This window comes from Platichthys flesus, chromosome 12, assembly GCF_949316205.1.
Source record: "Platichthys flesus chromosome 12, fPlaFle2.1, whole genome shotgun sequence".
In the NCBI taxonomy this organism is placed as follows: domain Eukaryota; kingdom Metazoa; phylum Chordata; class Actinopteri; order Pleuronectiformes; family Pleuronectidae; genus Platichthys; species Platichthys flesus.
This window is the reverse complement of record NC_084956.1, coordinates 11,349,147-11,471,042: the sequence shown is the minus strand read 5'-3', so window position 1 is coordinate 11,471,042 and position 121,896 is coordinate 11,349,147. Positions and strand designations below refer to the sequence as shown.

The 121,896-nt window shown below is 43.4% G+C and overlaps 6 protein-coding genes and 1 non-coding gene across 12 annotated transcripts; 2 read left to right on the top strand and 5 right to left on the bottom strand.

Annotated features, from left to right (window-relative positions):
• Positions 1–312: 312 nt before the first annotated feature.
• npm3 (nucleophosmin/nucleoplasmin, 3) lies at positions 313–6,114 on the bottom strand. The gene is made up of 5 exons (XM_062401623.1): positions 5,932–6,114; positions 5,662–5,747; positions 5,087–5,206; positions 4,892–4,985; positions 313–1,028 (listed from the first exon to the last, which is right to left on the bottom strand). Exons 1-5 carry the CDS (start codon positions 6,002–6,004, stop codon positions 922–924), a joined length of 480 nt encoding a protein of 159 aa, XP_062257607.1. The 5' UTR covers positions 6,005–6,114; the 3' UTR covers positions 313–921.
• A 538-nt stretch (positions 6,115–6,652) lies between these two features.
• Positions 6,653–21,036, bottom strand: oga (O-GlcNAcase). 4 transcript variants are annotated; one of them, XM_062400595.1, is made up of 19 exons: positions 20,533–21,036; positions 19,560–19,611; positions 19,358–19,455; positions 19,090–19,220; positions 18,838–19,009; positions 18,639–18,737; positions 18,003–18,287; positions 17,730–17,888; positions 17,421–17,611; positions 16,872–17,147; positions 16,583–16,786; positions 15,945–16,119; positions 13,981–14,034; positions 12,386–12,471; positions 11,199–11,303; positions 10,764–10,855; positions 10,109–10,301; positions 9,843–10,002; positions 6,653–9,239 (listed from the first exon to the last, which is right to left on the bottom strand). In XM_062400595.1, the coding sequence occupies exons 1-19, from the start codon at positions 20,696–20,698 to the stop codon at positions 9,103–9,105; spliced, it is 2,835 nt and encodes a 944-aa protein (XP_062256579.1). In that variant the 5' UTR covers positions 20,699–21,036; the 3' UTR covers positions 6,653–9,102. The 4 variants fall into 4 exon arrangements, with proteins under 4 accessions (XP_062256579.1, XP_062256580.1, XP_062256581.1 ...); XM_062400596.1 differs by having other exon boundaries at positions 16,887–17,147; XM_062400597.1 differs by lacking the exon at positions 13,981–14,034.
• Positions 21,037–22,500: 1,464 nt separating this feature from the next.
• On the bottom strand, positions 22,501–33,342 carry pprc1 (PPARG related coactivator 1). The gene is made up of 14 exons (XM_062401550.1): positions 33,124–33,342; positions 30,519–30,614; positions 30,252–30,401; positions 29,941–30,021; positions 27,806–29,852; positions 27,225–27,278; positions 26,235–26,295; positions 25,852–25,919; positions 24,917–25,625; positions 24,633–24,836; positions 24,458–24,536; positions 24,244–24,365; positions 23,784–23,935; positions 22,501–22,978 (listed from the first exon to the last, which is right to left on the bottom strand). The coding sequence occupies exons 1-14, from the start codon at positions 33,202–33,204 to the stop codon at positions 22,878–22,880; spliced, it is 4,005 nt and encodes a 1,334-aa protein (XP_062257534.1). The 5' UTR covers positions 33,205–33,342; the 3' UTR covers positions 22,501–22,877.
• LOC133966757 (small nucleolar RNA SNORA50) lies at positions 24,004–24,139 on the bottom strand. Its single transcript, XR_009923984.1, has one exon. It is a non-coding gene; the product is annotated as a small nucleolar RNA SNORA50 (small nucleolar RNA).
• A 3,065-nt stretch (positions 33,343–36,407) lies between the features above and the next one.
• On the top strand, positions 36,408–56,445 carry ldb1a (LIM domain binding 1a). Of its 3 annotated transcripts, none has more exons than XM_062401130.1 (12): positions 36,408–36,519; positions 39,041–39,141; positions 49,806–49,908; positions 50,377–50,421; positions 50,677–50,752; positions 51,471–51,573; positions 51,818–51,990; positions 52,081–52,203; positions 52,297–52,374; positions 52,570–52,693; positions 52,862–53,001; positions 53,925–54,807. In XM_062401130.1, exons 2-12 carry the CDS (start codon positions 39,114–39,116, stop codon positions 54,147–54,149), a joined length of 1,218 nt encoding a protein of 405 aa, XP_062257114.1. In that variant the 5' UTR covers positions 36,408–36,519; positions 39,041–39,113; the 3' UTR covers positions 54,150–54,807. The 3 variants fall into 3 exon arrangements, with proteins under 3 accessions (XP_062257114.1, XP_062257116.1, XP_062257115.1); XM_062401132.1 differs by lacking the exon at positions 53,925–54,807 and adding an exon at positions 54,814–56,445 and having other exon boundaries at positions 36,498–36,519; XM_062401131.1 differs by lacking the exons at positions 36,408–36,519; positions 39,041–39,141 and adding an exon at positions 47,223–47,532.
• A 4,187-nt stretch (positions 56,446–60,632) lies between these two features.
• prom2 (prominin 2) lies at positions 60,633–73,425 on the top strand. The gene is made up of 23 exons (XM_062401404.1): positions 60,633–60,962; positions 63,381–63,445; positions 63,749–63,954; positions 64,416–64,536; positions 64,991–65,054; positions 65,160–65,249; positions 66,554–66,750; positions 67,250–67,324; positions 67,595–67,658; positions 67,786–67,942; positions 68,031–68,183; positions 68,270–68,393; positions 68,501–68,583; positions 68,752–68,836; positions 69,012–69,155; positions 69,949–70,014; positions 70,117–70,209; positions 70,340–70,393; positions 70,986–71,066; positions 71,838–71,906; positions 72,030–72,119; positions 72,253–72,365; positions 72,512–73,425. Exons 1-23 carry the CDS (start codon positions 60,701–60,703, stop codon positions 72,561–72,563), a joined length of 2,508 nt encoding a protein of 835 aa, XP_062257388.1. The 5' UTR covers positions 60,633–60,700; the 3' UTR covers positions 72,564–73,425.
• A 2,988-nt stretch (positions 73,426–76,413) lies between these two features.
• Positions 76,414–81,548, bottom strand: LOC133966448 (BLOC-2 complex member HPS6). Its single transcript, XM_062401384.1, has one exon. It carries the CDS (start codon positions 81,084–81,086, stop codon positions 78,264–78,266), a length of 2,823 nt encoding a protein of 940 aa, XP_062257368.1. The 5' UTR covers positions 81,087–81,548; the 3' UTR covers positions 76,414–78,263.
• Positions 81,549–121,896: the final 40,348 nt, after the last annotated feature.

Sequence of the window (121,896 nt, the reverse complement as noted above, 5' to 3'; positions counted from 1 at the left end):
TGTGGAGCTCCGCAATGTGGCTTGTTCTGGATTCTGTCCCTCAACTTTCACAAACCAGTTTGTTTTCTGGTTGTTGGTCCCTGCGTACGTCCCAAATCGTCAGGAACACACTTTGGTCATAAAGGAGTTAATCTTTGTTCTACATGCCTTTTAAATTACAACCTATTTCCTGCATTGTGTCCGATGAAAACTTGCACTTAACTTGAGTCACCATGTGGAGACATGTATTTTACTTTATTAGGCTAAATATATATTAGTTTTATTGGTGTGATTTTAAAAAGGGAGATAAAATGAAAACAAGCTGATGCGTCCACGTGTACAAAGTTTTCACATTTATGTCACATAGAAAAAAACGCTGATTTGAAAATACAAACAAGAGGAATTGGAGAGATTCTTGTGAAACATTTAATAAACTGTACGAATGTTAACTGCACCATTCAGCTGAAACTAAATAAATCAGGAAACTCTTCTTTTCAAGAGGAACCGCAAGTAAACTTTGGAAAAGAACAGTTTCTTCGAGGCAATCCCAGGATCCACTCGAGGTGAAGGACTTTTTTCTTTGTTAGCACGGGGGCAGTAAATCCATGTCAGAGTGACTGCATCATATACAGTATAAAACACCAGGTGTCATTTGATATATAAAAAAAAAACAGTTCTTCTATAAGTGAATGTCTTAAAGCGCAGTTAATTACACTGCACAGACTGAGAGGAGAGGAGATAACACCCTGAACCCGTCGTGATGCTCCTTCCTCCCACAGCGTGTGGAGCTGCCGCCCAGTGAGCGGTCACGTGACTGTGTGGAAGAAGTAGCAGCTCTGCAGAGTGAGTCCGTCTGGTACAAAAATCTGTGGCGTCTCTCAAAAGTGACCAGAGAGTGTGTGAGTGAGTGAGTGAGAATCAGCCACCTCTCTCTCTCGCTGCCTACTGCTTCTGCTGCTTCTTCTTCGCTGGCTTAATGGGGGTGATCTCTTCCTCCTCGTCATCTTCACTCTCCTCCTCGGACAGATCAGAGTCGTCAGCCGCCGAGGCTGCACAGGAACAGAAGATAAAGTTTAGCCCCCTTAAATTGAACCGCACCAAATTCATCATGTTCATTCGGACAAAGTTATTAAACTGTTGACTACTGAATTAATCCACATTGGATCAGCTACACTTTGATGGTAGTCACAGGTTTGTGGATCTATTTGTTAAGTCCAGGTCACATATTCACAATATATATCAGGGGTGAACCTCCCATTCACTTTCAACCTATGTGAGCGACGAGGCAAATAAAACATTTGCTTCCGGTGGAGTTTAACTTTGATGAACTTTGACCAATGATATTCTCTATTCGTGGTGTGACCGTGCCCTCGCCGGATAGCAGCTGGAAAAAACCTACAGCCCCATGAAACCACTTTTCAATCCTCTAGATCAGTGATTCTCAACCTTTTTTCAGTGATGTACCCCCTCGGAAAAAAATGTTTAGCCGAGTACCCCCTAACCAGCGCAGGGCATTAGCGCAGGGCATTTTGGTTGAAAAAAAGATGTACAACACAGTGGTGTGTCGTTAGTAACTGATTTATTAAACTTTGTAACTAGAAACTTTCAAATTACAACTTGGTTATCAAAATAACTAAATAATAAATAATTATCTCAATTATAAATCGAGATTTGTGCACATAAAAATAACTATCAACTTAAAGTGCCCTCTTTCGGGATCATAACAGATATGTTCTCAAACTGAACTCAGGAACTTATTTATAAAACACTTCACAAAATGAAATAATTATCTCAATTATAAATCGAGATTTGTGCACATACAAATAATTTACACCTTAAAGTGCCCTCTTTGCTTTTGCATTTACATTTCAGTGAGAAACTTGTGCTTGTGCTTCACTGAGGATCTTTGTCAGTCTTGGTGGCAGGGAAGCAACTGCTGTGATCAAGCTCTTCTCCAGGCACAGTCTGTTTCTTTGCTTTGTTTTGATAACAGTCATTGCAGAGAAGGAAGGGTAGTAGCTGCTCCAAAGCTTTCTGTCCAAGGTCTGGGTGCTCCTGCTTCACACACACCCAAAACTGTGTAAGTGTGGATGTGGCAAACTTCATCTGGAGGCCACGGTCAGATGACACTTCTAGGAGTTTTTCCTGAAAAGTGACCGGTAGCTTGCTTCCGCTTGCTTCTGACAAGGCAAATGGGTTTCTCACCCAATCCAGCTGTGCAGATTTCTCCTCCATGTCAGGAAAGTAGGAATGAAAACCTTGAATCAAGTTGGTCAAATGGCCCATTATGACCGACTTGACTGGAGCTCTGTCCACATCCTCACTAGAGAGAAAATTATCCACCTGTGGAAAGCAGGTGAAATCACCCTGTGCAGAGGCCCTTCTCCACAGCTCCGCTTTCTTCAGGAAGCCACCCACCTTGTCATACAGGCTTAAAATGCTGGAGTCCTTGCCCTGCAGAGACATATTCTGCTCGTTCAGTTTGCTGAATATATCCGCCAGATAGCACAGCTTTGCAAGCCAGTCTGTGTCCTGGAACAAGGTGGCATGGGGAGATCCGTGCTCAATCAGAAAGGTGTGTACTTCAGATCGTAATTCCAACAGCCGGTTGAGTATTCTCCCTCGAGAGAGCCAGCGCACTTCTGTGTGCAGCAGCAGCTGTGTGTGTTCAGCTCCCATGTTTTCACAGAGGCGGCGAAACAGGCGTGCATTACGTGGCCTTGACTTTATGAAGTTGATCACTTTGATGTTGTCGTTCAAAACGTCATGTAACACAGGGCTCATTTTCTTGGACGCCAATGCTTCCCTGTGTATGACACAGTGAGTCCACTTCACTTCGGGGTTTTCTTTTTTAATGCGCGCTATGAGTCCTCTCGCGCAGCCCGTCATTGATGCTGCGGCGTCCGTGCAGATGCTGCTGCAGGATTTCCATTCCATGTCGTTTTCACAGAAAAAGGAGTTGACTACATAAAAAATGTCCTCTCCTGTTGTTTTACCCTCCAAAGTTTTGCAGAATAATATGTGCTCATAAATGTCGTCAGTATCGATGTACCTCACAAAAGCAACAAGTTGTGCATTTCGACTGACATCTGTGGATTCATCCAGCTGGAGTGAAAAAGGGCCGCTAAGTTTTCCCACAACTTGCTCGACAATGTCTGTTCCCATTCTATCTACTCTGCGACAAACGGAGTCATTTGACAAAGGCACAGTCTTTAATTTCTCCTCTGCGTTTGTGTCCAGCATGGTCTCAGCCAGCACGACAGCGGCTGGAAGGAGCAGGTCTTCGGCTATAGTGAACGGTTTCTTTGCTTTAGCGATGAGCAAAGACACCGCATAAGAGGCTTCCGGGGCTTTGGCTGATGTCGTGGAGGCTTTCCGCATCGTCTCTTGAGATGACCTGAATTCACAAAGTCTCCTCTTGAAAAGCTCAGGTGGCTTACCAACGTGACTAGCATGTTTGGTCTTGAGATGCCGTTGAAGATGTGCTGGCTTCATGCCGCTGTTGGATAATCTCTCCCCACAGAAAAAACACAAAGCCGTGGGTGGGTGGCAACTTGTGGACGTAAATCCCATTAAAACATATTCTTCTGAATATTGACGAAACTTTGCCGGCTCTGGTTTCGCCTTCTTTCCCACTTGTCCCTCCGTGTTTTCAGCGGCATTGCTGCGACGCTTCATCCACGACTCCATTGTTTAGGTTTTCAAGGCGGCAGTGATGACAGGTGATGGCAGGTGGCGCAAGGTTGGGTCGAACCATCGGTATGGGGGAGACTCGGGGTATTTAGGATAATGAAATTGAATAGACTTGAAAATAAAATTCAGTTGATTAACTTACACTTATATTTGATTTAATATTCATTAAATAACAATTTTTGAATGGATGCTAATTTTAAATATAAAAAAAAAAAATCTCATGTACCCCCTGGAGTACTTTCGAGTACCCCCATTTGAGAACCACTGCTCTAGATATATATATTTTTTATCAAATTGCACACACATAACTATCTTCCACCTAAACATGCCTGTTTTCATCAAGACCCATGAATAATTGTGAGAAATCTGGAAAATTGTCAAATTCGCAGAATTTCATGGATCTTCCGTTTGGAAGTTTTGTGGAAATCTGTTCTTTAGTTTATGTGTACAACTGCTGAAAAACACACAAACCAATCAACCGAGGGAAAGGGGTGAAAACATAACCTCCTAGGCAGAGGTAACAACTGTCTTTGAGTGAATCTGAGTTATAGATCAGTGAGGCTGCTTCACTTAATCTGTCCAATCGAGTGACTGCATGTCAGTGACACTCGGCTGCACACGCTCATTAGAACCAGCAGTGGGTTTAACAGAACAGGTCTGGTCCTGATCACGGAGCTTTTCCCTGCAGTGAGGATAAATGCATATTTCACACGACTTTAAAAAACTCTTTCACCTCAAACGTGTCAAAGGTCCTAAGTTGCATTTCAAGGGTGAATCTGAATTTTTTATTTCCCTCAGATATGTTTAACTTTTTATGTCGTTGGGTCAAATCCAAGAGAAACTGAATAAAGATGAAAAGAATTTCAGATTCTCAATAACCACAGCAGTTGCCTAGTGACTGCTTTCTTTAGCCACATGCAAAGGTTTAATTTATCTGCTCATGATCGTCATGATTTATTGATCGACCAAATTACTTTTTATGTTGTTGGACCAGTGCTACATAGTGAACTTAATTTATTCAAATTTTTGTTGGTTTGTTTGTTTGTCAACAGGATTACACAAAAACTACAGCACGGATTTCTACGAATTCTGGTGCCGGGATGTGATATGGGTCAAAAAGGAAGGATTACATTTTGCATCATGGTGCAGCTTGACTTGAAGAAGCTAGATGCATTAGTGGTTTGAAAGTACTGGGAGAGTTGAAATGATTTTTCCTTACCAATAAGGTGCAGCCCGCTGACATTAACCGGCCCGGTCCCGGCCCTGAGTCGGATGGTCACCGGGGCTTTGAGCTCAAACTCCCCCAGACTCACCTGAGGAGAAGAGGAAAGACAAAACAAGGGGATGTAAAAACTCAGGCCTCCGCTGCTGCGTGATCTGATCTGAAGGAATCAGGCTCAACAGTGCACGGTACCATGGGTAGACAGCTGATGTGCAGGTTGGCGATGGGCACTGAGACGGTCTTTCCCAGGTGGTTCATGGCGGTTACCTCCACCATGTTGCTCTCCTCCTTGGCGCCTTCTCCCAGACAAATCTGTGGGAATCAGATGAATTTTTATTAAGGTGTTTTAAAAGCTAACAGACAACGACCCTGTTCAGACCTGGTGTCTTCATCCACCCTGAGAGAGCCAATCACAAGACAGTTAGTCTGTTCACAGCCTGTCCAGAATGAGTTGCATGTGTGACTTGTCCCCTGAACACCTGAACTCCTCACGAGACAGTACTTTGATTTAGTTGAGATGTGAAAAGACTTAAGATCAATCTTTGTGTTCCATGATGTGACTGGTGGTTGTGAGAAATGTAATCGATCCCCTCGCTGTGAATTGTAGCCCCCGATTGAAAAATAAATCCTAGATCCGCCACTGCTCCATGATGTTACATTAAAAAAATGTAGGAGACCCAACTGCACAGTGTGGATCTGAGGAGTGTGATCGCCCCAGTGACCTGTGATGGGGACTACTTGTCGCACGCCACACTTCAGGTACATACCGTTCTGAGCTCGAGGAAGTGCTCCAGGTCCTCCTCTTCGTCCGCCTGGAAAGTGAAGAAAGGGACTTTGGAGGACAGCTCGCAGGCTGCAACAAAAACAACACAACCAGGGTTACACACCTCACACTCTCTCATCCTTCACGTGAATCCGTGCAGAGTTTCAGAGCCGGGAACACAAGGGCTCGTTTCTCCGGTTACCACGGGGCTCCGGAAGGGAACCCACGTGTGCTCGCACGGAGCGGGGGAACGCTGAATGAAAACGGGTCTTACAGAACAGGAAGCTCTCCAGCTTGGATTGGCCTTGCATGCCGTGGTCGTCTGTGCAGTCCTCGTGACAAGACATGTTGTTGAGCAGATGGAATAAAAGTGTGCTGGACTGGAAACACGTTTCAAACGAATGAGCTCCTCACGAAGAACAAGCGCGTCGCAGGGTGTGAAACGGGCGGCCGCGTCATCACCGTGCGACCGAAGCTCCCTCATGTATGTTGTTCTCGAGCATGCATCAAAATTATTAGATTAGATTATACTAATTACTAAATACCTTGTGGAGGGAAATCGATTCATTGCTTTTTCTCTGTTTTATCATGATTTTTTGATTTGCTTAATATTAACAATTATATTCATTACAACTTATTAATTTTCTTTATTCTTTATTTAAGAATCTTATTTAAGTATCTTATGTCATTTTTCGTTATTATATCTTAAGTTTATATTTCTATTTATTTGCTTTTAAGCATTTCATTGCTGAATAAATTATTTAAAGGTATACAAAATACTATAAATATATTATTTTTATATAAATATATCATATTATATAATAATATCTTACTACAACTTAAGTATTGCCGAATACCTTAGGATCCTTTGGCCCAGCTGAAGAATATCTACACTGGCGTAAACTTTTATTTCTTTGTCAAAACTAAAAACGAGTAGTAGATTTAAAACACCTTGAGAAGCGACACAGAAAAAAAACAAACAGCAAAGTAACATATCATGGTTCATGACTTTTTAATCTTATGTATCTTACATACAAATTTTACATTGGTAAACTGACTTTTATGATACCCCAAACTCAGGAAATGAAAATGTACAATTGGAGCCTTTCTCTCAGTCACAGCCCATTTTCTATCAAACCCGGTTGCCAGAGGAGAAAGCTCGAGCGTCGGTGAAGACTGGAACATTTAAAACAAGAATTAAGGTTCTGCTGTCGTTTAAGGAGACTAACATCAGATCTGTAAGTGAGTTTCACATCTTCCAGAAAAAGAAAAAAAAGAGAAGCCAGTTAGGACGGATGTACAAAACATTGTGATGTAACAAGTTCCTTCAAGAAAAACAAAATGTCAGCCACAGTCCCTATAAGCATATACAAAATAATAACACTTTATGATTGACAGTGTCAACAGACTGTCTATATTCTACAGTATTATGCTCTTAGAGGTGAATGGCATGCTTCTTCCTCTTTGTAGCGTAAGATGAGGTCAATCTAATGCCACAGCAAATCCAATACACCTCATGCACTTGATGAATGTACACAGTATAAAACATCACATTGGCAGGCAGCTACTTAAGAGCAACTGATGATCCTCAGGTAACCAACAGAGCACTCCTATCTATAGTCAAAGTGCTTTTTTTATTTAATCAACTATATAAGATTTACAAAAAACAAATTGGGAAATGAGTCAGAATATAAAACATTCAACGGCACGTCTTAGAAGGCCCAGGAATTTCTGCTTCATACTCCCATAGCCACATTTTAACAGTGCCGGAGCCAGTGCCACTTTGGTGACAAGATTTAAGAAACTCGGTGAGGGCTGTGCCCGCCGAGGCCCGACTGAGGACATTCATTTGAGAATGTGCGATGTTGGAAACAAAGCAGGGAGGGAAGACTGATGACACACGACAGTGTAAACTGATCATAAATGATAAGTAATGGTGATCTAGAAACTGCAGATTTAGTGGTTATGAAGCATTGGGACAGTAGGTGCTTAAAGCTTCTGTGTTTTTTAAATTCCTATTATTATTTAACCTGATGTAATTTAACTGTGGAAAAATGTTTTTTTAATAGCAGATTAAAATATCAAGATTTTGGTCGCACTGGGTACTGCTTTCAGGAAATGTCGATTTTCTCAAGCAGAAGAGGAACGTAGATGAACTAAATTAAAGGTAAACAATTAAATTTGAACTACTTACACAAACTTATGAAAGACAAAAATTAAAAATTGTACATATAGTAAATGCATTATTTTACATTAGTTAACAAGTGTATGCTTGTCAGAGCTTCCTCTGCCAGTATAAACCTTGTCAGTCAGCTTAGGTTTGCTGGAGGATGTCTTTGACCGAGTGTGGGATCTGGTGAGACAGGCTGTGTGTCTTGAATTTGAGCAACAACAAGCCTGATGTCCAAACTAAACCTTGTGTTTGACAGCCCTCCACAGGAGACACTGGAGGTCTGCAATATAAACCTAGAATCCAATGGCCATGAACCAAAAGGCAATAATAGCTCAAAGGGGAAATAAGCAATAAACAGCTGAAAGATAAAATAGAAAAACAAATGGCCAAAAGCAAAGTGCTGAACAAAAACAGGCCGAGAAGCAGGTCTGTAAACTTGTAGAAGCTTTTATATTGTTTTCCAAATGTCTACTACTACAAAGCCGATTCAGAGGGTGTCCCAGCTGAGTATTTCACAGTCTCAACAAATACTTTACTGGTGTGTGATGAGTTTTAATCACAAACCCCCAAAACTACGAGTCTCCAACCTTCACGTGTGCAGACTCTGCATCACCACGTTTGGTTAGAAATAAGCCACTAATAGGCTTTGCTGGAGGAATTGGAAATATCATGATGTGTTGTTGAAAGAAGGCAAAGTCTCACATAGCACCTCACATTCTGGATAAAGGTGTCCTACTTATATCGACAGCTGTGCTATTCTCTGCGTCAAAGCTGGCAAAGCAGGACGTGGGGGTAGTGAGACACTACCTGAGATACAGGCTGCCCTCATTTCACAGCTCTGCCTCCATTTCAGATACAGACTCTTTGCGTCCGAGCACACGGGCAATATCCATGTACTGGCGTTTAGATGAAATCAGAAAAAAAGGCTTACAGTTATCGCCTTCTGCCTCCTGGAGGTAATTGAAGGGTGAGACTCTAGAAATCTATGCTAGAGCCCCACTCTTCTATGTCGGCTCAAATCAACTGACTACAGTTCACTCCTCAACCTTTTGGCTTCATATCTGCTGAATCCAGCATCTGAGGGCAGCACAGGGGAATTTGTGTGCGACTGCTGTGCTTCTGTACACAAATCCTAAAATGAGGTCACCCGGGGCTCGCCCAGATGGTAATGTAGTATAAAATCATCATGGAAGGTGTGTTCAGGAAGGTAGCAAACATGTTGCAGCCACGTTGACTAGCTCTCTCTGTGTTTTACTGGAGAAGGTTGACCCTTCATAAGCTGCGTCCCATGATGATGATGTCTTTGGGGAAGCCCTCCATTTTAGCCACTTCGAAGCATCCCAGCTTACTGTAGAAGTCCAGCATTCTCTTGTCAGTCTGACGGACCTGACAGAAAGCACCCTGGGACCCTGGGAGTCGAACAAAAGAAAACAAGTCAGTCGAAAACAAGTTTGGGCAAACATGGTGTTCAGCTGACAATAATCTCCTGTGTCCCTGACCAGTTATGAACCAGTACCATTGTCACAGGGGAGAGAAGGTTATTTTCGTCCGTGCTTTGTAAGTTACAGGTTCATTTTTGTACTTTGTTCTCAATGATTTGCTACATGAACATTATTTTTTATTTCTATGGGATAAATTGTTGCCCAAATATAATGCTATGCTATGTCTATGTTTTCACTGCATGTTAAATGTAGCCATTGAGACACATAATTAGCATTTTCAGTTCAGTGGGTTCATGATACAAACAGAATGTCTAAACATATGCTCTTAAATAGAAGCTTCCTACCATAACATGGATTAACTATGTGCTATGGAAACTTAGCTCAGTAAAAGCCCTCTTGTTTTGTTTCTAAAGATCTGTGAGCGTCAGCTGCTGTGACACTGAGTAAATGTTTTTGGGGTAAATTAAATATTTTTTAAACTGTTCCTAATAGAACCAATAAAAAATGTTATTTTTGTAGTTAATACAAGTAACACCACAGACCATTGTTGTCAAGACTTCAGACACCTACCATTGGCTTTAAGAGAAGACAGAAGACACCCCATCATGCTTTTGGCCACACTGGGGTCTGTCACCTTGGCGTGAATGTCAACCTTGATGAGAGAGGGGAAGTTGGAGAGGAAAGAGTCTGGAAGACCCTCCTCCTCTTCGTGGAAACTCAACATCATCTTCTGCAGGGACATCAGAGAGAATAAAGGTGGTTAGGTCACATTCAACAATTGGAGACACTGCACCTGGAGTGGATTACAATACTAGGAGAGATGGATGAGATCCTACCTCGGCCTCGGTGAGGTCCTTCTGGTCGTCAGGTTTGTGGTATTTATCTTGCATGAAGGGAATCCAGTTCAACTGGCATGTCTTGATAAAGGGCTGGACGTCCGCCGTACCGAGAGCGTAGCCACAGATCCCTTCTTCGTCCTCGAGCACAAAGCCGTAGTCTGAACTCAGGCTCAGGAGACCTCCCACTAACCTGTGAGGAAACAGTAAAGCTGCTTTCAGACATGCACTCTGTATTTGGGTGCTAGTGTGACTGAGGCAAATTTCAGAGTGAGGCGCTCCGCCTAGCCTCCTATCGTAATGTCAGTAGAAGTCGAGGAGGTGTCGATGTGAGAACAAAGCATCAAAGAGAACAAAGAATCCTAATAATATCTCCGGGTTGAAAAGCGGTGACACACACACACACCCCCCAAACACAGACAAAGATGTCAAGAGTTTGTGGTGATAAGAGCCGAAAAATGGTGTCTGTGTGTTGTCAAGAAAATCACGTGATCTCCGGAGCTAATACGCGCTTCCTGCCTCTGCCTGCTGCATCCTGCTACACCACCTCTCGCATGAATAATGTGGACGATTTGCTGCTGTTCTTTAACACACGCCTGTGCAGAAAATCTCCCACTGTGTTGTTCATGTGTGAAAATACATCTCAATGTGTTACCTGTCTGCTATGAGGTCTGGATCGTCCTCTGAGAAAGGAGCCTCCTCCGTCCCTTCAGAGTACATTTCTTTACAGATTTTATAAACAGCACCCTGTAAAAAAAAAAGAAAAAAGGTCCAATATAGCTGTTATTGTGGTGGACGAGTTGAACCAAAGAATGACAAAGAGAAACTCAATATGCATAAAGACACGTTAGAAGTAAACAGTCTGAGGCTGTCTTTACATTCGGCACATACATTCATTAACTGCAGTGGAGGATAACACAGCATTCCCAGCTTTAACTAGGCCAGGCCTGCTGGGAATACTTGTAACTAGCCAACATAATTTCTGCTGCCAAACATTAATAAACATTATTAATGCGCAGTAATTGTTGGCACTTAAGGACGAAATACCTCAAGTGCACAAGGACATGCCTAAAATGCACAAACATCTTACCTCATCTTTGGGAAAGTAGGGCCTTATGGAATAGATTTTGGAGGTCGGCACTGAAGGTGGTGGTTGGTAGAAAAGATCGTTTGCCCCTTCTATAGGCAACAATCTCTGTGGGCATCAAAAGAAACAGGTTCACTTTCACTGACACCAGTTGGTGAGCTGCTTTGGCTGAATGCCTCACTGTGCATTTGCTGCAGCTGAGCCACTGTCAAACCAAAAGGAACTCTAGAAGAGAGCAAAGCACTCTGGAACGGCATGGATTAAAACAAAATCAAATCATAATTATGCAAACTGATGTTCCTTGTTGATCTGACAGTAGACAACAGGAGCAAACATCACGTCTTTCTCAATTTGACAAAGGAACAGAGCACAACAAGCACAGACATTATTGGCTTTTCAAATATAATAAGACAAGGGTGGTATTTTGGTCTGACTAAGGTTTTACTGGCTGAAGGAGATGCTTCTTTTCCTTTTGTAAGGCATCGCAATATTTCGCTGCGCGGGACCCTCCTGTTGAGAAAAATAATGATGCTGGCGCAGAGGCAGAGAGAACTCCAGGACAAAAACCAGAGGGGCAAATTCAATGTGAGCTAACTGAGTCATTCAGTAGCAGATCAGTTGCTATCATGAGTGTTGCTACTCTCCAAGAACGGAGGTGTGACTTTGAGACAGCTGCGTTTGATCATGGAGTTTTCCCGTTGCAAACATGCTTGCGTACTCGCTGGCGCTGTGATGCTGGCGCGTGCGCTTGCAAAGGGTTGGCTTGGTAAATAGTGCGCTGTGCGTCCTGCAAAGAAATGGGATGTCATGGAAATAAAAACCTAGCCATGCTCGCTTGCGCTGCGTGCGCTAGGGAAAAGCAGCATCTCCTTGGGCAGTTGCTGAAAGAAACTGAAATGATGTCAATCAGAGAAAGGCCAAACCGACTATAACCTGTTTTTGTCAGCACGGGTATCAGGGCACCAATTCCCCTCACACTCACTGACCATATCCCAAAGTAAAACAAGGACATGAATGTGTTTGGAGAACAAGTGAAAGGGAAGGAACCTCGTTGTTATGAAGCCCGACTCGTTCTTATCAGCTCACCTTGGACAGACCAAAGCCCTTCATACCTCTTCACATATTACCATCGCCTCCTTTGCTCACAACACTCTTTTTTTCCATAGCTGTACATTCAGTGCATTAGATACCTGGAACTCTCCTGCTAGACCTCCCCTAAAGGCCCAGGGCTCTTGGTCTCCTCTAAGGAATTGTGCTGAGGACTGACTACGACACCCTGTTAGGAGCAGAGCCAAGCGGACATTGTTACCACAAGATGGGGCTCTCTGACACAGATGAGGGGAGCAGGGAGATGGGGTCATATGTTTCTAATAGCATGATCGGTAAAATAGATCTATTTTGGTTTACTCATAAAAAAATAAAAAGGCCCTAATTTTTGGAATTTTATTCAGAGGAAATATATTTGATAAAATAGGGGCTCCAGCAACTAAAGCTTACTTGTTTGCAAGGCGGAATCGGATACGAGATATAATATATAAGTAATTTTTTTTTTAACTCGACAAATTAAGATCTTCACTGCGTCAATACAGCTATTCAAACGGTTTCACAGAGAGCAGTATGCAGGTCTTTAGAGATAAGTTCTTACATGCACGCACACTCTCCAAAAACTGGAGAGAGAACAGAATTGAGTGTCGTTCAGCCCACCTGGTGTTATACTTATTTGATAAGATGACAGGCTTCATAAATATAATATTGACCTTCAGAAACAAAACCCACACTGCCTATAGACTACAAAGGTAAGCTTCAGCTGCCGTCACCCCACTGATCCCAGCACCCCGTGTGAAGTCACATTCTCATTTTATCTGCCTCGTCATTTGACGGAGTCGTCGAACCAGGGAGACGGAGCGAGCAGGGCCTGATTGTGTGAGCAGTCCCTGAGTTAAAAGGCCTCTTGGCTTTCTGTTAAAAGCCACAGAGAAACCAAACATCATGGAATATGTAGAGGGGACAAGGCTTATAAATAGCAGTATATATATAAAAGCACTCAGGGCTCATAGAGGTCCTATTCAGTTTTGATGCTGCTTTTGATGCTGCTCTAGCCCTGGTTGACGAGGACTCCTGTCATGTGACCAGACAAATGCAGCGCGCGGGCAGGACATCCACTGCCTCACATATGAACTTCATTATATCGCTAAAACAATTCCTCTGTCGACCTGACGCAGTCCAGCACGCAGATGCACCCGCAGGAGGGAACTGGGAACTGGCTCACCCCAAAGTGAAAACCACAAAACGGACAAAAGAATGATCTCTAAGTGGTTTACATCCACCTGAACGATCTATTCAGTCTGCATTGTTTTAACACAATCACAGCTCTGCAGGAAACACGCAACTCTACTTCTTGCACAGTCCAACCTGCATGTATGTGAACACACAGACTGTAGCTACACAGTCAGAAATATATCCCTGTGTGGTTTGAGGAACATGTGCCCCGATTAGATTTTTAAAAGCCAAGTGTAAATTCCCTTGAGTATGTGCATCGGGCTGGTCTGCGCCATTTCTATGGGCCTACTGACAGAAACAAAAAACAAGTTAGAGAGAAGCTGCCAAAGGGAGAAATTTGGGAGTCAACAATCCAAAGCTAAGAATCGCTGCCCAAAATGTGACTTCATGCGGAGGGCTGCTTCCTCTCCTCCGTATCAAATCTTTTTTACATTAAAAGAAAAAAATTATAAAAAATGTTGCTAACACAAAGAAAAGAAAGGGACAACGCCCGCACTGTGCATACAACGGCTACTGTCGATCCAATAGCAGTAGAAAGTTGTACTGTGGATTCTTCCATCTGTACATGGTGAAGGGAGAAAACAGTAGACAATAGTTATTAGTAAGTGTTCTCAATACAATAACCAGGGAGGTTGTGACTAATTGCCAGCTGCACAGCTTCTATAAAGGGGAAAACATGTGGACTGATGCAAAAAACCTGCTAATAGCAACAACAGAAGTCAGCAGTTAGGTACTTAAAAATACTCCACTTGTTAATAAGAATGACTTTAATTTATAAACTCAATTTACTGATGGTTTTTCCCAGTAGTGTGGATCTTTCATGTGGTTATGCCAGTGTGGGTTTGCTGCCTGCTGTGTACTCTGAGCTACAGTCCTCAGCTTTACTATGGTCGGACAGAAACCTGTGAATGAAACTCGTTTATGGGGAGTAACCTACAGGCCATGCTGGTGCTTCGGACTAGTCAAAACCACACTCCATGAAGAACATGGAGATGTAATCATAGGGCTGATTGTCGCTCAAACTGCATCACTGTGCACATATCGAATAGAGGGAAAGAAAGAGGGAGATGAAGGGAGAGGGAGAAAGTCAGAGACCCTATTCAGACATGTTATTAACATTTGTCCTGAGTCATCCAATCACAAGTGGTCAGCGCACAGTAAAGGTGTGAACGCACCCAAAGGTGGTTTTCTGGGCCACATATGAAGGACCGCCTACTATAGCTGCTGTCATCTGACCATATGTCGATTAGATTGTAGACACATAAACACTATCTACCGCTACCACTGACCAGCACTGCTTGATCAGTCCATTCTGACCCTGCTTTCTCTCTTTGTCCCCACGCTGACACACAAACATTTTCCTGGGACACATCAGGGGAAAGAAACTGGATAAAACAACGTTATTTGGTGTTTGAGAACACAAATATATGTGTTTATTTGAATATAGAGCGGGGGAAGTGAGATTTGATAACAACACTGTCCACTTGTGATCGGATCTCTAGGGAAAGATGTCAATGCCAGGTCTGAACAAGGCCAGGGAGAAAGAATATCCTTTCTTTAACAAGGTGATGGATCACTTCCTGATACAGTTTGAACGTCTGATATATATAAATATATATATATACACAATATAAAATATATATGGATACATTACAGTCTCCTGTAATATTGTGTTAAAACCAGCTGAAAAGACAAATTCAGACACTTCAATTTATGCACCAGAATGGCCTTCCACAGTCAGTCAGTCAACTTGCTTTCCAAGCTCGCTTGCGCACTAGGGAATGGGGGGGGGGGGGGGGGGGGGGGGGGGGGTTGGGGGGGAGAGCGCCCCCCCCCTGGCGCCCATCCCCACAGACAGAGGGATGGAAGCAAGTGTTGTCTGTGTGGGAATGCATCAGTGATGTTACTGGATACACAGCAAGCAACAGTAACCCTGCTGGGATGTTTGCCACAGAGACCCAGTTTAGATATTGCTAACATGGAGCAGCTTGTTATGGAGTGAATCAGGACGAGGCTGGCAGTGCAAGCGGCATTCAGTCAAACAAAGGAAAAAAGAAAAAGAAAAAAAAACAATTGAAATGTTCTAAATAGAACCATAACTACTAAGGTAGCGCTGTGTGTCTATTAGCCACATCTTGGATTCTCACCCTGTTGGCCAAATCACTAACAACTGTATTTCTCTATGTCTTTCATCTGTAGTATTATCATCTGTTAACAGACTGTGCAACATGTTTGTTATTAATTTGCCTTGTGTTACTACATAGCACTGGACTGCAACACAATCCATGCAGCTAAATAATCAATCATTAGTGATTTTGTTTTTAATAATTTGAAATGTCTTTAAAATGATGATTGTGAGTAAGTATGTTTTTAAAATGATAATAGTCAGGATTGCCTGACTTAAGATCAGACTACTGCTATGTTACTGTGTTCTTAAAGTTAGCACTTTATGGTTCACCTCATACATACCTAACCACTGGACAAAAGACTTGACCATAGAAATGATGCTCTTGACGTCCCAGATGTAAGCGTAGAGGTCATACAGGATGGTGTGGTTGGCCGAATTGGACAGACGTGTGAACATCTGGATCACGGAGCAGCACATCTCCTCAAAAGTCTCTGCTCTTGTCTGCCATTCTTCAACCTGTCACACATTGATTGGAAATGTAAACAGATAAGGTTGACAAAAGCACAACAATAACTCATTTTGGTTTGTAATATTTGTTTTTGTACATCAGACATTTTCACAAAAAACACAGGTATGCCTTAGTTCGTTTTTATTTAAATAGGCCAGGTTGTGATGACAATTGTGACGTGAAATTTATATTTTATTGTTTATATCTGAACTTCTCTGACTTGGACGAGTAAATATATCTTCAGAGAAAGGGCTCTGTAAGGGAAGCATAGAATACCATGATCTCTGGTGCCAGCACATTCCATCTCCTGTCATAACCACACCACCCAATGGGCATTATGGGTAGTACACATCCACCATTTTGTTTTCAGCAAACATCCCAAGCAAGTTCAGTTAATGATGAACTAGTCTTCACAGATAAGACTCTCGCCTCTTACTCAGTTCATAAGTTAATATCAACGTATTAACCCACCTTTTCACTTTCCTTCCTCTTACAGTTCACGCTGACGACGCTGCTGTTGGCTCGCAGCCAGTCGAACTCCTTCAACATCTGCATGGCCTTGGATCCGTGTTCGTAAGGCAAGTAGAAGAGCTCTGCCAGCAAGCTCAGGTCCTCAACTGTGAGGGGCTCTGCTGTGAACAGGGGCTTCTCGTCCGGCCCAGGCACAAACCCATCCTGAGGACACATGCACGCAGCGTTAATATGACTTTGTAGGGAATGTTAACTTGTTTTTGAGTTGTGAAGAAAAGAAAAAACTCACAAATGGCTGCAGCACCTGTTTGAGCTGGTCGTCAGTCTGCATAGGGGCAATATCACTTCCACAGTCTTCCTGGAGAGACTCTTCAGGGGATTTAGACTCTGACAGGCCCTCCTTGTCTGTATCCATGGGCTTCAGGTCCTCAGCCATCTTGTCGGCCAAAATAGGAACGACACACTTCTCCTCAGCGTCTGCTTCAGTTTCTGGCTCTGGCTCCTCCTGCTTCTCAACCACCATCTCCATGGGCTCCTCATCTGAGTCCTTCTTCTCCACCTCCACCTGCAGAAGGGAAGTTGAAAAATAATAGTTGTAAAACCAAATATACAGACGTTGTCCTCCCCAATAAACAAATATTTGAAGATAGGAAGTGAATTTAAAATCACAAAGCAAAAAACAAGCATAAGAACTTCATCAGAGAGAATGAAATCCTTTTCACTGCAGTAATGACACTTAATCCACATAAACAAGAAGCCTTTTTCATAAAAGAAGCTTGCAAGTATATGGATAATACAAGTGCTACAGTTTTCTAATGGTAACAATAATTCTCCTTACCTCCTCTTCATCCTGAGGTATTGTGGCCAAGGGATGTGAGAGCGGATCCAGACAGAGAGGCGGCATGGCTGGAGACATTATGGGCTGCTGGAACACAGTTGTGACTGTCGTGGAGGAGCAGAGAGACGGCGCAGCCACGGAGGACACGTCTATGACTGTGCTTTTGGCTCCACTCTGAGGCACCTGTCTGCCTGAAGGAGACAGAGAACAAATTCATATATATTACAATTTGAGGCTACCTGCCTATTTCAACTTGTACAGCTAGGCAAAAGCATTGAGTATATAATATAATAATGAGACTCCGCATACTGTTGTATTGATGAGGCACACCAAATTCCCCCAGCCATTCTGTTAGAGCCAGTCTCAGAGCGAGCTGTGGACTGTAGAGCATGTCTGTCTCCAGTTCTTCATCGCTGCCTTCATTCTCTAACTTGATCTGGATGGACACTGTGCTGTCCTCACTGTCACCTGGTGAACGGCAAGATGGAGAAACAAACACAGAATAATGAATGACCCGCCTTCCAACATATGAACACCACACAGAGACATCACACTTTAGTACATTAATGGGCTCATACTTACTCATGACCACATCCTTGCGCACCCCGTTCATGTTAGACTTGTACCAGGTGGCCAGAGTGTGGATCGCGATAAAGTTGGACTCGAACTCGCAGTTGGGATTGGTGAGTACTCCCTTCAGCCTGGGGATGAGCTCTGTGGAGCGGCCCTTGTACGGACCCAGGAAAAGCCTCTTCTGGTCGTAGTCATTGGCGTGAATGTTGTCCCAGATCACCGGGGCCCTTTTGAGGATTCTTGACACCTCCTCTATTGATTCCACTGTGATATCTTTGGACACAACCTTGGGGCCTTCGGGGAAACAAAACATATCTCAGTTAGACATTTTATCTACGTCAGTAATGTGTGTTACGGTTTACTCAACAGAAGTACTGGTGTGAGTCAGTTGACAGGAAACTGTTTAGCCTTATTTATATGCCCCCATCAGATCATGGTTAATAAAAGTGTTTAAAGTAGCTTTTTTCAAATTACTGCAATAGAGAAAAGAGAGAAGACGTCAAAGGAGGTGGTGTGTATACTAAGTGATCTGATGAGAAGGAGGAGGAGTTTGGTGTTCTTCTCTAGGAATGCTTTATGGTGCACGGCTAAGCCATACCACTGGCGTAATTTAGTGACGAAGTACAAACTGCCCCCCGGACTCACCTGTCCACAGGACATCAATACCAAGCAGTAGCTTCTCTCCTACTGTGTGGAGGTAGGGGGATTGATGGACATTTGGGCAGCAGAAAGTTCCACAGTATTCTGTATTCCGAGGCACAAAAGCAAACAAAGCATGAAAAAACACGTGGATCAAACAGGTTTTTGAAATGGGTGCAGGATTTAGAGCTAAATTGTGAAGTACCTGTGGGGCAGAATAGAAAGGATTCAGGCTCTCCCAGGTACTGGTAGATTTCGTTGGTAAGGGAAACCTGAGCGTGTGCAAATGAGCTGAAAACTTCTTTGTCAGCGGGGCACATGTTGTGTTCGATGTCATCGAAAAGTAAGGCAAATGACTTGCAGCCAAAGTGAGTAACCTGCGGTGGGGAGGGGGAAAGGGTCAGATACATTGAACTCTTGAGGATATTATGAAGAGTTGTTACACATGTGGCATTACCTGATCAAGCTTCCTTTTGAGAGCAGTAACCTCTTTCTGACTGGAGAAGGTGATGTCCAGTCCGGGAGAAATGGCATAGATGAACTCTATCCCATGCTCCTTAGCAGCACCAATTAAAGTAATGAGTTGATCTAAAAGAAAGTTGGGGTCATTCTGTGCCTTTTTGTGCTTTTACCTATCTTAAAGTCACATTTTAAAATATGGAATATACTAACTGTTCAGTTGATAACCAGGTTTTTTTTTATTTTACTTGCCACACAACACCCACCTGCTTCTTCCACTGAGTACAGCTCTCTCCAGAACATCCTGTGTTTGTAGTCATCTTTGGGGGCATACAAGTATGTGTTCAGTCCCCACTTCTGCTGCCTGTGAAATGCATTGTTGAGGAAGCAAATATAACAACTCATAACATCTACATATAACATCATTAACTTCAACATCACTGCATCACTCAATAGTTTTCACCATACCTTCTGAACAACTCTTTCCTCTGTTCCATCGTCCATGGTCGACCATAAAAGCCTGCATCAGAAAACAATACATTTAGTATTTTATGCAGAATACAGTGCTGACAATCAACCTACCATTTCCTGTTCATACTTAGGTGTTTAACTGCTATAACTAACAATTTTCCCCTAGGTTTGGGCTGGAGGGGCCATAACACATGGTATTTTTTACTTATTTAAAAAAAACTTTAAATGGATGACAAACCACCATAATAAGCATCACTCTACCTCTGTAACAACTTGTCCCTTTGGTTTTACACATACTACTTGGGCTTTCCCATTAGAATCCTCACACTCAAGTATTTAGTATTGTATTTTACTTATATTGAGATCTATTTAATTTTCTACCGTGACATTGCTCCTAATGCTGAGCTGACCTGTTCCTCTCATACAACACTTTTCATTGTACTGAATTGACGTACATGGAACAAATCAAATTGTCACATGATTAGAGAAATATTTTTGAGACCTTTTTCCAAACCTGACCCAAAGCCATGCATACAAAATATTGAATAATGAAAACGAACTATTCTTTGTATAAATGCAGGTGTTGCCGAGAAATATTTGCTGTTTTTATTTGACTCCTGATATCTACCCACCTTAATTATGTATTCAGTGTTAAAAACTACTGATTATAATTTGCATGCACAATTTACTTGACAGAACTGCAGTGGCTTCAAACTCTTCTACATGAGCAGAGAATGAGAAACAAGCTAAATATTTGACTAATAAATCATAAAATTGCTATTGATGTAAATTATAATATATTGCCCCACTGCCCTTTTATCATTAAGGTGATTTTACACAGGATACGTGCAGCTGAATCCAATGATCACCATCATTGCCCACAGGATCACTGCAGTATCTCGTTGCCGTATGGCTGCAGAACATGACCGGCTCACGTTGATTTGCATTAGCTCGACACTGTCACATTTACCTTCCACGACCCCGCTTATGAATTTCCTGTGGCCCGTGGGCTCGACTCCTCCACCGGACTCCTCCACCGGGCCGGGGGCCTTGGCACAAGCCTCTCCGGAGACGGGGCTGGGGCTCGGCTCTGCGTCCACCGGAGGCGCCTCCAGGGGCTGCTCTTTCTGCACCATCGCTTTGGAACACGCTCGGTGTGAAGCCACCGAATTTCACAGAGACAACGGAGCTGTTTTTTTTTTGTTTTTTTTAAAGGTGAGTGAAGCCGGACAGAACCCGGAGGAAACAAATCGCGTCGCTGTCTGCTCGGCGTTAGCTCGCGTGCGGTGTCGGCGAGTCTATCACAAATGCCCAAACTTCAGCGGCTGCTTCCGGGAAACGCAAACAGAATTGCAGTGAGCCAGCGCGTGGCAAAACATGTCACGGTTAATATTTCAAGAAAAAGTCAAACGCTGGTTGTTTTCCCTGCGATCATCGTCTCCTCGGTCCTGTAGGCTCGTCCTGTCGTGTCTTCCTGTTTACACCCAGTGCGCGTGCGCAGGAGACCAGCTCAAACCAGTCCGAACTGGATCTGTGTTACAAAACGCTTCAAAGATGTCAGTGCGCGCTCAAGATGGACAACACCGCCAGACAGCTCCACATGTCAGCCTCCGGGTGAAGTCAGGAGAAATACAAACACACGTTTTCATAACCATAAATAACCTGCAAAGAGCTGATTGATCTCTTACCCTACATGACAACACTTACTTCTGTATGCAGCTTGGATAAGGAAGGAGACATGCGGTTAAAACATTATAGAGTAGACAAAAACTTTGGTTTATTTCCGGTAAACAAGAGCAATAATATGCGTTGGCTTAGAGACAAAATTGTTCATACATTTGATTTTCTGGCAGCACATCAGATAACCCGCTGCTCAGTGGTTCTGTGTTGAACATCTCCATTGCTTTCTAATATCTTTGGTTTATAATCCATGTTACTTATGCAGCAGAGCACCGACAGAGGGGAGGAGCTTCTGCTGTGTTGTTGTGACACGGGTCTTTGTCTCTGTGTCAGAAAGGTGCACGTGCTGTGTGCTCCACAACCAGGAAGTATATAGTTATACTTGTGCAGGATTCCTCCGTAACTTCCGGTAAAGTGATCAGCTTCCCAGTAGAAAGTCAGTGTGCTTCATTGGATGGAAGCAGGTGCTTTGTTTGGCTCCTCACAGCAGGAGAGCAAAGGTGAAATAATGAGTGCATTCCGTTTGTGAGCGACTCACAGCGACCTGTTTTTTTTTTTGCATGTCAGCCAACCGTCATTGTATACTGGGACACTCAGAAAAACAAGCTGTTGTCCACGAAATGTGTTTCACTTGTACCATCATTGTATTTGTATTTTTTTTATATCTCACACATTTCAAGTTTTCGTCCTTAAACGTATTTCTGCACATGACCTTGAATCCACTTCTGAGAATGAAATGTGCTTTATAAATAAAACTGTTTGCTTGTTTCCTGCTATGATTTGTCAAAGTTTGCCATGAGAGAAAAAAAAAACACTTTCAGAACCCTGAAACCAAACACCCAGGTTCAGCCATCGTTTTCTCCACCTATGAGTTTGTTTCTAGCACAATCCATTTTGTCACAGGTTGTTTTATTTGTTAACAAGATTACACAAAAACACCTGAACATATTTCTAGAAAATTGGGAATGTTGTGGTAGATCCAGGAAGTTTATTCTCCAATACTGAGATGGTCGCCCCCCCCTCAACATTTTCACTATTATCCCAGGGAATAATTTGTAGACCTTTATGAAAAGAGTCCGGCAAATTTAGGGTAAACAATATCAATGCGTGTGTGAAATTTCATACAGCATGATTCAATATAAGACTGTTGATCCTTGGGTATGTGCAGAGTGCCATTCAAGTTTATGCCCGTTCTCTTGTGAAATTCCTAAGTCGTGCTCCTAAAAGATGTTAAAAAACAAAAAGAACACAAACACGTTTCATTTTCTCATTTTTTTAATTAAGTTTGTAGTACATGTAAATGTATTACATCCTTTCCCAGGAGCCAGGTTGCTCCATCCACTTATTTTCACCCTTTTTTAAAAACCATCATCTGTCCATACAATTCAAATCTGATTTTACATTTAAATAAAATTTAAAAAAAAATATTTGATTTCACTTAGTCATTTTTTTTTAACTTCTTTTCCTACTTTTCTTTACAAATCTTCACTTCAATAGAAGGTGTTAGCTTGCAGAAACAAACAAAACAAAAAAGAAACTAAAGCAACAACTAAAATGTAAAGACAGTGTTGCAGGTGAGGAGCCAGCTGTTGGCTCTGAGGTAAGTGTCAGCTGCTTCCTGCTGCAGGCCTCCTGCTACCTCTTCTGGTTCTGCTTGGCCTGCTTCAGTAAAGTGTCAAAGTCTAGTGCATGAAACTTGCCTTTCACAGGCACTGGATCGTACTCTCTACTCGAATCTGCAAAGAGAAAGACAGAAAGTCAGAATCACGTTCAAATAAAAGGGACAAAGGACAAATAAAGAAATAACCGAGCGGTGATTTGTAAAAAGCCATGAATATTATTGTTTTGGCTTTTTTACATCTTGGGAAAATTACAGAAGAAATTTATTTGTATAATGCAAAATGCAGCAATGACAAGAAAACGAGAACATCCGTTTCTGGTGCATTTGTGACGCCGACCAGGACTCACCAGGGGGAAAAAACTCCTCTACTGAGAATAGGAAAGGTGTTGATATCTTTGAGTTGGTCTACCATGGTTTAAAAAAGTAGCAAATGGTAAAAGTTTATTAATTTAGTTAATCACTACCTAATGATCCAAGTCAAATGTGGCTGATGTTGAGCATCAGAATCGACAGTTAAAAACACATGTGCAGTGTGTGCTGTGAACGGTCGGGTCAATAAAACCTCCACATTAATCAAGACAAACTAAATAAGTCTGGAGTAGCCTAAGCTCTACGCCATGCTTTAATAGGCATGAAAAACAGACTTTGTAGTCAAACAACAATCTGCCTTCTTCCCGTCGTGTGATGGTCCAACAGCGCCCATGTGATCTGCCAGGTTTAGAATTATTGGCAGCACTTCACAAAGTACCACAGCTCTCAGTGACATTTAGTTTGTGGTGAAAACACAACCAGGATGAACAGCAGCCAATATCTTTAATCTTTTGCAAACCACATCGACACTGTTAGAATGGATTAACATGGCTCTGGGATGGAGCTACAATAACTTCTCTGGTGTCTGTCGATTTGAAGCCGTGCCTCACCCAAGTCAGCATAGTTGCTTTTGCAGAACTGTCTCCTTCCGCCAAAACACAGATCGAATGGCAGCTCATCAGGTTTGCGCAGCTTGCTCCCATTTTCAATGGCCGTGAAAGCGTGCTTGGTATCATAGTAAGTCACAAAGCCATAATTGTCCCTGTGAAAGATACAAAATATTAGTCTCTTTGTCCAGTGAAAATCATGAACAAGCCCAGTTCAGTCTTGAGCTGTCACTTGCTTTTAAAAGAGCAACCTGGAGGTGTTGCCAGGAGGCCCCAGTTATAAACAAGTCTTTAATTTAGCACTGAAACTTGGCCCCCGAGGTCACAGATGAGACCAAGAAGGTTCAAAGACAGTGCACTTAAAATCATATTATATCCTTGTGAAAGTTACAACAGTAGCCCCTGATAAACGCTATAGAGAAATGTATAGTTAATGTCCAATTGTCACAGTTAATCTCCGTACCCGTGGTCTCTAAAGTGCAAGGTGCAGTCTTCGATCTCGCCGAAGTACGAGAAGCGCTCTTTAAGTTCTTTTTGGGTCATCGTACCACGGATTCGTCCAACGTAAACAACCCGGCGCTCCTCCTGAGAGGAAAAAAAAAGTAAATCAGATATTCTAATTTAACAATACTAGAATTTGCTTATACATACGTGTACTCAGGGTAAAATTAACTTACAATGGCTTTTTCCTTGCATCTCTTCACCGGCTCCCCATTCACCATTTCGCTGTGATCATAACTAGGTGCATATGAAGGACTGAGGAAGACAAGATGAAGTCATTTTTTAACTTCATGTCAAAAGTACTTGTATATGAGGACTACCCCCTAGCAGAGCATGATTTACAAAATCTACCTGCACCAGGGCTTGCTCCTACTCCACTGTGCTCGTCTCTGAGGGGATCGAGACCGCGACCTGGAACGACTCCATGAGCCAGAATGAGATGAGGAATACGAATACCTCCTCCTCCTGGGCGGGGAGCGGGACGCAGAGCGAGAGGACCGTGATGATGAACGGGATGAGGAGCTGGAACTGCTCTCAGAGTTACGGGGACAATACCTAAATGAAGAAAAAGGAATGCAAGTGAGGAACCTTGCACCTTCTAGAAATCAACCAGATGTATTGACTGGGGGACAAACCTTTTCTTAGCTGGACCACGTGATCTAGACCGAGATCTAGAGGAATGAGAGTCTGACTCTGAACCACTGGACATCGGACTCGGTGAACGGCGGGATCTTCTCTTTCTGGACCGGCCGCCGCTCCTTTCTTTGGGGCTAAATGTGGGGCTGGGTGTGCGAGAGTCTGGATGACGACGGTAGGTCCTGCCATAAGGCCCTCCCCTGGGGCTTCCTTCTTTAACAGAGGAATCGGTCTCCTGCCGAGCAGGAGAGGCATCAGGAGTTTCCAGAATGGAACTGGGATCCAGGTCATCTGTCAGTGGGAAATCATGAGTTTTGGTTGTGAACTCAGGGTTCGTAGTAGACGGGACAGCATGTGCCGGGACAGCTGGCGTCGTCTGTGCGATGACTGTAGTGGGCTGCATGATGGGTTTAATAGTGATGAATGATTGCGGTTTGACATTCCAGCGTCTGCCAGGCTCTCCAGCAGAAGTGCCTTTGTTGGGGAGGCAATAGTCATGGTCCAAGCACGCCAGTTCGGGGTCGACAGTGGCGGCAGCGGGAGTGGGTTTGCTGCGCGACTTGAATGAGGGCAGAGGCCGAGCCTCTATCTGGATAATCTTGGAGGGGCTGGACTTGCAGGCTTCAGCCGCTTTGCTCTTCCCCAGCAGCGCCACAGGGGCCAGAGGTTTCCACATCAGGTGGGGAGGAGTGGCTGGAGGAGTAAGAGCTGGGGCAAAGGAGAAAGAACGTGCACCACAATTATACCAAATGAATGTGCAAAGGGCCTTTGTGTCTTATCAAGATTGAGAGTTTCTAATGACTGTGCGTATTTAATACTGGAAGCGCAGAGAGAACAGAGCCCATACAAGGGCAGAACAAAAGGAAATGCGTCTGTTTGAATGATGAGACTTAATGGACTCATTCTGAAGCAAAGTGATAACATAGTGAATTACCTGCAGTGCTTAAGAGGTCATTTGCTCTCACTCGCTCCACAACCTTTGTCTTTGGAGCCAACTCAAAACTGCAAAGTAAGCACAGGAGCGTGTTAGCGCATCACTAGTAAAGAGTGCAGTGCTCACCTCAGTTGGTCCAGTCTGTGCACAAAAATACAAACTTAAAAGGGGTTGCAAAAATTCAGACCTGAGTAGACCATCACTGTGGGCAGACAACAGTTGGGGTTTTACGGTAGGTCTTGGCAAAAAAGTGGGCATTTTTCACCCCCACACACTCGCACACAAACACACTGCAAACTGGTTTCACATGCCCTGGTTGTTTCCAGAGAAACCGTTGCCCCATCAGTCACACAGAGCAGCTTGAGGGCTGTAGGGTAACTCACCTTGAGTTTCCTACAGCTGCTGCTCTACCAGAGACCTCCGGAACACATTGCTCCTCTTTTGCTGAAGAGAGAGGGGACAGTGAATAAATAACAATAACAGAAGAACAGGGAGCGTGTAACACCAACAACTTACAAACTTGATACTATGTGGATATTACATTTATTTCAGTATATTTACAAAAGAATCCCATTAAATGGTCAGTGTATTAAGTTATTGTGTTTCATAAACACATCCGACACGAGCAATGGAACAGGAAGCACAAGCACTTGCTCGAGTTGGGGCTTGTACATCGGCCCAAACAAAGACAGCAGGGCGAGAGTTAAATGGATTTGCGGACAGGGCAAAATTCCAGCAGCTGAGCAGGCAGGAGCACAAAGCAGCTTCTCCGCCCCACACACAGTGGTCAGCTCTTAAAAACGGGAAACGTTGCAGTAGACCAAACAGTAATCTGCCGTTATGAAGTGCCCTACTATCGTGTTAAACGCACCTCTCCAGGTGGGTCAGATAACCCTTGAGTCAATAAGAACAGCCTGACATAATTATCTTTACTGTAGGACACTTTTGTCGGACTATAAACTCTGAGGCAGACTTGCACATACTATCCGCTAATGATCTAAATTCACTGATGATGGCTCTTATGAATATGCTCAACATCAGTATATATGTTGTGACCAGTAAAGCTCTTTGATTTTATTGGATACTCCGAGATTAATTAAACTCCTTCTACCCACTAACCCCCAGCTGTTAACCAAAGGTAGTGCTGCTGTCTACTATTCCACTTCCTGCGGTTACGAAACCATGAAAACAGATAGTTCGACTACATCTAGCTTCTTACAACACTATCTGAGCTACTAAGCAATTGGCAAGAAGAAGAAAGACCAAATCCACGCATGACAAAAAATACAAAGTGGAACACTGTTCAACATGTACTAAACAGAGCGCTTCCGTAATCAGAGCAAAAAAAAAATATATCAGCCATTATTGATTACCTTGGGTTTCCTCAAACTGCTCCAGTAAACTGGTCAGATCAGCAGCTTCAATTCCTACACAAAGATCATTACATTATGAATTATAAACACAAAACACACCCATAAACACAAATGTGTTTACAGTCTTGCTGCAACAGACAAGACATAAATAACACCGATATTAAACGGTACAGCTTAAATTACATTGGCGTCAGACTGGTGTAGGATGACTACAGAGAACATTCTTGAAAATGGACCAGCACAAGTGATGTGATTTTTTACAGTATTACCACTGTACATTATACATATTCCACTGCAGTAACAGCAGGTACAGCATTTCCTACATTTGCACATCAGCAAACTACTGGATCAGTTGAAGTGAGGGGTAGAGCTCCAGAGAGGAGACCATTATGGCAATTTAATTATGCATGTCACTTGAGCCATGCACTGAACTTTGGACATTTTCCTGAAATTATCAGGAGAGGTTGTATGTGAGAATGCAAATATCCAAATATTTGATAACTATCCACATGAAGATTTAACACAGCCCACCTAAAAAAAAAATTCAATCAAACAAGACCAGCATGTATCTTTATGCTCACCTATCTCACTGGTGAAAGATTCAATCAGCTCCTGTGTTGGGTTCTTCAATTTTTGGGGCTTCACTGCTGTAGTGGGCTTCTCTTTTGTTTTAAGCAGAACAGGTTTTGCCTTTAGACTCTGGGAGTCTGAAGGATGCGCAGCTGGAGAAGAGCAGAGCTGGGGGCCACAGTCCCTTGGTCTGGAGGATTTAATAGCAGCTGTGATGGGGCTGTTGAATGTGGTGGCATTGGTTACGTCAAGCAACTTTTGGAAAACAACAGTGGTTTTCTGGGGGACACTGGGGGCAGTGGTGGGTTTGATTGGCTCTGTAGTGGTTTTAGTGAGCTCAACAGACTTTCTAGACTCGCGCTGAGTTTGGGACTTTTCATCGACTTCACTATTTCTTAATGAAAGCGCAGAAGAACATTTTGCATCTGCTGATGACATGAGCCCATTGGCCTGATTTAAAGAAGCTGGAGAGCCAGAACTCTGAGGTGCTGCAGGTTGAGCAACAGTACTTTGATGTGTGGGTAAATCCTTCACTGAAGGAACTGGGGGCTGTTCAGGTAGAGAAGGGTTGGGTCTAGGAACGGGAGTAGCAGTGGAAACCCTGCTGGAAGAAGCAGTCATGTAGGCTGGGGGCACCAACAGGGCCTCAGGGGTGGGCGGTGCAGCTGGCCCCCGTGGCTGCCAGGCAGGTTTGACCTCCTCCACTTCATTTTTGCCTGCTTGGGGGTTGGGGCGTCGAGGATCCTGGGGGTTGGGGTCGAGCAGGCAGGGAATTAGGGGAAGCTCTGTCGGAAGCTCTGGGAGGCTAGGCCACTTGGTGCTGTTGTTGTCTCTCTTTTCTACCGGTGCTGGTTTCTTCTGCTCTCTGAGCCGCCGATACTCCGCTAGGCTAAGTGATTTGGGTTTCGGCTCTGGGACTGCGGGGGCCACAAGAGGGAGTGCTTCGCAAACAGGTCCTATCATCTCAGGTATTGTGGGACTAGGAGCAGCTGCTGGGCTCTCTGAGGACAGAGAGACAGGGACAGCAGAGGGAACTGCTGATGAGACTTCCAGCTTCTCGGGGGCTGGGGCCGGCTGTTCGGGGGGTCCATTGGGCTGCTGGGAGCTCACAGCTGTGGGTAAACAGCTTGGCCGACTCAGTCCTGGTCCATCCTTTAGCAGAGCCTGTTTGGGTGATGCGTATGAAGGAACGTGCACCCTACTTTTAGGCAATAGTGTTGTAGTGGTGATATATGTTTTTGTTTCAGTTTTGCATGGGTTTAGTTTCTTAGATTTCACAGAGGAAGAAGCAGAAGCTGGAGTCGAGGCAACGGGAACCTTCGAGACTTTGCATTTCTTCTCTTTGACTGATCTTTTCTCAGGCTTTGGTGGTGCCTCCTGTGGCGTGTTTCTCAACACACCACTCCTGAGAACTCTTCCTTCCACAGGCTCTGGTTTGCTTTCTCTCTTTGATTTCTTTTTCTTTTTTCTCCTGGAAGAGCTTCTCTCTCTAACCTCTTCCTTCTGTCTCTCTACGATTGTCTCATCTTTGACATCTGTACACAGGCCTGGTGTTGCAGCGGCTGCAACTTTCAGTGGAGCCTCGCTGACAATTATATCTTCATCATCATCATCGACGACTATATGCTCCGAACTGTCAGAGTCCACCTCTTCATCTGCAAGTTTCTGCTCATTTTCTGAAAACTGCTCTATTAGTGGCAAAGATACTGGGAGCTCCATGTCTGGGATGGCTAGTATGGGTTCACCGTTTTCCCCCTGATCCACAACCTCGAATAAGATGCCTCCTTCAGGCAACATCTGTTCCCCGTCGTCATCCTCGACACAAATGGACATACAGTACGGGTGCATGTGTCTGACCAAGTCCGCTAGGCTAACTGAAATTCCATCTTCCCCATCCTGTTCAAACATTACAGGAAGTGGGAGGGAAGCGTCTCCCCAGGCTAACAAGTCATTGTCAGGAGAAGAAGCATCTCCCATTGGGCTCAGACTGAGGGAGCCATCGTCTTCTTCCTCACCATCACTCCTCTGGAGAGAGTCTGCCAGCATCCTGGGGAGGCTCTGGGGGCAAGAAAAATAAATAATGTCAACTTCTGAGTCCTGTCTCTTATTCAAGTTTACGCACCAACTGATTATTGTGCATATGTACCTTTCCAGTTGATATGGGTCTAACGCTACAAAATGCATCTTTTTCAGGAGGGGAACGGGACATACACAGCAGCCTCCTGAGCTGGAGAAGTGAAATAAAGCAAAAAGCATGAGGACATTTATAACTTATTGACTTTAGGGGTAAATTGTTATTTTACAAAGTAAACAAGAGGTATATTTATATCCACAGAAGTCAGCAGATTGTCCTTCTGCCCCACTTCACTCTCTCTGTCCTGAACTCAATGGCCCGACAGATGATGTGTAGAGCAGAACTCAGTGAGACAGAGTTATGTACGACAGCTGGTTACTAACCGGAGAGTGTTCCCTGCCCTTCTGACCTGACAACAGGTCTGAGTCAGGGAGTGTATCAAACGGCGACAGGTTCTCATCATCAACATTGTCGAGGATCTCTGTCAGTGCGGTTAGCAGCGTGGCTTCACTCTCCTCATCCAGTCCTTTGGTCTAAATAAAAACATCAACATGCGATCAAAGCCAGAACCTCGGGGAGAGTAAACATACAACTGAACAGGGCTTAAACATCATATGTTTCTTAGTTTGCTGTTATACTGAAGTTCATGCCTCTATTGTTGGTGTGTCCTCAAAGATCGAAAGAATGGAGGGGTCTAAGCAGCTTTGAAGGGCTTCCATAGTTTCGTCAGAGCACAGCCCTGCAGTCTGGAGGAGAGAAAGAGAGAGGGGAAAAACCACAGTGAAAATATGATTCAGACAAAAACCATCTGCATGCAGCCACCCACGATTACATGATAGTGGCAAGCAAAGTTTAATGACCACATCATTAGAGACAGCTAACAGACTTTCACAAAAGCATCTGAGATCAGCCCACTGCTTTAATAGTATGTGAACATTTTAAACTTAAACCGATAGGAATTGGTTATTGAGTTACAAGCAGCTCTAGTTATTTTGGTAGTTTTTCCTTGTGGTTGTTGAGCGTTAAGGACAAAGGATGTGGAATCTTGTTAATCCCTATGAGACAAACTGTGATTTGAGTCGCAGACAGCTTTTTGAAAGTAATTTGAGTATGGTCCACAGGTTGAACATCATTGTAGTACCATACACCAACCACTGGGCTGCATTTTCACTACAACTGGACTTGTCCAAGTTTGACTTATTTTCCCTTTTAAAACAGTGTGTCCAGGTGCCTTTGACTCGGTTTTCCTAGATGCTCCAGTTATTCTACTGACGACCATAATGAACATTTACTGTATACCTTAACATCAAAGGACGTGGATGATAGAAGGAACAATAATATTCGATTTATGAGTTTAGTTGATTTATGAAAAGGGAAATAAATAAAATTAATGACATCTGTATTTATGTAAAATTTATTTTGGGGCGATTCATGAGATTCTTATTCCTGCTCCTTTTTTGTTCCTGGAATGTGTGCAAGTGTAGGCGTATCTGTTTGTAAAATTGTTTTTTTGAGTTACAGTGAAATTAAAAAGGATATTTCTAGGTTAAGCCAGACATAAACAAATAAATGTAAACAAAATCACGATTGCAAATCTTTGAAGGTAAAGTCAACTTTCAAAACTGATATTGTATTAGAAAAAGTCTTTTCAGACATTAAATCTAACTTTGTGCAAATGTCTGACAATCATAGGGCAACCCCACTTTTCTGTTTGGTGGTTGGAGCAAAGAATAACTGTCAGGGCCTTGTAAATGAGAATCAGGAAGGGAACCCCACAGGGCAGCAGGGAGCACATGCTTTGAGTTCCCGCATGAAGAAGAAAACAAAATTCCAGAGGCATTTACAGAAACATACAAGAACATCATAGCATGTCTGTTCTGGGCCTGCTCCAAAACACTGTCTTACTTTATATAATTACACATTCGATATAACGTAAAATGCACACCATCACATAATCTTTGAATAACTAGCAAGTCTTAACTAGTTAAAAAAATAAACATTAAAAAGCTGTAGTCTCTTTCCAAAAATAACAGGTCAAAGTATTGCTCCAGCATAGAAAACCATTATAAAATGAGTGATAACATTTTGTTATTTGCTTTAAAACGCAGAGGCCCTTTCCCAGTGGCCCACGTGTGGCTGTCTACACGCAGACATGTTTGATCCTGGCCTCACCCTGTCCACTGGGAGGCCACCGTCCCCACGTGTTGCACTACAACAAACACCAGCAGGGTCCTCATCCCCACCGCATGCCTTATGTATTTTAACAATCACTAACCAAAGAGACCCCGATTTGAAATCCACAGCGATGACACCAAAAGTTAGAGCAACATAACATAACGAAGCCCACTAATAAATACCAGTCAGGAAGTGCAGTGATTAAACTGTCTCTCCTGCGCATGCGTGAGGGAATCCAACATGTGATCCACCGCGACTCAACCACATGTGGACACACAGGTTTTGAATGAAAAGTTGACATGGTGCTGCAGAGTGATAGTGACACAAGTCTGTTTGCGTGTGACTGCACTAGTTTTAGAGATATAAAATAGCAGGATGACTTAATGTGTGCATCACCACTGAGAACACTGATGTCACAGTATTGCAACGTGTTGGCATGCAGCCTACAAGCTACCCCATGGCTAAAAGTATTACCCAGAAGCCCCACAAAACTGTGAAGCATAGTGAAGAAGTTATCATCCGCATTGAAGTATTGACTGATGGAGGACTAGCATGCTGCAAGTGCCGGTTACCACGTGTTGTGAATGAGTTGATGGCTAGCACACAGCGTGCCACATAGCACCTACACGCACCGATGCAGCTTAAATGAGCGTTGCACACACGGATCACACAACTGGCGCACATGCCACACCAACCAACAGTAACCATACACAACTGTCACTGCAATAGCTTCAATGGTGGTTGTTTTAAAAAGGGAGGAAACGTGCCTCACCGGTCGAGTCGAGCTACACCTAGTCACCAGCTAGCATTAACACACTGCTACATAAACACCACGCTTTATACTGTCGCCTGATGCGTTGTGTTAAAAACACACAACCAGAGAGTTGTGTGACTGTTAGAACACAAAACAGTGTGCACTTTTACTACAAGTTTCAGCCGTGATACCACGGTTGCATCCACGTGTCACTTTTCCATGCGTACACACAACACGCGCTGCCCTGCTACTTGAAAAAAACACACACACAGTTGCTAACAGTGATGTTGCATTGTAGAGAACAAACTCCACAACTCGTCATTTACCTCGTCTAGTGTGTCCATGGAGAAAAACTCCACATTGCACGCAGTTAAAGTCTCCTCGCCTGCTCCCCACCGCGCCGCCATCTTGCCAGTGTACTCCTCTACTCTGCCCCGGTTCCGCTGCTTTCAGAATGAACAGTGACGACGGCACACACACACACTCTCACGCTCACACACACAGTGGACACACACTGCGCCGGCACGAGGAAACGTGGATCCCACATTCCCGGCAAAATGACGCAGAGTGACGCAGCGAGGGTGAAGGGTTGCGCAGGACACGTTGGTTTGTAGTTCTGTTGAGTGAGAGGAGACGGCGCCACACTGCGCTGTGGTGGACTCATAGGTCTCATACACTGTGTGCGAACCATGTGCGTGAACTTCCTATAGACTGTGTATAAAGTTATCATAGACCGTATGTGGTGGTCCATAGACTATAAAGTTCTAATAGACTTTATATTAACTTCTTGTAGACTGTATTTACAGTTCTCATATTGTAAGTGAAGGTCTCATAGAATGTATGTGAACACCTTGTAGACTGTATAAAAAGGTTTTATAGACTGTAGTGATGTTCTCATGGACTGTATATGAACTTCTCATAGACTGTATATACAGTTCTCATATTGTAAGTGAAGGTCTCATGGAATGTATGTGGTGGTCCATAGACTATATATAAAGTTATCATAGACTGTATGTGGTGGGCCACAGACTATAACGTTCTCATAGACTGTATATGAACTTCTTGTAGACTGTATTTAAAGGTATCATAGACTGTAGTGATGTTCTCATAGACTGTATATGAACTTCTCATAGACTGTATATAAAGTTCTCATATTGTAAGTGAAGGTCTCATAGAATGTATGTGAACTTCTTGTAGACTGTATATAAAGGTCTCATAGACTGTAGTGATGTTCTCATAGGTCCAATGTTAAAGTCTTTTTAAGGTTGAAACTAGTAGAGCTCGTTTTTTTTAAAATCTTCTTTTGTTAGAGCTTTAATATACTTTAGCTGACATTTATCTATGCATCACCTCAGCTTTACCTTATCTGTCCATTACCTTAGCTTTGCATTATCTATACCTTACCTTAGCCACACTGTATATACGGTACCTTAGCTATACAGTATCCATACATTACATTTACTTAGCTTTAATTTAGCCTTCCAGTACCTTTGCTATATGTCACCTGACTTTAGCCACACCTTACCTTTCCAAAGCTTAACTCTACCTTAGCCACACCTTTAACTTATCCTTATCTTATCTTATCTTAACTTTACCTTAGCCACACCTTATCTGTACCTTACCTCTCCTTAGCTTAGTCAATCAGTAACAATTTGATCATTGTTAAGGTGAGATAAGGTTTTTAACACTGTTGATTTGTTTGATATTGTGTGAATGGAGTATTGTTTGGATAATTGAAGCTGCGATCTTGAACTTTGGAGACGTGTGATGGGCATTGTTACCTGATGTTCTGACATTTTATTATATATTAAGATTAATCAATTGGTCAAAAACTAGAAGGGCACTCAGAAGAGTTCATACCTCCGCCATTTCCTAACGGTCCCATCGTGAAACCACAGAGGTTAATGTCTCCCCATACAGTAGGTTCACCTGTTGTCATGTGACATTGGTCCAATGATTCGGTCACATGATGAAAAAAGGAAAAAGCCAGTAAGTGGAATCTGATGTAAGATTATTTTATCTTCAGGTTTGAACCTATTTAATGGTATACTCCCTTTAGAGTCAGTACAAATTTTAATTTGCACAAGGGAATACCACTATGAAAATATTTATTCCCCTCAGAGCTGTGGAGGTAAATTAAATAAAGGATGGTGGTGCATGTCGGGTTGCACTGAGTGTAGTACATGAAGGAAAGGTATGACGGGTGAACAAGAACATAGGGTGTGAAACTCAGAGGTGGGGATGAAACTGGGTCAAAGACAAAAGATGGGGCGACGCGTTCCTCATTAGGATCAGTACAGCATGGCACAGAAAAGCCATAGGCAATTCCCATTGTCCCATAGGCAGAAATGGATTAGAGGTGAGCCCACACACAGACACACTCTGTGGTCCTCCATTGTGGTTTACCACTCTGTCTGTGTCTCTGTTCTACATTTGTGATCTATTCTCTGCTCTGTGATAAATAAAACTGCCGTGTTCTCCCACAAGTATTAAATAGGCTTCCATATTCCCTGACAGCCACCTCACTGTAGCAGAGCTCTTTGGTAAACTTGTGCCAGCACCACGCAAATCTGAGAAAGCATCCTTGTTGCCAAGCAGTGTCAAGAAACAACAGACGCCACCAGGTTACAGACGGACTGCAGTGGAGCTCTGTCTCGGCTGTGCTCTATCTTTCCTGGCGTCGATCCAGGAGTCCCTACGGCAACAATTACGAGTCTCGCTGATCGGTTGTGTCCCTTACTGCATTTCCATTCGAAGAACAGGAATTCTCGATAAAGAATGAGACCATTTTAGGCGCGTGTCCAGCTCCTCCTGACGACACGTTGAAGCACCATTGAGCAAGACATGAACCCCCAAATTGCCTCTGATGAGTGTGAGAATAAGTATGAATGAACAATGCACTAAATGGCTTCCACTAATTACAATACATTAATCTCTGCGTATGCGTAATTTGTTTGAGGATCTATTTTCAGCTCCACACAGACGCAATTATAATTTTCTCAAGTTGTAATCCGTGTGTTTGCAGTAATCCACATAATCCCTGCTCTAATGGGCTGTGGTGAGAGGACCCAAAGTTAAATATATTCAAATATTAAAGTTACTTATTCCGTTACTTGATGCTTGTTCTTCTCAGGAGACACAACAACAGGCCCACCTGTTCTGCCTCTCATCACCTGTCATGTCCTACACAACCCACTGTTGCTCACATTTTCTCCCCCTGTTTTCTCAGAGGAGAAGGAGAAGGAGAAGGAGAAGGAGAAGGAGAACCACTGGGCCCCAACCCACTCCCTCACCGCTACCTACCGCTGCTCTGCCGTTGCCATGGATACAGTGCCCTCTCCCCTCTCCTCTCTCCTCTCGGTGGGCACGGAGGGATGGGGCTGGAGAGGAGAGAAGAGGAGAAGTGGCTCTGGCTGCTGCCTCTGCGTCATATTCATACCAGTGCAGCGGAGATCTGCCCCCTCCCCTCCTCTTTCCTTCCTTCCTTCCCTCCTTCCTTCCCTCCCTCCTACCTCCTTCTCATCATCCAATTTGCACACTGCTAAAGCCCCCCCCCCCTCTCCATTTGTGACTCCTATCTGCATATGCTCATCACTCTCTGCCTCCCTCTCTCTCTCTCCCTCTATCTCTCCACTGGCCCAGCTTGGTTTCCTCTGCGTGGCTGACCCAGGCGGACTTTTATTCTGAGCGAGCGTGGGCGCAGACGAGAGACGGAGACAAAGGTAAGCGGATGGAGAGATGGAGCTTGTTTGACGGTGTTTGCCTGTAAGAGAGAGAGAGATAGAGAGTGAGTGATTGAGGAAAAATAAATAAAAAAGGAGGGAGGGGGGCGCAAAACAGCTGCAAGACAAAAGACAGAGACGTACGCCTTGATAGCATGACCTCACCTGGGGAAACAAGCATGCCACCAGGAGCCTTTTGAAATGTTCTGTTCGGACATTTGGGGCAAAGTGAAGGTTTGCCATGCTGTCAGAGGGCAACGCGCTAAGAGTGTGTTAGTGTGTGAGTGCATGTGTGCCATCAGTAGACCATGGAGTCCGTGCATGCGTGCGCGTGCAGGCACTTTGCTGTTTGTCACGCAGTGTTACGGAACTGCTGCTGCTGCTGCTGGACGGAGCCCGGAAGGTGGAGGAACTTCATTATTCTCCCAGCGCTTTTTGAGCAATGTGCGGATGTGTTGACAGAGCGGGAATCTCTGCATCCGTAAGAGTGAGAGAGAGAGAGAGAGAGAGAGAGAGAGAGAGAGAGAGAGAGAGAGAAAGCATGCATGGCAGCGGTGAAGTGCATCAGCTTGAAAACCTAATCGCTTCAAAAAATAAGAAGCCATTTCCCAAATCACCATCACGCACCCCTCCTCGCTCCCTCTCTCTCCCTCTCAGCAGACCCTTCTGTCACTCATCGCCGTCATTGTTCAGAGTTGTCCATTTCTACAGTAACAGAAGAGCCAAATGGCCAAATGGTGACAGAGCAGCAGAGGGAGGGATGAGAGGAGCTGAGAGAGACACAGACCCCCGAAACAAACCGAGACAAGAAAGTGTGAGCGTGCGCGAAGAGGAAATGAAAAGGGGCGGGAGACAAGCGAGGGGAAAAGATGAGGAGGCCCGCAGGGTTGTTCATTGTGTCTCAGTCCTGAGAACAGTGTCTGACACCATTTATGACATTTAACTGTGATGTCTCTGCCAGTGGGCTGGTGTGCTGGTGTGCTGGGGAATATGCCTGTCAGCTTTCGTTTCAGTGGAGACAGTTGTTTTGTCTTGTGTTGGTGTATCGGTTGTGAGTGACACACAACAGGGATCTGAGGTTTGTTCAACTGGGCTTCAACTCACTTTGGGGGGTGGGATAACTGGACTATCACTACTGTACTACTACTGTAATAAATCAGTGGTTCTCAAGCTTGTTTTTGTTTTACGTTCAGTCCAATCAGATGATCCAGTTCATTTTGACCTTTTTGAATGTCTCTTACAAACAATTTCAACAGGTTGTCACATTTGATGACCCCTCAATGACCCTCAAAGGATTAGCATTATAGATAAGTGATGAATGGATTCATATTAATTTCAATTTTGACACCATTTTTAGCCACACTGCATCTACACTGTATCTTTGTATGTCTGACAGGATCAGCTACGTGGGCAACAAAGACCTCCAGCTCATGGGAGTTAAATATGTGCGCGTGTGTTTGTGTGGTGAAGTGTGAGATTATGAGGTTATTGGCTCCCAGAACTGGCACGCTTCAGCCAGGAGAAGTTATGGGATGAGTGGGGAGGGAGGCCACAGATGTGGACGAGGGAGAGGAAATGAAACAAAATCACATCAAGCTGCAGAAAGGTCAAGGTAATATGAACGGAGTGTGAAGATTAAATCGACAGAGCGAAGTAAGGGAGAGAAGATTGGGGGGAAAAGAGGGAGAAGAGGCAAAGGCTGCTGGGTAAACAGTCAAGTCACACTGTTTATATGCAGTTCTTCTTGGTTGGGACTAGCGTGAGCTCGTTTATACGTGTGTGCCTATTCCTGCCTCCCATGGGCCTCCGGTGTCCCTGCGCTCCAGGTGGGCTTTGCATTTTTAATCAATACTGTCTGTAGTGATTAACACCAGTCTTCTCTCTGCAGCAGAGAAACGGAGGGAAGCAGTGAGACAGAGAGAGGGATGGAAATCTGTCATACACGAGGCAGGCTGTGTGAGTGTGTGTCTGTACGTGTGCATGCATGTGTGTTTGTTTGGCAGTAATGACCCTCTGCCTCTGGGCTCCTACTGAGTATGTTTATCTCCCAGAGCAGCGCTGGGCAAAAATAGACGATACATCACTGACACACACACACACAAACACACACACACACTCTCTCTCTCACACACACACCAACACACACACACACACTTTGTGCATTTTCAATTTTTCCTCTCCTTTGCTCTAATTGCCTCCCTCATGCATTCTTCCTTGCTCACGCACACAAGAAAACACACACCTTAGCTCCATTCTATGACTTTTTCCAGTCCCACCACTAAAGTCTCTTTCTTCCTATTTCACTCCTCTCTCTTGTTTTTCCCTCCCACTTGTGTTGCAATATGCCTATTAATGATGCAGCCAGAGCACCACTGCCAACTTCCTGCCTCTAACTGAGAGAGAGAGAGAGAGAGAGAGAGAGAGAGAGAGAGAAAGAGGAGTGTGGTTGTGGTGTACATGCCCTGCTTTTTCACCACTCCCTCTTATCTCTCCACCCCCCTGTCTGTGTTGTTTTCCTCAGAGTTGTCCCATGCAAGCAGCGTGTGGACAGAGTGCAGCTGTTTCGTTGCGAGCAGAGCCCAACATGTGAGAAGATGTCTGTTGGAGGTTGTGCTTGTCCCGGTGAGTACCTACTCTCACTCCCTCTCTCTTTTTTCACTCTCTGTCTCTCTTCTCCCTCTGTTTCCCCTGCCCCCCCCCTGTCTCTGTGCTCAGAGGTACTGTCAGAAAGATGACTTATGTAAAAGTGTTGCAAAGCCGCCCAGGGCCAGTGTCAAGCTGCGTGAGCATGTGTGTGCATGCGTGTGTGTGATGGTGGAGCCGCGCTACACTCTCAACACATGTCCTAAAACAGGGTTATAGAGTGAGGCTTGCTCACTCTGGGATTGAGTTGTTCAGCCGATCCCTCGCACTAACGCAAGCACGCTGTGCAGCGGATCAATGGCTCTTTGAGTTTTGACACAGGCAGACACTGAAATATCAATAAGCACTCCACTCGCTCTCCACTCTTTTCACTCTTTCTGACCCTTTTTTGTTCTGCTTCTTGATTATTTGTGCTCTTACATGTTTAGAAGAGTTGGTAGAGATCACTGCTTAATGTCACTAGAATCATTTTTCATATTCTTCCCATGCTTCCTGCACTGAAAGGGGCCGAAGCACTTCAGTAGAGTCATTGCAAAACGGTTTAAAGCTGCTCTCTCACGAGTTTAAACCATTACATTTACTAATTTGGCAGACGCTCTTATCCAGAGCGACTTACAACAGAGGGGACAACACTAAAGCCGGAGAACAGTTGGAGACCTCAAAGTAAGCGCTGAGAGCTAAATCTGTTCAAGGAGACAAAGTGTTGGAGATGAGGTTAAGAAGTGCACAGAAAGTGATCAGTAAGTGTTAGTAAGGCATGTTAAGGTGTCAGGAGAGAAGGGTACTCTCCACCATTAATGAGGGATTTAACGAAGAGGTGGAATATGTCTGGAGTTAAGCTGCTGTGTGGCTCTTAGGCATGTCTCTGTATTGTCTGCATCTCTGTCTTCACATGTCGGTTTTTGGCAGGCAATACGTTCTCGGAATTTTTTTTATCAAGCACACCTTTTAATCTGCTCTCTCCCATGGAGTGTTTGTTCCTTTGTGACTTGAGAGCAATTTCTCGTTAATGGTCCCCCAGTGAGAGCAGGCGGGCGGCTCGAGACAGTCGCCTTGCGCACAGCAAAGAGCCTCACAGTGCCAGGGGACGGGCTCCGTGCAGCACGGGGGAGCGAGGGACAGATAGAAATTGAATCGTAGCATCTGCTCGGGGGGATCTGAGAGGACGCAGATTGAATTAGGGTGTCAGTATCATTTTAATGGGGCTGCTTTGATTCATTGGTAGTCGGCTATCAGATGGAATAATATTAGAGGGGCCTCCGCTTGATGTTCTTTTCTCAGATCATTCCTCGCTCCTTCCTCTGTAGTTTTCCAGTATCGCTGCCTCTGTCGCTCCCTCTGTTGACAGACTTAACAGTGGAGCAGAAACTTTTAATGGCATCCACATGTTTTGGAAGGATGTACCGGAGAGGTCCACCCGAGAGAGCGGCCATGTGCATGGTGTGTGTGCACCAGCAATCGAACACACACAGAGGTTTCCTCAGACAGGCCTGCATGCAAATGCACACCATGCACACACACACACACGCACATGTAAACCCTTATGAGGATCCGGCTCGGACAAGTTTCGGCTTGTGGATCTCTCAGAGAACCGCGGAGCAACATCGATCAACACTGGTTCGCAGTTTCGCTCCTGCTCTGTGAATTATTAGCCTTATATGACGACTGGTTTGTTTACATTCTTGTAGGATGGTGGGTGGAACGATCCGCCCCATCCTTTTGTGTGCTTACAGAGAAACAAGTCAACTCTTCCTCTCAGATCACTTTCTCTTTTCACCTGCCCTCCGTCGTCTTTGTTTTGTTACCGGGGTCCGAATATAATTGGATGAAGGACTTTAAAACAGAGTGTATTTGCATGTCTATCCGGCATGTGGAGGGAATGTGACGGCACACACTTCTCCCGTCTGTCTGGTTCATTGACAACCTTGTGGCATCCTGCTATTGTTTTGACTTTGCTGTGAATCAGCCTTTTTAAGGCTTTGTTCGCCAGCATGAAGCAGATTCGTCGTTACACAGCAGAGCCAATCACGTCCCCCGTTCAAACTAAATGGTAAAAATAGATTGCCTGTGAGCCTAAGATACCCCCCCCCCCTTCATTTTCACATGCACCCACTCAACCATACCCTCCCCTCTGCTCGACACACTCTCCGTCTCTCACCCATCTCTTTCTAGCCCCTCCCTCATCTCACTCTCTCCCCCCTTTCTTCCTCTTTCTTCCTCTCTCTGTTGCTCCTTCATCCTTCGCTCACTGCCTTTTGCAGTAACTGCGGCTCCTGATTGGAGAAAAGTGGCTTAAAGCAGAGCCAAAATGGCAGCCGTTTTTTTTTCCTTTTTTGATTACCATTACACAACAACAATCACTGCCACAGCTTTATTTCACTGCACTGAAAGCCTGTGTCTCCCTTTTTTCCCCTCCTCAGTTCCTCTTTCTCTCTCTCTCTCTCTTTCTCTACACCAGTGAGTCCCTCAGATCTTGTTTGCTAGATCAAAATGGCTGTGTGTGCAGAGGCAGAGAAAGAAGGAATGCGTGGGAGACAGAGATGCTGGGGAGTCAGGGAGATGAGGAGGGGGGGGCGCATTGCGAGGAGACGAGCTGTAGTGATGTCACATCTGCTGCAGGCCGACAGGATGGCAGAGGAAAGCTGGCATGTGCCACATGGGGGGAGGAGGATGGGAAGAGAACTAAATGTGTGGGAAGGTAGAAAGGGATTTTTTTATCAAAGCGCACCTTTTATTTGTGAGAGACGAACAAGCTGCAGAGTCTTTAGACATGAAAGTAGGTCTGATAGGGAGCTAGAACATGACAGCAGCAGCGTTCAGTTTGAAACGGAGCCTTGCAGAACACAAAAGGCACGAGGAAAGCCGCAGATGTTGTTTGAAAGCTGCAGGGAGAATCCATGTACAACCTGAGTGTGTGGGTTCAGGACTATTTAAGGGTCAGGGCTGTTGTGTAAATACAGTATATGAAGCTTCATTAGATTGAATGGACCTGTGTGAGGGACTGCTAGGTTTCAAAGATCAACTGAACAAACAGACCATGAATGGCGCAGATAGATTAAATAAAATACAAGCAAATCAAGGTGAACGTTTACATTTTCTGTCTGTTGAAGGGATTTCTGCCATAAAACCATTGTTTTAGTTTTTGTGCTCCCAGTGATTTTCCAGATTCAAGAATTTTATTGTCTTATAATTGATAACAGTGCAACAGACATGTCTCATTTGTCTCAGATCCAACTCAACTTTCAAAGTACATTCATATTTTTGACACATCTACAGTGGCGACATTTAAATATTTCAATATAGATATAAACATTGTTATAAAACTATAAAAAATGTATCCCGTTCTTAAAAAGTAATAAAAACATTTAAATAGGAATATAAATGTGAACTGTATTTTTTTTTGCATTCTTAAAATGGCCTTTAAGTAATAACACAAAAAAATATACAACAAAAATTATATAAATTTTATTTATCACTGCAGACGGTATCTCTGCTGTTTAGTTTCAGAGGACACTTTAAAACAGAGAAGTTTTGGTGATTTATTTTCAGGACATGTAATTTTGTTCTCTGAATGTTTGCCCAACAAGAGAAAGCTGTTAAAATGATTGTTTAATTAATGAGGTTCAATCCTACAGTTTAAACTGCACCACATCCGATTAGTCAACAACAGTCCTCTGCAGCGGACCTCAGGGATTGGCTAGAGTCAGATCAGTGACCTGTGTCATTGCAAATGTCCAACCGCATCAACCGTCACCCTGACACTCACATACTGGTTTCCTTCTGTTATCTCTCGGTTTATCTGGAACACGGGCAGGGGAACTTCCTCCTGTCAAGCCACAGCACTATCCTCTGGATGCAGTCTGTGTTCATTCTGTCTGCTGCCATGTTTTTATCATCACCAGTCAGGTGCCTCCACAACGTCCCTGACAGGTTTGTGCTTCCACGGCGGCCTTGAGAAAAGCAGCAACATGAATCTGAACATGCTGTTCGCCAGCGCTCTGTTCAGGTTCTCTCTGTAAAGCTTCATTGTCCCTGTCATAAGTCAAGTACACAGTCAGTTTCTTCAAGTAAAACGTGTCAACCTGCTGGAATAATAAACCATTAAATATTTGATGAATTTTCTATTTTTCCTGTTTAGAGACCACATGATTTTTTTTCCATGGGAACAGATGAATGTGATAGTGTGTGAATGCTCTGCAGCTCAACGGAGCATAAAATAGCACATGTAAAGTGGTCTTAGGGGCCAGAGATCTATAAATATAAGCAAGTGCATCAGATCTTGTGTAGTGCAACACCAGTTTTCCGGTGACTAAAATAGGACTTATTTCTGGAGTAGTGTACGACTGCCATATTCTGATGCTGCCTTTATTGTTAGCACTGCCTGACAGCCCTGCTTACAAGGTGCGGGTGTGTACATGTTTTTTTTTTTTTTACTGAATTCAGAAGAAATAAGAATCAGCTCGGGTAACAGAAATACTCTCAAAGAAATTCATGAAATATTCCATAAAGTATAATGCATATTTCTTGTAGATCAATCCTAATCTGTTTTATATAATGCAGATAATATAGATTTCGATCAGATGTCTGGGGAATAGGATGCAGAATAACCTCCTGGATGAACGTTGTTCTATTCTTCTCATCTGAAGCCTGAGGGAAGATGTTCGCAGCATTTACCAGCAGAGGGAGATGCTGTTCTGTCACGTCTCCCAGTGTCAGTCCATCAACACTGAATAGATGGCAGCAGAGCAGGGAATCAACATGAGATCCCCCCCTTGGCCTGTGTTATGACAAAGGACCTTCTATTCACCCTGTGACTGTTCAATAATTTATTTTCTCTTTCTCTCTTGGTTGGACTCCAGTTACTTTATGTAGAAGAGATTCTTCATTTTAGCTGAACAGCATTTTGGTAACAAGAAAAAAAGCTAAAGCAGGCAGAATTGCGTTGACTATGGCTCGGCAAAAAAACGATATGAATAATGATGAGGTATAATTTTCTTCAATAAGAAAGTTTCTATTATCGATAACATGGATATTCCTTATGCAAGCACAGTGAAAAGGAAGGCTATAAAACATAATGGATCTATCTGAGATGTTTTTATGGTTTGCTGTTCATCAAGTGTTTTTTCTCATAAAGATGAGTTTAAAACCACAACTTTTACTGTCTTGAAAACTTAAAAGAAAAAATGTGGTAACATTTAATGTTTTTGTCTTTGATATTTTGGCCCCTAGTAGTGAGATAGAAACTTGGAAGAAATATTTTCCAACTTTAAATTCCAGGTCCGAGCAATTATATGAAAGGCTCTTTAAAAAAAAATCGTATTCACATTCAAATTGAAAGTTCTTGTGGAATTGTGTCCTCCAGTCTGAACACTGAACACCAGCTGATATCTCGGATCTGTGTCTGATGTGGGGTTTATGTGGTAAGACTGTGGTCAGACGGGTTTGCTCTCAATGAAATGCATTGCCTTACCCCTCTCATCTACACTGCCGGCTTATATTATTCCACCGACTAATTGCTGGCTCAAGTTGAAGCCTTGACAAATTGAGCTTTTACTGCTCTGTGAGATCGCTTCACGTATGACTGGTAAACACAAGTGGTTATTGATTAAACGTGAGGCTACAGATTATAGCCTTACATAATCTTGGGCTATGACAGGCTCAAGACTGTGGTCTGAAGGATTTGAGTCGTCTGAGTCAATCATTTCTCCTAAGCCCTTACAAATTAAACGGCACATTTAGGAAACTACTATCACTGATTTACTGAGCAGTGTAATCAGAACCTCTGAGTCACACTTCACGGATTCAATCAATGCAATTTCTATTTTCATTTTGGGATTGTTAGAGTCTGCACTATTCATTATGATTGACCAGTGCTAGTTACCTACTTCCAACAGCCCTAGCAAAATAAATTCATTATACCCAAGTTTTGCATTACTGATTATATTGTGGAATAAGCCAACATTATAAAAAAGCTTTATAAATTAACCAAGTTGGAAAAATCTTAGCAGATGGATCAGATTTCACTAGAAACAATAATTGATATTGATATCTGAGAGGCATCACATCTAATGGATACTAAATTACATAATAATGGTAAATCCAAGCCATTCTGTGGAACCTGGAGAACGAGCCAGTCCTGTGTGTGGGCCTTGATGGCCTAAGAGTTTCTGTTCTGTTAAAATACTTTAAAGGATTTATACATCATATAACAAGTGTGTATGGGGTCTTATGTAGAATGACATTTTAAAGACTGTATAGAATACAATAAAGAATGTGGCCACATGTGTCCCAGACCACCTTCAAATGTGGTCTGACTGATCTTAAACCAAGACAAATTGAGGAAGCTTTTGCTGCAATCAGACTGTACACAAAGATGGACGACATGGCAGTTCCCCAAAAGTTAGGCCAAAGCGTCTTTATTGCCCCCTGGTGGTTGGCTGTAATATAACCCCTGCCTCCTCCATATTAAAGGATGGGATATTGGCCAATCTAAAAAGTCAAAATATATGTTTTATGACATTTTAGGTTTTTCTTATCACACTGCTCTATGTCCAAGTATTCATTTCCCCAATCGTTTTTATTTAGAAAATAGATACTATAAAAAAGTGGTGAAACTTCATGGTTATCAGCTGAGACTGACTCATGGTCAGATGAGCGCGGGCATTGACGAGAACTTGCTACCATGGCTCCATCCCCTGATTGCTACTGTGCAGACTCTGGCTCCAAATGCACAATATGGTGGCATTTTTATCTCAGCTCTTTTGTTGGAGTAAGTGGAGATGCGTCGTCTTTATGTACAGTCTATGGTTCATACATGTACTAAGCGCCGACCAGTTTCGAGTGGATCCCTGAGGACGTATGTTAATACCAGGTCTGAAGGGGGTCTAGAAAGGGATTAACTTAAAGGGATAGTTCAACCCAAAATTAAAATTCACTCATTATCTACTCACCACTTTGCCGGTGGAGGGTAGGGGAAGTGTTTGAGTACACAAAACACTTTGTGGTGTTTCAGGGGTAAACAGTGTCCCAGCCAAATACCATTTTAGTAACTGGGGACCACTTTTTCAAAATGTAAAAAACAACAGAAAAAAACATAAAATGCCTCCATACTGCTCCTGTGATGTCATCCAAGTGTCCGCAAGCCCCGGCATTCGAATTGGACTCGAAACAGAGTCATTTACACCAGGTCTTTAGCCTAAAGGGCCTACGTGCCACTTGGGCGAGAGCATTGAGGGGTGAGCTTGTACGGTGTGTGAGCTTATGCAGTGTGTGCGCCCGCGGACTTGAACGAGGCTCCAGGCAGGAGGAGGTTTCCTATCCCTTTAATGAAATGTCACTGATCTAACACAGAGAACTCCCCCTTTACTGACAGGTCACTAAATAGGACTGAAGATCCCTAAATACTTTTTTTTCTACGTCGATATCCTTTTGTGTCAAAGAATAGTACAGTGAAAGAACTCATGAAGCCAGTTGTATCAGATTGTCTGACACAGCGATCAGGCTGATGCTGTCGTCCACTAACATCAGATAACATCAGGTGGTGTTGGCCATGAATTAGTGAGGTGGAACATACAAAGGATGTTCTCCATTTTGTCCTATGTTAAAAAATGGGACAGTGTTTAGTTTAAAAAGGCACAGAGGTAATGATGTCTGATCCACTGAGCCATACAAGCCAGTAGCCAGGCAGATTTACCTTTAGCCTCAGCGTCCCCTCAGGTTTGGACTGTGATGCTGAAAAGGCCAAAACACTTTATGACCCCAAGGTACACAGCTGAAGTTATGACCCGAGTATATGCTGGTAATGTATGGTGCAGAAGACCTTCACACGTACAAGGGACATGGCCCGTCTTGTACTATATTCGTAAAAAAGGATGTGTTGATATGTGTGTTGTTTCTCACCATTGGCCCCATGCCTCTTATCCCAGCGGGGGGCCCTGGTGCAGTCGTGTGACGGGACAGACCGAGGGCCCTGGAAGGGAGGAAGGCCCGTGTTTGTCCCGGTCTGTGAGCCGGGATGGGCGGAGGAGCCCCGGAGGAGGCGGGGCCTTTGTTTGTTCGCGTCTCGGCTGGCAGGAACAAAGGGTCTGTAGTAGTAGTAGTGCGGAGGCAGCACCGACCCCCGAGCTCATGACATTTAATTCATATTGCTGGGGGCTGCGAGTTTGCGGGAACCGAGGAGACTAGCGGGGGCATCGAACTTCCCGTCCCGCCGTTTTGTTTTGGGATCGTAGCAGGCGCTCGTCTCCTCCTCGTCCTCCTCCGCCTCCTCCTCATCACCCAGCCGCTCCGGCTAGCAGCGAGGCTAGCTGGCTAGAAACACCGAGCGGAGGTGTTGAGCGACACCGCGATTCGGTGGACATTTCTCTGCAGGTAACTCCACCTCACAGCCGCACTGTTTTAGCAGCTCCGCCCGGCTCATAGCAAACAACAGGAAGTGATGGAAACACGAGCACGGGCAATTGTTATGTGGACGGCGGCGACGGTGATACTTTAGCAAGTAGGTTTATAGCTTAGCAATGGCATCCGTGCTCCGCAAGCGAATGCGGCCCTGGTGTTCAGTTAACGATCCCGTGTGATAAACACCGGCTTTACTTTTAATTATCCACGGTGCACGTCCACACATTAAGCCCCGAATAGAGCACAACAAGCGGGGCCGTCATGTTGGGAGGGATCGCTCATTGCAACTGGATGTTTTATTGGCTCGGGGCCATTCTCCGGATGCAGCTCTATTGTTCGCAATGGACCGTTTGGGCGGACTTAACTGCAGCAGATTAATTTGTTCAAAGTTCTCCTCTGCTGGTGGAGACCCGGCATCATGACATCTCACCAGCTCCTGATATGAGAGCTTGAATGCAGACCGCAATCAGGCGTATTCATCATTATTTGTCATGTGCACTTTAACTCATTATGCTTCCCTGGCACTGTTGTGTTTTAAACTGTTGTTATGCTCCTGTTAGACTGGGATGTGTAATCTGCAAATCTGCAAATGCTGGTGACTGTGGATCTTTATTAGAAGTGAGAATAACCTGTGTGTGAGCAGTCTTGCAGCCTGCATGTTTCAGAATACTCTTGCATCACACTCCACAGTGGAGGCAATAAGATGCATGTTTATTTGACAGCAAACATCTGATAGTGAACAGGTTTTTATGGCAGGGGAATTATTGGTTGCAGTGGAATATGTATTGTTGCACAGTGCTCATTAGCACCGGCCGGAACAAAGCCTTATCATAGGTGGTTGAATGCTGTCTGGATCTAACGGCTGGTGGTGTTGTGGAGGGTGTATGGGGGTGGGTCGGTGGGTCTATAGGTCAGAGGTAATGCATAGAGAACCATTGTTGGATGCTCCTGAGCAGGTTTGCCTCCATAGTAATGGGGAGGAGAACGTGACCTGCCGTGACTCTCCCGGGTGTGCTGAAGCGAGGAAGAAAAGGCCCAAAGTAAATTAAGGAGGAGTTCCAGTTGTTTTCGAGGAGCCGATGGAGAGACCGATCGGAGTTCACGCGGGCATACTTAACCCCAACTCGTGCCTTTCTCCCTCCATCTGTATCTGCCTTGACTTTAAATCACCACCTCTGCCTGTGGGGGAATCCATCAGTTCACCAGACGTGATGAGAATGTTTTTTCTTATTTTAGGATGGACTCCGATGCAAAGTGGGTCGTGTTGGGCGCCCATGTTTCTCCATCTGTCTATTTTAATAAGCTTCGATCACCGCTTCACACGCCAAGTTTACACTGACTGACTGTTTTGCATAAATTGTGACTTTAAGTCTAACAAATTACCATAATGCCTGTTGGGAATACCTGATCTACAAGCAAAGCATACGTAAACACCCCAATCCAGTAGGCATGTGTGGAAACATTCAAGATTTTCTATGAACCAATGTTGCTTTACCTGATTTTAAATTAATCTCCACCACATATATTCAATTGATCCGTATTAGCATTTTTCTGTAGCTGTACTACAGAGTGGTTTATGGTGTGCCAGTTTGGGCCACCACTGCAAGCTTGCATTTAAAATGTCTTTGGTCGGACCTAATCATATGCAGTTGCGGCTTCCTGTGGTATCTCATTGAGCTGGGATACCAAATAGATGCTTTCTCAGAGCCCCAAATTGTTTGAGCATGAATGCCTCATCTGGGCAGAAAAGGGTTAACAACAGCCAGGGTAGAGGGAGTGGGGGGATGGGCGGTAGAGGCAACTAGAGGGGGTGAACACACACAGCACAGACGAGTATGGTTAGGATCATATTGGGCTCTATGCAGTGAACAGGGTGCCCTGTTGTGTTATGGATGGTACACAAACACAAAGTACACACCAGACCATCTCGTCCCATTAGCCTGATTGTTTCTCCGACTTTCTGCAGGCTAATAAATATTGCTGTTTCTCCCCCCACCCCCTCATGATGATGATTTGTTTTCTTGTCCATTTACCAGATTGAAGATGCATTAGATAATGAAAGCAGCAGGAAATTGTTTTGGCAGCGTGCTTTTATTTCAGTAAATCTCAACAAACCCGTCCCAGATCAGATTACTTGGATGATGCTGTGATTTGAACGAGCTAAATCTAAATCTCCTCTAAATCTCTGCTCTTTTTTTCCTCCTCCCCTCCTCCTCCTCCTCCTCCGCCCTGGTGGCTGTGTGCAGGCTGTTCGTCAAAGTCATTCAAGCTGTACTCTCCTAAGGAGCCCCCCAACGGCGGCAGCTTTCCCCCCTTCCACCCGGGCGCTATGCTTGACAGAGATGTGGGGTAGGTCTGGGTCATACTGTCAGGTCATGGTGTGTTATGAAGGAAAATATGTATGAAACTAATGCACCTTATGAATTCATTTGGTTTAATCATGTGATTCATTGAGTCTCCGCTTTACTTCTCATGAGCCTCAAGTCTTAATATTATGATTTGTTTTCTTGACCTAGATATTTTTTACTAAAGACCACAACACATCTATTTGGGTGGCAACTGTTTTTATACATATTTAGCTTTTATTGGTGTTGTATAACACATTCTTCAATTTTCATTGTTAGATAATGATTGAATCCAATCATGTGAGACTTAATTACACATATACAGACTGGTCCATAATGTGTGGACTAAAAAGGCACCAATCAAGATGAAGCAACGTTCAACTTGATTAACATAAATAATATATTTTTTGCAGTATTTCTTTAATGTTTAAGGAATCAGTGGCTGACTGTTGTTGTTTTTCTGTCCTCTTAGGCCAACACCCATGTACCCCCCGTCATACATGGAGCCTGGAATGGGGTGAGGACACTGACGCTTAAATACTGAGCATATACAGGGTTCCCACACATCCTGGAAAACCTGGAATTCTAAAGAATATTTTCATTCATGAACACAACCTGTAAATTAAGAATCCTTGGGAAAAAATTCTCAAAAAGAGTGGGACCCCTTATGTAATCAGAAGTCAAACCTAAAACATTATGTTCTCTGTTCATTTTAAAATACACCTGCAGCTCAGACTCTCGAGTGTTTAACGCTTCATGGTTTCTCTTTCAGGAGACCCACACCATACGGGAACCAGACAGACTACCGGATATATGAGCTGAACAAAAGATTACAGAACTGGACAGAGGTGAGAGTCACATCATCATTTACAGCTTAAGACATCAACACCAATCTGTTGCTGTCCAAAAACACGGTTGCAGTTAATCTAATGTTTGTTACATTCTGCACGTTCTGTGAAATACTTACTGTTGATATGTTTAAAAAAAAACAAAAAATGAAGTTAACCATGTATGGGATTTTATAGGAAATAAAGCTCAAGAGCTTACTGGCTTCATTCCAAGTCACTTTCTAATGAATTAAAAGGATTATCTGATGAACCTGGCTGAGCTGTAATTGGAGTGTCAGCTGTTTATACGCCAGAGCCTGCAACAGAGTAGCTGACTTGAGATATTGTTTTCTGTGGCCATCACACCACACAACAGCGCAACCTGTGTACGTTGACATTTACCTACAGCTATGTCCAGCTTAACACTTGATATTTGAACAACATACTCACATCTCTATCAAACACACCACCTATTGTTTTTCTCTAACACTCAATATTACCAGGGTTGAATGTTAACCAATGACTGACCCACTTTAATTAAAGGCTAACTGAACCAGATCCCTTTCATGGTAAACTAGAGAAATTGTTGTGTATCTTCTATGTCTTTTTTCTGTATTAGACTTGATTGTTTTGTTTTGTTTTATTTTATAGAGATTATGACGTAAACCACGACTTTTAGAACTTTCAGATTTGAAGGAATGGGGAAAAATGAGAGCAATGGTTGTTTGTCTTTTTTCAGGACTGTGACAATCTCTGGTGGGATGCCTTCACCACAGAGTTCTTTGAGGACGACGCCATGCTCACCATCACTTTCTGTCTGGAAGATGGACCCAAACGATACAGTAAGGTTTTTTCAGAAAGTATTATCAGATTCTCATTACAATATTAAGGCAGGGAACCCATTTCATTTGAGAGATGTGCAAGATATAGTTTTCATCTTAATATTTCCATGTATTTGATACGTGTTTAAGAACTACCGCCTTTATTCTCTGTATTAAAACTTGATCCTAATCAGACATGTGTGACGTTCTCTGCTACTATAACTCTTCACTCTGAATGTGCATTTATGATGATTTCTCTCGGCAGCCATTGGCAGGACGTTGATTCCACGCTACTTTCGAAGTATTTTTGAAGGGGGCGCCACTGAGTTGTTCTACGTTTTGAAGCATCCAAAGGAGTCGTTCCACAGTAACTTTGTCTCCCTCGACTGCGACCAGTGCACCATGGTGACTCAGAACGGCAAACCCATGTTCACGCAGGTATGGTTAATGTCCCACTGACTCCTCTCCTCCTGTTGGTTGGCATCATGACGTCTGAGCTGTGACCTCTCTCTCTCTCCTGGGGAACAGGTTTGTGTGGAGGGTCGTCTGTACCTAGAGTTCATGTTTGATGACATGATGAGGATCAAGACGTGGCACTTCAGCATCAGACAACACAGAGAGGTCCTGCCAAGGAGCATCTTGGCCATGCATGTGAGTTCCAGGCTCGAGAAAGCAAAGCACACTCAGATGCACATCCTGTACATGACATCATCATTGATCTCGCCTTTTCACTTGATCACGCAGGATCCGCAGATGCTCGATCAGCTGGCTAAGAATATCACCAGATGTGGGCTGTCCAACTCCACGCTCAACTACCTCCGTGTAAGCACATCATACATATCATTTTTTTTATTGCCCAGTTTTACCTGAACTATTTTTTATTATATTAAAATATATTTTATTTAACATTGTTAATCCAAAATGGACTAGTTGTGTGATCCTAGGTCAGTTTTCGATTGTTTACATACTTAAAAATAATAATTAATGTTGCGTCATTTCTCTTTGCTTTCCCTAAAGCTATGTGTGATATTGGAGCCTATGCAAGAGTTGATGTCCAGACATAAGACCTACAGCTTGAGCCCCAGAGACTGCCTGAAGACCTGCCTCTTCCAAAAGTGGCAACGAATGGTAGCCCCACCAGGTAACACGTATGTTTTGAAATTGCCAGTGGTATTTATGGCTGTATTGCCCTTGAACGTATTAAGCCATGGATTACCCATAAACAAATCCAGCTTGCAGTAGCATGACATGACTGTCATGACTACAGATTTCAGAACTTCTAACGTCTTCTCCTATTCTGTGTCTCTAGCTGAGCCAGCCCGACAAGCTCCAAACAAGCGGCGGAAAAGGAAGGTGTCCGGTGGAAGCACCGTGAGCACCGGCGGAGGAAACAACAACAGCAACAGCAAAAAGAAGAGTCCAGCCAACAACTTCTCACTCTCCAACCAGGTACCTGTGAGCATTATATCTACTTGACCTCCATCTGCACCTCCATGGTGCAGAGGATGAGACAGAGGATGGAGGGGGATGAAAAGAAAGGCCAGGGGGTTAGAAAGTTATTTGTGGGTGTAGATGGTGATACCAGCGGTTGCTAGTCTGCCTAGGAGTGGGTATAGCAGCAGGCCAGGAAAGAGATAGGTTAGGGAGGATTCTGGAGGTGGGTTTAGGAATCATGTGAGGGATGGGATGGGGTGGGGTGGTTCTGTAATTCTAATGAGGATTATTAGATTAAGTTAATAGTTCCCCCTCATATAAACCAGTGATGGGCAGTCCCTGGTCCTCTGGGGCTACAGGTTTAAGGGTTTATTTAGAGGGAGTACAAGTTACCTCTTTCTTTTAAGTAAATTCTGTTGTTCTGGGGCCATGGGCTGGGATTTCCTTGCTCTGATTTCCAGTGGGACAGGTTTTCTCTCCAAATCCGCTGTATTGTCTTTGGTTTTAGAGTTTACCACTAAGTCTATCAGAGCACTGATGATTCACACAGCACTGCTGTCTTTGCTTATTGGTTGCTTGATTGAGCGAACGAGACCCGAGGTGGAATGAAAACCCAGTGATGCAGCACTCAAGGATCAGGGATGCCCACCGCTGGCCAGTAGGGAGTTCCCCTCAACCCTGCTTCTTGGAACAGGGGGGAGGAAGTCAAGGTCACATGGAAGACGGAACGGTCAGGGCCAGATACCTTGATGACGCATGGTCCCTTGAAGTATCATTGAAAATGCATTTCATTAGTTAAAATGTATTTGTTAAGTTGGAATAAAACCCAGTTAGATCGCACCTAGACCACAGTTACAACTCGTCCGTGCAGCCAGTCATGCCGCGCACCCCCCTGCATTATGGGGATAATATGTACCGGCCCTTGCTGTCCCCTTTAGGACGTGATGATGGTGGGAGAGCCCACTCTGATGGGAGGGGAGTTTGGTGACGAGGACGAGCGTCTGATCACGCGACTGGAGAACACGCAGTTCGATGTGGCGAATGGCCTGGAGGATGAGGACAGTTTCAACAGCTCGCCTGCACTGGGGGCACACTCACCCTGGAACAACAAGGCCCCCTCCAGTCAGGAGAGCAAGAACGACAACTCGCAGTCATCCCAGTAGAGTTCTGAAGTCGCAGCAGCAAGCCCCCCCCCCTATTCAATCCTTAAATCCTACTGGGACCCATGTGAGCCCACGTGCTAGCGAGAGGAGTCAGGGAGGGCGGCAGCGCCGAGCACTTCTGTTCTATTAAATTCTGTTTGTTTTGTTGCGTTATGCTATTTTCAAGACAAAGGAGAGTGATGAGGGGAAGGCTCGACAGCTGATAGAGCTCTCAGCTGTCACATACAGGACAGGGTCAGCAGAATCCCACTCTTGCTCCCTCACATTGTTGCACATGATCAGTGGTGCTCAGCCTTGGCCCTTGTCTGCTCGGCTTCAGTCAGTCCTCTTAGGTGCGTTGCGAGAGGTGGCGGTTCGTGTGCACGTGTGTTCACCCGCCACCGTCGCCCGCCATGATGTGTCGGCCGAAAGTTGGCGAGTCCTAGTGTCCGAGTGCTCGCCACGGCGACCGTGTCAGTGGGTTCTTGTTCCAACCTCGGGTCTCTCTGGCGTGCGTTTCCCTTGACGATGCACCTCGCTGTTTCTGTTGTGCTCGTGTCACAGGGAGGGAATGCTACAGCATTTATTTAACTTATTTTTTTGCAGGCTGCAGAGAACTGTGTGCACTCTTAGTATCAAAATTCCAAAGTTCGGTTTTTAAAAACTCAATTATTTGTTTTTGTAGGACCTGGTTGGAACAAAAACCTGTACAGTGCCGGAGCTTGAGGACCGGAGTTGAGAACCACTACGCTAAATCTTAAACCCACACACACACACACACACACACACACATATACACATACATACATATACATACACACACACTCTTTGTCTCTTTCTCTTTCTCTTTGACCCACACACCCACCCTCATACACATACCCAATCAATCAATGACACATATACACATAGACCAGTGCACACACACACCCAGCAACACCTACAGCATAAAACATTGAGGTACTGGAGAGAGGTGGTATGCAGCGTGTCTGGACCAGAGCACCAGACGCTACAGACGTGCATTTTCCTTTTTTCTATGTTTTAGACCTGTTTTCAGTTTTGTTTTTTAATTTTTTGTAAACAATTTCTAAAAAACAGACAAGCAAGCAAACAAAAAACACCCCCAACTATTCTTTGCACTGTTTCCCACTATTAAACCTCTATCTATTTTTCTTATGAATTGACGGTGTATTTTGTTTTCCTTTTCTATTGCTAATGTAAGAACTGTAAAACATCTGAAACCTGCAGTATATATTAATGTATAAGTATTGCTGTTAGATCATTCTTATTGTGGTGGTAATAAATTCCATGTAAGTCTATGCTTGATATGTCATCCATCTGTGTCAGACATCACACTGTCATCAGGTCCGCTGGCTTCACTGCTGGGGAGAACAAGGCTAGTGTGTGAGATGCTGCACCGCATCTCGTTTGATGCGAGTCCGAAGCAGCACACTGGAAACCAGTTTGACCCCCGAATTATCCGTCAAACGCCTGGTTTAGATCTGTTGTCTTATCATTGCAGAAACGATTTGCTTTTGTCTCTCGAAATTTCTTATCCGGGGGTCCTCTCTTCAGCGAACATAATTGCAGAAAACGTCTCAAATTTGCTACTCAAAAAGATATTTTAAAAAACAAGTTTTGACAGGATTGTAAAATAGGATTTAAGAGAAAAAAAGACTTTTGTATTGACTTAAGTTTCCCAGAAAAGTTTTTAATCACAATTAAGAAAGCTGCAGACCAAGGAGCTACATGTAAAGAGTCTTTAGATATCGATAACACTGCGCTGTTTTATGTTTTATGAAGAATCATTTCTGTTGGCTTTACTTTGTTTGTGTCTGTGCTTGTATATTTTTAGCTAGTAATTTCTGTAAAAGTTATTCTATGTATTCCTCCCTAGGACTATGAGAAACTCAATCTAATGTAAAGCGATGAAAAGCCTCTTAAAAGTTTTTTTAAACGTGATTTTTATGGTACAATCACTGATAAAAGAATTTTGCCCTCATTTTAGCAAACTGTATTTATTTTTCTATGTACGGACGTTCTGTTTAGGTCCAACCCACCTGTACAATACTCATGATAATATATGGAGGGGTTTGTGGGGCTGCTGAGTCAGTTGATGCTAAAAAAAAGAGGTCATTCCATTACTTTTGTTCCTTTGACGTGCGGCTCCCGGGTCAGTCTGGCCTGTTTATTACAATGGTTCATTATGTTCACAGTGAAGAGATATTTAATAGCCATTCTCTGCTGTTGTAAGTTTCTGGTCTATCTGAAAACTTGTCAGATGTACTGAAAACCAATAAATAACCACATTTAGAGAAAACCGTGTCCTCCTCCAAGTTGTCATTTTTTTTGCTGTGAAGTTTCTCGTTGTTGCAAGTCAGAAAAAAACCCCAATGCTTTTTCATTTGAAAAAGTTCAGTTGCATCAAAATTATGTAAATGTCAAAAACAAAAGGCAAGGTTGATATTTCACAACAGTTGAATATTATCGGGATAAAAGCCTCACTGTGTTTGACCATATAGCTGCTGAGTCAGTGTTTTCCTATTAACAGACATTCAATTAAATGGAAAAGGTTGCTTAATTTATGAGCATCAGTGTCCTGGCTGCAAGCGGCTGGATAGTAATGTGCAGACTTGCCCAGCAGGGGTCTCTCAGAGCACAGGAACTGACTGAGCAGCCTGTCAGAATTGCCTCCATCATTAAAGCTGTAAATCAACACCGAGCTGCAGGTTGCTGAGTTTAGATCCGTATCATTACTAATTCATGGATAAAGATGAATTTTCACTGGAAGAACGCTGTTGTCTTTCTTCGACTCAACTGGGATGATTCTTAACAGGCAACATTTTATTTTTATTTCATATCCCTCAGAACTAAGATCAGAGAATCACACATAAAAGACCAAATAGATAAAGCTTATATTTTCTCCACTAGTTCACAGGCATGCTTTGGTGAGTCTGATCTCTCTAGATCCTTCAAAAATCAACAGCTCTTGCCAAGAAATGTCCCACACACATGTCCCACACACAAATAATAAAGTTTTTTTCTTTGCATGCGAAATGGATGTGAGCTGTGGCCAGAGCCCTTTATTGAATGTTCTTATTGAAACCAAGTTTGAAGCGGAATGAGAGCGGGACCCTGCAGCCCTCAGTGAGGCATTTTTCTATCTGTCAGCTTTTTTTAATTTAGCAAATTAATCATACTCTATTGTCTGGACAGAGGTAATTCAGAAGCAGGAAGCCAGGCTTCGTTGGCAGGAAACAAGACAGATAACAGATACTGTTACAATAGCTGCATAGTGATAGGTACAAATTATAGAACAGAGCAATGTGATATTGTTTCTTTGCCGAGCTGGTGAATCTCAGGCATACAGTCCAAGGGGGCCCAATGGAGACAGGAGAGCAGCACTGATGATTCACTTAACAACAGTTTGAGCTTTTCCAGGCTCATGGCTGACTTCAGGATTTAAGTTTCTGTTTTTTAAGCATGGAAGCTAACTCTTGACCTTGTGACCACCTGTCACAGTCATCTCAACATCTTTCAGAATCAGAATCAGAATTCTTTTTATTGCCATGTATATTTGCACATACAGGAAATTGCCTTTGTGTGGTTGGTGCACTTTACAAACAACAAATTAAAAACAACAATAGCGAACAATTCCGAGAAATGAACCAAATCTCACAGTCACCATGGAAACATACAATACACAACACATGTCATGACAAATCATGTCCATTGAATACTTTTTGTTTTGTTTTAGTCAAGGCCCAAGAGAAAAGATGCTCCTTAAAAAAATAAAAACTGTAAACATCATGACACCAGATGGTTCTTTTCAGCTGCTCTTTGCTGGAGGGCCTCTGGCGCGCTGACTTCTCCACAAGGTCATAGTTTTCCACTTTTCTCTTCCTAACCAACTCTTTGCTTGTTGTTATTGTCATCGTGGAAAAATCCTCTCCTGCCGAGCTTCTCCAGACTTTGCAGCCACGGTGTGTTGTGTCTGCGCTCAACACTTGGTGGCTCCACAGATCACACTTTCTTACCGAGGTGGGGAGCCTGGGAGCGATCACCAGCGGGGCTCACCGTGGATAGGATCCTTCCCCGGCCTCCCACTGGGGAACACAGTCAAGTGTAGGCAGGGAAAAGAACTGCAGGACTCAGCCGCGTAAAATGAGACAGGGAGAGATACACAATGTATTTTACTATTTATTCTCTAGTGTCTTTTCACAGGACAAGTTTCACTCGGGCTCCCAGTGCCCAGTTTCATTGCATCAGGAACTCATAGTCAATGCTGGAGATCACTAAAGCCTCTACAGTCTCCTTGTGCCTCAGCTGTTTGTTAAGAGCTCTCCATGTTGCACTTGGTAGATCCTTTAATCTGTTGATTGAGGGATCATCCTGTCATTGACGACAATGTCGAGGTGAAAAGGGTGATCAACAAGTGTTTGTGCGGCTGATGAGGTAAACAAGAAAAGAGGACACACACAGGCGCACAACTCTGTGTGCTTTTTTGTGCATCAGAAAGGGAAATCAGATTGTGCGTGATCAAAGGTGTTCCTCTTCATGCAAATCTAACTTCTGTCCTATTACGAGAGGAACTCAATCTATCGGTGCCTGGCACTGAGAGAAGGGAACAACAGCTCTGCAGACTGGGAAGTTCAATAACCTCAGAAACAGTGATGAGGTGGACTGATGAGAATAATCGCACTATAGGTAAGTCATCATAATATCTCCATCTCCCTGATGCTGGTTGTTTAGGTGAAAGTGTTTTCTCACTATATTTGTAGATCAGTCGGTTGTGGTTGTTGTGTCTTCTCCGGCAGCCGAGTTTTACCTATGATCTCTCTCACATTACATTTACTGTAGATGTGCGTACTCACATCTCCTTCCCATCTGCATATTTAAGACCGTGTTATTACATGTTTGTACACCTCTGGATTACAGATGACCTGTTTTTCGATAGTTCCCCTATTTGTCTATCAGCATATCCTGCTTCCTGATTTTCTGAAATTCCTTCTGCTCTATCTTGTTTTTCAGAGTTGATGCACTGTAATCAGGCCACCTGACACTCCAGGAAACAAAGCAAGATAAATCCCATTTTCGTCTTTTTCTAAAGGTACTCTGTCAGTTACTTCATTGCCACCTCTCTCCCTCCCTCTCTCCCTGTTCCTCTCTTAAAGACCCTCCCTCTCTCCCTCCTCTGATTCCCTCCTCTCCCTCCCTCTCTCTGCCTCTGCTCCCAGTCTTTCCCAGCCTTCCAAGCAGTTGGCTTCCACTTGACAGCAGTCGGAGCGTGTCAGGTTTCTACGGGATTGTAAAGAGTCTGTGGGAGTCACACGCCCCTGACTGAATTACTGGAGATCAGAGCCGTGTAGCTGTCCTTTGCTGTCCGCGCCGGGAAGGTGAGTTAAAGAAAACAGCTCGATGCTCCTTCTGCTTTCCTATTTTCTTTGAATGTGTCCTCTTGTCTCTCTTGCACCTTCTCACTCACACCTGGACCTAGAGGAGCTGCTCAGATAGCTGGTTCCCACAGTCCCAGTTGGAGCAGTAAATATCTTCAGTGTAAGGTGTCTTTGAAATTAGAGGGGAAACACAATCGTAGACTGTTTTTCTGTTGTATTTTTAAAATAAGAACACGTGTTCAGTTAGTGTGGAGCTTCGCCCTTGTGAGGTTATTTGCTTAAAAGAGTTTCACATTAAGGACTTTCAGTTTACACAGTGCACTCTGAGATCATATTTGAATTTCATGCAGGCAGAATGAGATAAACAGAGGTGATGTGGGCGTCTCAGGCGGTTGCAGGTTCTCTGTGTGTTTACATGCAGCACAGCATTGACAGCACAACCCAGACAGGTTTTATTCCTTATCTGTGTCTCACATTGTTTTGTTTTAACTTTAAATGTCAGCACATCCTCTACTTCATGAGAGAAAAGTTTTGGGATAACTGTCCCTTGAAGCGGAGGCTTGGAAATGAAATTGGTGTCAGTTAAACATTAGGATTCCACCACTGGCACTGATGAAACATGCCTTTCTGTGTTTCATCGATAAAAATAGCAGCAGTTCTTTTGTCCTTTGCCATTTTGTAAAGAAACAGCACTGTGACTTCTCTCTGTGTGACTCAGTCTGTGGGTTTCTTCTCCAAGCTTTAACCCTTTGATACACAACATGGGTCAAAAGTTCTATATCTTTGCACTGAATAAATTTCCTCATTCAGTTTTTCAGCTATTCCAAAATTAAAGAGTTACACCCAAAGGACTTTCAGTTTACAAAGTGCACTCTGAGAAATATTTACAGTTTTAAAATATCCTCTTTATGAACATGTCAACCGTTAGTATTTCTCTGCTATATTTTTTTAAATAGATGTATTTGATCATTTAATAGACGATGAGACTTCTATGTCATTAAAGGAGCCTGAGAAGGGTTTTGCATAGCTTATGTATCAAAGGTTTAATTATCATGCCTCATCAGTTCCATTGTATTCACTCTTTTCCTTTTTTGGTCTTGTTTTCAGGTGATTTAAAAACCTGTGCCATGAAGTGATCACTCTACAAACCAGTTTTCCCCACCCGCCTCACCTGTAATCATGGGGTTGTGTGAGAGAATGAGGGGTGTGTGGAGGCCTTTGGGCAGTGCTGGAGTGCTGAGAGCCTGCGTTGCATCGATGCTGCTGGGGCTCAGCCTGTCCCAGTCGCCCCCCCCACAAACAGCCTGTCCGGCTACGGCCCCGCTGCACCTCACCGAGGTGAAGTACCAGAACACGGCAGTGAAGGACACCGGCCTGGGGTTTATGGCCCCTCTGGTCCAGTCCTTCCTCCACACAGTCCAGCCGAACCCATTCCCTGAAGGTAAGTCAACACTAAACCTAGCCCGAACCTTTGGACCTTTTAAGAAGGTGTTTTATTTTTAGTAGGGTTTTTTGTGTGCTTTCAATATGGAACATTTTCAGAGTTTTCAATCAGTCAGTCCCTGTGGGCCCTTGCACTGGTTCTAAACTAACCCTCATTCCTGCTCTGACCAACGAAGACTCAAGTCGGTCAGCCTCACATATCCTTTTCTTTTTTTCTGTGCATGTACCCAAGTCTGAACAAGACCCACTCACAGGTCAAAACATTGAAACTGACAATTTTTAACTCATTCATTTTATTTGAACTGGGCTTTTCTTACAGGGACAAAGGTGTAAACCATCAGTTTTGAACCTTTCCTGCTCTGCAGTGACCCTGCCCATACAAAAAGCCCACAGGATTGGTAAATCAATAAGTTAGGGGGAATTCCTGTATTTTTCCCTGTCAATCATTAGCCTTTGTGCCTGCTCTTAGTCCAGCGTCTCCTGTTACTCAAACTTGAGACTCACCTTTGCCACACCCTCTGTCCCTGTGATCGGTCGTAATTGCTCAGTAAACCCTTCTCGGTTTCGTACATTACATCCTGCGTGGTATCGTTAACACAATGACACAGAAATCTTTGGTAAACCTTTGTGCGAAGTCATTGCAATCTAGACAAAGGTTCAGTCATTTGTAATGGTGGACCCAGTGTTGTCATAAAGAGATGAATTCATATGATAGCCGCTTAATGTCACATGCAGAAACTAGTGTTTCACTTTAAAAGCTTGTTGTGTGTTTATCGTTTTTTCCTGAAACACTTTGTGCTATCGCACCATGATAAGGCAGATCGTTTGACTGCGAATGCTAAACTGTAGCTTCTGCTTCATGAACAAACCAGTAACCCGTAGGTTATAAATATCACTAAGTAAACAAATGGGTTTCACTCCACAGCTTTAAACAGGATATTACAAAAAGCTGCCAGTCAACATTTAGTTTATTTAATAGCTAGAAAGATGAAACCCAGTTAGCATATGGAGAAGAGCCTTAGGTGGCCAACTCGTCAAATAGCAAATTTGGCCCAAATATCCCAACGCAAAATGTGGACCTTTTTTTTGACAACGTGCAGTGCTCTCGTCAAGATGTGGATTGGAACCTAAAGTGGCTCACGTTGTAAATTGTGATTATGGCCCAATAGTACAAAACTATTTTGGGCCACCTTTGGCACCTTTGGTTGACGTGCTGTATTGCTGTTGGCTTGCTTGCTGCCCAGATCTGGCAGACAGGAGCAGACCGCCCAAGTGCCTCACTCCACGTGTAGTGTGGGCCGGGTGACAGAGTGGCAGTGTGGCAGTGTGGACCAAATCAGTTCCAAAACAATTAAGCTATGTGGGAACAAAAAAGGCTTCATACATCAAGCAACACTCACGTTTTCACAACCTCGCAACTATTGACTCGAGATTTATCGATTTGTATTTTAGGGGCTTGTTTCTGATTCGTAAAGTATTTATTAAAGGTTAAACTAACCATCCATTTGCTCTTTGTTTCCTGATTTAAGGATCAGAGGTCGTCCTTTATTCTCGATCATACACCTTATTGGGCCTCGGGCCTAAATCACACCTGATTTTTTTTACTCCTGTAACATTATGTAACTTTTTTTTGGTTAAATACAAAAATGTATATATCCTCTAATAAATATCTATTAAATATCAATATTTTACTTTTAGCTAATTGATAAGGTTTACATTGTGAAAACTGTTTAAATAAAACTTATTTTTTGTAATTTGATTTGAGGCTTCAAACTTTACACTTTGCCAGAGATGGAAATTAGCCTCTTGTATAACTCTGGCCCATTGACTGTGCTGTCATTAGTATGCACTGTCCCTGAAAAACATCAACTTAATGAGAAAATGCTTATATAATGACAAATGAATTTAAAGTAAAGCTTTTCAACATAAAATACCTCAGGTTGAGGCAAAACCACACACAAATTTCCAGGATATTCATGTCATGCTGCCATCTGATGTTACACACACACAAAGAAACGGTGAGTACGACACAAAAAGATTGTGTCTGGAACACCCGAACAACTAATCTTCTCAGTTACCTGTTCACCTTGTGAATAACCTCCACAATACCACCGCTCGGTGGGACCATAGAGAGCAGGTTTTGTTTGTTTCTTGTTTTTTTTTTTACATGTGTGTGCGTAAAAATGTAATCTCTCCTCCTGACCGCCCTTGTTTCCTAGTAACCACAAGATGGAGGTGTCCGATTTCAAGTTTTACAAAGCGAGAGATTACAATGTTTGGACGCATCAGAGGACACGTTGTCCCCACTGCTGGATTTATTTTACAGGGACAAGTGGGAGAGCGGCTGGTGGTGGAGAGTAGCAGTGAGCTTTTCCAGGCCGCTATTTTAAAAGAGTGTTTTCCTGTTTCTTTCCAGAGATAATCTTGAAAACAATCAACAGTTATCCACAAGTGACGTCAGATCAAGAGCTCATTAAAAAAGTAAGTGAGTGTTCATGAGTTTGACATACATGTACAAATCAGACATATCCGTGGGCTGGAAACCTGAGACCCTTTTTATGTTGGAACACAAGAATGCCGACTTGAGTAACCAAAACCTCCTCATGTGCTCTGATTGTGGACTGACACCAGAGAAGAGGGAAAACACAGTTAATCAATCAGTGTCTCGCTTGGTTAAAGACAGACCAGCGAGACAATGTCCCAGTCACTTGAAATTGATATTTGTGTTTTTTTAGCTGTGATACATGTTTGTGTGTGTGTGTGTGTGTGTGTGTGTGTGTTCAGGCCCTGGTGTATGAAGTGGGTTTCCTGGTGTGCGCAGCGATCGGTGTCCTGTACATCGTGCTGATGCCCATCGTGGGCTTCTTCTTGGCGTGCTGTCGCTGCTGTGGCAACTGCGGTGGGAGGATGTACCAGAAGCAGACGTCCTCCATCGACTGCCGCAGGAGGACTCTCTACTGGAGCACACTCGTCACCACACTTATTATCCTGTGAGTGTGAACGTGTGTGTGTGTGCTCATTTCTGATACAGCTTAAGGACCCTTTCCAGCATGAACGCTGACCTAATGGGGACCACACATATATAGAGGGGGTTTCTTAATTTGTCCTCGTTGGTAAATTGGCTTGTAGCACTGATCACAGGACATCAACAAACATAACCAAAACTCAAAAAGAATGTCAAGAGCACAGTAAATAGTTTTTAGTGACACAAAACAACATGTCTGAGGTTCTGGTTAAGGTTACGAAGTGAATTGTGGTGAGGTTAAGATAAGAGCTAGGCATGGATTGGTCATGGTCAAGATTTGGGATATGGTTTGGGTTTGGTTTTTGATCACCATAACGATGTGTTGGAAAATAGCTTGAATGTGAGTGTCTCAGTGCGTGTGTGCAACGCCCGAATTTCTGCATTATGTTATTGTGTGTGTGTGTATGTGTGTGTGTGTTTTTATAGCGCTGGGAACATTTGCATGTTCAGAAGCAATGAAGCCCTCAAAGTGAGCGTGGATGAGACTCCAGTGCAGCTCAACAAAACCTTAGACAACCTCCAGACCTTCCTCACAGCTGTGCCTCAGGTAAGAGAAACCCTGTTGTTGAGGGAAGTGCATCTTATGGAGGCGAGTCGGCAACTGTCAATATACTGGCTGACTTATTGCTCCTCTCCTCTCAAACACTTACGACGGGCACTGGGAATTAGCCTGTGTGGTGTCTGTTTGGGATTGCTCACCTTTTTACCCCCCACCAACCGATCATCAATCTGCTGAGAATCGACAAGCTCTTTGTGTGAGATGCAAACAGGGCTCCGGTTCTCTCCAGTTGGGGCCTGTGATTAATTAGCAGTCCTGTTCCCCTGCAGTGTCAATACACTTATCTCACACCACAGGAGAGTGGAACAAGGTCGCGGGGAGAGTTATGCCTGTGTTGTATCCGTTGCTTTTTATATCCTAAGCCACTATTTACAATTAGCTCATGTGATCAGTCCGAAACGTTGCCGTTCAACCCACATCTTACAGTTTGTTTCTCCTACAGCAAATTCAGGACGTGCTAGATGAGAGCAACAAAACCATACAGGTGGTCACCACAAACCTAGACGGTAAGAGGGTGGGGAAGTAATAAAGTTCAAACAGAGGAACCACTTGTTGTTTGCTCTGCTCTGGTCACACCATATTAACCCTCCCTTCGCCTACTTGTGACTCAGACATCGGGCCCAAGCTGGGAGCAGAGATCCAGGAGCGATTCACGGTAACTCTGGACCAGGCGCTGCTCCCTGTGAGACGCCTGAACCAAGGTATGGTGAGCCTGCGTGCTGCGTCCTGTTCAAGGCTGAGCGTGTCAAATCATGAGTGAATATCTGACAGGAGATCAGAGGAGCGGCTGGGGCCCTTGCCCATACATGCACTATGCAGCCGCACTACATTTCAATTCTTACGCTAAAGTCGGATAAAGTGATCTTTGTTCTTTTTGTTCACCATCTGGTTTTTATATGTTGATGCTTAATTACAAGGAAAGGAAGAGAATAGATATTATGGAACCCACTAAAGTACATACTTCCCCCCAGGCCCAAAAGATTACTTAATGTCAATGAAGCTTCATCTAATTCCCCACACACTCATAGATATCAGTCGTCTGAATGTGCCATATTTTTTTTTCCATTAAAATCCATGAGTTTTATTCAATGTCACCACCTCTTAAGAATGTGCTTGACCAGTGACCCCCATTTCCCCAATGTCCTGTGTTTCAACACACGGAGCGTGTGGGGCAGTTTGGGTCGCAGACAAAACATTCATCAAAATGTATCCAAAGGTGTATAGGTGCACCGCTTGTTATTAATTGAAAGATAAAACATAATAAGAGAACAAAATGTTTGCAGAACAATCATCTGCTATTGAGATTGAGACTGAGGCTGATGCTGCGGCTGAGGTCGATGACTGTCTCTGCTGTCACCCGCCTTCCCCTTCGGGCATCATGCTCACCAAACCTATATGTCAATACTCGCTCTCACCACCCGAGGAGGGTTGGGCTTGACTCTTATTTGCACATCGTGTTTGATTGTTAAAGAATACAAATAATCCCCACATGATCCCTTCATTATTAAATATTTGCCAATACTTTGGGTACATAATGCCATCCATCCATCTTGCTATTTTCTTTGCCAGTTGTTCAGCTGTAGCCAATCACAGCTGGCATTTGGGGAGGGGCAGGGTACTGCATGGACAGTGTTTCAGTGCATCACAGGGTTTACATATAGAAACAACCACTCATACCAATGATCAAGTAACAAAAAGTATTTTAGCCTGTGTACAGGTTTACTTGGATCATTTCCAGTTTGTAGTGGTTTATGTTATGAGTGATTGTATGTGCACTTTCTGTGCCAGGAAGTTTATGAGAAGGTTTGTCATCTTCAACAATAACACAATACCTAATCCAGCACGAAGCCATCATTGTGTGTACATCAGGCCCAGGAGAGCGTAATGGAACATGTTTGTAATGCTTGACTAAAAGCAACTGGATAACGTTGCTCTCAATGATTGTTGGTTCTTCTTGTATCTTTTGTGTATACTTAGTATTTGTGTTTTTCAATTGCATGATCAGAGACCAGAAGCATCAGTGTTCAACTCAGAGAGATCAACTCGTCGCTGGCTCGGCTGCAGTCCAGCATGGACCGAGTCCAGGGCAACATCACCGATGTTAAAACCCGCATCAATCGGACTTTATCCAAACCACAATGTCCCGTCTGTGCAAACCTGAAGGCAAAGCTACAGTCCCAAAAACTGGACATGTCTGTCACTGTAAGTCCTGATTGTATGCATCCTAGTGTGTCAAATCACATATATCAGTTTGTTTCATCTTGAATGGAGGATTTGAACAACACAGGGCGATGAATTGAGGTCGTTCTTGGCACTCACTCCTGTCAACCTGAGTGTTTTAGATAAAAAAATAACAAAAGCCACTCGATACAGACAAAGAAACAGATTTTATTATCAAGCAACAGCAGGAAGAATCATTTATGTAATAAGAGATCCTCTGACGCAGAATGAGACACTGACACATGCTTTGTTTGAACAGCTGATATGTTCTCCGCCCATCTGCTCTTCTGTATTTTCTCCTACACTCTTCTGTCTCTGATGAGTTCAGCCTGTCTCCTCTCCTGTTGTCTCCTCTCCTCTCCTCTCCTCTTATCTCCTCTCCTCGTTTAGATGCTATTCACTATTGCTCATTCCATTCATTGTTTTGCTGAATTCTGCTGCCTCCTCCTGTCAGATAAAAGTATAACATGACTGTCCACAGATCACCATCCCGAGCGAGCTCCAGTCTGCAGTGGATGAAGTCGTCAGAATCAACCTCACAGCGAGAGTCGAGGAGGTTTGTGCCCCCCCCCCCCCCCCCCCCAATGAAAACACTTTAATAAAATCCCGTCTCTTTTATGATAACACAAAGCCAGCTTTTACACATCAGAGTCGGTGGACAGATTGTGAGAGGGAGGGTGAACAAGTTTTAACCCAACATAATTACTTTAAATATGACTAATTGATTTGAAGCCAGAGAAAGTGGGTAAAATTGGTGTAAAAAGAGATGAATCTGTTTGTATTTTGTTATTTATTGCAGACAGATAAACACTGTTCTTAATTTCAGGTGAAGAGTTTTTTCGACAGCATCCCCCAGACGGTGGCCAATGAAACCAAGGATATGATTCGAAGTATGTGAGCAGATTCACTTCAATTTCAGATACTAATCTATTGGTCATTGATTAGTAGTATTAGTTTGTCCATATGGTCAATTTTAAATAAGATATATTTATGTTTGTGTGTGTGTGTGTGTGTTAGAAAGCAAGCAGCAGCTGGCTGAAGTACAAAGACAGATTTCCGAGATTTCCACTAAGATCCCCCTGACCAGTCTGACCAAAACATCGGAGAGTCTGAGCCAAGTGCACGGACAAGTCAACATTGTCACAGCAGAGGTCAAGAATTACGAGTACATCAGGTAAAAACACCTGCAAACGGCAAACGCACATGATCGATGGATGGAACCCCTGCAAATCCAATTATTGTGTGTGTGTTCTGGTCTCCAGATGGGGTGTGTGTGTTGCCCTGTGCTGCGTGGTGCTCCTGGTAGTGGTGTGTAACCTCCTGGGTCTGGTCCTGGGCCCTCTGGGTCTGACGCCCTCAGCAGATCCCACGAAGCGATCCTGCATGGCCGACTGTGGAGGCACATTCCTCGTGATGTGAGTGCTGCGTTGGTTTTAGGTAAATGCTATTTTGTTTAACTTCCCCAGCTCTTGGCTGACCTCTGACCCGGTTGTGGTTGCAGGGGTGCAGGGTTCAGCTTCCTCTTCTCCTGGCTGTTCATGATCGTGGTGGTGCTGCTGTTCCTTGTGGGGGGGAACGTTTACGTCCTGGTCTGTCGGCCCTGGAACGATGGACAACTGCTGAAGGTAGCGAGATATGTCACATACACACGCACGGGTCATAAGGTACGAAAATACTACAAATTATGTCTTGAATATCTTTGTGTTAATATCATTGCCTCTTCTGTCCACAGTTCCTTGATTCGACAAATTTAAGTACACAGATAACTCAAACTTTGGGATTGGAAACCAAAATCACTCTCTCTGACATCTACAGGTATGTAATACTAGAACATTAAAGTAATAATACATAATGTGCAGACATTTACACCAGTTAGATTCGTTCCTGGGCTCATAAGTTACTGGCATGCATAATGCACTGTCAAGTTTGCGAGTAATGTACAAATAAGTTTGACTTGATCTCACCTAATGTCTTTGTTTGCAGAGACTGTGAGGAAAACAAGCCTGTGTGGACAACCCTCCACTTGAATGAATTAATAAACCTTGACGAAGTCCTCAATGTATCTAAAGTGAGTTTCCTTACCGTCCTTACAATAATTGTATTTTAAACGTGCTTCCCAGGGTCTTCAGAAATAGTCCCCTGCTGATTCTGAAGTCGAGCAGATGAGCTGCTCTCGAGAAAAATGAAGGATTTCTTGATTTATAGTCGCATGTTATCACTGAAGATGTTGGTCCGTCACACAGTACACAGATCAGATCAAGAAGGAGTTTGAGAACACAGTTATCCCTCTGTCAACCATCAATCTCCTGAGCCCAGAAGTGAAGAAACAGCTCAGGAGCTTCTCCTCCAAGGCCAATGAACTGGACACCTCAGCCTTCACCCAGCAGGTAGTTGTTATTCAGCTTCCATGTGTCTACAGTATGTGTAGCTTCACTCTCACTCAATGTTTTCCCTTTTCCAAAACTTCACGGTCAACTTTTCATTTATTACCAGCTTTAAAAAATGTAATTCAATTGGTAACAAATTAAGTGATAAATCAATTTGTATGTTTTTGCTTTTTGAGTTGAACAAATTCATTTGTTTGTGGCCAAATTTAAAAGTTTTTTAATTTTCTTTTTCAATCCATCAGTCCCCCCCATGAAACCCCATATATATTCACTAGATCCAGATTTGTATTTATATCTGCGCACAAAGATCCATGAATTGTTCTTTGACAACTCAGGGGAATGGTTAAATGCGCCCTTTCTCACAATATTTAGGGAAATGAAAAAAAAATGTTTTCAGATTTCTCCCCCAGACCCATACTGCATCCTTCCACCAAGTTCCATGTTAATCTCTAAAATCCTGTTCACAGACATAAAAAAACAACACGTCAGCTAACGGACAGGGGTGAAAACACAACCTCTTTGGTGAAGTTACTAAAAACAAAAACTGCCATTGTTATATGTGTCCATTGGTAAAAAAAAGGGCAAAAAAGTCCTTTCATCTTTAGGCCTTCATATAAATGAATCCAAGCACATTTCCCATCCATAAATCATACATTTCTTCCATTTATGAGGCAAACCACCGGCTCTCATTCTACTTTCCATAGTTTAAACCTCTCTCATGAATACAAACCAGTGCTCTAGGTTTTCATATCCAACATGTAACTGTGATGCTTCTCTTTTTGATGTCTGGCAGATTAACAACGTTTCCAGGATCAATCTGAACACAACAGCAGATAAACTTGAGTTGGCTGCGACTCAAGTGAGTGACGAGACATAATCACGCAGAAAACATCCTAACTGAATGTATTTTGTTCTCATGTCCACATCAGATCTACTCACCAACAGTTTGACTTGTCTCCAGGTGGACGCTGCCACTGGAGCAGAGCTACGTAGCGAGGCCAGTGACCTGAGGAAGATTCAGGCCAGCATAGAATCAACCATCATCCCACAACTGGTGAGGGGGTTTCCTTATCTTAGCTCGCATCTTTTCCAATGATTCTCATTCTGCTTTTCATTCTTCTCGGCGTTTAATTCATAAGCATAAACATCTTCATGCCCCCCCCCCCCCCCCCCACACCCCCCAGCAAAACCTGAATTCGAGTGTCCGGAGTCTTCGATCCATGACGGAGGAAATCAACGTGAGTGCACAGACAGCATACTCATACAGGGGGGGAGATACCTCATTCTAATGATGCATCTTATGATAAAAAAACTTAAAAGAAAAAGAACAGCAGTACAACACAATAACACGTATAGAACTTGAATGACGACAAACCTTAATGTAGATCAATGTACAATTGTGCTGTCAAATATACAACGGTTTTCCTTTATGATGATCTTTGAGTTAGTTTGTATTTCTATCTTGTTGTTATGACACTCATCTCAATTTGAAGTTGATCTGATGTAAGCCCTGGTACAAGTACCTCAAAGTAAAACTGTGGAATATGGCCAAAATGGCCACTAAATGCAAAATAGCAGGCTTCCTGTTGCGTTTTTGAAGTTGCACCCATAGACTTTTATGTTTGTCTGATCATGACACACATATGTATTCCTAATATTGATAAATAAAAGTAGTGAAAATGTATACAAGTCAATTAAAGTAAAAAATAAATTACAAAAAGAGTCAAATACATCGCTTTGTCAATACAGGAGCTGCCAACGAGCAGAAGGTCGTTCTTCCTCTTGTTCTCTCTGTGCTTTATAACACGTTCTCCTCTCTGGTGCTTCCAGGGGACAGTGGGGGAGGTGCTGAGGAACGTGGGAGTAGCACAAGACTTCCTCAACACAAATACGACACAGATCGTCAAGACCGTGAGTAGAGGGCCACGGGTCACATGAGTTAGAGAAAAAGAAAAGGAAAAAGGGCTCCATGTGGTGTGTTAATGCCTGTGGTCGGTCAGTCATTGGGCTGGAGGGGGAGAAGCTAAGGGTGATGCTTGGAGTTTAAACAACGTGCTTGTTTGCTCCGCAGGCACAGGGCATGAATCACAATTATATTTTACCTCAATTACAGTAATACTTGCTTTTTAGTAATTAGTTAGTGGTTGCTCTGGGTTTGAAGGGGATGCACCGAGGGGTCCAGGATGACACAGTTTTATTTCAGATATCTTGTATGATCCTAAAACTGAACACACCACACCAACTATCAAATTGTACAAAATCATATATTGTCATGATTAAATCTGTTTTTCTTCTATCAAGATAAATTAATTATTCTTAGAGAAAATGTTGAAAATGTTGAGAATGGAAAACTTCTCAGTTTGTCGTCTACCATGTGAGCATTTATTATAGAGTGTAATAGAGTTTTTTTTGTTTCATTGAGTTGTTTCTTTAAACTTTTTGAACAGGCATGAAACATGGTTCTCTAGAGAATAAACTTTCCCAGTCATAATTCTATTATTTAGTTAAATACAGGTCACTCCAAAGCATTTACCCAGAATTCCCCATTGCTTCCAGTGCTTCCTCATGACTTACCCACTGTAAAGCACGGGGAAAATGTGTGGAATTTACTCTCTCTCTCTCTCTCTCTCTCTCTCTCTCTCTCTCTATCTCTCTCTCTCTCTCTCTCTCTCATGATCCCAGGAGAGCATGAAGTTTTTAGACTGTCAGCTCGGTTACTTCATCGCTTACGCTGACTGGGCCAAACTCTCGGTAAAGTCCATTCAAATATTTGCCTGCACTAGTTGAACTATAATACACATGTATTTTTTGTATTCATGGACACATATGAGTTCAGTTTTGGTGCAGTGGCCTTACCTGGGCCCTCTCCCTCAGATCACACAAGAGGTGGGTCGCTGTCAGCCGATAGCCGGGGCTCTGGACTCGGCGGAGATCATCGTCTGTCATTACGTGGTGCAGTCTCTGGTGAGTCATCTTCAGCTCCACATATACACCCCTGTAAAAAAAATGGTTTTGTCCTGAACAAGAGCTTAATATTTAATCTTTAAGCCCCTTTCAATCCTTTTTTTTCATCACCTGTGCTCTTCTCTCTTTGTAGAATGCATTCTGGTGCAGTCTGGGCTGGTGCTTGATCTTCTTCATCCCCAGCATCATCCTTTCTATCAAACTAGCCAAGTACTACAGGAGAATGAAGCGCTCTGACGTCTATGAGTAAGAAGCAAACACACACACACACACACACGCACACAACAAAACAACGACCCACGTCTACAGAAACACATTTACCCATGTTTGTATACGTGCAGAAATCCCAACTGATTTGTTTGGTCTGACGCTGCTAATGTCTTTGTTTCCAGCGAACACGTAGTTATTAACAGCATTCCACGGGCCCACATGAAAATCCCCTGAGAGACCGGCCTCCTGTTTGAAGCGGTACAGCTTTGAAAGACTGCCGGCACCAGTGTGGCATCTCTCCACAGAGTAAAAACACTCCTGCACAGACGTGACGCACGGACGGGAAGTCCCAAGTGTACGGTTGCTCTTCCCCTTCATTTCTTTATTATCCTACTTTCACGATAGAGTGGACGAGAAAGTCTGCTAGCTATACGACTGCAGTGGTCTTACAACACACAACACACACACTAACACAGTATCTGTTCACTGACCTCAGGGGGACACAAGGCAAAAGGGAATCTTCAGGGAAATGAACATTCAAAGAGATATATTTCATTTCACTGTTTTAGATAAATATTTTTTTATGCATCGAATGTACCGAGCCTGCTGCTGGATTTTCACACGATAGATTTATAACTTTAAAGCTGATTTTGAGTGTTTATATTTAGTCTTGTAGTTGTCTCATGCTTTCAAAGAAGGCATCAGTGTGTCACCGTGCCAACAGGTACCCATAGCGTGCCGGGTTCCTCACCGCTGTTTGGCGACCTAATTCCGATGGGAAACACTATTTAATTAAATAATAATTAAACTTGCACTAATGTTGAGAATCAAAGCACAATTCCTCTTGTGAATCATCAAATGATTTTTTTTTTTTGCTTATTTCTGTGACCAAAGCAGTCACCATACTGTTGCTGTTTGAAACCTCACAATGCAACTTTTGTTTTTTGTTGACCTGATCTTTGCAATGGTGTTTTTCTAAATTCAGACTTTGACTGATGTGATTTGAAAATTATGATTTTTGCACTTTTGAGCAGATTGTGTTTTTATCACTGTTAAATTCCTGCCAGCTGTTTTTGAAAATACTGTGAGTAATAAAAAAAAAAATCTACTCTGAGTCTGCTCTGCATTTTTCTACCTTTTGACTGTGACATGAGTGGAATCTCTGAGATCCGTCACTGTCTGTTTTCCACACATTCCATCAAAGTGCTTCTCACAGGGAATATCTCCAGTAGCTCCCTTTGGATTGCGTTATAACACACAACAAATATGTTGGAAACTACATTTAACAAAGTCCTATAGTTATCATCCAACAATCGCTCAGCTGCCTCAGTCTCTTACATCTAAGCATGAACTACTGCTGTACATGTAACTCCCATTTGCACAGATTACACAGATGCAGTTATTACATTTATTATTATTTTGTTATTACAGTTTTGAATTACTACGATAGAAAAAGATAGTGTGTCTTTGTGATCCTTATTAGTGCCACTCCACATGCTTGTTACTTGAAGGTCAAAGTTCACCTCTTAGTTCCCCCCGCGCACGTGACACTGTGTAGATGAATTAACACGCAGAGAGGAAACACTGAGCAGATGCGGAACGAAAAATGTAAAGTTTTTACAATAACACAAGCCTTGTTTGGCCTAGTGGATTAGATTATAACTTACTGACTTTTTTTCATCGTGTGTAAACCATTTTTTAATCAGATTACATTTTCAAAGCTGTAAAAGGTCTCACCCTCCACAAAGGTTGTTGCTTTTCTGTTAGGTTCCTCTATCCTGAGAAGCTATTTACTCTATGACATTGTCCTGTAACGTTGTTAAACCCTCAGGTAAATGAAGTTAACTAGTAATCCTGGGTTCAGGAGGCGCATGACCCCTCTACTCTACATAGTACTAGAACATGGAAACGCCACCCAGAGACTGCTAACCGCTGTTCCACCGTGCCGGCCTGTTTAAGTCAACAAACAGGCCTTCAGAACCGCCTTACTGAGTCTTCCTCCACCTCTAATGGTCTCCAGTATGTCCTCCCACAACAGCATGCATCTCCTTCAAGCCTCCATTTATCTGTCATCAACAACCGATACATCAATCTCTAGTAAACCGTTTAAATCCGTGTGCCAAAGTGTCCTTGGGCAAGATGCTCGATTCCAAATGACCCCGGATCGCTGTGCTAACAGTGTGTGGGTGATGTGCGTGAGAAAGTTCTGCACATAAATCCATGGGTGTGAATGGTTGGATGGCAAAACTAAAATGTGAAGCGCTTTGATTGGTCATCAAGAATAGAAAAGGGCCATATAAACACCGACCATTCACTGTTTTAATCATATATTCTCTGATGTAGTCCTTGCTGGTGAAACCTGATTCATTTACTCCTGCAACACACAATCAAGGACGAGCAAACGTCAGAGCAGCAGGCAGGTAAGGTCAGTTTCTGTTTAGCTGTTTTATTGTGTACCGGAGGCCTGTATCTATAATTAGAACGGGTGAATCAATGGCATTTCAGCACCTGCATGACTCAAAAACCTTGTAACACGAGAGGCCGGGGAAAGAAAGGAGGAAAGAAGGGAGAGACACAAGAGCATGGGAGGGAGGGAGGAGGGAGGAGGGAGGAGAACAGGGGGATTGGCTGCATGGGGGATTTTAGGTATCAGGTTATGACAGGTTTCTGCAGCTCTGTGAGAAGGGTCAGCCTCTCATTACCCTCTGCATCTAACACTGAAGATAGATGACTCACTACCCACCCTTTTACACCTCTACACGAATCCCTGTGACTATAACCCCAAGTCCTCGTGTGGCCCTCCTACTCTTCTGTGGTTATCAGAGGATTAAAAGGTCACGACTGAACATTCCCTCTCATAAAGGCTCTGACCGTGGAAACATTCAGGTACATTTACACACTCAAATCCTACCTGGATAACACACGCACACAGCCACTGCAGCTGTAAGGGGATTTAAACATGGATGGACATGGAATTAAATGAATAACACACATTGAACCCAGCCAAAGAGGTTATGTTTTGGTCTGTGTTTCTTTGCAAAAAAAACTTGACCCATATCCACGAAATTTTGTGGAGGGATGGAGCATTACCCAATAAAGAATCCATTAAATTAAACCTTTAACCCCCCCCCCCCCCCCCCCCCCCACACACACACACCCTCTCTTTACCATCTTGAGACTCTTCCCTGAATAGATAATTAATCTTGATGGATAAAAACAGGCATGTTTAGGGGGCTGATATTTATGAGTGTGTCTGGATCTAGTGAATTTAGATGTAGTTTCACAAGAGGACTGTTGGGCCCGGGCGCAGGAATGAGCTCTACTGAGTTGTTTGTCTCTTTCCCGAACCTAAAAGAGTTGATTGGTGTTGAAGTTTTGATCGTTTGAGATTGAATAGTGTGTGATCCGTCAGTGGGACCTGTCGTGCTGCATCAGTCTGAGAGGAACATGCGGACGGATACTGAACAAACCAGATCTGCTGCCATCTGTGAGAACCCGGGCTTGGCAGGTGGAGGATGATTGACGCGTGCTTGAGAGCAGACGTATGAATGTATTATTAGCTGACCATTATGGGTCGGTGCTGTGAGAAACAGGAACAGGATATTAAACCACAAAGTGAAATCTAAACCTAAGAAGCCCCCAAAAGTCCTAACAGGGGATTCATTTTGTATTAATCTTCCACACACAAGATAATAACTGGCTCCCAAATGATACATAACTCATTTGGACAAGATAATTACCTTGTGGGAATAAGTTAATCTCTGAATAGTAAAGGCACCATTGGCTTAAGTCAATTGTTTTTCTACAGGTTTTAGGAGCAGCAAGAATTCAAGACTATTAGCTGAATTCTCCACGTCGCTGTGGCTTCGAGCATCTGGTCATTAAAGAACCATTTGAAATTTTTGGTAAAATATTGTGTGTACGACTTAATGTCTCTTTCACACAAGAGCAAAAAATATGATAATTTGGAACTTGAAGGGCTCCATTTGAAACTCAGTCTTGAGAAACTTATGATGATAATGGGATGATTCTCGTACAAATGCAGAAAAAGTAACTTCACATGTAAAACTCAGGACAGCAGAGAGAAGTTTTGTTTCCAGTTTAATACAGCACCCGTTCATTAAATACTGGTACACATTCTTTTTTTGCTTTTTTCAAATACAGGATCACCAAAAGCAAACAAAACTTTGTCAGGCAAATCCAAGAAGAGTTTTCTATTCGTTAACAAAACCAGAAGCAAAGTTTAAGGCAAATTATGATTTAACATCTGGGGATTCATAACACTGCGCTGTGCGGTCTGCCTGGGGAATTTAGGGAGTTCCCAGCTACTTTCAGATGTTGGTACTTGTCAGTGAAACTCCTGGCACTCCACTGAGATCAGTAGCACTGCTTTAGTCACAACTTTTTAAGTGTTCAGAGCTCGAAGTGGCACAATTAATACACCGATCAGGTCAGAGGAAGAAATCAGCAGACGACAAAACACTGTGCTCTGCGTTAAAGAGGGAGGATCCTCAGATCGACCTCCAGCTCTTCATCTGCGACTGGGGAGACGCAGCAGAAATGTAACACTGTCTTGTTAATGAAGAGCAGCGCTGTGAAAGGCATTTTGGAGTCTGATTGTCACTTAAGAGACGCACACAGGAGTTTCTCTGTCAGTCCCTCGCTCACGTGGAGCCTCAAGTTTCATTTTCCAGTACCCGCTCGAGGATTTGTCACAAAATAAATAACCATTTTGTTTTGAAGGGCTCCACGTACAAAAAAAAACACTTTCTGTGACAACGATGAGCAAAAGAAAAAGTCACTAAAGACATCGAAGACAACAGGCACTTAAATACACTCTTGTTTACAGCACTTAAATCAGATAAACATTCATTTCATTGGATTCATTCAAAAGCACGGTGCAACCAATACTGACTGGGGTGATTTCAAAAGTGCAATCAGTTTCAGAGCAATGGAAGAAAAAAAAAAGATAGCATGAAGAGAGACAGAGGGCCTGACATCTCTAATAACATTACCCTCACTGGGTCCATGACCTTATGCAACCAGCAGGGTGCCCGCGTTAGTCTCAATGTGCCCAACCCTCACTTAAATTTAATTGAATTTAATTTAAAGTCGAACTGTGAGTCCGTCTTACTGGGAATTCAGTCTGGAATGTCCTGTGAGACGGGGCAGAGCGGACAAGATGGAGTCATGAGACAAAAATGGACGACAAGGGGGGAAAGCAAACAGTAAGACTGTCTGGAGGTCTGCTCAGAGAAGCTCTGGTTGAGTCCATCGAAATCAGGTTACTGTTGAAGTACTCAGATCATGTCCGATGCAACACGAGAGGAACCTTGGACCACCCTCCCCTCACTCCTCACTTAAAACAAACATTCAAACACAAAGGCCAGCTTGTCAGGATAAAACTCAGTAGATTACTCACTGCAGGAATGCACTTTGACATGCGGCAGCTAAACTCGGCTACAATTAGCAGAAGTGAGCTACTTTACGTGGCAAATATTCTACACAGATAGAATCAAACCCCAAAAATAGGGAGTTAGTGGCTAAACACTTTACAGATTATTACTATGTATTGACGATATTCCAGTAAAGGCTAAACTTGTTCGAGGCAATAACTTTCTCATCTACATGCAGTTAAGGCTAAAGAGATAAATAACAATGCAAACACAGTATATACACATTAAGACTTAAAAATCCCCTGTAGTATTTACACTGGTAAGATCTTCAGTAGTCATTTCATAGTTTTGAGTTGTCATACTTCATGTGAAATTACCAATCTGTTGTAAAGCTGTATTACACTGATGATACCTGGAAAACCCTGATATCATTAGGTTTTTAAATGATTGTCAACACACTGTTTCACAGTTTGGCCAGATTGTTTATGGTATTTCCTTTAAGGCCGTCTTTTTAGCCTTTTTTCGGGTATGTGTTCATTTATGTAAAGCAAAATGGGTTAACAGGTATTGTCACAGTCGCCCTTTGCACAGAAGTGTGTGTGGACGACTGCTGCTCAGGTGTTTCCGTGAGAAGAGAAGGGGATATGTCGCTGCCCAAGTCTGTGCTGGGATCTGCAATGTTCCCTGGTTGCTCCGCGGGCTGACGAGGAGGTGCTGGAGGAGGAAACAGAGGGGACTGGAGGATGTCAGCGTAGTGCTGGCTGGGCTTGGTCTCCCGCTGAAGGACTTTTCTCAGGAGAGGTTTCAACAGCCCGATGGTCAGCTGGTTGCTGTGAGAGTCTGCAAAGGGAGCCGGGGATGAGGAGGTTGTAGTTGACATGGTGAAGGAAGAGGAGGAGGTGGATGAGGCAGGGGTGTTAGGCGAGGGGAGGCTTTTCAGAACCAAGTTGATTATGGTGGTGACAGTGAGGTCCTCAGGGCACAGAGTCCACAAAAGGTCCAGGTATGGATCCAGTTCTCTGTGGTGGGCCACCTCACACAACAGAGCAGTGAAAATCTCCTTGTTGAGCAGCGGACTCTGTTTGCAGGACGTCTGGGCCACCTGCATGACCCGCTCCCACTTCTGCTTGGCAATGAGGACCCTCATCGCCTGCAGGATGGCGTTGGGCCGCCCGCTGACCAGCAGCAGCTCCACCTCCAAGTTCTGCTGCTGGTCTCCATCCGAGCACAGACTGGACAAGACGCCCATGGCTCGTTTGTAGAGCGGCACATTGTTCTCCCCGCCCTCCCTGCCTCTCCCGCCAGTGAAGTTCCACGAGGTGGAGGTCAGACTCAGGCCGAGGCCGGCTGAACCCTGCTGCCGCTGGGCGAGCTCGAGGAACCTGGGCAGCCAGCTGGGCTCGAAGTGAAATACTGAGTGGCAGAGGAGTTCAAACACAGGGAGGGAAGCTGGGGAAGTGGAACTTGGAGATTTGACTTTACAGTTTGCTGCACGGTCGCCTTTAGGGCTGTGGTTTTGCCTTGACCCACCACTTGATAACCTGAGCGCGGCGGGGGACCTGGAGGCTGAAGCAGGACCCAGGACAGTTTTCCACACATCTGTTGGAGCGCTGCTAGACAGTGTCCCCTCCCCGTTGTGGTGGAGCTGCAGGGCAGCCTGTGCTGCCCTCCACGCCTGGCACGGGAAGATGCTGAAGATGGAGTTGAGGTAAAGCAGAGGCTCTTTATCCAGCTCGGACAATGACAGCAGTCTGGCTACCTCTCTCTCCACCAGAATTTCAGAAACTGCCTCCACCTCTTTAACACTTCCCCTCACTAAACTTCCCTTCAGCTCCTCCAGAGAGACCAGGGCCTTCAGCTCGGCCTCCAGAGAGCCCATTAGCTTGTCTTGCCCTGCCATACACCCGCCTCCTCCGTTCTGGGACACCTCGGCTCCCTTCTGCTTCGACCCGGTGCTGATGTAGTTCCCGAGGATGGAGGCTAAAGAGATGGGAGCCTGGAACCTGCCTCCTTTCTTCAGCGTGTCAACAGTGAGCTGGGTGCTGCTCAGGCTCCTCTGCTGGTAGTATTTACAGGCCTCCTCAAAAACAGCCTCCACCAGGAGGGCTCCAGGATGAATACACTCTGCTCTATCAGACGGTTTCACCTTGTAGTTGTGATCTCTGGAGTCTGTGTCCTTGTTCACCACCACGAAAAGTCCAGTTCCTGCGAGCAGGTGGGGGGTCTGTCTATCAGCCTGGTTTGCATACAACAACCCTTCTCTCTTCAGCACAATCTTCTCCAGCTCCCGGCCACAGTTCAGGTCTATAAGATGCAGGTTTTGCCCGACCAGCAGCGCCGCCATGTCCTGGTACATGCAGAGGCTCATAGGAGTCCCATACTTTGCCAGGCAGTTGTCGGCCTGTTTGTACACCTGCCGCAGCATCCCGTCCTTCTGCAGGAGACACAGCCAGCCCGTGCTGAGCAGCAGCAGCAGGCCTCCGCAGCCCGTGGGCGAGACCTCGTAGATCTCAGGCGGTTCCAGAGTCGACAAAAACCCCAGAGAGTCCGTCACCAGCCTCTTGAAGTCGGACTCCTTCGCCGAGAGCTTTTTCAGGGCTGTGTTTTTGCATGTGGTGCTGATCCTAAAGGAATCCTGACGAGGGGACCAGGAGAGGAACAACTTAGAAACGCTCAGCAGCGGCTTCACCTTCAAATCAGGCAGAAGGTGCACATATTCACCTGAGCTGACCAGGGTGTATTTGGGATTGTTGTGGAGGGCGATTTTCACCCCTCCCAAGCTGACCGCCCCCTCCTCTACCTCGAAGTCCCGTCTGCACACACAGTACCTGAACTTGTTCCTGGTGGAGCCGAGGGCCGGGGAGCTCTCCGAGGGCGGCCGCTCCTCGCACCAGATGATGAGGTTGGAGCACACGCACACGGAGACCACCCTAGCGCGGGGGCTGTTGCACAGCTCCGAGGTCTGCAGGAGGTGCCAGCCTGCTTTGCCCTCCTGGAACCTCCAGAACTCCGCTTTTCCGTTCTCGTACACCACGGCCACCGCATCTCTATTGCTGTTGCTGCTGTGGTTGTTGTTGTTGTTATTATTATGATCCAGATACAAAACGTCCACGATGGGCACAGCTCGGGTCGCGCACAGATCCAGCTTCTTCTGGTTGTGGACCGGCTGAGCTCTTACATACTTGTCAAAAGTCACGAGACCGGCTTTAGGCTTTCGGAGGATGACATGGACGTGACGCCCGTCGGGGCTCATGCGGACGTCCGACAGACCGTGGTGCGCCGCTTCGAGAGCCTCGCCCAGCTCCTTGCCGCCGATGAAGTCCCCGAAATCAGACAGCTGCTCCAGAACGAACCCCGCCATCACCGCGTCCGTGTAGTATTGAGCGCTAGCCGCTAGCTTACAGCGGGCTGACCTGCGGAGGAGCTAACTGAGCCGCATCCCGGAGAGAGGCTGTTCATCGCCGCGCTGTTAGGGTCCGTGCGGAAGGATACATCCAGCGACAGCCTTCGAAACCGGGAAACCCATGTCGGCAGACGACATAAGAGGTAAACTGGCGACACAAGCTCTGTGTCGACTTTCCTTCAGAAACCCAGCGGCGAGAAACACAGTGTGGTCGTCATAAAGCTGCGAGGGCACCGCAGCACTCAGCCTGACATCACGGGATTCTTCATTTCCGGATACCGAGCGTGTTTAGCATAAGGGGCGGGGCTGCGAGATGACGTCGAGGACTGACAAAGAGTATAAACTAGCAAAGAGAAAATCAAATCTAGCGACGTGTTGGTCTTCAGTTTATACAGATGTGAGTCTTCAGTCAGTTTAAACTGATGTGAGTCTTCAGTTTATACAGATGTGCATACATTTCAATATTCAGTTAGACTTCGGGCAGTGTTTAGTAAGCGCTGAACTGGATTTATCTCGAGCAGGATAGTGAACTGGTTTCGGCTCCAGTAGGCCCCCCGGCCTTCGACCTTTCAACAGACAGTGCAAACAAAAGGACTTTATGTTGCTTTGGGAATCAATGAAATGTCCCTGTGTGTTTTAATACGTTCCTCATTTTGTTGGAGGAGGAAGAACAGAACAAGATAACACAAGATAAATATTAAATTAATAGGTTTTCACAATATCAACACCATAATGATTTAATTACATGCATTTGTAAATTTTTCACAGATCCCCTGATGTGTTGCAATCCCCCATTTGAGGATCACTGTGTTGGAGGATTAATAATAAATAACTTTTGTGCTTTTCTAATCGTATTGCCCACAGTAAGTGCTTTACGGTAAAGTTCAGATTCAGCCATTCACACAAACCCAGATAGCGCTTCTTTCTATCACACAATTTAGACTGGAGGTCCAGGGATCAAACTATAGACATTCTAGAAAGTGGACGACCCTCTCTACCTCTTTAGCCACAGCTGTAAACAGGCTGACATTTGCAGAACAGGATTAGAAAATAATATCCAGGTAAAATGAGGAACTGTGCTCAATTCCTCATCTGCTTTGGCTTCAAACTGTGTTTTTAAATGTGACTCATTCATTGGATTTCAGTAACCAGTTTTACCACCACACACCCAGAGGCAGGAATCTATCCCCACTTTAAATGTTTCAGTACGTCCGTGTTGGTTCTGGCACGAGGTAGTGACTCGAGTGGCCGCTCAGTGACAACATCAGCTGGGTTAATACCAACCTGAGAAAGTGACTCAGTCTGAGCCGATTGGAGGAATAAGAGCCGCACTATGTGTGTAGGAGGATGTTTAGAGCTGATGTCGCTCAGGCTCAGAGGACGTCCTGGTAGACGTCTCAGGCCCCAACCATCATATCACACTTAGGTAAAAGATACAGTTTTTGTTTGAGGATTAAAGGCTCAGTTGTGACTCACAGTGTATGTAACTGTTTGCCTGTTATAAGGCTCCATTTAGCCCTATAATAAACTTTCATGGCAATTTACACACTCACACTGTTCTGACTTTGAAATCCTCAGATTCAGACAAAGTCATCTGTCATCTTTATCTGAGTGGAAGATATTTTAATTATATGGCAAATTTATTCGTATTCAACCGTGTTGAGGCTAAAACCACAAATATAAAAACGCTTTTATTTTCCTTTTCTTTATACAGTTTGTTTACATCCTCTTACCTGCACCGACCCTCTAGGAAAACGACTTTCTCTCACACCGATAGTTATACATAGCCATGAATGGAAGCTTTCAAGCTCTGAGATTGGAGAAACCACCGCGATGAAGCCAAGGATAAGATTGCCTGTGTTTGATAATATTAAATCAATTGGCAGAAGAGCTTGTGACACCAATAACATAATCGAATCACGATGGAAGTTCTGCTGACTGTTTCTTATGGTCTCATATCTATCTATGGCACAAGGATGCATTGACCTGTCTTGGTCACATATTTTCTCCATTAGATTTGACTTTCTACCTTCTTAAATCTTTTTACGAAATTTACTTTACTGGTTGTGATTTTTTTAGATGGTGTCTGTGAGTGAAGTGCACTTTGTATCCAGGAGGAGGCGGTATTGGTTTTCAATCGCTGCATGTGTGTGACGATCAATGTACAAATTAAAAAAAATGGAAATACCTTAAATCTACTCATTCGAATAGAGTTGAATATGGATGATGTTTGCTTCCTTTCATTTCCCCCTTTTCCCTTTTTTACCCAGAATACATAGCTGTGTGGAATCTAAAGCCCCACACACAACGCTCGCTGTGTTTTTAAATGGAAATCACATGGTTTGCTGAGATCCAGCATCACAAGGCATCTCCTCTCACACACAAACTCGCTGCTCCTGGACTCTACAAGTCCTCCACCCAAAACTCGAGTGACTTTAGGAGTCACACTTATGAATTTCAAGTCATAAAAAGCTACAAATTTAGCCCTTTTCCCTTCAGATACACATGCTGTGTCTACTTTTCTGTTAGCGGCTAAAAGTAGGTCTTGCGTTACCTAGGGAACAAGTGAGGGAAGCGGTGAACTGTGGTTTAACTTTGCACATTCTTTCAAACTCTCTGTGACCTCAGCAGCTGAACATTAACCTGAAGTAGTTTCCTTGAGTTTGATATTTCAAACCTGGTATTTTCCCTTGCTCTCAGTTTGCACATATTTATTCAGGCTCTCTGTATTATTGCACCAGAAGGTACTTTAATGGAGGCAAGTGTATGTTTGTCCCTGTTTTCGTATGTAATATTTTGTCATTATGGATGAAGTATATGTTATTCAAACAGTAGATTCAAACCTCGCTGCCTCCAGACAAGCTTGCCTCGGACAGAAAACACCCTCTATTAGGAAGTGTGTTTAGTCTGCTGTGCCTGTAGACAGGAAGATAAAGTGCTTGTCTAGAGACTGAGAGGGGGTTGGAGGCTGGGGAGATTTCCTTTTTGAGTTATATGATGTATGAAAGAAAAACAGTGGCTGCAAAATGCTGCCTCTCGGGGTAAAGACAACGGGCTCGCCGTCAGATCTGCAGGGTACAACTATTTAAATCTGAGAACAATTTAGACGAGTGAAGCGCGTGCCCGTCAGAAGTGAGTGTGCACGAGGAATAAAGGATGTTCCTCTGTCGGTTGTGAGTTTGGGTGAGATGCTACTTCCCTGTGTCTGTGTGTGAACTGAAAGCTGCAGCTGCCTGTTTGCCTCCCGTCTCCTGCGAGAACAGTCAGATATTACTGTCAGATTGCTCCGGCTGCTGTAAAGCTGTCATGTGTGCAGCCCGTCACCGTAGCTCCGGCTGCCTCTGAGGGCGAAGTCATCTTCTGAAGTCATCCATCATTTGTTTTCCTCTGACACATATCTTTTATACACACGTCAGGGGAAAACAAGAATGGAAAGATTAGAGCTGAAGCGGAGGAATCGAGGAAGGATGAGAACTCTGCTCACAATCAGTAACATTTTTATTTTCAATTAAATAAAAAAATATTTTTCCATCTATAATTGGAAACATGTTGTTTTTATTTTGTTTGAGAGGTGTAATTTCAAAACATAAAGCCTGATAGTTAAAATATATTTCCCTTGACAGAAAACAAAGCACAACAGACAGAATGCAAATACATAAAGCAAATTTTGGATTTTGTTGCATTCCTGATGAAATATGAATGAGTTCAATGGATTTGAACAATTGGAGACTGATTTTCAGAAATCTATATGAAAAACGAATACAGTAACTCATTAAACAGGAGCTTCAAAGTTAGATCCTTCTCTTTCCGGAGCTTCATTATCCCAACATCTCCAACAAATTTGTACGAGCATACAAATCTTGATAGGCTGTTGGTCTCGGGGAACGGAGAGGAGAGATGATGCAAAGAGAGAAGCTCCGGGTTTCATTAGGGAAGACAAACAGCAGATAAATGAGCTATGACTGACTTTCCCTTCAGCTGAGACGACAATTACAACAATTACAAATTCAATAATACAAGATGCATTTAGGAAACGTCTTCAGCCGTGACTTTGGTGTAATGAGAAAGCTGCTACTTGGCGGAACGGAAAAAAAGTTGTAATATCAAAAAAATTAGTTCAAAAACTTGAAATGAAACTTCTGCTTCGCCTCAAATGAACCTGAAGGAGTAAGTGTCTGTCTCTCAGAACACACGCCCCTGCCTCATTGGCTGATTGGATAACAGGCCATTTACAATTGTATGTGCCTCTGCATTTAGCACAGGCTCTTATCTCAGTGATCCATACGCTGACTCTGAGCATAAGTAGCATTAGTGCTCACTTCGCACTATTAATCGGCTTCATGGCCCTTGGATCATTGCGGGATGTTGCCCCCTCTCTCTCTGGCTTGTCTCATATCTCTGCATTTTCGTTGTCCTCGGGTCCTCTCCTTCTTTGAGGCGTCTGTGGTGCAGTACGGTGTGCGACCACAGCTTGGCAGTACGTGCTGAGTTTGGTCGTGTCAGGATGAAGGAAGGTGGTGCCATCACTTTCCCTGCACACAGCTCGCTGACAGAAGTGTTTAACTGTATCTAGAGGGTTGGGAGCAGAGTGTATGAACTCTGCCACTGAGTCCTCCCTCCCTCTGTGATTGTGACAACAACCCAACTCCATCTCCTCTGTGTTTTATGGTGATGAAAACGTTCGTGAGTCACCGGGCTCGCTGCAGCTTTCGGTGCTCAAAGTCCTGCTGGAGATCAGAGAACAGGAGTCATCCTCAGCCTCCTTGATTTCCTGTTCATTTCACCTCGCTGCCTCTTCATTAATCAGCCCGGAAACTGCATCTAGGTTTTCCTTGGGTAATTATACTCACTCTTCCTCTCCACGGCCTCGGCTTCTGATTGTCTGTTCTCCTGGCTCCATCTCTCTGTCCCAGGATCAGGTGTATTTGCTGTTGGGATAAACCCTCGGATGCAATCTCTTCTCTTTTTTGTGTCTGAAAACATCCGCCTCGCCTCGGCAACATGCAGGAGTCAAAGCGGTATCAGTGTCGGCTTTGATCACGCTGAGCATCCTCTCCTCAGCCTTGGCCTAATTTAACTGGCGCTGTATCCACAAATCCTTGATGCTGTCACTTAAAAGGCCTCCTCCACCGGGGCTGCGTCTGGAGGTGAATCTGACAGCACCTTGCCATGATCAGACCCTCTAAACACGGATGGCGTGTGCTGCTCTCACACAGTTTTTATTTGCATGTGAAGGGCATGCATTTGTGTTGAGGGTGGCTCCCTCTGAAGTTTGCCCCCCCCCTCGCACGGAGAGAGGAAGCTGCGATGAGCTGTGAAATGATAATGTCGTGCCAGGTCATTAGAACTCGGTGGCATTTGAAATTGTCTCTGTGTGCTTCCAGAAAGCTGCCTTTATGTGCCTGTAATCTTTTATAGGTGGTAATTATCACTCAAACAGATGCATTAACAACAACATCTGTCTCCCGGGCAGAGCACGTACAGACAGGCGCTGTCTTCTTCCCCCTCTCTCTCTCTCTCTCTCGCTCTCTTTCTGCTCTGCTCATTAATTGAACTGTACAGTGTCTTCTGCTTTAAATCGCTGAATATGGCACCAATTTTTTTTGCCTGATTCAGCAAGCACACATTACGCCGGAGATAGTTCTTTGTAAAAAAAGACAGCCAGCCGCTGTCAGGATTTAATATGTTGATAAAGCAGACACCTTCCAAGCTTCGGGGGATCAGTTAAAGCAGAGGTGCCAAGGACCCACTACAATATATAAAATATTTACTTAATGCTGCTACTTCTCTATGTGAAAGAAAAACTCAAAGGTGTTAAGATATTATTATCTATCTAAGATATTACACATGTGTCAACACAGAGTCCCCATATGTCATGATCATTTTAATGGATGAGTCAGGACATTTGGCATGAAAACCTCTTGTGTTAAAGGATTCCAATAAAAGCAGACCAACATATACTACTAATATAAAAACTGACTATACAACCATACGTGGTAAAAATTTTGTTTAAAGATATAGGATTTAAGTCTGCATTTAAAGATTTCATCCCTTCTGGCTGCTCTCAGGTCCTCGGGTCGACTGTTCAAGCAGCTCGGAAATAATGAAAGCCGTCACCAGCAGTTGTTGTGGCTGTAAAAGCTGTCTGACTCGTACCAGTAGGCACTGTAAGCACATGAGACATGTATGCTGGTGCATGACCATGAAGGGCTTTGAAAACCAATGAAAGACTCTTAAAATCAATTCTGAAACTGAAGCTGCATTCAAGACATTTCTTTATTTACACCTGTGCTTTTCCTCATATCACAGGTCAGGATGTCCTCTGTGAAGAGGCCTGTTGAGGAGGAAGCCCTGGGTTTAAACTCTGCTGACGGCAAAAAGCGCTGCTAATGTGCCCATGAGCATTACCACCTACAGGAGTTTCCTTCTCGTTTTTCCATCGCTCACTCCGCTGACTGTGTGTGAAAGCATCCTAAAGGGCGTGATCACACTTCATTCAAACCAAGTGCTGACAATGAGCGACATCCCCCCCCCCCCCAAATATCTGTCGTTATCATCCTGCCCGAGGGATTCTTATCGTCATTTAAGCAACTTTCGTCTAAACACTCCAACATCTGTCTGTCTACTTGGTTTTAGATTGTGCTGATGCTGTATATTGTCCTGTTTACTGCCTGTAGAAGCAGAGAAATGGAAGACAAGGAATTTAAATGTCCTCGTTACTCATCTTATTTCATAAGAGGTTGAAAATGGAGAGCTATGAAAGGGATTCTTCAGGTGGATCTGTGTGTACTGTGGGTGAGGTGGGGTCGGTAACACGATTCCACCTTTTACATCTTATGAGGGGACTTTTTGGAATGCTGATGTGTTTGGTTGTGGACTTTTGATTAATCTTTTCAGATCTTTTGTTGGACTCATTTTGATTATGGTGATTTGACCTTGTTGCGTTAGTTTTTTGGGGATTATTTATCTTCAATACCCTAGTGTCAATACAAAATAACGAAACAAGAGAACTCAACCAATCAAGTGCTGCAAGCCCCACCCTAAAGGTTCCAGCACTCGCCCCTGACCAGGGACTTTTTTGTGGGGCAAAGAGATTAACCTTCACTTTATCTAGAACGAAGGTCGCTAAGCTACACAAGAAAGTCCTTCAAAGGTTTCTGGAGAAAGTTCCTGCTGTCGAAACACAGCTTTTATTTTGTTTCTTTGAGTTTTTTCATTTCCTGTTTGATTTGAAGTTTATTTTCCTTTGTCTCCCTTTTTCTCACTTCACTTCCTGTCTTTTTTTAACACTTGCCCCACCACTCATTGGTTCCACCTGTGTTTTCCTTCCGTGCCAGTTTGTCTCTTCAGTTTTCCTGACAATGTTCAAGCATCTTCACTGTGTTTACCCCCCCCAAGATTTGTTTTCTTGACCTCACATTTGCTTTTGTGTTTTTGTGGATACTACTGGCTCCCAGACTGTCTCCATGCTCACCTTCTCGTAAGCAGAGCAGCTCTGTTACACAGTTTCAACATGAACAAACCTGAATTCGAAATAAATATGATTTTGGCTTGATTGAATTTTAAGGGGATATTTCAGCTTTGGTGTACGTTGGATGTTTGAAATTCTAGAATAAAAAACAAAACCACACAGCTTCCAAGCATATGTGAATGTAAGTGATTTGCAGACACTAAACTTCTTCAGGTCATTTAAATGGAATATTTTGCTGCCATTAAAGCCACAGCTCCACCCTCATATTCCTGGTGACTGTTATTGATAAAAAGCGTTTCCTCCTCAAAACGGAGCTGAAAATACTGTGGATCTGAAGAAAAGCACATTTCTGGGCTCATTTGGTCACACCCACATACAGTGCACGTTGCACCTTTAGCAACAGTATTGAGATTACTCCATTACGAAACCCTGAAATATTCACACCGTGTTGGATGATAATAAATCCGTATTTTCTGGTGATGGCAGACCTGTCAGAGTGAATTATCCTCCCTGCAGGCGCGTGCATGCCTGCTCCTTTGATTTGACCTTAGCTCTCCCACAATAGACGTCGGGCTGAATACTAACACATATGGCTGTACCCTGCACATTACAGCCTCGTTCACTGTGTGGCAGCACCTCGTGAGAAAAAGGCTTTGACACTGTTGGCCTTTGCTTGATAAATTAGGTCCCTGGGTAGGCACCCCTATGTTACACTGTACCTTCATTAGAATCCAACCACAGGAACACATGGCAGAAAAGGTGCTATATCACCACACGTTAGCTCAGCATGACCAGAAACATTGTGAGCTTCAAACGTCCCCGCCAGCATTTGAGAAAGAGCTTTTCACGTCTCAACAACACCTCAATAGTTCTGCAGTTCATAATCACATTTTGTAAAGGCCATGTGTAGACAGGCTGCATCGTCTTAAATGGCTTCTATCATTATACACCTCGAATTTGAGAGAGCTCGGGAGTGAAGAGGGATGAGATCAGAGATGCAGGGGCTTCAGCGCACCTCCTAATTGGAAGAAGGTGGAGCTCAGGGGACGGAGGAGATTGGTGGAGAGCTTCGCGATGGGTGTAATGATTTCCTGTGGGTAGCCGGTAGAGCCAGGAGCAGGCCGGATCAGGTGTGAGGTCGTAGGAGGCGGTAGGAGGGATTAGAGGATGAAGGAGGCAGTCATCCTGAGAATCATTTGTGTAGCGCTATGCTCCGTGAGAAAGAGATACCGCTGACTGTTGGACCTGGATCAATGTATGACAACTTCACCTCCTGCCTCGCTCTCCGTGTGTTTGTCCTCATACGAAGGCGTCATACGAAGTGTCCTGTGGAGCTCTTGATGGAGAAGACTCATCCGAAACTCTGGCTCTATTTGCGTTCTTGATGTTTTGGTTTGTGATTTTATTCCTCTAAATCAAACGTGTTTAGTTCAACCTCCATATCTCAGTCTACACACACTTCAAATAACTGCACTTTGACTTACGCCAAATTTGAAAGGATTCTCTAGGTGTTAATTAAGATAACATCTTCACAAGGCAAAAACATTGGCTTTCGTAGATCCCAATGACCTTTGTTCTACCAATTCTAAACAGTTCATCTTTTAGTCCAAGAAACTCTGTATAGGTGTTGATTAGATGGTTCTCACAAGACCAAAAAACGTGTTTGTTATGGTCAAAGTGTATTTGCCCTTTGTTCAATTCATCCTGGAATCCAAGTGAGAATTTACACCCTTTCAACTCGGGTACACATGTGCATTTCTAATCTATAACTAAATGGAACAATGACAAAACTTAATGGAAATATTATCGTCTTCATTCTGAAGGTGGAATATAATGTGTTTTCTGGTTTGGCCTCATGTTGTGTCACTAATACAACAATATATTGATGCAGACACAAGGCAAAGATAAAAAAACAACACTAAAATTCAAGTATTCCCCAAAGCGACCCCCCCCCCCTTTCAGCCTTGTGCAGCAGCGACGCCTCTCCTCTGCATCCGTCTTTCTCATTTATCCCCTCTTCCTTTTATTTTCTCACCCTCTTCTCTCCCCACGCCATCTTTGTCGTGCCCATTAGTCCTCCACATACAATCGATACCCGGGCCCACTGCTCTGCCCCCATTAAGAGCAGTGAAGGAAATGAGGGAAGGGCACGAGAAAATTAAAGTATAAGGATTTGACAAAGAGTTATGGTGTGGTCTCTTCATGTAGCTGTTGTTTATGATGCCTTGTTTTTTCCCCCCTCATAACTGTCCATCACTGTCGTTACTGTTGTTATTGATCAGATTTAAGATAAGTGGGGAAATATTACACAGCTTTTAATCTCATCTGTGGATTATACTCTTTCCCTTCAGTTACATTCTCTAACACACCATCTCTCATCTGTCTGTAAATGGCTTAGTGCAACAAAACTGCAGATTCAGAACAAGGAATCATATTGACCGATGGGACTCTGCAACAGGGCAGCATTTGTGGATTTATAGTCGCGGCTCCTGCTTTATGTCAACAAAGGTTTAGAGAGGGAGGTGAGTCTGTGTCTGAGGTGTAAAATAAAGCGTAGATCAGGGAAACAGGCGGACACGGATGCTGCAGGCCTGATGAATGGATGATGGTGCCTCTGCTCCAGAGAGCCCTCGGCATATGGCAAATAAACCAGTATGCACTCGTGGAGGGCCAGAAGACAGACAGGTGCAAACCCCCCCGCACACACACACACACACACACCACACACACACACACACGCACACTTTTAGTTACATGCCAAGAATCCGAAGACACAGCCACTCCAAGTGAATACAAATGAAAAACTTGTTTTGCACCTGCACAAATTATTTTCTTTTAACTAAACGACATACAGCCTTAGCATCCAGCTCTCATTAAATGATGTCTTTGTATAGGGAATTGAACCCTTTTTCTCCATGCTTCAGTCTTGTATACAAAATTCATCTTCACTCCCCTTTATCCCCTTTATTTTAAGGCAAATAATTTCTAGTATTCTTCCGTTTATCACAGTTACATATATGACTCTGGCGGCAGATGCTCAGTGAACTAGTTTGCACTTGGAGGCCGACTTATTTCACTTATCTAAGAGATTCCTAACTATATATCTCACCACAGTGGTCCTAAAAACATTTGAACAGGTTTGAGTAAGCTACTTTCGGTACAGTTGAGTTAGAGCTGGAGGTTAATGCTAGTTCAAGGAGTATTATTATTATATTGGTATTGTTTCTTCAGTGTTTTTATGTAGCCATCTATGAAGTCACCCTTTACCAAAGCTATTTTGGTTGTTAGAGGTAAACGCTATATTTTCGATCATGTTCTTGCTCACATGCAAAAGTTCCCAGTTTAATTCCAGATTCAGTTCTTATTGTATATCCATGTTCCATCCATTATTTGATGAAATGGTGTGATTGCTACTTCCAGCTTGTGTTTGATTTCCAGATGTATGTCACACTCTGTCATCTTCCAATGAAACATTTGGTTATGAGGTTTGATAGTTGATTGGCCGATTTGACGTATGTGGCAGAACTCATGTTTAACCACTGTACAGATTCACTTTGCAGGGTCTGTTAACACTGTTACCACTTTATTGACAAACTATTTCAATGACACGGTGGTGAGTATGAGACGACATTGATTACTGTTAATATATTTGCCAATATATCCCCCTGTGCATGAAACGTGTTGCTCTCTGAAAGAAAAGCAGTACAGAGTCAGTGATGAAGGTGTGAGAGAGAAGACGAGTGGGTGTCGGAACAGATCTGAGATTAAAATGTTTACCTCCGGTACACTTGATAACCATCATTGAATGAATCTCCATCGAGCTGTAACTATGACTCAGACCGGCCTCTTAGATAACTGAGAGATGGTGAGACAGACGACGTGCAGCGCAGCGTGGCGTCTACAAACATTCACGTTATGACATCGATAAGAGACTTTAATCTAACAAGACACATTCATCATGCTGCCATTAATCATACCCTCCCCTCCGAAGAGGGCAGCACTTAATTGAAATTAGTTGGCTTATTATTATTTTTAATGCAATCATTATTCAGAGAGGCCTCTTTCATGACATCCTGATGTGGATGATAAAGTCTTTTCAATAATCCAACAAATAGGGGCCGTGATAAATAACATCACCTCTTGCAGTGATTGATGATGTTTATATCCAAGAGTGACGACAACAACAGATGCTGTGATTAAGCAGATATGTGCGCGCACACACACACACACACACACACACACACACACAAGCAGGACACAAATATCACACACAAAGATTAAACGCGTTTATCAATGATGTGCCTTTCCACATATTTGAGGGATTCTCAGCCTGTGGTTAAGAAAAATTAAATGTGGAACATTGTTTACAACAATCACAGAAACGACTGAACCTGTTTTGTTGACTTTAACAACATTTTTCCAACAACGTTCAAACCAAAAGAAAACCACAATTATGTGTAATGCAATGTTAATTTTGGTAACCTTTATATTGCATCATATCAATTTTAGCAGTGGCTTTTAGAGCGGCTCTGGATTTTAAGAAGTGCGTTACTTATACCTTCCACAAAGGACGGCCCGATGTTTCCTATGCTAAAGGAAATAAGTTAGGAAGCGTTGAAGGTCCTTTCCTTATTACTTAGAGAATTTGAAAATCTCTTGTTATGGCTTCAACTGAAATATACTTCTGGGTCATTCCACTCAGTCAGGAAGGTCCCTAAGCAAAATGGGCTATTCGAACACCACCCTAGATCTTTTGTTTCGATTGAGAGACCTCTAGAGGCCAAAGTTTCATATCACATGTTTAAATAATTGCCTGTAGTTGCTTATTCCGGTTCAGTTATTAGAAACATCAGGGCAAAGCTCTGGAGTTAAACGAATACTTTCTCTTGACCTCAATGATTCATGTGATCAGAAGAAGCCAATTGAATCACTCTCCCAGCCACAGTGCAGCTAGTAATGTGATTTACGCTCTGTACATAAATAATCAATGAATATTCAAACACTTGAGCTTATGAAGGTGAGAGGTTTCACAGTGATTGACATTATAAGTCTGTAAGTCACGTGTTGATACGACTAAGACGCAGACCCACGGTCATGGTGTCCCGCTTAGGTTCCCTGTGAAGTGTTCCATGACTCAGCAGTCTATACGTGCTCTGGAGATAATGTGGCGGCTTTGAGGGGATTTACCCAAGTAGGTGTTGCCGCTTCCCCCCCCCCGACGCCATTTCAGGGTTTTAGCTGTCCTGTGCTGGGAGGCATTGGACCGCGAGCTGCCAATGACGCCGTTGGCAGAGCGGGGTAAACACGGCCTGCAGTCTAATACTTTGGCTTGAGCTGTTGAAACTGGGCCTGAAGGATTTGAGAGCCCACTCAGCTCAGATGTGGGGAGACAACCAGTTATCGTCCAGACTCGTATGACTAATTGACAAGGGGGTTTTCCAAAACTCTCTGAGTCCATGTTGGTTCCCCTGTCATCAGCAGCCAAATGAATCTCATTCCTCCGGTGATTATAGCTTCATTAAAACAGCAGTTCTTTCTGTATTAAATCGTATTGTACAGCGGAAATTAGGCCGATTATCTTTTTGTATCAATATCCCTCCAGAGGCATCTGCAAATTAAGCAATACATATTTTCACTGGCAACCCCTTACTACCTGAGCTGATGAGCCGTGTTAACATCCACTCAATGATGCATTGATTGAAAGAAGTGAAAGAAACAAATACTTGACCAATATTTGTTTTAGCTTCTTTGAGATCAGTAACGTAGTAGAAGAACGATCCATCATAAATAATGCACAAGATGAAAATTATCTCACATTGATGGATTATTTCAACTGAATTGTTTCTTCCATATTTTGCCTTACACCACACGCTCGATGAAGAGAGATACTAGGAACACAGAAATCACCAACAGGCTCTGTCCTGCTGCTTTAAACTGTGACTCTCAGTCATGATGTCAGCTAGAGAGTTTCACTTGAGTGAATGAAGGAGCTAAAGCTGCAGCTGATGTCAAGCAATGTCTGACTGAGCTGCTTGCAAAGAAAGTTTAAATACTTTGCTTTCAGTTCAGTTTGTGAAAAAGGTTGAAAAAGCAATGTTAAGATAAGGGCTGTTTTTATTTTCATCGCAGGTCGCCCTTTGCTGAGGCTGCTAACATTTGCATATAAATATCAATTGAGCCTGTTTTGACTTTCTTCACAGACACCGAGGAAAATGAAAAGACCGCGTCAATCACAGCTCAGCTTTGGGAAAGAAAAAGACACGGGACCAGATGAGGAGGTGAGGAAGATGAGAGAAGAAGAGCAGGCACCGTGCAAAAAAATGTAAGTGACATGAAATGCATTAAATCAATAGAAACTCCATTCATCATGGATTTCGTCTCAGAGGGATCTTATCTAGAAGATGAAATATATTTCACTAGTTTTAATCTTTAACTTATTAAGTCTTGGCAAGTGGAGTTTTTTTGTCTTGTTGACAGATGAATTTGCTTATTTTATTGCATCCCCCCTGATTTCTTCTTCAGAGTTTCTTCTGTGCTCAGGATATGATTAGCACTATGTCCCTGTGCTGTTCAACACAACATATCTACAATTAAACAGTAGGCCTACCTACCACAGAGATACATGTTCTTTGTTAATTACAGTGGAACCTGTAGGATAAATTGTATTGGTTTGTACCAGATTCAGAGTCCAGGTGGATTCCCACACATTACGGATTGACAGAATATTTAAACTATTGCCCACTGACATGGGTTTAAAGATACATTTTTGAATGTGAAATTGTAGATCAAAGAAATCTAATTTGTTGTAAGATCAGGACAAAGCTCAGTTTGTGGACCTTGGTATTTCTAAAATCCAGAATACAGCTCATTGCTTGTTGAGCATATACAGTAAGTCGGACTTGTGTGCAACGTGTGTGTGTGTGTGTGTGTGTGTGTGTGTGTTTGTTGGCTGGTGGTGTGGGAGCAGAGATTTTCTCTCATCGCTCACCCGCTTGTTAAAAAAAAACTAATAACCTTCCGCCCGCACGATTACAACTTTAACGACGTGGAGGCAGAAACCTTTGACCAGGTCTCGGGGGTTAGATGAAGCGTGTCATGAATCGCTTTAATCAAAGATGGAGCTGCGTTTAACAGCTAACAAGCCGTTGTGATTAAAGCTCTTTTGGACAAAGTAGAATAATGATATAAGATATAGTTTACTAACTGATGTTAAAGGTATAATATGGGACAATTTTTCATTAAAATGAATAGACCTGTGTTATATATTTTGTTGACCCAAAATCCACAATGTCATTCAAGCTAACTGGACGTTTCATTTGATGGTCGTTTTAATTGTGTCACACCAGCTTGACCGCTGACTTTGCCCGTCTCTTGTGGTTTCACTTGTAATGGATTCCGATTATTCATAACCGTCTGCTGCGTGACGTGGAAATAAATAGAACACACAACCTCATCAGTGAACACGACTTGCGCCTCGGTCATGTCAGATACAATTTAATCGGCAATGATTGGGGAGACAAAAACTCCCATGATCCCACGCTGCTTCTCGACGTCATCAAACTTGGTCTTTAACTGTTGTGTTGAGTGAGAGACCCCTAGTGCGACTTACTGTTATGTATTCTGTTTTGGTCCACACTTCTTATAGATAGACCTTGTATTTTTTTTTTTATTCTTGGGCCTGTTAGGAACGTTTGACAGTGTTTTAGCCAATTACCGAGCATTATGTATTTTCTTCTCATTATTATTGTTTGGAGAGTTATATTGAAGTATAAAATAATACAAGCTATATAGAGTTATATAAACATACTGAAGCCTGATTCACTTGGCCATTTTTGCACTTCCTTTGTCAGGTAAACTAATGACCATAGGCCACGATATTCTCTCTCTCTCTCTCTCTCTCTCTCTCTCTCTCTCTCTCTCTCTCTCTCTCTCTCTCTCTCTCTCTCCATATATCTGCTTGAAGATTCCGTCTCTCCCTCGCGGCTGCAGGAGTTTCTTGGGCAGACCCTCGACGCGCTCATTCAAGCGTTAACACTGCACTTCCCATGTCACACACATGCACACACGCACGCAGGCATTTACACAAAACACTGACTTTCAATCCTACTGATGAGCCGTCAGCTGCACTTTATTCCCTTAAAACCCCCCTCTCATACACACACACACACACACACACACACACACACACAAACACACACACCAGTTCACTAAATGTAGCTGCACACACACAGCTCCATGCTTTAATGGGGATTCGGTGAGAGAACAATTATCCCTGAGGATACTAACATAAGTGAGTGTGTGTGTTTGTGTGTGTCGTGTGCGCGCGTGCATGTGAGAGGGTGTGTTACTTTGACCATGTGCAATCTTATGGATGACTTTCCGCTTCTCACTTGGAGATCATTAGAGAACCACTCAGTAGTAACAGATCCCTGTGGAGAGCGGCAGCAGCAGAACAGGGAGGCAAGCGAGAGGTAAAATGAGGGAATTGAGCTTTTCCTCTGTAAAGAGAGAAAAACCGGTCTTATGGTCGGACGTGTCAGAAGACTGCAAACTCTCGCCGAGGAGTACGGGCCTGTCCGGGTGACACTGGCGAGCTCAACAGCAGCTCTCGTGCATCATCCTGTAAAGACTATCTCTTTATCTGCGGCCCCTGCCACCACAGCTGAAGAGTAATCCTGCCACTGGGTGGAGCAGCACATGTGTGTGTCCTCCTGTCACTGTGCTGCGATAAGAAGCTAATCGAGGTGAAAAGCCTGGGGAGACGCTGCGTTCCTACTGCCTCTGATTAGCAGAGCATTTAGGGTGGTGGGGGGGGCTCTGTTGTGTTTGGGTGTGAGGTGGCAGAGGCAGATGCTGACATAACAAACATCTTCTTTTCTACTGTATAGGAAGAGAAATCCAGGCAGTTACCAATCTGTTCACAGCCAGACATTTTCTAGTTGCTTCACTTTTTTGTTGTTTTGGCCATCAAATTGTTCTGTAACTCTAAATAACAACCCCCATACGCCAAATAAATGCATTTGAGACTTATGGCAAATGAGTGAGTCAATTGGAGTTAATTAAATTGATTGAACAGATGAATAGACTTTGGCGCTGACATCGAACCGGAGGGATCGACAGAACCATTGATTTGAGTGGGACGGCGTCATGTGTTTGTGTTTGTGGTTCTGCTGGGTTGCGTTACGGCAGACGCTCAACTTTTCATGCAAACAGAGATAACAGCCAATTAAACAAAGAAACAATTACACAAACACTCAAGCACATGCCAATCCTATTGTTATGTGAGGCAGGGGCAGCTATTTCCTGTGTAATTCTCTTTAGCCTTGTATTCTTAGCTGGAATGGCATGTTAGCATGACAGCGGGTTATGTGTCCCGAGCATGAAACTGTGATCTCTGGCCTTAGGACGTTCGTTCCAGCACTAGATTTATCCCTGTAGACTTGTCACGGCTTGTGGTGATGAGGACTGGAGCATGAAGATGGGATGTTTGATGATGGGTCTCTGGTCGGACCATTTGAAGGGAGATGAGCAGGAGTTGAGGTGGTGCAGGTGGGTGACTCATGGATGGATGGTACCGATCTGACAGCTGAATGACGGCCATGAGAGAGAACTGAAGATGAGCCTGTCAGGTTGTGATTGGATGAAACAGGGATGATCTTTAAACATGTTTTTATAAATTTATTTTACATTCAAATAGTTTTAAAGGGCATCATTATCCCTACAATGAAAGTGCTTTACACTTTAAATAACCTTATGTTTTTGAAGGTCTGATGATTGTTGGTGTGACGCCGTCTCTCTCTGATGTAACAGATACTGACAGGCGCCTGTGTGCATCTCTGCCTTTTAGCACTAGTGTGCAAATGTGCTTTTGTTTTAACATTTCAACGTGGGCTTATGCAAAACATGCATTTGTGGACATGTGTGGGTGGCAAATTACTCTCTAAAAGCTGAAAATAAGTGGAGTGATGGGTTTGTACGTCCCGTGTGTCTTGTTCTGGGAACACCACGCAGCTCCACCGCTGAGAGGCACAAGGTGGAAGTGGCGTCGGTCGTCTCTAATGTAGATTTGTCTCTGAACCTCCGTGAAGACCTGTTTACATTGAATTTGGGCACAGCCTCGGAGGAGCTGTTTGTGGCACAGTGTGGGAGATAAAGTAATGATCATTACTGTCTCAGTGATAGTGCTTCCCTATGTGTCCTTGTTCGCCCATACATTCCAATGTGCAATGATGGGTAGACATGCTACTGCAACGCGCTCTTTCTTTTTCTCATCACGTCACATAGTTTCACTCCTGCACGTAGAGATGAGCTCCCCGAGGTTCACTTAAATCTTATTAAGCTTTATTCTTCTACTGAGCTTGACACCAGTGACTTGGGTCCGACCCCAATACAGCAGGGAACCTGTCTCAGTATAATGAGGAACCAGGCCTCGGCTTATTATCACATCTGTTCCCACAGAACATGCACTGTGCTTCAGACTCATTTTGTAATGCTCAGGGGACGAAGGGTCTTAAATGCAAATGGAGAACATACTTAACCAGATGGCGGACAGTATTTGGAATGAGAGGTGTGGTGACTCCTAATGGTCGGACATCAGGGGTTCATCCCTGTGCCCCGCTTGGTAAGAAATTACATTAGTGTCATGGTTTCACCTTGAAAGCTTGTTTACTGTCAAAGTGTTTTTGCAGAAGGAGCTATCAGAGCAGCCATTAATTAGTGTCACTCCGAATTAGCGTAGGAGGTCTTTGGCTCGTCTCCCAAAAGACACACACACACACACACACACACACAAACTCACTCAAATGTGTTGTGCACACACACACAATCTTGCTGTATTTTATACCTTGTTTATTAACCAAATAAAAATGTGTTACAATCCAAGATTATCTAGGACAAATCTCCGCTTCACTGGAAACATTTTTCTCTCGAGCAGTTTCCACCTTTTGTCCCTCTAACCCAGCAAGACACATGGTGCATTAGCAAACCGTCGATGTAGGTCACAGATGAGCTCTGTCCTCACAGTTTGAAAGTTGCAGTCTCTACATTGTGTTGAGGTCAGGCGGCCCTATAATGCACAAGCTACTTTCAGTGGGAAAAAAGTCTTCTCCCTGACCCAGGATGTATATAGAAGAGATTATTTTTAAGTATTTGGTCAGTTCTACCTCTACTGGGTATTCATTGAGGCCCGTACCAACAGTGTTCATCAATCTGTTTGGATTAGGGACATGCAGGTCGGTGTGGTGTCAACAGGTTTGAAGGTGTTGTTCTGGTACTAGAGAGCTGAGCCGCAAAAATTGCTTTGGGTTTATACAACCACCTATTGCTGCAACTCCGTTGGAATTCATCAACTTTGCAGCAGATACAAAAAAAAACTTTTAAAACTCTGGAGTGATCGGGCTTTAAGTCTAACACTGGAAAATTGTGGGTTTATTTCAAAGGTCAGGGCTCATTGTGGAGTCGGGCTAATGTTACAATTTTACCAGCCTCACAAATTCATAACGTGGGTAGTATATTGGAGTGTCTGCATGCAGGAGAAAAAGACAACATGCATATTATTACAACCAAATGTCAGGGAAGTTTATGCAAAGCACCCATGAATATTCCAGACAACTGTAAATCAAGATTTGCCTTTCATTAGGGGACTTTGAATTATTTAACTCCATCCTCTCTTCCACTGATAGCTTATCTCTGTGCTGCTTTAGGTTTGGCTTGCTGCTCTCGAGCCGGGCTTCCCTCACTCCGGGGCTGTGATTAAAAAGAGAGAGAGCACCAGTTGTAACCTTGGAAAATATAATTGGGTTATTTTTCAGTGTGTGCCAAAGAAAGGGAATTGTAATAATCGACTATAACTCACAATTTCCCACCATTATTTTCACTCACCTCACAGATTAATCAAAATACAACATACGCTGATGCACAGACACCGATACACACATTCAGACCATCGCAATTACACAGGGGAAAGAAGACAAAATCTTTCACATGAAATGTTTGCGAGGAGAGGAATAATGGGCTTTCGCGGACTATCCTCAGGCCGGAAACAATTTATATCCCCACAAAAGCTGAGTATTTTTCAAATGAATCCATCCATGCAGCTTCAGCCAAGTGCAAAATTGAAACAGGGAAACTTCCGTTGGCTTCAGGCGTGTTCTGCAGGTTGTTTAGCATGCTGCCCCGAGCCTTGCTCAGTGCTTTGAAAAGCGTGTTGTGTTTGTCTCTCGGGTCGCAGCCTGTGCCCTTCAGATGGCCGTGGTGGACTGGGTGGGGTGGTGCTGCCACCGTGGAGAGCCGGCGAGCTCCTGGCTGCTATTAGAGTTCAGCGTTCCAGCGAGCAGGCATTGGAAAATGGACACAGAATAATGTATGAGGGGTTTCTCAGCTGCAGGTTAAAGTGCTGCAGGATTTTGGCAGTAAAAGCATTGGGGTGGGCATTATAAATGACTTTTTATTATTCAAAGGAGAGTGGGTGGTCCATCCTGCCAGACTTTGGGTCAAACTAAAAGAAGTTGTTCTTCTGACTCTCTGTTTGCATTCATACTACACTTGTTTTAATTTGAGTTTAATTCATTCTTTTTATTTCAATCTATTCAGTGCGCTTTCTTGATTCAAACTTTTTTTGTTTGGGAAACAAAACTGATGAAAAGGTGGACTGTGGGTGTTTGAAGTACAGATGTTCAGATACTTATAACGGCATCGGAAATTCCTCAGATATGGCAGAAAAGGCCAGTTCTGTCATTAGAGGGTACAAGAATCTATACGTACCGATGTGATACCACGTCTTCAAAGTATACTAGATTCAACAAGATAAAACTGAAACCACAACTTCCTCTTCATTACAAAACAGCAGTCGCACCATTCAGCCAGTGGAAGTTCTGTTTTCAAAACAGTGAAGAAGTGATTTCTGTTAGTGCAACATTAACCAGAGTTCAAATGTCAACTTGTACCATTTGCAAGACTTTGGTTTTGAGGGGTGGCAGCCATTTTGATTCATTATCCCATAGTGTTCCTCTATATGTTTTTTTTCAAGCTGGTTTTCAACGGTTCACGCTGAGCCAGGTCATACGCCAGTGAGAGGAGTCATCACTTCCCCACAGGGTCAGGGCACGATCACACATACGAGAATGTAAAGGGAATATCACGGGTCAAAGTTCAAAACCAGTGAAGCCACTCTGCAGATTTGCTATTGTTTAATTTAAATGTTGTATTAAACCGTTGCTCGTACAGATTGATAAAAAGGATTTTTCTTTTAATGTGCTGTCCAGGAATCTGAAAAAATGGTAACATCTCTATCTTAAAGGTGGTATTGGTATACGTTCGCATGGCTGCCTGTCGTATCCATTTTCTGCATCCCAGCTCATGTCATCCTCTCCTCACTGTGTGATCAGCAATATTCCCCAATGCACTCTAATATTCACTAATCAGCTCCATTATTAAAATGTCAGGGGTAATTATAATTGTAATTTGCTGTAATTAATTCCCTGTGGATGCTTCATGTTCCATGATAAACACTGTTGGGATGAAACTGTGATATTGTAGTTTTATTCACTGAGAATCAAATCAGAGATACACACACATGCACGGATGCGCACCGATAAAGGGAGTTTGATATACAAAGAACAATGGGAGAACAGTCGGAGAACCTCAGCACGTTGGAGGCAGCATGTGGCTGTGCGCTAATGAGTTTGATGAAGCAATAAAAATCAATTACTATAGAAAATAATATGCAAATAAACACTGTTAAAATCCAGTGCACGAGGCCCAGTGTCTTCATGGAGGGAAATTCTGAACCGTAGATTTAGAAATAAAGGAGCTGCTGTCCTCACTGCTGATCGGCTTTGTTTATGTCCAATCCTAATGGACAGGTTGGATTTGAGTGAGAGAGCAATTACTGCATCATGTAGATTTAAATAGATTTGTTTTTGGCAGCCATAATTCAAATTCTATAATTTTGTTTATTCTGCACCTGGACATTAAAAAGATAGGGTTATTATGTGTGTATAATGTGATAATACATACATTATATAAACAATTATGTATTAACCATTCTGAAGACTGATATCCAAGTATATATGAATTGATAAATTGCAGTTGTTCAGCTGTACCTTGACCTTTGACCTTTTAGTTTGGTCCATATCCCATCCAGTAACATGGAGTAGGCAGGATTCTCTTATGATGTTGTGTGTCCTTGCATACATTTAGTTATCTTGGGAAGAGGAGTTACCAGAATGCATTGTGACATATAGCTGACCAAGAGCAAGGCACTTTCATGCCAAAAATGATCTATGATGGCAGTGGTCTCTCTCAGCTGGATAACATGACCTACCACATTGCAAAAAATGAATCAATGAGATGGTTTAAGGAAGTTAACAGAGAGACGATCCTCAAGGAGACATCTTGCAATTTCCAAGATGGAGCATCTTGATGCATGAAACCACAGGTGCACCCTCAGAGGTCTTGTGGAGTCCATGTTGGATCAGAGCTTGTCTGGCAGAAGGAGGGGGGGCTACACAATCTAGACATGTGATTATAATGGTGTGGTTGTCTCAGATCCACAAAGAGAGAACCTCCCTAATTAAAACGTCACATTTTCCAGTGTTTTAATGACTTTCTGAGTGTCTTAACATAGAGAATGACTCTGATCTCAGCCTGGAAAGGAGCCTCCCTGTGACAGCAAGCCTGTTCGCGGGAGCCACAGCCAAACAAAATCCTTTTAATGTGCTCGAGTTCCCTGTTTGCTCAGCATTTTATCTAAAAATACTTTGTCAAAACCGCAGCAGGAAAGTTCCTCTGAGTCTGGAGGAGTTTCCTCTCAAGAAAGGATTCAGATGGCAGCTTCTACAGGGAAGTATTTTTAGGGAACACCGACACAGCTCGAAGCTCTTTAGAAAGGTGTGTGTTAGTAATGGCTGTTGAAGAAGAAACTGACTGCCTGTCCAACAGACAATACTCCAGGAACAATGGTCACCTTTACCATCAGTAGTTGTCAGATTGATATAAAAATACTTAAAAAAGGGATCTTTTAATTGCTGAGATGAGTTTCAGCCATTGTGATGGATTCAGACAATTTTCGCTTGTCAGGTGCGGGCAAGATTTTATTCTGTGTGAGTGATTAGTTCTACTTTCTTGTTTTATTCTCATCAAACCTCCACAGCTTCAGGAAAAAAGCTTTTCTTCTTCTTCTGCTTCAAGGCCTGGAGAATTGCTTTTAAGGAGGCTTTTAAAATAATGATTGAAAGCACGATACTAATAGACGTTGGCCAATTAGGGACCACCTTTTAGCTTTCGAAGGCTTTGTGAATACGGTCCCCGTTCATGATTATTTCATGTGCTCTTATTTGGTCTCATGACTAATGCAGGGGATGTCATAAGTCTGAGAGTCTGCCACTGTGAGGGACCTTTTGTGTGTTCGAGAGCCTGCGTGTGTGTGTGTGTTCATGTGAGTCTGTGTGATGAGTGTACTGTTATGTCTGCACGGGGAGATAAACGAGGGGCCAGATTTGAAGCTGTCTGCGGTGCAGCGGGAATAAACTTATAGATAGGAAGGAGGGGAAGCCAGCATTTAATACCCGGAGCTTTAAGCCTCTTGGGTGAGTTTTTCCGAGTCACGAACACAAACAAAGTGCACAAAAGGCTGCGCACGTGTCAGCAGAGGCAATGGACTTGTGTGCTTTTTAATAATGCAACAGCTCGTCCCCTCTTTGCTCTTTTGTGTTTCAGAGATTAGGCAAACTTCCAGCGTGTGCAGTCATGAACTGTATTCTGAGGCACACATGCATGATGGGAGACAGACGCACGCACTCACACATTCATATATACACATGCACACACATGTGTTCAATGAATGTGAACAAACCAATATCTGTTATACAAGAGCTGGGAACTCCTATGAGAGTGGGGACTAAAGCAAAAATCAATGCATTTGAGTTTTGTTGAATATGAGGGTTTGTTTGTGCTCCGATTATCAATAACAACTGTATGTATAATTTACAGAGCTTTAGTCAGTGACGTTGAGTAGTCACTGTAATAGAGAGCTACTGTCCCTTATTCACAATGAGGTGATGTTTTCATTTTGGTTTGTTTGTTTGTTTGTCATTTTTCAGGATTATGCTAAATAATTACATTACAATAGTTACATTTTGCTGCCGATCCAGGATATGTTTTTCATTTTCTTTATCATTGAGAGACAGGGTATTTAACAGACCTCTTCTTTAAGCCAGGTACTACAGTGCGTTCACATGCTCCTAAGAAGGACGCTGGAAACAAAATGTGTTGTATTTAGAGGGTGCAACAAATACCTTGGCACATTTTTTTCTAATATCTGCATGGCAAAGAAAATATATCAGATTCACATGCATGTAAATCATTTACAACTTATGCACGTTAATCATAAAACCTTTATTTGTTAAAAGGTTGTGTCAGGCACTTATGAGTGATGGACACATAAACAGTTTGCAAATGATTTAAGTAACATTTGACTTTAAAAGCTACTATTTAGAGAAATGTTAATTGGTTTATTATTGATGAAAAATGTCTGCTTATTCCAACCCCCCATGAACACACAAATCCGTTGCGATCATAAGCTTGTTGGTTAGCTACTAAAATCACGTATTAAATTCACAGTGATGTTACATTGTCATCTGCATCGTTGGAAATGTCAATGTGCTTTTAAATGATACTGAACCTCTATCTGACCCCTGATGTTTCATTTCACTTTGACCTCTATGTTGTGGTTAGCTGAACAGATGACCAGTATCTATTTATGTGAACCTCATCCATTCAGTTGGTTGTCTGTCTGCGTGCCTGTCTGTTTCGCATCTGTCAATTAATACATTTAGGGTTTGTTGTGGGAGGGAAGCCTGTGGGCGGATATTGACTCATCACTCTCCAGGAATATCTGCATTTGCCTGAATGTGCATGTGTTTGAGAGGCAGAGCCGACTCCTATGTGACATCTATGTTAATACCCATGTGCCCTAAGGGTAGCGAAGCGTATTACAGCATGCACATGCATCAGGGGTCCTGCCAGGCCAGTTTATTTGCTTGTAGTGTCTCGCATTCACTCTTCTTGGCAGAACCGAGGCTGCGGCGTGACCGGCTGCGTTCACTCCTCTGTGTTGTCTGCTCAGGCAAACTCAGGGTCACATTATTACCGCACACTGTACCACAGCAGGCAGGGCGCTCCATCTTTTTTATTGCTGCTGCTGCTGTATGAATTCCAAGTGGTGATTTCATCATTTCACATGAAGTGGAGCTTTAAATGCTCCTTTGTGGGATCAGAAACTTCCCAGGGCCTCACTACCCACTTAACCTCCATTAGATCACAGCAAATGGTCTCTGCCACCAATGTGAACTTTCCTTCCCCACCCCCCCAAATGCTGAAACCCATTTAAGATTTAATGAAGGCAACATTGTGCCGACGGTAAGCGGCAGCTGTTGTGAGAGGAGGGATAATATAATAATGTAAGTGTTGTGACATTTTATCCATCGCTGTGTCGGTTGTTCTGTTCTGACAGTCCTGTCGTTTGTCTTCCTCCTTCCAGAGGGTTCACCACACCACTCGAATCCTCCAGATGTGATCTGTGGGACTAGATCATTGAAATCTCTGTTTTCCATGGATGAAGACACCTTTCAAGTTCTTCTTGTCAAACATGCAATACTATGGATGTGATTGAGATCAACCTCCTAAAGATTGGGCTCCTGTGCATCCTCTGAAAAGGCGTTGTCTTCTTTCAGAGAATTGAAGACTTAATCCATCTTTTATCACGCCTGATGAAAGTAGTGTTTTACAGGTGGCTGCCCCGAGAGCTCATCAGGCCTCAGCAGGAGTGTTATGGATTGGGGTGTTTTATGTTCTGTGTGAAGAGTTGCCAACCCGTATGGAGATAAGATGAACATTAACAGAGTCTCTGCTGTCTCTGAAGCTGTTGGCTATCCATATATGATGAACGCAGCAGGAGATTGTTCCCGTCAGACATGTTCACAACAACAGAAAATGTCCAAAACATTCTGACGAGGGGGGGTGCAAGAGTGGAGCATGCAGGAGGTAGGAGATGACGTATAAATCCTGCTGTGGAAATCTCATGGTACTACTGCACATGGACACAAGCGTAGTCCCTTTAATCTCATTTTCCTGATCCAGATTTAAGATGACATTACTTACAATGACCTCTTATCATGATCTGCTGCCTCCCATAAGGTTTAATACTTAGATATTTCTATTGCACTTGAATCTTTTTGCTACGAGCTGTATCATAAATCCTCTCTGTCGACAGACCGGTGTTGTAATAAACTTGTATATTCAAGAAAAGAACAACTGCAGCTTTAATTTGACCCGCGCGTTTACAGCTGTGAGCGCAGCTAAATACACGTTTTTCTTACATCACCTGAGATGGTGAGCGTGAACAGCATTGATGAAACAACTTGAAAACCAGGCCGCGGAGACCAGGAGGATGCAGAGGAGGAAGGGAGAGCTGCTCTTCTGTGCTTTGGGAGGAACCTCGGTAATTAAAAGCTGCTAAGAGAAAATTAATCTGCCGAGTGCTGAATTAAAAGGGAGAGAGACGGGAAACTCCTACTGGATTTGTTACAGTGATTACAATTATAATTATTTTCATCATCTTCACCCACCCTGCTGTTTTTTCCAGTTGTTTTAGATTTCATGTGAATTTTGATTTTGAACCATGACAGATTCAATATCAATGTTTTTTTTTTTAATCAAATTAATGCATAAATTTAAGCATTTAAAAAATTTGCTTTGAAATTAATTTGTCTAATTTCGAATGATTGCCAATAAGAAACATTATGGTGTGGCAGCTCTACTGAACAGTGTGTTTGTGCACGTCTCCTCGTGGTGGGCGTTGACGGTTTTACGGCACTTTTGTAAAGACAATGCTCATCTTCCTCCTCCTCTCCGGTCGGATGATTATCGATTGTCCCAAACTCACCTCGTATTAAAATCATACCAGGAACTTATCTGGTGATCGTTCATGTTACACAAGAGCGAGGGGCGGCTGTGCATGGGCGGACAGATTTACAGCTTGTTATTGGACAAGTTCACAATTAGGTGCACTCACTCACGCACTCACTCATGCATGCACACACACGATCAGTTAAATTAATGGTTTTGCATTGATCGGCCATGTTGATAAATTTGATGATATCCCAGCGTAGGAGGTGATTGATTATTCCTTCCATTTTATCACTTTTATGTCATTAAAAAGCAAAGATGGAACAAAAGCAAATGAAAAGTAAACCGCATTCTTCAACATTCTTCAACATAGCAGTCCCAGTGTCATCTGTTATGCCAAGAGGCTAAATCCCACGGCTTTGTCCCTGGCCATTAAACCATGGACCTGCATTGCTTTACCTGTAGCAGCCCAGGAAAACAAGCCGAGTTTTGTGCTGCAGGAGGGGATTTGTGGAGGAGAGGAAAAAGCAATCACTGGTCAGACACAAAAGAGGGAGGGCACAGGGAGGGAGAGGGAGCCAGGAGAGAAAAAATGACCTGGAGGAGTCTGTGAGAAAGGCAGAGGGGAAGTGATACAGATAGAGAGAAGATGCTTAATTTGGCACGGTGAACCACAGAGACACTTAATCTCCTTCAATCCTCGTGAACGGTGAAAGCTGGGTGGCAGGGGGGTGCGAGGGGTCGGCTCGGCCAGGTGGAGAAACCACAAATCTCCCACAAATGACCACTGAAAACCTGTGGGTGTGTTTGCTGCTGAATGACTCACTATGTCCTTGTATCTGCCTCTGTCCAGTGACTGCCACTCACATATACGTATATTTAAATATATGTAGTTACTAATAAAAAAATAGTGCGTGAACTGAGTTAAATTCCCTTATATATTGAATTCTAGAAAAAGACTGTTGAGGAAGATTAATTGAGCTTTAATCATGGCCCATCAGTCAACACATTTATTTTGGCAGCGGCTTTAATGACAATTAACGCTCATTTGGAAAGCGACTTAACAATGATGAATAAGGTTCTTCCTCTTAATGGCTGAATTATCACTGCTTACACTGCACCAGTGTGCAGGTGTGCTAGAGGACACACGATGGACGAGGGAGCAAGAACTCCTCGCCAATGTCTTGCTGGGAGTTTCAGGGAACTGCCCGTCCACCTACACCTGTGACCTGCACCAATGGTGCGGCTACTACTAGCTGTCAATCAGCCTGTATCCATGTCTGAATGCATATTGTGCTTTAACTCGAAATTGAACCATCATTTATAAAATTTATAAAATGAACATCAAAGACTTGAAACCAGCGAATTAGACCATAAACTTGAGACCATAATATAACATGTCATATAAAGTGAATTGTATAGTCATTTTCTCATAGGCTGACTGTTTTTCCAACTAGTGGAGCCTCTGTCGGTCACTAGATTACAGGAAACTAATGGTTTGAGACACTTCCATGTGGGCTTCACCTTCGGGATCCGGAGTCTACGACCATTTTTATATTCAGTCTTTGATACTTAGTGCTGTTGTCATTACTCCATTGTTGACAACAGAGGCTCAGAAGTTTGTCCAGATGAGGATGTAATAAAGGGACAGTAAAGGAAAGTGGAGCAGAGAGTAGTTTTTGTGTGAAATGAAGGCAGGAGTAAGTGCATAAAAAACAAAAACGGAAAACTTTTATGACACCATCTCTCAGACTCCACTTAATACACCGCACACAAGAATCGTTTGGCTGACAGTTTGCCCTTCATCTGTTTCAACCCCCCAAAATACCACATATCCCATGAGTCTGTACTGTATTTTCCCACAATAATAGATATCACTTCCCTCAACATGCCTGACCTTTTCATCAAGCCCCCTGATCTCACCAAAATTGAATGCCTTCTTTTGTGACCCATTCCACAACCCTTCACCAAGATTTATCGTAACCCGTCAAGTTATGTTTTTATAAACAAACAAACAAACAAACCAACCAAGTCCGCGGTTAAATGTAACGATGGTGCGTCATAAAATGGTTGAAACTGTAAATTGTCAGCAGACTCTGTTATTGAATTATTTCATTAAAAAAATTTGATCACTAGAGCTGATATAAAACACACACACACACGCACACACACACACACACACACACACACACACACACACAGTCGAGTTACTGTTTGATCTGTGTGTGTGAGGTGCAATAGCATCTGTCCCATATGGTCGGGAGCCGCGGTGAGCTCTATCTCCAGTGGAGCATATGTGTCCAAAGGTTGTTGTTTTTTTATCTCCCTCTTTGATGTTATGAACATTTCCATATTTTTATTTTCACCCGGACTGTGAACCGCTGTGCTAATTCCAGTGCTTTGCATGAAACATCTACATATGTTTGGACTGCTGTGTCTCAACAGTCAGAAGGAAGGAGGCTTTTTAAAGAGACCATACTTCATGTTCTGAAGGGAAAGTTCAACTTTCCTCACAAAACATCTGTTGAGCAAGTAGGGATTCAGTGCCTTGCTCAAGGGTTCTTCAGCAGGGGTTGAAGTGTTAATGACGTGGGGCTTGATCCTGGTAGGTCAAACCAAAGTCCTCGCACCCCTGGAGGACACACCAGTGTCCTCTTAACCATGTAGGACACCCCAATGTCCTCCTACCCCTATAGGACACACCGGTGTCCTCTTACCCCTATAGGACACACCGGTGTCCTCTTACCCCTATAGGACACAGTGATGTCCTCTTACTCCTGTAGGACACACTGATGTCCTCTACCCCTATAGGACACACCGGTGTCCTCTTACCCCTATAGGACACACCGGTGTCCTCTTACCCCTATAGGACACAGTGATGTCCTCTTACTCCTGTAGGACACACTGATGTCCTCTTACCCCTATAGGACACACTGATGTCCTCTTACCCCTTTATAACACACCGGTGTCCTCTTATTCCTGTAGGACACACCGATGTACTCTTACCCCTATAGGACACACCGGTGTCCTCTTACCCCTGTAGGACACACTGATGTCCTCTTACCCCTATAGGACACAGTGATGTCCTCTTACTCCTGTAGGATACACTGATGTCCTCTTACCCCTATAGGACACACTGATGTCCTCTTACCCCTATAGGACACACCGATTTCCTCTTACCCCTGTAGGACACACTGATGTCCTCTTACCCCTGTAGGACACACATATGTCCTCTTACCCCTGTAGGACACACTGATGTCCTCTTACCCCTATAGGACACAGTGATGTCCTCTTACCCCTTTATGACAAACCGATTTCCTCTTACCCCTGTAGGACACACTGATGTCCTCTTACCCCTGTAGGACACACTGATGTCCCACATGGAGCGATCACCAGAGCTTGATGCCACGCTGCACATTCTCCTTCCTGCCACGGGCTCTCAGTGGGGGTTGATCGAGCTTAATGGAGGTGCAGATGGCCGACAGAACAAAATGCCTCATGTGCCTCTGTTTGCAAAGCCACTGAGTCACACAACGTGATTCACAAATGACTGAATTTGAATTCTTCTGTGCCAAAGAAAGCATCAAGACGAAAAGACAAAAGAGCGAGATACAGCATCTGTTCATCTCATGGCCTGATGGCTGACGTCCTCTACGGTTTGAATAACAAACTATTTATATCCGTCCATGTAAACCCTGAGTGGCCTTTGACTCGGCAATCACTCGTTTTCATTTGACCCGGAAAACAGAATCCCTCAACTTCATTTTGGGATAAATTAATATCAACGCACAACTTCACACAGCATCTGTTTACGATGTCGTTCTGAGCACATTAATTACATCTACTATCTGCAAATTCAAGCCACTTTCAAAGATGTACTAACTAGCTACAGATGATGACAGGTGTTGCCCTCAGTTGCCCCTGTGAACCTGGTGCTGATGCTGGGCTGGTGCGATTGGCTGCATGGGTCGGACCCAAGAGCCAAGCTAGAGCCACGCTAGAGCCACGTCATTAAATCCCTGTACATGTCACTCTACGCCTTTCACTCTCAGCAACTGTAGTGCTGACTTCAAGTAGAACATTAACAATGGCAGACAACAGCGTTTGAAGTGAGAAGCTCCCTCGACTGTTCTGACGACCACAGAACAACGATATAGGTTTGTCATTGTTGGTTAGAAATATTCAATCTTCTTTGTAGAAAAGAATGGTGTTTTGGTTGGTCTTGTTAAAATACGCCACTGACAGGAAAGATTCGATTCGATTGTCCCCTGAAATTAACATAGATATCTTTGTGCCGAAACCTAAACAGGCCAAACTGTGACTTTCATAAGCCTAACTGCATGTTTATTATGGTAATCCTGGCACTGAAGGTATACATGGTATGCTATTTCAGAAGGTGCTCGTATAGGTCAAGAGTTTTGGTACAAAAGTCATCTGCAGAGTATTTGAACAGTGTCTGCCTTTCAATGTGTTGCACATGAATTATAAATGTGCAAAACAGTAAGTGCTCCAACAGCCTAGATTAATCTGCTTTCATTTACCCAGTAAGAGATATAAACACGATGGGAGTCGGAGCAGCGGTGCATCATCTGTGTTGACCATTTCTACATCCATTCCAGGGCTATGACTTCCATTTAAGAAAGGATAGAGAGGTATGCACGTATGACGCTTACTCATTGCAATTAAAAGGCAAATTAAGTTTTCGGTGTTGCGGTCAGATGGAGCAATGCGTCTAATTAAACCTTCATCTCTTTCTGTGTCAACTTAGAGGTCCAGTGCAGGAGATATTAGAGGGACTATAAATTGGAGCCACTCCTTTTATTGCCCCGGATGTGGCACTTAATAAGAAGACACCTACACACATCAACACTATTGCACAGGCTGTTGCACTAGGGCTCATTCTCTACGGGCTGTGGTGCTAAAGAAGCAACAAGGTCAAGTATAATCTACCTTTAGGGAGCAGCAGTAAGTCTGTATTATCAATTGGAGTTTAACTGGGTTATTAGTTTCATATACCATCTAATGTAAGACAAAATAAAACAAAAAACAGCTGAAGTCTAAATATACCAGTACAAATTTGAATCATATGCAATAACACTTTCAGTCCAATGTCGATGCCAGATAAAAAAAAAGTATCCTCGCTCAGGATAAAGTGATACGTTGCCATGGCTACACACCTACAGCACTTATTTAAGAAGGTGATTTCCTTTGCAAATGAGAGCCACTCCTGAGGAGCTAAACCTGAGAGGGTTTACTCCGTGCCCCGCGGTTTTGTCTAATGCTTTATTTTTAATGTTTGGAGAAGTTGAAGCAGTGCTCCCCACCTTCTATCTCATCACCTGTCGTGTCGGAGAGTGCAGGGGTGGACCTGCAGCTTGTGGGTGAGCGCTAAGGAGGAGGAGGAGGTTCAACTCGGTGTTTTAATGCACAAGGAGTCGGCGAGAGAGCGGAGGTAGAAAATGAAGGTGAGGTTCGGCGTCGTGCCATTTGCATACCTGATCCAACGCAACTCCACTTGGACAAAGGTCATTGTTTATTCTGCTCTCACTCTATTGTTATGCAGTAGAGGCTACACAGTGATTTATTGCTCTGAAGTCAGCAGGTTAAAAAGGGAAATTATACTTACTTACTATAAAGGTCTGGATCATTACATGCAAAAAATAGCAATTAAAGATGTCCCCCCCCACCCCCCCACCCCCCCCGTTAATGCACGTCCATTGCCAAGTTGAACCACTGATCGCATTTATCTGTAATTGGCCACCTCAAATTTAAGCCAATGGGACAACACTATACTGACTGAAGCCTTTTTCCCACTTGAACTGGAACTAGAATTAGGTCAGAACTTTCTCCGGAGTTTGGCTTTGACACATGGACATGGAGAGCATTCAGAACAACACAGAAATGGCCAGAGTGTGTGAGGGATGGAGCAGAAGGCAGAGGCAGGAGGTTAAGTCTTAATTCTGCTGCAGAGATCACGTATTTTTGTTTAACGCACATCGACAGCAGCCTCGTCCCTTATCACGAAAAAACCATTTTGATATCTTCGTCAGTGTCTTCTACGTGTGTGGCTCCTCTTTTACACCCTGTGATAGTTGTATTATTTTTTTCTCTCACAGCCGATCACAGTAAATCCCTCTGAGAATCACCTGCTGTTTTCTTATATCAGCTCCTCTGGACTTTGGACCCAGTTTTTAGAAGGGGGCTGGCTGGAGAAACTCCGTAGAAAGTCTGGAGCCTTTCGCTTGGACATTTGCGTTTCCACTTACAGTCCCAAAGGACAATGTTAGGAGATTATCTGGAGTTTCATTGCAGGTCTGAAAGCAGCTTCAATGTGAGCAATGATTTCAACTGTCTATGGTGTCTCTCCATCATTGAATCGCCAAACGATGTTCACACGGATCTTCACTCTTTTACTATTTCATTACATTATTATGTCGTCTGTGGTGCTCCAGCACTTAGCATTCAGAGCGCTACTGTGAAAATGATTGTGGGTATAACTTCCTGCGAGATAGTGGGTGATGCTTCAACATGTTTAATTCATAAATGGCTCAAAGAGAGAGGATTAGCTTACTTTTAGCATTTACTGTTTATGACAATCGCGATGGAATTTGCTGTTTTCGGTTCAGACCTCTTTCTCATTCCCACTGCCCCTTCGCCGAAGTATGATTTCCTTGTTGCTGATTGGCTTGAATAGTGAACTAGCTGAGTAGATATTAGGTTTGACTACACATGTTGGATTAAAACTGCTTTGTGAGGTAGGAGTAGAAGTGAGCGAACAGATGAGGAGGGCAGACGGGTGAAGTAAAGCATCAATGAGGAACAATGTGGATGAGATGAGAAGGTGAATAAAACGACAGCAGGATGGCCTGAGGACAGAGGGTGGAGCAGGAGGTATAAATCTGGCTAAAGGGCAGAAAGAGGTCCCGAGGTGTCCATAACATATCGCCATCACACTCACACACTCGCTTACCTGCTGCCTTCTCAGGAAGTGAAGTGTGAGTGGCTGTAAAAATGCATAAAGCTGGAGGGGGGAGCTCTGGGGGGTTTTCTTTTATGCAAAAAAGACAAGGTGTATTTTACGGGATGGCAGATGAATGGCTCTTAATGGGAGCTGTGTGATCAGAGATTGTGTGCTGGTGTGTTACTGCTGAGAATAATGGAATAAGAAATGTCAGTCCACTTTCATTTCACTTTACACACAGCTGCAGTACATTTGCAGTCTCTGTTCTGTTGCTCTTTATTATACAAGCAGAAGGGCAGATGTAACCCGCCGTATCTTAAATGTGTAAGTGTAGTTGGAGACCAATTTCAGACTTTAAAGCACGATAGCCTTTGATTTAGGGACAGTTAAGTGGAATTTTCAGGATAAAAACAGCGTTAAGTCATTGTATCGTCCCTAAAGGTGACATGAGCAAATGTTGGCGTGGAGTGAAATCCATTATGCTGATGTGGCCTTTGTTTGGTGTAATTTCTCTGAGTCAAAATCTTCTGCAAGTCAAGGAGACATTTTCTACCAGGTCAGACTTGCTAATTGAAAGAATGACAATGAGAATTTCTATTAATAGTTTGCTTATTATTGTGTGTTAGAAATGAATCCAGACCATTTGTAGATTTTCAAATGGAGCTCACAGGGTGGTAACCACTAATGTGAAGAAATTGAGACACTGTAGGTGGTGGTGACTCTACTGTGTCCCACTGTGAAGAGAAAATATATTTTTTTTTTGCTTCAAAAGATTTTATCTTTTTTACTGATGCTATTTAACATCGATCATATTTAAAACATATAATCTTATATCAAGGTCCCACAGATAGAACATACTGGATAAACATTCCATGTCCCATCCACTTACATGGTGAGGCAGAATTTATGACACTTTGTATATGTACAGGTGGACGACATGACAGCTCCCAAAGACTAAATTCAGTCTGTGGTTGTTTGTGATGTAATTGATGAAGTGAAAATAGGACAATGTTTATTAATTTTTACATCACAGAAGTCTCAAGTGTATTATTTTACATTATGGTTTATTCTAAGTCCCTCTGTCACCACTCTCAGAGACACACACACACACACACACACACACTCTCCATACACACAAAAAATCCAAACCAGGCCGCCTCTTTTTATTATTTGAGAAGCTGCTGTCTTCATCAATCAAAAAAGACAAAGAATGAAAACATGACCTATTTTCAAGTTTTGATTTGAAGACAAACTTTAATGGATTTTTCAGAAGGCAAAGAAAAAGGTGCTGTGTCTGCTGAAGGAAGAATCGAGATGGGATGCAAGCGTTGCAATTCGATTTCCTACCGTAAATAGGCCGACTGTTTTAAACTAAAATAATGAATACTCTGCAGATGACTTGACCAGTTGATTCAACAACTTGTATCTGACTTTTTATTGTGAGTATTTGGCAGTTTTCACGTATATGATGTGACTAAAATAGTTTTCACTTAATGCTTTAGAAAATTGTAATCTATATTATTATCAAAATAATCAGCATTATTCACATTTGCATCCTTCAACTGTCTCTGCAAAAATAGGCCAGTAAAAAGCTAATCCACCACACACACACACAAACACACACACGCATGCAAAACAAACTGTCATGCATATATAAATATAACTCAGACGTTTCGCCATTCTAACCCTAACCCTAACCCTAACCCTAACCCTGGGTTTATAGGATCCATTCAATGCAGCAGTCGCCGTCCCACTGTATCCACTGTATACGAGTGACATTTCTGGGCCATTAGCACCCATCGCCATTCCCATTCAAGAAATCCAGGGATGAAAGTTAATCTAGTAACGTGACATTTAAGCCCGCCGTTTAGTGCAGCTCTGTTCTCATGTGAAACGGGCTCATGTAAGAAACAATGGATCATGGTGGAGCGGCTGATAATGTTAAGTTTTTGTTAAGCAGTGAATGAAGAGGGAGGACTGCACTTGGTCTTGTCAGCTGCATGGATTTCTGGCTTCCCTTCTGAATCCTTCACATGTCAGAGTCAGCTTTGCAGCCACAGCCTCATTACTGTAATGAGAAGAGCTACATGTGTGATGGAAGAGCATGTCAATGAGAGGCTCAATTAGATGAGTCACATCTGATCTGGAGTCTCTGAAGACCTTTTTTTATATCACGGGACGTCTCTCAGATAAAGACATTTCCTCTGCAAGATAGAAATTAGTCAAGCCCAAGAGCCTTCTATAAAACTACGACATAAAAGTATATCATATTCTGATATTTTGACACAATATGCTTCTTATGTATTCATTTTCTAAATAAACAAGCCACAAAACATTTAGGGCAAAATCCCAAGGAAAAAGAGCAGATTACCTTCCATTACCACCATGTTTACAGGTGAGCCCTGTAGGATGCCCAGCACATAATCAGTGTTGTATATTATGTTTACACACCCAATGCAGATGAAAGCATCCCTATTGGCTACAAGGGTGTGTGTGATGATCTGCAGCTCAAAACCTGCACACACATACAGTCGTGTGTGAAGACACCTGTGTCGACTGTAATCAGATCTGTGGGCATATACATGGTGCAATTTTGAGTGTATTCTATCTTAAGCAATATAAACAATGCTCTGTTTGATCCTGGGATTTGAAGGACTGTATACTTAAATACTTTTTACAGGTAAAAATAATAATTTCACGTATCAAAACATGCAGCACAACTCGGTCCTTATCGACCAAGACTTATAAATATTGATTCAACTCTAAGCCTTTATTTATATAGCGATATCCCTCTGAGAACTCAGTTGTTTCTTATGCACATTCCCAAACACACACTGATAAAGGTGAAAAGATGTTGGTAGTTACAAATATGTGGCACTCTTCTATTTCTAATCCTGTCACCGGTTCAGCCCCAAAACACCACACTCCAGGGAGCTTTCCCAAAACTTTCCAAATTCTTGCAACTTGCCACACACACACACGCACAATGATCAGTTACACTGTAAGAAAGACAAGAATAAAGAGCGGTAGATAAAGTGTGTGTCTGTTGGAGGAGGCAGGTGTAAGGGTAGCGATGGGGTTCCCCTCTCTGTAGTCTATAGCTGCAGATCTTTTTGAATAGCTCCAGGTCGGAGCCTCGTTTGTCATGCGGACAGCTCTGCCCATGGCTTTGATTGTGTGTTTGTGTGTGGGTGTGTCTGTGTGTGTGTGGAGGTACGGGACCATTTTCATATCCCTGCACCCAGTGGCATTCTCCTGCACCCTCTCAATCAGGATTTTGGGATTGTGTTTGAATAATGTAAGTTATGAAAGATGGGATTCATTCATGGCCCAAAATAGCAGCAGCAGAATGAATCCCCTCAGGTGTGTGTGTGTGTGTGTGTGTGTGTGTGTGTGTGTGTGTGTGTGTACGTGCGCTCCGATCGTGATGGTGTGTGTGAAAAACCTATTACAGCTGATGGGCCAGAGTGATAGCCTGCTCACAGCTTCAGAGGCTGATGATTGTGTGTTTGTGTGTGTGTGTGCATTATGCATGGATCACAAACTGATAGCCTTGGGTAATTAGAAAAATGCGATCCCACTCTTTGCCTACAAGAGGCAATTTGTCATTGTTGCTGCTGTGATCAAAGGAAAATCTCTTTGCATATAAATGTATGGCATTAACATTAACAGGCCTGAATGTGTTCTGTCTAGCTCTGTACCAATTTACTTTACTGGTTTGTGTGTGTTTGACGCTGTGTCTTTGTGCCTGTGAGTATTCTGTGTCACCTATCCTCTACCCAGACCTGAATGTTTGATTTCACTATCTCTGTGGGACTAATCTGTGTGTGTGCATTTGTGCAAACTTGTCCCACGCCAACAATTTCCTCTGTGTCAACACAGACTATCCGGGGACCAGTCAGCCGTCCAATGAAAGGTGCAGCTGGGTGTGCTTTTTCCCAGTCGCAGCGTGAAGACTTGATGTATATCTCTGGCATGACACAACAGTGTGTGTGTGTGTGAGTGTGTGTGTGTGTGGAAATAGATTTCCTACTCTCTTGTTGCTTACCTGCCTCCTTTACTCCCGCTCCCTCGAGACAGATGACGCTTCATTCTCCCATCACCGTGTGTGAGTGTGTGTGTGAGGAGAAAGAAGTACAAGTACATGAGTGACAGAGAACGAGACAGGGAGTGGAAGCAGCTGAAATCATTCACGTACTAAATGAGACAAGACAAGTGCTGAGAAATTGGAAGATTTCACATTTTCTACTTTTTCCTTCCTTCCATCTTTCTCAAGCAATAGTGAGGTACAATGCAAAACATATAATCTCACATGAGCTGAATATGTACTTTATTTGTAATTTTTTTTAAAAGCCCATATCAATACAGAAATTACAGTAGTATTAGATTTCAAAATATTTATTAACACTAAAGGTAAAAGAATGGATTAAAACACCCTAAAATAATAATTAGTAACAAAAGAAGAATATGAGATAACCTTATGATGTATTCCATTAAATACTGTACTACAATATAAAAGGTATTTTATATAACAATTGGTTCCGATTATCAGGCTTTTTATTTCTTTACTATTATTTTTCTACTAAAAGAGCTATGGGCAGATGTGTGTTACTGTAGGTGCACATCCTAGTTTTTAAATATGAACTTCTGGAAATTTCAAGACAAATAGTCTTTCATAACGCATAATAATTACTGATGACCTGTTGTTATTAATGAGAACTTGAACTTCATCCCATCTTCAACTGTCTGCCGTCTTGACACACAGTCTAAAGAATGCCAAGTTTCACCTACATCCCGGCGTCTCAGCACCAGCAACCCGACTCCTCCACCGTGAACGCTGTGACCTCTGTTCTTGTTTGTCATGCGCTCGTTATTTCGCCAAGTTTTCTTCCGCTCATTATCCAGTGGTTTTCCCTTGTTTCCTGCCGATGCGTTGCCCGTCTCCCCCCACGTCCTGCTCGATGGCGTCTTGGGTCTTGGGTTCACTATTTTTGACATGTGCGCTCCTGCTGAGAGATTAATTAGCCATCTACCCATTGAGATTGGTGGTTGTGGCTCATGGCATCCTTCAGTTTTGCCTTGTCATCTCTCTTTGTCTGTCACGCACACACACACACACACACACACTTTTCATTCCTTCGTTTCCTTTTTTTTACACTTCTGTCTTATTTCTGTTCCTCCAGTCTCGAGCTCGTCGCTCTGTTTGTTATTCTCATGAGAAACTGTAGCAGTGACGACAGACACCAGCTCCTCGTTTCAGCCCAAATTGGTTCCGTCTTTGCATTTAGAGAGAAAACTTAACTCTGATAGATGCCAACTTGATTCACTTGAGGCTGGCTGCGTTATTAGAGAGTTTATTTGTATTCAGCCTGGGCCTTCACGTCTTTACATGCTGCATGTACAAAGGATGTAGAGCAGATAGGTCACGGGAGATGAAAAGCTAAAGCCTGCGTTGAGAAAAGGATCAATCACTCTGTTAGAAGTCAGGACCAGGAGGGATCAAACCGATTTGACAGATTAAAGAAATGTTTAAGCTCAACTTTTGTCACACAAGCAAAGCAAAAAGGAGATATTAAGAAAAAAGGTATTTCTCTTCTCTCCGTTGCTCCTCAAATGCGATGCCGATGTCAAGCCCTTAGGTGGAGAGCACTTAGCATGCAAAAATACAGCTTTACATAATTTTCTGCTCTCGGACAAATTAAGCTGTAGCATATCTCTTTCTTGCTCTTTCTCCACAACTAACAGCACTCTGTTTTAAACTTTCATGGGTGAAACCAACAGAGTGAGTGGAAAGCTCACTCTGTTGGTTAAATGCTGTGGGAGTAGGTCCTGTAAGGCTACGTTAAATCTGAGCTATCGTAAAAGGTAATTGTGTAACCCCGTCCGTCAGTTCAGCTGATTAGCTGCATTTTCCCAAACTATTCAGTAAACAACTCTCATAGAAGATTTTTTTATAATGTGTTCCGGTGTCACTCGGGGGGAACCGTTTAAACTCAGCGCAGATTCATATGAGATGAGCCGGTTCATCATTTTGTTAACGTTCTTTTTCTGAGGATGCATAAGGCTGAGTTAGAAACCTGCAGAATGATGGATAACACACCTGTGTTTTTCTTTCTCCGCTTCTAACTCATTCACTCTGCATGACCTGCATGAAGGAGGTTGAAATATTTATGTCGTTCTAGATTAGCTGTGACCCTCAAGTTTCTATTTTCAGACATTTCAGTCTGCAGGTACAACACCTATCCAGTCTTATGGTATAAAACCTACACTTTGAGGACAGCGGGTGAAACCCTGCAGAAAACATCTTCTGCGTATTTTAATTATGCAACACATTATCAAGAGTCACCCACAGTGGTCAGCTGTTCTCTATAAGTAGAGATATTTCACACTTTCTCCTCTATGTTTTTGTGTGAAAAAGCTTTGGTTTGAATTAGGGCACTTTCACTCCTACCTGGTGAGGCGCCGAAATCCAGTCTTTTCAGTTTAGTCCGACCAAATATCACCGGCGGTACCATGGTCTGCACTAACAGACAAAATATTTAGTTTGTTCGTTCACAGTACTTGTTGCCCTGCGAAAAACCAGAGTTGGGCAGTAGTGATCGTTGTGTAAAGCACAGTATCGAGGTTTCACCTAAACACCGGCTCAATCAGGATGTTTCCCAATTTTATAGCATCAACAAACACGTGAACAATCTGTGTGAACTTACTAAAATGACATAAACCAACTAGGAGGATATTTGCATTGTAATGTGAACTTTTACTTTTTAAGTTTAGATGTCCCATCCACTTACAGGGAGGAGGCAGGATTAATGATGTGTACTGCATTCAGCCACCAGGGAGCGATCAAGATGAATCAGCTTCACTCTATGTCATCCCTCTTTTTGTACAGTCTATGATTTTCAAATTGTGTCTGATCAGTTTTTATCTGTGGCTGTTTTGACAGTTCAAGTTCATTCCGAACTGTCAGCGCTGGGATTTAAAGCCTATTTAATGGTTTCAGTTATTTACTGAGGCTTCATGGCTCCACGAAGTCAAAAATAATCCGATCAGCCTCACAATAAAAGTCAGTTACCTGTTTTAATGCCCCGGCTGATCGACGTGTGTGGATGTTCACCCTTGTTGTGTGATGAATCCCAGCGATAACCCTGTATTTTCGATCAAGCAGATCCCATTAGCTCAGAGTGCGACAAGTGTAGCTAAGCCCCAGTTTGATTGCAGCGATTTGAGCTTTGGCAACAATAATTAGTGATGATTACTGTGTAGTCACGTCGTCTCTTCCTAAGCTTCAAGTCACGGTTTGTTTCCTTTGTTTCCTCTTTCCAACACAGTGAGATAAAGCTTCACTGAGGTTTTCTCGTCCCTAAGATCATCGGCTTATAACGTGTTCGTTGTTGCTATCTTTGTTTTTGTGCTGAGACGAGATGTGACAA

What these genes read in the sequence shown, in the direction of transcription:
- npm3 (XM_062401623.1), bottom strand. Translation starts at nt 6,004, where the DNA reads ATGTCTTGTCACGAGGACTGCACAGACGACCACGGCATGCAAGGCCAA. An exon ending in GCTGGAGAGCTTCCTGTTCT is followed by an intron (nt 5,748 to 5,931) that starts GTAAGACCCGTT and finishes TTTTTGTTGCAG; the next exon opens with CCTGCGAGCTGTCCTCCAAA. An exon ending in ACATCAGCTGTCTACCCATG is followed by an intron (nt 4,986 to 5,086) that starts GTACCGTGCACT and finishes TCTTCTCCTCAG; the next exon opens with GTGAGTCTGGGGGAGTTTGA.
- oga (XM_062400595.1), bottom strand. Translation starts at nt 20,698, where the DNA reads ATGGTGCAGAAAGAGCAGCCCCTGGAGGCGCCTCCGGTGGACGCAGAG. An exon ending in GTACTCAGTGGAAGAAGCAG is followed by an intron (nt 19,221 to 19,357) that starts GTGGGTGTTGTG and finishes ACTTTCTTTTAG; the next exon opens with ATCAACTCATTACTTTAATT. An exon ending in AACAGGTGCTGCAGCCATTT is followed by an intron (nt 16,787 to 16,871) that starts GTGAGTTTTTTC and finishes ATGTGTCCTCAG; the next exon opens with GATGGGTTTGTGCCTGGGCC.
- pprc1 (XM_062401550.1), bottom strand. Translation starts at nt 33,204, where the DNA reads ATGGCGGCGCGGTGGGGAGCAGGCGAGGAGACTTTAACTGCGTGCAAT. An exon ending in ATCTTTCACCAGTGAGATAG is followed by an intron (nt 27,279 to 27,805) that starts GTGAGCATAAAG and finishes ATCTTTGTGTAG; the next exon opens with GAATTGAAGCTGCTGATCTG. An exon ending in TTGCACTTTAGAGACCACGG is followed by an intron (nt 23,936 to 24,243) that starts GTACGGAGATTA and finishes TATCTTTCACAG; the next exon opens with GGACAATTATGGCTTTGTGA.
- ldb1a (XM_062401130.1), top strand. Translation starts at nt 39,114, where the DNA reads ATGTCTGTTGGAGGTTGTGCTTGTCCCG. An exon ending in TACATGGAGCCTGGAATGGG is followed by an intron (nt 50,422 to 50,676) that starts GTGAGGACACTG and finishes TTTCTCTTTCAG; the next exon opens with GAGACCCACACCATACGGGA. An exon ending in GCAAACCCATGTTCACGCAG is followed by an intron (nt 51,991 to 52,080) that starts GTATGGTTAATG and finishes CCTGGGGAACAG; the next exon opens with GTTTGTGTGGAGGGTCGTCT.
- prom2 (XM_062401404.1), top strand. Translation starts at nt 60,701, where the DNA reads ATGGGGTTGTGTGAGAGAATGAGGGGTGTGTGGAGGCCTTTGGGCAGT. An exon ending in ATCAAGAGCTCATTAAAAAA is followed by an intron (nt 63,446 to 63,748) that starts GTAAGTGAGTGT and finishes GTGTGTGTTCAG; the next exon opens with GCCCTGGTGTATGAAGTGGG. An exon ending in CCATGACGGAGGAAATCAAC is followed by an intron (nt 70,394 to 70,985) that starts GTGAGTGCACAG and finishes TGGTGCTTCCAG; the next exon opens with GGGACAGTGGGGGAGGTGCT.
- LOC133966448 (XM_062401384.1), bottom strand. Translation starts at nt 81,086, where the DNA reads ATGGCGGGGTTCGTTCTGGAGCAGCTGTCTGATTTCGGGGACTTCATC.